Here is a 143,848-nt window from a genome sequence, read left to right on the forward strand (position 1 = left end):
TTTGAAGATTTGCCACGTAACCCTTTTCTGCATATATGAACTCGTTCTGAGCCAGTAGGAGTTACTTGCACATATTATAGATTTGATTTTGACAACAGCCCTGTGAGACTGTTTTATTATGCTCTCCATTTTCACCTGAGAAAGAAAGGGGCACTGAGTGGCAAGGACCTGGCCTGGGCCCACACAGCTAGAAGCTGGCAGATCCAGGCATATTCTGTAGGGATTCAATAAAGGAAGGGCTGGCTCTAAGAGGTCTTGACTTTCTGATCATCCTCACAGATCATTTCCACATTTCTCAAATTTTCTCCTCTAAAATTAAATTCCCTTCTGACTATGATCCCAGCCTCGAGGCCAGCCAGCCTCAATCAAGTAGAAAGAAATACGCAGCAATACTTCTGAAAATCAGCCTTTTAATCTATTTGAGCCCAAGGAGGCGGGGGGGAGAACTAAACCATTTTCCCCCCTTGAGATTGTTTATAAGAATAACGGGTCAGAGGTGTCTCTTCCATAGGAAACTGACATCCCCCATGTCCTCAAGAGTTTGTTTTTGTTTTTCGTTTTTTTTTTTTTGAAAAAGCATAAAAGTAGAATTTCAACTCATGTGCATGCCATACATTTCCCTGCCCCACCCTGCCCACCCCTCTACAGGTGCAGGCATCCACACACCGAAGAGACTCCTTTCAATAACTGGGGAACAGAATATGGAAAAGAAAAAAATAAAATAAAATCCATCCAAGTGGCCACAGATACCAGAGACAACCAAATGCAGTTTACACTCACATCAGTCAACTTGTATGCAGACTGGGACACTTTTCTAATTGCAATCCAGAGCCAAAAATCACAAATGGCAGAGACTTGAGCTATCCATATAGATAATTTAAAAACTTCTACCAGACACTCCCCTTAATTACAAAAGTATGCAAACAATCTTGATATAAATGGAAAAGAGGCAGGCGGCTCTCTCCCCGGGGACACAAGGGCATACCTAAAATTCCCTGGGTGGAATTCACGCCTGGACCATGGCCGCTCCCTTTCAGGACTAAAGAGGGGAAGGATGGGGGTGAGCAGCAGGGGAGGAACCCAGCTCAGGAGCAAGTGAGGGAGACCATGGAGCTGCCCTAGGGACCAGAAACATGTTGTGTTGGTGGGTGGCCCCTGATGGGGGAACTCAATGGCGAGCAGGCCACAAGGGAACTACAAAGAAGTCCAAACACTGTGCACCCCTCGGGAATCTGGAAGATAGCCATCCAAAGACAGGAGAAGGACTGATCTGCTTTGCTCCCCCCAACCAAAAGCCTTACCAGTTGATGGCAACCGTGTGGCAGATGGTGAGACATGATTATCTTAGGGCTACAGAGAAGGATGCTTTCTGTCTGGATATAAGTGCACGAACCATGTCTGGTGTTCAAAGGATACTCCCCAGTTAAAACCAGCCCCTCCACCAAGAGATGCTCTTCACACAGCACAGGGGCTGAGGCACATTGGTGGGGTGGTGGTGCAGAGAAACAAGGGGAAGAGAAAGGGGGACTCGCCACCCGCCCAGTTTCCAATGGGCAGATCCGAGTCTCTACCGCTGCTGCCCAACAACTGGGCATCTGCTTCTCAGAAGAAAAAGAAATGGGTGGGGGTAAGGGACTTGAGCCTGGGCTCTGGGATGGGCAAGAAGGGATAGAGCCAAAGAGAGGGTTCTATCTCTGGTGCCACATCTCAGGGGCTCATCTGGGAAGTACCATCCTTTTTTGAAGGTGCCGAGTGCAGGCACCTTTGGGCAGCGTGACCCAAAGCAGAGAGCCCTGATCTCTGGGCTGGTTGCCCAGGGGAGAAACGAAGGGATTGGTGCATCCAAATGGTGAGAGCTTCAAGATTGTCAAAGCCTGGCCGAGAGCTGGTCAACATGGATTCTGGGCTGTTCCCCTAAGAAGGAAGGGACTGCAGATTTCCTGGGAGTGGTCCCCAATATCCCCGAAGCCACCCTGCCTGACTCTGGTCTTGGGGCTTCCCAGGAAGGGTACCTCCCTGGGGCACCACAACTTCAGGCAGTATAATTCACCTGAAATTAAAGATGGGGAAAAGAGGTAGCTGCAAAACCGTGAGCCACCCCCTACCTCCTCCAACCCCCACTTTGGGATGCAGCCAGATCCTGGGCCAGATAAGAGGGCAGGAGGAGACAGGGCGCCCGAAGCAGGGCTGGCGGTCTCCCTGGGTCCTTGGCCATGGGGCCGGGTGGGTCGTCAATGCATCTTGCCCAGCTGGATCTTCTTCCAGGCCTCCGAGGCTGTGAAGATACAGGAGTCCAGAATGCCAGCCACAGTGAAGGTCCCACCGATGATGGCACAGATCTGAAAGGGGGGGGAGGAGTTCAGAGGTCAGAGCTGGATGGAGCGCCAGGCCAGCCCTCTCCCAGATCACGAGATGATGAGCTTGACAAGTACAGACACTCTGCCCCATAACTAATGGGGTCAAGAATATACTCAGGTCTCAAAAACAAACAAACAAACAAACAAACAAAAAACAAACAAAAAAACCAAAAACCCACTTACTGGTGGGTGAATTCACTAATAATAAAAATAATTATTATCAGCTCCTTTAAATCCCTTATTAACCCAAATGAGGAAGGGATTATTAGACCCATTTCATAGATGAGGAAACAGGGGTTTCATTAGGTAAGTTCACACAGGAAGCAGCAGAGCTATGACTTGAACTCATTATGTCTTCACCCTGGAGTCTGTAGTCTTAATGTTCACTCTAAACTTAGCAGATTTTTACAATCCCACTTGCAGACGAAGGAGTGGAGGTTCAGAAAGGCAGTGGCACTGGCCCAAGGTCACACAGCCAGGAAGTGGCAATCCTGGGACTTGAACCCAGATCTGACAGGGCCAGGCCTGTGACAGAGATCTGGGAGGGGCTGAAGAGGCAGCACCGGCTTGGAGGGACTGGAGCGAGAAATAAACCTCTCACTCCCAAGCATGCACTGTAGCAGGGGGCTGGGTAGTAACCAAATGACCATACCGACAAATACAAACTTACAACCAAGGCAAGCGCTACAGAGCATGGGGGGCCTCATGCTACCAGAGAGCTCATGTTAGGGCAGACCTTCTTATGGCTCTATTTGCTTTGGGGACCAGAAAATTCATGACCACAGGAGGGCTGTCCTGTGCGCCAAAGTACTTAGATGAGCATACTTCATGCCTCCGCCCAGGAGATGCCAAGAAGAGCCTTTCCCTCTTGTCGTGACAACCCCAATGTCTCCAGACGCTGTCACATGTCCCCTGGAGGTGAAAACCACCCCCCAGTGAAGAACTGCTGGAGAAGGGGGGATGACGAGGAATGTCACCTGTGGCATGTCTGTAGCTTATGACTTCCTGCATGACAAAACAGCTCACACAGCACTTTCTCTGTGCCAGGCAGGGCTGGAGGGCTTCATCCCTCCTACCTCCCTCCTGAATCCCCAGGCCAACCCTCGCAAGCCCTACTCTTCTATGTATGTGACAGCCAAGGCTACTGAGGCCCAGGGACATAGAATTGTTTGGTCCAATACCACAGTAATTAGTGGTCAAACTGAAAGTTCAAAACTCCGGAGTCTGCACTCTTAGCATGACACACTGCCGCTTCTCAGGCATGAAGCTCCTTCACCAAACCAAATGACTAACTTTGCTGTGAAGCTGTCAGGGCTCCACTTGTGACACATCGAAGTAAGGCTACATTTCACTCAAAATATTCTGGCCTATCTATCAGTTGCTTTCTGGTTCCATAAAAGAATCGAAGTAGAGACGATGGCAGATCAAAGAAGCTGACAAGGCAACTTTAAATTTATTCCCCCTCTTGAGCGCATATGTGATGCAATCCACAAGAACCACATGACCCACGCCCCATGTGCCATGCCTCAAGCATGCATCTGGGGGGCCCAGACACGGAAATCACTTTTCCAAGGTCACACAGCAAGTGCATGGCAGAGTGACATCTGTCCGCCTCCAGGGCTCTCACCCTTTCCCCCCTACCCTATTTGAGGAGCACTTCAAGGACCACAGGCCTCAGAGGAAGCCCAGTGGATCAGTCCCAGAGGGCTCCTGAGACCGCCGTGGGGGCGCCATGGGGTGGCCGGCCAGCCAGGGACACTCGACCCCTGGATGACTCTGAGAGATGGCCATGCCTTCACAGACCCTCCGGTGCCAAGCAGAGGAGGCCAGGAGACACTGTGGAGTGAGAGGGAAGTGCCAATCGATCTCGTGCTTATTTTTAAAATGATATTTCTACGAGATGAGTTAAGCAGAGGCCTGTGAGGCCCATGACAGACGGAGTGGGTCTGCATGGACGGGCTACAGTGGAGCAGCTGGCACTCCAGTAATAACAGCCCAGGAAACCGGAGCAGCCCCCCAGGGAGCAGAGAGGATGGGGGGCGCTGGGGGGATTATTATGAAGTGTTTTCAGCAGGCACAGCCTCTCCCTGCCAGCCTCAGAGCATGACGCAGGGGCACTTTTCATGGAAGATGACGGCAGGGCAGCTGGTTTATTTCTGTAGAGTGGGTCAGGTGATAGGAGATTTTACACCGCAGAATGCTTTTAGAGCTTGGATCAGAGAAGAGGAAATGGTGACTTAAGTGCAATGAAGCAAATAATAAAAACAACAACAAAAAACCCCACACACGTAGACATGCACACTCCACCCCCTATAACCACACACACACACTTGGGAACCCGAGGGTGCCAATGATTCACAGACACCTGGCGCCCGGTCTGAAGCCTCCTTCCCCTTGGGCCAGCCAGGGGCCAGAGGAGAAGACACACGCATTGAGGTACCCAAGAAACGCACCACTGCAGGGAGGCTGGGGCTCTGGTGCACACAAGCCACCAACCAACTGACCCCACCGGAGTGAGTGTTAGCCTGAGCCTGGCGAGGCCCCGCAGAAGCTTCATACGTATCTCCCAGTATAGCCCAGCTCAGCAGCACAACTCCCATTATCTGACGTCTGTTGAAGGTGCTGCTCCCCAGTCAGATGAGGAGGGGGATTTCTGGTACATTCCCGGGTGGAGCGAGGCACCTCAAAGGCTGAAAGAAACCTAGCTACCTGCTTGATGCTGCTATGGCCCCTTGCTTTCCTTGTTCTGCCGTTAGCCAGCTCAGGCCTTCCTGACATGCTCCTATTCGCAGGCAGTGACGGGTGTGAGGTGAGGCCATGGTCATGAGGAGAGGGGTCCCGGGGTACTCTCAAGTTGTAGTGTTGACATGGAATCCTGGATTCTGACATGGCGGGGGAGGACCACACAAACCCCGACCCCAAGAGGTGACTACATCCAGACTGTCCAAGGCACTGCCCGTCATGGCCGCCTTGGGTCCCAAGAAGGCCACAGTTCCTACGTCTAGAACACAGAGAAATACCTGAAGCCACGAGGTTGCACCAGCTAGGGTGTCTGTCTTTGGACATAGGCTATACGGTGGTGAGGGCAAGATAACAGGCTTCACCACATCTGTAGAGCAGATCTCAACAACATCTAAGGAAAGGGCTGCTGAGAGGCATGATGGCGGCCCTGCGCCTTGCTGACCCGCAGGGATGTGCCAACATGAATAGAAATGAGTAAAAGTGAGGACAAAGCCAATTGTATACCTTCTCACTGGAGCAGGGGGCCCTGAGCATGGGGAGGATGAGGTGAGTGCTGGAGGGTCTGCCGTGGTGGCAGAAAATTCTCAGCCTTGGGAAGCCGAGTCGAGGCTATCCCTCACCTACTCTAGCTCGGGAGAGCCTTCCCAGGCCTCAGCTTTTCCCATCTACGACACAGGGAAAACACCCCTAGCCCTGCCATCTGTCCTACTGCAGGAAATACCTCTGGAGCTCCCAGCATTTAGTAGGTGCTCAGTAAAGAATACCTAGTCTAATCTTGCCATTGACCAGAAAGCTCTGACCTTGTCGCTAAGATCTGAGATGTTCTGAAGATCTGAGACCCATTCTAAGAAGAACAATGGATCAAATACCACCTAGTTCCCAGAGCCAGCCTCTGGGTCTCAATTTTCCTTTTTCTACTTGGCTCTTTTGAGTTGAGAACAAGCCGATTTCTAGAAAGACAGGACAGCAAAGGTGTCCCAGGCACCACACACAGATTCTTTGCAGTGGCCCAGGTCTCAAGCACCTGCAAAGGCCCATTCTACAGATGGGGTAGCTGAGACTTCAACAGGATATTTCCTCAGCTAAGTGCCAAGAAGTGTTTGTGATGAAGCATATCTCTCGGGGGCAGAGTACCTAGGCCAGAGGTTGTTTCCATGCTTTCGCCAGTCAGGGAGCTCTCCAATCTCCCCAAGACTCTACCTCATCCCCAAACGCCAAGAAGATATCAGAAGTTCCAACGGCAGATATAAAGGATCTTCTGACTGGGATCCCTCCTTTCATGGGCCCTTATGTTAGCCTTACTTCCCCATACCTCCGTTTCCTTACTTTTAAAAATGGGAAGGCTAATTCTCAGCCCTCAGGACTGCTGTCAGATTGAACAACAAGTCACACACACAATGGTGAATGCCTCTTCCCTCGCTCCCTCACCCCTGCCATGGTTTTGTATGCCGACCAGGCCCTGAAGCAGGGGGACAACCTCAGGGGAGGGCAGTGAAGGAGCAGGGCCACCGAGTCAGGAAGGGCTGCCACAGCCAGCACGCGTAACCCTACTCTAGCCAGCAGCCCTAGCTCCGGAAATGGAAGCAAGGACAATTCGATATCCAGGCCCCGGTGAGTCTGGGAGGAGCGCGTTACTTTGCTTTCATCAGAAGTCATCAATAATGCCCCTTTGTTCTTTGGCAGAGACTTCCTGTGGTTCTACCAGCTTCCCAACCTCCTACTCTGGCTAGAATGAAGTCAGCTTGTCTACCTTGCAAAGAAGGTGCGTGTGTGTGTGTGTGTGTGTGTGTCTATGTGTGTGTTTCCCTTACATTTTAATTATGGTTCTTAATTCCTTATAATACGGAAAGGACGTGTTCCACCCGCAGTGGCTGGAGAGCTGAATCCCTCTGTTGTTCCACCAACATGAATGCTTTCCCAGTCCATCACCCCTCCCCCCATTTACTTTTCCACATCGGGCAGTGGAGAAGCATGACACACAACCCCACGCCCCCAACATGGGGGTGGGGGTGGAAACTGTGGGCTCCAGAGGAAACATTCCTGTGGTCAGATCCCAGCCCTGCCACCATGACCTGTAAAATGGGCCCCCCCCCCCCCGTGAGGGCCAAGATGACCTCTTCTATGGCTACCTGCTGTACCACAAGTGCCTGGGAACTATTCATTTACCGTCCTTAATCCAGGCAGCAATGCTTGAAAAGCTTATGGAAAAGGCACAAGCTGAGGAAATAAATAATGAATCCGGAGTCCCATCAGATGCCGGTGGCGGCAGACAGACTGGAGCCGCGGATGAGAACACCGAGGCTGTGGCTTCAGAGGGGTGGGGGCTGTTGTGGAAGGGAAGCTGATGATGACTGGGCCCTGGAAAGGTGGGGGAGGAGAGGGCGTGGTGCCAGTCCCCCCCACTCCCACCGTCTGGGACAGGAGCCTGGTGGGAGAACTGAGTCCTCTTCCCACCACTCCTTCAAGGGCTGCAGCTTCAAGACATCCACTCCCCTCCCCCAAACCCACCCCAGTTGAGCCCCTTCTACGTGTCAGGCCTGAACTGGCACTTTCTTTTGCCTTCTCATTCCATCTGTGCAAGTACTAAGGAAATGGAGCAACCCCCATTTCTCAGATGGGGAAGCAGAGGCTCAGAGGGGGGCAGGCTTGTTCAAGGTCACACAGCTACCAAATAGGAGAGGGTGAGGAGAATCCAGGTCTGGAAAGCTGCAAAGGGCCTGCTTTTTTCTGTTAGCCCCCCCCACCAGCTTCTCCCCCAACCCGAAGGCTCCCTTTAGTTCCTATCTCCATGTACAGATGGCTTCTTTGTATTTACTTTCTCAATTCTGTTGGGTTTTACATAGCAAACGTCCTGAAGTAAGAGGACCCCATGAACAAAGTTTAAGAAGTAAGAAGCCGTGTGGCTGTAAAAGTACGTATAGTTTGTAAAAAGGACCTCGCTCCATTCCCATACTCCTTCCATGTCTCAGAATCTGTCTTTGAAAAGCAAGCACCGGGAACTTCAATTACAACAGAGAGATCTGTGTGCTGACCCAGCAGGAGCGATCTGTCCCTGGCACATGACCTTCTAGAAGATCTAGCTCTGTTCAAACGTCTGGAAAGACTGGAACCGAAGTTTTTTACACATTCCAACCCTGAGCAACTGAGCTGCTAATGTGGGCTTCATGTTGCCACTCACGTAACAGAAACTATTGTGGAATGGGGGTGGGCCAAGGTACACACCCCTCTATCCTTCTGCTCAGTATCTGATGCCCACTTATCATCTACCTGCTCTGCCCCTGGTCTGGAGACCAGAGATGACCAAGGCCCTCCCCATCTTCCTGGAGCTCATGGTCCAGGTAAGAGAGACACACCAAGGGAAGTCTGAGTGGGAGAGATTAGGGTCCGGCTACAAAGCTGGTCTCTTCTCTACTCACACAGTCTTACTGGGCAAAACCTCCCCCATTTTTACGTTTGTCTCTTCTCAATTGTTTTTACTGTCCCCCCCATACCCCTCTTCCCACCCGAGTACCTGATGCCTTTTGTCTATGGCCAATCCTTGCAGGTACCTAAATAGATGAGTGAACGGTAATCAGATCTGGGCAGGAAAATTTGCAATGACCTGCCAACCTGGTCTTAGATGGACAGATGATGTGGGCTAGTTTGTTGTGGTGGTGTTTTGTTTTCTTACGGTATGTGTGTGATGGTGACTTGATAAAATGCTCACAATGCTCACAGTTTATGCTCACAATGTTGCCTTGTTTCCTGCTGTTACATGTCCTCCTGATTCCCAGCAGGGGGTCACTGTATCAAATCATCCTGGTGTCCTACCAAGGACTCCATGGTTTCTTGGGACTCTGTTGCTGGGACACCTTCAACGGCCTTTGTTTTGGAGGATGGAGGCTCCCAAGCTATGTGGTGGTGGTGGGTTGGGGGATGTGACAGAAGCAGGTTCTGGGGTTAAGTCCCAGCCTCACCATTTACCAGCTGTGTGACCTTGGATGAGTTTCTTTACCTCTCTGGGCCTCAGTGAATTCATACATAAAACAGGACTGATACCATCTACCTTGGAGGATTCCTGGGAAAGTTAAAGGAGATAATTTTAAGATTACTCAGTACATAGTAGATGCTTAGTAAGTGTAGCTATACGATCACTTCTTCAAGTAGCTGTCTCTTCTATATTTCTACCTCCAGGCTAGGCCCCATGCTGGATGCTGAGGACACACAGGGGCATCAGACCTGGAGCTCTTCATAATCAGGCCTAGCAGTTATAAAGTGCAATCTAAAGTTCGGGGCATTATTTCACTGTCAAGGAACACCTGGTGGGCAGGGAATATTTCAAATTCAGCTATCCCTGCTGCTCAATGGGAGCATGCCATTCCCAGCTGATACTTTTGGGGGTGGGGGGGGCGGAAAAAACATGGCCAAACTGGCCCAGTGTGGTACTTTTTGACTTCTGGTTGTTCCTCCCTCATAGAATAAAACACACGAGGAGAGTGATGTGACACTTCTGAAGTCATCCAATCTGTCACCACAAGCCACTTGAAGGCAATCCCAAAAGGGGGGCTTGGGCAAGTGGCAGGGGCAGGGGACAAATGTGTGTGTGTGTGTGGGAGGGCACTTTGAAGGGGATCACTTGCATGTTGTTAAACACCATCTGTTTATTCCTTTAGTGATGGAATTTTCTGGAATAGCACAGAACGGAAGTCTGAGCAACACGCCCCGGGTGCCCAGAGAGAGAAGCCCTGTACAGCCTGGTGGGAGACTTCCAGGAGAAGGGAACCTCCTCTGTTCAGACCTAGAATGTCCTGGTCCTGTGCAGATCAGGAGACCCTAGGGGGGCAACCTCGAATGATCCAGGGACTTGATAGGTACAGATGCGTCAGGGAGGCCCCACCCGCCTCTCCCCTCCACACGCACACCCTGTTGAAAGGCACCCCACCTCATTCCAGCCCACCCACAGCTGCCCCCGCCCCCCCGCCGCCCTGCAGCCGCCACATGACGACATCCTGGCCTCTGGCCTAAGCCCTCTCTTAAGCAGCCCCCGTGAGGAGCTATTTGCAGAGGCCCCCATTTGGGGCTTGGGGGCTTTGCACACAAGTGTTTGATTTTAAAAAGAGAGAAAGAGAAGTCACAGCAGGTGCCTCCACTTCCACCCCGGCCCTGCCCCGCCCTGCCAGGGCTCCCGGGGCTCTTTGTGTGTGTGTGTGTGTGTGTGTGTGTGTGTCTGCACGTGAGCATCACCCCCACATCTGCCGCCTCGTGACAAGAGTCTTTGAAGCTCCACAATGACGCCATCTGCCAGGGACAGCCGGCTGGCTCACTTGAGGCTGACCCCCATGGTTGCCACGGCAACCGTGATGGTGGTGCAGGGCCTCCGGAAAAACCACCAGGCTCATGACATCGGGAGGTGCCCTCAGCATGGCCCCTGCTTGAATGAAGGTGGATGGGGCAGAGATGGAGGCACGGCCGATGGCCAGTGGCAAGAGGAGAAGGAAATGGAGTCATGGAGCCATCTGGCCTCTGGGTTACAAAGGACAGGCTCTTCCCCTATGACTTCTCGGGACCTCTGGCTCTCAGAAGTCCACCGCCATCAAAAGAGGCCCTGTGGCCTTCACAAAATATGTTACTGGGCACCTCTGCACATAGTATTCCCTGTGCTAAGACCCCCTCTGCTTCACTCATTGGTCTAGAAAACATCTCTACATCCTTCAAGACCCATCTCTGGGTTTCCTTTCTCCAATTCTGCCAAACCAAAGGGAGTCATCGCTACCACAGTGCCCAGTGTGCAGCCCCAAGGGAGCCCCTGCTGGATGGGACTTCAGTTCTCTGTGTGTTCAAACCTCTTCCCCAGCAGCCGGGAGTGGTTGAAGGACGGAAAGAAAGTCAAGTTCGGCTATCTCTGGTGCCCAGCACAGGGCCTGGCCTGTGGTAAATTCTCGCAGAAGTTCAGCAAATAAATGAAGTTGCTTCATTTCTCAGCCACTTGCCAGGGGTTTTCGCACTCAGAGCCTCAACTATGTGGCAAATAGGTGCAAATAAGAAAGGGACATGAAGATCCTTCTCAACCCCACGGTGAGACACCAGGCAAAGGGGTTCCTCTGCTGGTGCCAATGCCACAGACCACAAGGCCTCTGAGAAGCAGACCACACATGCACAAACACACCTACTTGTGTCTTAGCTTCTTACTCTGGGTGTGCAGTAGGAGCATGGGGTAAACAAACAAACAAGCAGAAAACCCCAAAACATTTCAGGTAGTACCCTGTAGGGCCTTGGGTAAAATTACTTGCTCATAAGTTCCCCAGCTTTTGGGTCAAGGGGTTTGTACATCTCCTGCCCCAGAGGCTGACCCAGTCTACCTGCATCCCAGACAGTGGGTGCAGTCCCCTTGCTGTGTCCTCCCGATCTCCATTGTGGTGGCCCTGTCATTTCTGCCAGTCTGGTAGGGCCAAATTGGGTCTTGCATTTTGAAGATTTTATTTATTTATTTGAGAGAGAGAGAGTGAGAAAGAGCATGAGAAGGGAGAAGGTCAGAGGGAGAAGCAGACTCTCCATGAAGCTGGGAGTCCGACGCAGGACTCAATCCCAGGACTCTGGGATTATCACTCGAGCTGAAGGCAGTTGCTTAACCAACTGAGCCACCCAGGTGCCCCGGGTCTTGCATTTTGAATCAAATTCCTCTAAGATCTAGGGAACTCTGGCATCTTTTCATGGCCAGGATGGTCTGTTCTGTGAATGAATGATCAAGTTCTCACCCATCTTTCTTTTTGGTCGCTTAACTTTTCCTTACGGGCTTGTCGGAATTGTCCCCATATAAATTCTAAAGATTATTCCTTTCTTGTATGTGGGACAAGTACATTTTCCCAATCTGTGTCACGTGTCTTAGCTTTATGGTAGGTGTCCTCTGTTGACTGGAAGTTTCCAATTTGGAGTCAGAGAGCAGCCTAAGTCTGTTGTGAGGCTCAAATCAGTACTAGGGTTCTGACACCCTTTGCACCCACATGGCGTTCTTTTGGCAAAGAGTTTCCCTTTGATAATGTCCTTTGAGTCCCATGAGGCCTAGGAGACAGGGAGTTGAGGGCCAGTTACTGGTACATAGTGGATCATAAGATGGAGACATTGCAGACATCTGAACTTTTTGCCTCTTAATATCCAGCCCTCTCTTTCTTAAAAACTGACCCCTGATTTTTCCCTTAGGGAGGCCCATCCCCTCACAATCTTTGTCCTCATGATCGAACTGGGGCTGGCCTGCTGGGGGTACTCCTTTCATTCTCTGGGCCACAAGGTTGTAAGGGGAGCTGCATGAAGCCAATGACAGTACTATCTCATCCTCATCCAGGACTCAGGTCAAATTACTGAGGAAGAGACACTTTCTGTTAGTAAATTCTATTTGAAAATGAAGCCAGTTTAGTGGAAAACAAGACTACAAAAAAAAAAAAAAGGTCTATTCTGGACAACATTTATGCCTGGATCTAGCCATGCCTGAAGCTTAAATACATCAAGCCAACTGGATGTGGGGTTCTGTCTTTACTGTAACAGAGCTGTGACTAATACAAATCTAGTGAGAGCCAGGAATGAGAGATCCAGGAGTAGACCCCTGATCTTGAATCATTATTAAGACTATGAAGAGGTAAAAAGCATAAGGGCCTTTAGGCCTCAGTTTCCAAATCTGTGAGGTAGAGATAATCTCCCCATCTCTTCCACCTCGGCTGACTCTGGCTTACAAAACATCTCTGGGCCTCTTGGCTGAAGCAGGGTGCCATGAGCCCGCTGTTCTGCCCCCAAGGACATTTTTAATGGAACGCCAGGAAATAACATCCTTGATAGAAACACTCAGCATCAAAGAAAAATGACATCAGCTTGAAGCTGTCCCATAGAAAATCAGACTTGATGGAGACAATGCCAAAAAGAAAAAAAAAAAAAAAAAGGAAAAAGAAAAATAAAAAAATCAAAGAAAAAAAGAAAAGAGAACAAGCAGGCAGGAGAGAAAGGAGAAACCTGACAGTACTAGCAGCTACAGTCGGAAAATAGACATAGGGGAAAAAAATGAGTTAAATCTTCACTGTAAAATTTCCACAAAAAAGGATAAACCCTGCTAAACCTAATGAGCTATATAAACATCTACCTAACAAATCAAATTCATCTAGTGACATTCCCCTTTGGAAAATATTTTCTTGATGACACGCCATTGTTATTGACATGATTCTGATAACATTTCTCCACATCCTAGGGATCATAACCTTCTGTGTACAGCCTGTGCTCCTAACCCTGTGGACTGCCTCCCCTTCCTCCAAGAACCAGGAGGGGTGCAAGGAGAAGGGGTGCAGGGCAGGGGCCCCACCGACTTACCGTGGTGATGAACCTGTACAGAGGTTGCCTTCTCTCCGTGTACTTGACCGTGATGGGGCTAAGGTCATAGCGGAACCAGATGGCAGGGATGATCCGTCCTGTGTGGCTGTAGGCTACGTACTCCTGGGGTGGAGGAGGGGAAAAGGGGGACATGAGAACCAGACATACAAACCACGGTTCCTGGTGGGTGGGAGATGGACTGCAGAGGGTCCTTTGGAGACCCCAGGAGGGAGCCTTCTCTCTCTTTCCTGGAGCTGGACCCGCCCCCCAACACCATGCCTTTCACCCCTTCCCCTGGAGGCTCTGCTATAGGCATCTGGATGGGCAGCTTTTCCAGGGACATTACCAATCCTTTGGGTGGTTGAACACTGACCATATGACCTGGAGGCAGCACCAGAATCTGAGAGCAGAGAGGTGAAAAGGACAGGTGTGATCTGAGATCCTCTGGAGTAAAAGCGCATTTCCCCCTCTAACTCCTGGCCATGCAAAATCCATTCACTTACTCATTTACTGTGGGCTAAGCACCTCTCGTGGGTGCTGGCTACTGGGGACCCCAAGGGGAGGAAGCTCTGTCCTATCCCCAGAGTGGGGGGGCGGGTCACAGTCCGGGGAAGGAAGCAGATGTAGAAGACCATCCACAATACTGCCACACTGTCCATGCCCCAGAAGCCTGGGGTGCTGGGGGGGATGGCAACGAATGACCAACTCTCCCCAGGCCAGCTGGAAGGCTTATGAGGAGGGGGCATTCTACACCACACACCTGAAGGGTGGACATCACCCTGAAGTGTGTGTGTGTGGGGGGGGGGGTGTGTGTAAGAGAGATGAGTATGAGGCCATGTGGGGAGAGGGCCTCTTCAAAGAAGGAACACCCAGAACTGGAAAGACAGAAGGACCCTACCCCCAGGCTTCCTGAGATGGCCCTTGGCTGGGTGAGATGAAAGGGTGCTTAACGAGCTGCATTAATGTGTGTCCTCTTTGGTCTGGGCATTTGCTGGAAACCTCTGGGCTATTCTCATTCAGCCACAATAACTGTAGATCAGACTAAACCATAGGCGTGCCCCCGCCATCCCAAATGTTAGGGCCCGTGCTCTGAGGCTTCCCCAGGGATGACCCAAGACCTTCCCACCCTGATGGACCACCGCTGGCTCTGACAGGCCTGGCCCACTCTTCTCCAGGGCAGGCTGGGGCCAAGGCCATAGAGAGAGCTGAGCAAGCCGTTCTGGCTGCTGGGTCTTTGCCAAAGCCTCAGGGGAAGGAGCCTTGGGCAAAACAGGATCAGCTTTCTCCGGGGGGAGCTGATGAGGCAGGGTGACTGTCTGGGTCAAAGCCCAGAGCGGAGGGATAGAAGATAATGAGAAATAGCAGTAGTAAGTCCCATTTACCCAAAGCCTCCTTTGTGGACAAAGCAGTTTTCCAAAACATTGCCCCCCTGGATAGCGATCTTACGGGGTGGGTACCATCCCTTTTACAAATGAGTAAACAGAGGCACAGAGTGGTTATGAGACTTGTCCCGAGCTACACAGCTAGCAAGTGACTGAGCCGGGTCTGCACCAGCAGTCTGCTCCGGCCCCACCCTTTCTGCTCAGACCGCATCCATATCCCAGCCCTTAGATGCCGTCAGCACCTGACAGTTACAATGAGATGCCCTTCAGGAGATAGTGAGTGAAAGAAACAGAACTCCCTTTGGAAAGTTACACCAGAGCATCAGTCAGCAGAGGCCGAGCCAGGCAGAAGGACTTCAAGCTACCCGAGAGAGAGGAGCTCTCAGCCCAACAGATTTGACTGACTCTGTTCAGGCTGAGTGGGTGATGGGAGCAAGAGGCCAGGCTCTGGAGGCAGAGGAGAACCCAGTTCTAACCCTCACTAGGTCACTTTGCAGCTCTATGACCACCTCTCAGGGTCAAGACAGTGTCATTGTCCCCAAATCTGTAAAATGGGGACTAGGACGGTCCCAGTCAGAGCTGTCATGACTGAAAAAGACGGTAGAGTTAGAGAGCTTAGCGGAGTAGCCAGCCCATAGTAACTGCTCAGTAAATGGTAGCTATCACTCCATTATTATTTTTAATTGTGCTAAACAACATACTGGCTATAAGGGGTTTGGGCAGCCCTAGAAGAGGAGGAAAAGGACAGTCCTGATGATCAAGGGATCCACTGGGGGTGCCTCAACTAACATGTTGCAAGCATGCCTGTCCATTGGCAGGGTCATGTCCCAGGAAGCTAGAGGTTGTCTCAGCTTGAAACAACTCTTAGTCATCCCGTTCAGCGGGCACTCATCGTCCTCTGCTTCCCATCAACGCCTACCCGCTTCTCCATTACTTTGAGTTTTGGGGTCCTAGGACATTCCTGTTAGGCAATGGCCATCTGGTGATTCTGGATAACGGGCTTGCGCCCCGGGAGCCAGAAGGTCTGTTGTGTGTTGACCAATCAGGGTCCTGAGTCTGAAGGACTGTGGCCAGTTGCAAGGCTCTTTCTCAACAGATCACACCCCATCTCCTGGTTAGATTTCCTCCCCTTAACTCTGACACTGGCCTCTCATCTCTAGCCAGGACAGAGCCTGGCCCAAGCAGCACCCTGGGAAAGGCTCCTGGAAAGGGAACTGGTGGGAATTTTGCTCAGATACAGGTCACTTCTGCTTAGGACCAGCAGAGGGCGCAATTGCACACAGCTGGACCCAAGGACGACCTACCTTGTTGGCCACTGTGTACTGGTAAGAGTACCGTTGCTTGCCACTCTTGTCCTCGTAAACTGTGGGCACGATCTTCAAGATGTAGTCATGGGATGCGAGAGCTGTAGGAAGGACACAGCGGGATGAAGCAGGGGGACAGGCACTGCCCGGCTGGCAATTCTATTGTCATTTCAACCCTAAATCTGTTCAGCATTGTTGGGGGTGCCGTTTCCAAATTTTCATCCCCAAACAACCCCTCTTCATTTTCTCTCTTTGGATACCAGGAATTGAGAGACTCCGTCTATCAGGATCTTTATTCATCCACTGTACAGGATATTAAAATTCTGGAAATGACCCCAATGTCCAGCAATAGAGCAAACGTTAAAGAATGGGTACCGCGACAAGCCGCTGTCCAAGAGGTATTGTTAAGGGAAAAGAACCAAGTTACAAACGGAATGAATAACATGTTTACATGTCCTGGGAGCAGGGAAGACTCACTCTCTCTAGACGCATGAATATACAGAATTTCCTGGAAAGATACCCAAGAAACTATTAGCAGTTGTATCCTCTGGCGAAGAAGGCAGGATTTTGGTAAATATCACATTTCATGGTGCACCCTTGGTCCTGTATGAACATTGTTGCTTTTGAAACAAGCTGGGTTTGAGTTTTAAAAAGAGAGATGGGGTGCGTGATTGGCTCAGTCAGAACGTGCAACTCCTGATCTCAAGGTTGTAAAGTTCAAGCCCCATGTTGAGTGCCTAGCTTACTTACAAAAAATATATATATATATATATATATTTATATATATATATTTTTTAATATATATAATATATATTTTTTTTAAGAAAAAAGAGCCCATGAAGCAGAGGAACTACATTTATGAAGAACTGTTCATAATTTCTTTTCAAATTTCTGTTAAAAAAAACGATTCAAATTTCTTTCCTCATTTTCAATTAAATGGGAGATCAGTTTTCCCTCCACCTGGCCCTGTCATATTGCACTGTAATTCTTGCCCACACTGCTCTACGGCGGATGGGGTGGGAGGGGTGACACTGCAGCGGGCAGGGACCGAGCCCTACTCATCTCTTTTCCCAGAAGCCTGCAGAGGGCCTGGCGTAGAGGAGAAAGTAGCAAGTGCTTATGGAATGAACGAACGGAAGGAAGGACGGCTGGTCCGGGGCATGAATGGAAGAACAGATGAATCAGCTTCTGATAAGCACGAGGTAACCAGAGCCCAACAGGAGGCTGACAGAACGCTGGCCCGAAGCTGCCCAACAGCATCCAGGCCAGGTACAAATTCCCTTGGCTCATGCTTCTGGGATGCGAAGAGAAGCTCAAGGACCCCCTCAGTTACTGCATTCTAGAATGTCAGCTCAGGGATCATGGAGCTAAAACCACACGGAAATTTAGTCTTTTGTGTTCTAGTCCTGATCTATGGGCTAAATCAGCTCTGAGTCCTTGGACTTGCTCGCTGTAAGAGGTTAGGGGAAGTGGATGACACTCACAGCCTCTTCCTGCTAATACTGCCTCTAGGTAAGGAAAAGGCTGCTTCCTGAACTGTCTTGAGACCGGACTCCTCTGAAAAACCTCAGTAAAGCCCTGTGGCCTCAGGGAGAAGTCCACAAAGAACCTGCAGTGGGCCCCAGGGGTCAGGAGCAGGGGAGTCACCCAGGATTTAAAAGGCAGACACCTGGGTCTCACCCCTGCTGAATGGTTCCAGAGTGGGACTCAGAATCTGCATTTTAAACCCAGAGTCCAAAGATCATACTTGAGATACCGTGCTCAAATGCCCATTGCTCTAGGTTAAATAATTGAGAGAACGAAAGGAGTGAAAGCCTTATGAAAATCACACCTGCAATAGTTCTGTTAAAATTTGTACAAATACAGATGATCCTAAAGAGAAAAAAAATAGAAACCACCCACAAATCCACCATCCACAGAAAACCATGGATTCACATTTTTGTGTATAAACTGCTAAGCTTATATTTATACATATATTTATATTTTCCTAAAATGGCATCATACTGTACCCTTTTCTAAGAACTAAACACCACAGATATCATTAAGACACAGAAAGCAGTAAGCTCCACTCCGTTTCTTTTAGTCGCTCCAATATCCCCTAGTATGGTGCCTGGCACACAGTAGGTGCTCAATAAACGTCAGTTGCCTGAATGCCTACGAAGTTCTGACCCATCTGCACATATCCCACAGCGCCGCCACGTAAATGGACTCAACTCACCCCCCGTGGCTAGACACTGACGCTGTTCTTCATTTTCACTGCTATAAACAATGACCTAATGAACATGATTTTCCTAAATCTTTGCACACTCTCTTAATTATTTCCTTAGCTTACTCTCCTATGAGTAGAAAGGATGACTCAAAGGCAATGAGCATTTTTAAGGCCTTTGACACAATTTGCCAAATGCCCACTAGGGATACCGCACCTAATTCCACCCACGTGGATTGCTTGTCTGTGGGCCCCTCCAGGGGGCTGCTGACTCCGACCTGATCCAGGGAGGCCCAAGTACATTTTGCGCTGGCAGCCTCCTTCCCTCCCTCCTAACATCTTATTACGGAAAAATTCAAACACATACAAACTGGGGAATCCTATAACAAACCCCATTCCCCAGTTTCAACAATTAACAATACAGGGGCACCTGGGTGGCTCAGTGGGTTAAAGCCTCTGCCTTCAGGTCATGATCCCAGGGATCGAGCCCCACATGGGGCTCTCTGCTCCGCAGGGAGCCTGCCTCCCCCTGTGATTTCTGTCTGTCAAATAAATAAGTAAAATCTTTTAAGAAAATGTTTACAAAAACAAAAAACAAAAACCAATTAACAATACAGGGTTGATTTTGCTTCATCCCTACCCCATCTTTCACCCTACCCTGTTTTATCTGGAAGCAAATCCCAGACATCACATCAATGTATCCACAAATATTTTACTTATGTCTCTATAAAAGATAAAGGCTCTTAAAAAACAAAAACACAACAACCTCAATGTCCTCATCGCCAAGGCTAAAACATCCACAATCCCTCCTCAGTATCGCCAGAGAGAGTGGTCTGTTGGAAGAAAAATCGGTTACTAGAAGTGGGAGTTCCTTTACATAAGGTGGCCAAGAAGGGCCTCTCAGAGGTGGTAGCGTTTGAGCTGAGACCTACATGACAAGAAGCAGCCCTCAAGGGGAAGGTCTGGGAGCAGAGGAGGCGGCAAAGGCAAAAAGGCCCAGCAGGGAGGCCAAGCTGGAGGGCTGAGGGAATGAAAGCCAGCCCTACCCCCGGCTGCCTATTGTTTGATCTAATGCATTTTCTTTCCATGGAAGCCAGCCTGTGATGGCTCTCGTCACTAGCCCTGGAGCAGGCAGGGTTTTCTGCCCAAACCCTCTACTGGCTGACAGAGCCTGGGTCCTTCCGAGCTCAGTTCTATGTCAATATCCGCACCAACTGCGAGCAGATGTGGACACTGCTATGGGACAACATTCTGCCCTTCCATAGACTATACCGACAGGTACACCAGCATCAACATGGGAAGGATCATCTCCCTCGGTCAGAATCAGATATTTGCATGAAGACAAGGAGGCCTTGTTGTGTGCTCCTATGCTGCCTGCTGGAGCTGACACGAAGGGGCCTGCACCCAGTGGGGAAGCAACGGGACAATATAAAGCAGATACCGTAAGTATCACAGGCATTGCCGTGATGGTAAAAAACAAGGAACAGACATCTTCCCCGAGGAAACAATGCCTTAATAAAGCACGGCAGAACTGCTGGGTGGGCAGCCGTGCCTCCGTCACCACAGGAGACACTCTGAAAAAACACGGTCATGCACAAATGCCAAGGACAAAAATCAGAAGGGAAACGGCCGTCTACTGGCTTTGAGACGGATGACTTTTGCTGATGGGCGAGGGTTCACAGGGACATAGAGAAATGAAGTGTGATTTGTTAAGGGTGAGGGATTGGTCATGGGAGATGTTTTCTTTTGCTTGAATTTCTGACCATCAGAGAGCAGAATGCATTTTAAGAAACTATGAGAAACGCCTTCTGGATAAAAAAGGTAAGTTCAGTTGAGGAAGTAAGGACAGTCAAGGTCACCTGTCCTGCAGGATCCAGGGGGTGAATCCATTTAAGCAGATAGGTCTCTTGGGCCCATTCGGTGCATGCTTCCAAGGCCCCGTGTGTATGCACACATGTGTGCATAGGTGTGCGAAAGTTCATTGGATCAGGCGACAGGTGTGGGCATAGGAGTGGCAGTGTGTAAAGACACCAAGCCCTCTTTCGTAGGGTCCGGGGTGCCAGAGAACTGAGTGGGTGGAGGGCTCAGGGAGGGGGCATTTATGAGGGGGAGAGGCTCGAGCAGGAGGAAAGTGTGGGGTTGGGTGGGTAGCCAGGTGGTCAGACCCGACTGGGTCACTCTCAGTCAGCCCTGTTCTCCTGGTGCCACTGGAGCCAGGATGAATCCCAGCAATGCCACGGCTCCCTGTGGGATCTTAGGTGATCATCTCAACTAATCAATTACGCAGCAGTAATAATAACAATAACAGTGATGGGGTGCCTGGGTGGCTCAGTGGGTTAAAGCCTCTGCCTTTGGCTCAGGTCATGATCCCGGGGTCCTGGGATCGAGCCCCAGCATCAGGGGCTCTCTGCTTAGCAGGGAGCCTGCTTTCCTTCCTCTCTCTGCCTACTTGTGATCTCTGTCTATCAAATAAAAATAAATAAATAAATAAAACCACATTTCTCTAAAAAAATAAAAAATAAAAAAATAATGATGATAATAGCTGGTACTCACTGAGCTCTTACGAGGTGCCTAGGATTGTCACATTCCTTTCCCAAGGGAGGGTGGGAACAAGTCACTTTTCTGCCCTTGTCTGTCAGACAGGGCTCACTCTACCTCCCTCACAGACTGGCTGTGGGAATGGAGCATTCACAGCTCGGCTTACACTGAGTACTTGCTGCACGTTCCCTTCTCCCCTTTTCCCTGTTCCCACTTGGGATACGGGATACATACGGTTGGAGGTGAGTCTGTCTGCTCCCCCGAGGGCATTGAAAGCTCCATGCACATTCTGGACCTGTGGAGAAGCACAGTGAAGGGAATGATTCCAGGAAATCACCTCTTCTAGGCCTGATTCTGGCCGCTCGGGACGGCCAGGTGCAACCTGGTGTAGGGACCTTACTCAGCGTGGTCTGTCTCACAGAGAAGTTGTAGAAGGCAAGATACAACAGACATAGCATGGGCCTGGCACATAGCAGGCACTAGCTTGCTTCCCATCGTGAGCCCCTGTAATATACCACTTTAGCCTGCACATTTCTAGTCATCTCACTTAGTGCCCCTAATGAGGTACTGCTGAGCCCATTTTACAGAAGAGCAGACCAAGGCTTGGAGAAATGCTGAAGCATGTCCAGTGTCACACAGCTGATAAATGGCAGAGCCAAAATCCAAATTCAGGTATCCAACCTCAAACCTGAATTCTTTCCATTAAGTCACTTTGGAAAGCCTAGGTCCTAGCACACACCTCCTGAGATCCCCTACAGCCTTCTGAGGACCCAGGGCTACTAGCCTCCTACTGAATTTACTGCAGAGAACATTCAGCAGCTTTCCTCACGGCAGCTGGCCCTACTGTGTCCTCCTGGCAGGGTCTGATGTAAAGTGGGGCTGAAGGCCATATTCTGCCTCTTCTCTGAGGATGAGCGGAAACCATGTCAGCTGCAGGGACATCTAAAGCAGGGCAAGGCATGCCAGGTACATGAGGCATGCCACCGTGGGCATGGTTAATAGGAGCTGCCAAGCTAGTCATCCTGGAGGGCTTCCTGGAAGAAGTGACACGCCAAGATCTGCAGGAAAGTGGGAAGTTAATCAGGCAAGCAGCATCTGTGAAGCATGAGCCGGAGACTGAGGAATAAACAGAGGCCTGCGTGGCCCCAGGGGAAGGGGGTGAGGTAGGTGGGGAACACGCCTCTTTAGGAAGGGTGAGAAGCAGTTGGGTGACCTGATCCTTGATCCCGATCCGAGGTGGCTGATGTTTACTGAGCACTTAACAAGCCCAAAGAAAGGTGAAGTTTGTCCACTGCTGCCTTAGGGAAGGAAAATCGGAACCAAGAGGAAGGTGGCTATGGGAGATGAGAGCTAGAATGTTCCCTCCCATAGTCCGGTGTCATGGTTTTATCTCACATTCATTTGTTTGATCATTTGATTAACTTCTGTTTTCCCCTCTAGACTGAGGTTGGACACCGACACTCAGCAATGCGCAAGGCACATAACCTGCAGGACAGGTGTTCAAGAAATATTTCCTGAATGGATGAGTAGCTGGAACATTAACTAGGTTTTTTGCATTTAAAGAATCCTATTTTGCCCATAATCATGACCAAGCAGAAGGCTGTCAGTGTCTTGTTCTGCCAGTGGCACATAGCAACATAAGACTGTCCCCTCTCCTACGCACATCTGTCCCCATCCCTTCTCCTTGCTGCCCTGCCTCTGTCTGGGCCCCATCTCCCCCAGCCTTGGCTGCAGCCCTTCCCTCAGCCCCAGTCTGGCCTCACAGCTCATCTTCACCACGGCAGGTGGGCGCTTTAAAACACCAACCTGCCCCCATCAGCCCCACCTGCCTGAATCTAACACGGGTCTCTTGCCCCCCATAAAACACTGCTCCCTGCTCCCCTTCTGGGACATTTCTGCATCCTCTCCAACTCTGAGGAGCACTCACTTGCCAGGCCTTGTTACAGAACATCATTCTGATGCTGTAGACATCTGCTGACCCATTTTTTTCTTAAAGTAACCTTGAGCGTCTTTATGAAAATGACCAGCTGGGTGTGTCAGAGAATGGAAGGTGTGTGAGGTGCCCTGTGCCCGTGATACTTCCCTGTGAGCCTAGCCAAATCCTTCTCACCCTTCAGGGGTTGGCTTACATGTCACCTGCAAGGTCACCCTCCTTTGGGAAGCCCTCCCTGACTTCCTAGGCTAGGAGGAAACTTGTCCCTGCTCCCATATTACTGCCCAGACTCCTGCGCCTCTCTTGTCCTTAACCCTCCTCGTCCTATATTATCCTGCTATTTATTTGATCTCTTCTCTTGAAAGCCAGAACCATGTATTGTTACATGATGGGTATCATGTAACTCCAGGGCCTGGAGCAGAGCAGATATTTCAAGAGCATCTGATGAATCCATGACTGCAGGAGGCACAGTAATAGAAGACCTGGGGTCAGACGTACCCAGTTTCTTATAAGCTGTGTGACCTTGGACAAGTTGCCGAATCCCTCTGAAACCCATTTTCCTCATCAGGAACAAATGCCATCCAGTACCCTTAAGGATTAAACACGGGGCATCTGTAATGTTGCCCTCTAGGTAAGAAAGAGCAGGCTTCTGGCGTCCAGAGTCCTCAGAGCAAGGAAGGAGTATGGTGTGGTACAAAGACTTGGTTTGAATTCTGGCTGTGCAGAGCTGAGGGACGCTGGACAATCTTCCCCTGTGCACACCGGAATTCATGGTGACTTTTTCCCAGGGCTGCGTAAGGATTTGCTGAGCCTGTGGGCCTAAAGGCAGCTAGGGGACTGCCCAGTGCTCAGTCTATGGAGGGTCCGCTGTCTACCACCTGCCCGTGATTTGTCAGCTCCTGTCCCACTGGGGGTGGTGACCACCCACTTTCTGTGTTCTCCAAGGCTGCACGAGCCCCTCAAAGGCTGGCGGCATGCTCTGTCTCACAGGGCCTGGTGCAGAGTTAGGGTACAGAGAGCAACAACAGTGGGTTATAGCTCATTTCCTTGACTGCTTTCTCTGTGCCTGGTCCTGATCTAAGGGCTGTATGCGCAGGAATTCATTTTATCTTCACTACAATCCTTGGTGGCAGGTATTTGTTATTGTCCCCATTTTACAGATACGGTAACTGAGGCTCAGCAGGACTAAATCAAGGTCACACAACTAGTATGCAGTGGAGCCAGGACTTGGATCAGGAAAGGCGGGCTGGGGAGCCAACACACGCCGACCCCCCCCAGGTGGAGCCCTGGGGCCACGTGAGTGCTGAACCCTGTGTGTAGGGAGTGCACAGTCGGGGGGCAGGCCGTGGTTCACCGAGTGTGCGAGCAGGGAGACTGGCTCATGGCACCCAGGGTGGGCAGGTTCTCTGTCCCTAAGCCCTGTCTCCAAGAGGAAGAGCTCTGTGGCCTCCAAAGGGACTGGAGAGGTGATGACTGGCCCCTCAGGCCGGGCACAAGGTGCCTGCAGGGAAAGCAGCAGAGGCAATGAGCAGTGGAGAGAGAAGGTATGAGAGGCAGTGTGCCCTCCGGAGGGCACCCCGGGGGAGGAGGCACCAGCAGTGCGGCCTGAAGCCAGACTCGTAATTCAAACTCAGACACTGCAACAGACTGTACCCTCCCCATGCCTCAACTTCCTCACCTGTAAAATGCAGACAATAAAGGACCCACCTCTAGGGCCGCTGAGAGAGTGAAGGGGGGTCTTGTGTACGAAGAACAGTGCTTGGCAGGTCCACTGAGTGGGGCAGTGCGGGCACGAGTGTGTATGTGAGATGTTCCAACATGGGTGAGCCTGTGCACGTCTCTGGGTGCTATATGGGTGCTGAACCTGTGCAAGAGTCTGAGTGTGTGTATATTTGATGTATGTGTTTGGGATGGATCTTAGGGTATACATGTGAGCACGTGTGTGTCAGGGAGTACCTTTGAGCGTGAAAAGTGTGTGCATGAATCTCAGCAGATGTGCGTGCACAGAAATGGCATAATGCTGTGTGTGCTGGGCTTGTGGGCCAGTGTGAGCCCCAGGTGCACACCACCATCCCTGGGGGACCCTACCCTCCAACATCCTTAACCAGGAACCAGTATTCTCATCGAGCAAGGCTTGGTGGCAGGCCCTGGGGTCCTGATCCCAGCACTGTGGCTGGAGCAGTTCCCTCTCTGCTCTGAGCCTCCATTCCAGAATCTATCTTCAGGACCATGGGAGTAGTGGAGAGGAGAGAACAGTTGAGCTCCCCTGCCTGCAGCTGGAGGAGAGCAGGTGGCTTGTGCTGGGCTCCCGTACACGGCTGCCACAGGTAGGAAGCTGCTGGGCTGGGCCTGCTGGAGGTGGCCCTCTCCATCCCCACCGAGGACTGTCAGAGGCTTCCTTCACCATGGTGCCTCTACTTGGTAGGCTTGGGCACTGGGCTGGAGGGTGGACGGGGCTGTAGACGGACACAGGCTGGACTCTGGCACTAGACAGATCTACTGGGGGACCCCACACAAGTGGCTTCTTTGGGCCCAGCTCCACAGCTGTAAGACGTGGTGCCCCCTCATACCTTGTATGGCCATGCTGGCACAGAGAAAGTACTAGCACATGAGTACCAGCTCATGAAAAGTGTGTCCCTTTCCCCAGGCTCCAGGTCTCAACCCAAGGGTCCAAGCACATGGTACTGTCAAAATGGTAGGCCCATGCTCTGAAGGAACAATATACAAGAGCTGTTTGACAGAGACTCCGAGGGGGTGACCCATCTAGATGTTACCTTTGCACCCAGAGAGAAGAGAAGGCTCCACATGACAGTCCCTGAACACCCGCCCCCAGCCACCCCACCAGTGTGTGCCCTGCTCACCTGTAGTGTATCCCCAAACGAGAGCTTGTGGATGACATGGGTCATGTCCGGGTTCTGTGGCTGAGCCGTGGCACTGTGTGTAGACACGTGGAAGTTGCCCGGGACCTGGGGGAGAGATGTGAGTTTCAGGAGTCTCGATGGCTGCCCCAGCGGTAGAGGGAAAGTCTCCCCCGCTGGAGTCAGACAGATCTGGTTTGGGATGGGATCCCAGCATGGTCCGAACCATGGCACTTTAGAAGAGTTACTGCTCTTCTCTGAGCCTCAGGTGGCTCGTCTGTAGAATGGGGGCAGGAACAGAAACTACCCAAGGGGGCTGCCGGGATTAGGGGGTAAGAGAACACAGCTGGGCACCTGGTGCAGGCCAGGGCTCAAAATGGCAGCTGCCCACTGGCCATTCCATGGCTGTTGGCTGCATGGTGGGTTGAACCCGCAGCCCCATGGACCAACTAAAGCTTCTCAAAATGCAAGTCAACACTCCTACTCCCCCCTATTTGCCCCACCGCCCCAGACTGGGGGATCCTTGAAGGCAGGACCGTGGTGGCCTCCTTTCTTCCCTGGGCCTTGATGTCCTGGCACAGCCCAGGAGAGGGACTGATGTCCTGTGACAATCCTGTGGATTCTCTTTCAAAGGATTTCTTTCAAAGGGCCCCTCCTCTACCAAGCTGCTCAGGCCAAACCCTTGGTGTCATTTTGGCCCCCTTTCTCTCACACCTGACCTGCCCACCAAGAAAGGCTGTCCGCTCCACACTCACGATGTCTAGTTCCTGCCCTTCTCAGGTCCCCACTGCTTCCCTAGACCAGACAGTGGGTGCAGCCTCCCCAGTGGGCTCCCAGCTTGAGCCCCTGGCACCCCCAGACCTTTCACTAACAGCAGCCAGGGGTTCCTTTTGAACCCTACATCTGATTGTGTCACTCCTCTGCTCACATCTTTCTCTGCGTACTCCCCCTGGCTGTGTTAGCCTCCCTATGGCACTAGGAACCGTGCCAGTGTGGTCCCACGTTGGTTCCTTGTGCCTGCGACCCCTTCCTGGAACCCTCTTCGACACGGCTCTCCCTGGCCTCCCTCAGGCCTCTGCTCAGGGAGCCTCCCCAACACCCGTCCCCAAAACCCTTGGTCTGCAAAAGCACTCAGCAGCTCCTGCCACCCGATCTCTATCTTGTTCTCTTCTGTTTCCTCACAGGAGAACGCTGGCTCCACGCCGGTGGGGAGCTGTATCTGATTTGATGTGCACTCCCTGACCCTGGCAGATGCTCACAGAATAGGTACTGGATGAATGAACAAACTATGAATGGCACGAATTCTTAAACTAGCATTTTTTATTTTGACATTTGACTTCTGGTAATTCCCATTTTACGGAAAAAAAACTGAGGCTCAGAGCAGTGAAGAGGGCGTGTCAAGAGCTGTGGTTTGAACTCACAGCTGTTGGACTCCAGACTCGGCACACTGAAGCAGGACAGGACTCTCCCTCCCACCATGTACCTTGGCAGCCCTGGGGTGATGGTCACATGCAGCCATTCCTTGGACATGCTGGGTTTGGGAAAATGGCCCAGACAAAAGCCTGGAACAGAAAATGACTGCACAACCCACCCTGGACCAGAGGGATGTACAGACTGTGGGGACCATGGGGAGGGCTCCCAATTCAGTTGGGAGTGTTCAGAGCGCGCATCTCAGCAGAAAGGACACTCCTGTGCTAATGAGTCCGCATTACTGGGGAACAGCTGGAAAAGTATGTAGGCAGATGGAACAGCATGAACAAGTATAGAGGTCAGAAACTGCCCAACCCAGTCGGTGCGCAACTGTAAAGAACTAGAAGAGTTTGGTACTACTGAACCCGGCATAAGAGAACAGCCCGCAGTGGGTGGTAGCTTCAGGAAACGAAGAGGGAGAAGGTGGTAGCATCAGGAAACATTAGAGGGAGAAAGGGCTGCTCAGCAAAGGCCCCAGCGCCATGCTGAATAACAGTTTATTTTATCCCAGTTCAACAAAGGTTTGGTAAGCTATATTAGAGGAAGGAATATGCATTCTAGCTTCTGGCTTAGCAGCAGTCCATCAAAGCCTGCTTATTTTGTAAGCATGCCTGTTTCAAACACAAAGCTGTACGCTTCTAGAGATCCTCCTGTCTTCACGAGGGCCTGAGCTTTGTGACTGACCTGGAAGGTACCAGGCTGGCAGGGCATGGCCTGGCCTCAGCTCACAGGTGAGGCTGCAATAGGGTTTGGGATGTGGGCTTCAGGAGCAGTGACCCATGGTAGAGTAGCAGCTGGGTTCTATATTCCAGTCCAGCCCACCCCCGAGCTGGGGTGCCTTGGGCAAGGACAGTAACCTCCCCATGCCTCAGTTTCCCCACTGGCCAAATGGAGATGATGACCACAAAGGGTTACAGAGATAACTAAAGGAGGGGCGGAGCGCAAAGCCAATGGTAACTGCTATTGGTTTGGATTCTTAGAATGAACATGTTCATCATCAGAACAAGGACCCAAGAACAGAAGGAGAGCGTGGGGAGACCGGGGAGAGCATGGGGAAAAGCCCACTGTATCTCAGAACTATTTCTTAACTTCATTTTTACTTATATAAATAGTTAACTATACACATTTGTATTATAAAAAATTCACAGGGACGTCTGGGTGGCTCAGCCAGTTAAGCATCTGCCTTCAGGTCATGATCTCAGGGTCCTGGGATGGAGTCCCACGTTGGGCTCCCTGCTCAGTGGGGAGTCTGCTCTCCCTGTGCCTGCACCTCCCCCTGCTTGTGCTCGATCTCTCTCTCTCCCTCTGACAAATAAACAAAATCTTAAAAATTCGCATGATCAAGTGAGGATTATAGTCTCCCTTGCCTATCACCTCCTGAAGTAAGAAACCAACAGCGTCAGGCATGGGTCCTTTGGCGTTTTCCCATGCAGTGACATGGGGCTGCCAGCAGGCAGAGTTCAGAATGGGGTTTGGAGCTTGGGCCTGAGGCTCCCAGTTAAGTGAGGCCGTGAGGCTGGCTCTGGCGCATCTGCCACCCGCTGCCTCGCCACGAGGCTGTGACTCAGTGACCTGCTCCCCCTCTGCAAGGAACCCATCACAGGTGGCTGACTCATGCCCACACACGCTGGGCTGAAGAAAGAAAAGACGACGCTTTTAGAGCCTGTGACTTAGGAACCTACGTCAGTGTCTCTGATAGATTTTAGAAACCTATAGATGGAGCCAGGCCCCAAACCCGGGCCCCTCCTGCCCTCCTCCTGGGGGCTGGTTGATTCAGCAAGGAGTCTGGGCTGCTGGGGGCTGCCAGTGCAGCTTGGAACATGTGACCTTGGACGTCTGACTGCTGGCTGACTTCCTGATGGACAGATAAGAAGGCCATGGGGCAAGTGCAAGCTGGATGCTGGGAGATAAAGGGGTGAGCGCCAGCTGTGAACCTCGCCCGTCATCAGGGCACACTGGCGGCTGGCTTTCTTGTTGAGCACCCTCTGTCTGAGTGCTCCTAGGAGGCATGCACCCGGAACAAGGGAGAGTGGGGGGTTTCTACTCCTTGCAAGGGGACAAGGACAGAGGGTGACCTCAGCTGTGACCTGGAGTGAATGGACATAGTTGTCATAGCTCAAAATGCTGGCACAGCTCAAGATGCTGGCATGACCAAGATGCTGGCAAGGAGAAGCAACAAGGGGACAGGGGGAGAGCAGGGGCCTGGTACCAGGCTGCCTGGGTTCAAATTCTACTTAATTCTTTGTGCCTTGCTGTCCTCAGAGCTGTTACAAGGACTAAATAGGCTAATCTGGGAAAGTGCCAGGTAGGAACCCAATAGGGAACAGCCATAAGGCAAGGGCTGGCATGGCACTTTCCTAGAATCCCCGGCCCACCCTGACCAGAGAAGAGCCATTTCTTGAAGAACATCCATGCACATTTTTATGAGCACACTTGTACCCAGGTGACAGTGGGCACTAGCTGGTGAAATCACTATGTTCCTGCTGACGGAAGAGAAGTCAGACCAGGGAAGGGGCACCGACGGGTGTCTCTGTTTCTAAGCTGTTAAGTGCTTTGTATTTTAATTTGCTCGTGTCTTACAACCTGTGAGGCCAGTACTAGTATCCCCATTTTACAGAGGAGGACACTGAGGCTCAAAGAGGCTCAATTGCCCAGCGTCATTCAATCTGTGAGCCCTGTAGCCAGGGCTCTCGACCCCGGGTCTGTCTGACCACAAAAAGCAAGCCCCACTTCACCCAGAGCCAGCCGGGGGTCCCACCACAGCCTGTCTGAGGTTGACAGCAGCCATGGGCACGACTGCCAAGCGGAGGAGGGTATGGTGCTGGGCTAGCTCCTGGGTGGTGGTCCTGCTTCTCTTGTGTCCACCCCAGGCTGGGGGCCGAAAGGGTCCCTTCTTTGCTCATTGCTGGGGGCACAAATATTTGTTTTAGTCAGGTGATCATACCCCCGAGGGGAGGCCCCCACAATTGGGAGCTGTGTGTACATCTGCCCATCTTCAACCGTCACCTTTCAGACAGGCCTTCCCTTTGCCCCTATCTCAGGGGGGTTCCTCTCTCTCTCCCCACCAGAGCATCCCTTCATCTCCCTGCTCCTCAACACTGGAGTGTACCAGACATCAGTCCTCAAACCACACTGGCCTCAAGACGCTGGGTTTCTGGGGCGCCTGGGTGGCTTGGTTGTTAAACGGCGGCCTTCAGCTCAGGTCATGATCCCAGGGTCCTGGGATCGAGCTCCGCATGAGGGTGCTCTGCTCAGGGGGGAGCCTTCTCCCTCTCCCTCTCTTACTCCCCTTGTGTGGGCTTTCTTGCTCTGCCTCTCTTTCTCAAAATAAATAAAATCTTAAAAAAAAAAGACCTCGGGTGCTTATTCTTCAGGGCCATGGACCCTTTGCCAACATCTTCTCTTCACTGATGACTCCCACATTCACATTCCAGCTCAGAGCAATCTCCTGAACCACACCTCCGATCCCAAATAAAATATATCCAAAACTGAACAACCGCTTCCCAGCCCTACCACCCATAGAATCCATGCGTGCCCAAGCCTCTGTATCTAGAAAATGGGACCTCCTGGTTGTCCAGACAAAAACTAAGAAGTGGTTCTGATTCCACTCTTGCCCTCACCACCCACATCCAACTGATCAGTAACTCTTGTTAACTCCACGTCCCTAATCACACCACTTCTCTCCAACTCCACTGCACAACCATGGACCGTGACCTCTGCTCTTGGCCCCCTTCACTGTGCTCCCCCCACAGCTGTCAGGGTGAGCTTTCCGAAGTTTCGCTGTGCAACAGAGCTTTCTCTGATGATAAAGATAGTATATAGTACTAATACAGTAACCACTAGTCTCTCTTAATAAAGTCCTTGAAATGGGACTAGTGAGACCGATAGACAGAATTTTTCACTTTATTTAATTTTAATGAATTTAAATTTAAATAGCCCACCCAGCTAACGGCTACCATATTGGATAGCATAGTTCTAAGCCATAAATCTGAACACATTGCTTTCCTGCTTACAACTCTCCCATGGCTTCCCCTCACCATCACCATAAAATCCAAAGTCAGGGAGCACAGCGTGGACCCTGTGACTTCATTTAACCCCTAAAATGTGGCATAAGTAACCTTCTCTGCTTTCACACTACAGGGAGCCCTGAGTTCTCGTGGAAAAAGGCCACTCTGCCAGAAAGAACACACACGGAGGCCACGCGGAGAGGAGAGGCCCTGAGACTGTGGGGAGAGACAGTGCCAGTAACACCAGTGTTCCAGCCCAGCCCAGCTTTGTAGCCACCGGGCAGGAACTGTGGGAAGGGAGGGCACCTGCCCTGTCTAAAGGGGCAGCTGCCCCTTGGATCCAGATGGAAGTTGCCAATGGGATGTAGGCCCAGTGTGGCTAGAGCCTCCAACTTTGAAAAGGCAGAAGTCTGGACTCCCAATCTTTAGATACTGGCTCTGACGTGTCTGAACGCTGAAGAGGACAAACATAGCTTGTCTTTGGGCTGGGTGTGGCCAGGGAGTTCGCAACGTCTGATTCAGATGTCAGGGACCAGAGACAAGCTATTCCGACAGAGGCTACAAGAGAGCAAGCAGAAGCCAGGAGCGGCCAGTGGCTCAGTCTGGATGGGACTGGGAAGGGGAACTATGGAACATGGGACAGAGCTGTGTGATCTTGGGCAAGACACTCAGCCTCTCTGGGTCCTGTCTCAGTTTCCTCATCTGTAACATGAAGCTACCTCACAGGGTTATTGAGAGGCCCCCCTGTGATAATACGTAAGAGGAGCTGGAAAGGGAGCAGCATGTGTGGGACAACCTCTGCCAGTTCCCGCTGGGCTTCCCCGGAAAGCCCACAGGCACTTGCTCACATCCTTGACTCAGGATCTCAAGTTCCTGGTTCTAGCAATAAAACAACAGTAATGCCTGAGTGGTCCTTTGGGGCCTACCAGGTACTTTCAAACCACGCCACTTTCCCCGCTCCCCTGCTTCCTTCCTCATCACAGCACCTACCACCCACCCAGTGAAATGCTTCTACGTTTGTATATTGTCTGTCTCGCTCCACCAGCGCAGGAATTCCAGTCCATTCTACCTATTCTGGGCAGCCCCAGAGCTGAAAGCCTACCCTAGAACACAGAAGATGTCCCATAAATGTTTTTTGAATCAATGTGTAATAGCTCATTTCATCCTCATACAAACTTTGTGAACCAGGTGGTAGGATTCTATTATTACCATCATCACATCCTCTCTCTAAAGATGGCTAAGATGGGCGCAGTGAGGGGCGCCTGGGTGGTTCAGCTGGTTAAGCATCAGGCTTCGGCTCAGGTTGTGATCCCATGGTCCTAGGATGGAGTCCCACATCAGGCTCCTTGCTCAGCGGAGAGCCTGCTTCTCCCCTGCCTGCTGTTTCCCCCTGCTTGTGCTTGCTCTCTGTTTCTCTCTTGCCTGCTCTCTCTGTGTCAAATAAATAAATAAAATCTTTAAAAGAAAAAGGTGGGTGCGGTGACTTGGAGGGTACTGGTTGGCCAAGAGGGGAAGTGCTGGGACACACACTCACCATGTCCTTCCTTCCCTGTTAGGAAGAAGAGTAGCCTCTTCCTGAACCAGCGGCCAGGGGCTCCATGCCTCGGGAAAGCTGGAACCCCCACCCAGATTCTCAGCAGGAAATGCCTGGGACCCTGACACTTGTTTGGCTCTGCCTGGGGAACGGGACGGTGGGGAGGGCAAGGAAGTGCACATCTCTACCATCTGGTTTCTGGGAGGAAGGGGACCGAAGGGACAGAGAGCCGGTCAAAGGGGCCCATGCAGGATCTCCATACCTTGTTGATGCTGAACTGCCCCTCAAAGCGGCAGCCGGCCCCATTGTTCAGCGGGATCTTCATGGAGTTGTCAATGTGCCCCACCTCATGCCTGCCCATCTCATCTTGTATGTCCAGCCCGACCACTGCAGGGGGAAGGGGAGGAGAGAGTCACAAACACCCATAGCAGTGGGGGTGGGGCCAGCCCTCTCCTCCCTGGATGCCCATCCACCATCTACTCCTTGGACATGGGGGGCCCCAAGCCATCTAGGCGTTCACAGTCTGGGGCCCAGAGCTACAGAGAGGAAGGCTGCTGACAGAAGAGGAGGAGAAGGGTGATAGCTGGACTAAAAGGGAACAAGCACCCAAGGATCCATCCCTGAAACTGCCTGAGGCTGCAGAGGAAGTGGGGAAGAGCTGGGGGAGGGAGCAGCTAATGGGGCAGGGGATGGAGGACCACAGGCTGCAGGGGTGACTACTCTGCTAAATGCAAGGCTACAGAGAGAAGCAGAGGGTAGAGGTTCAAAGGCTGTCTGAATCCCCGCCTGCCTTTTACCCGCTATGCAACCCTGGCCAAGGCACATAACCCTGATGCCTGTTTCTCTGGAAAATGGGGGTGATAATGACCCTCCTTGGAGAATTATGCAAATCGAATGACGAATGGTGGCACCTAAAGGGTTTCAGTCTCTGGATTCGTTGGGCAAACAGGTCCCGGCAGTCATTCATTGGCTTCACTCATCATCCATTTACTCACACCTCCTTTTACCCAGTGTCTATTCTCGAAGGCCCTGCCCTCCTGGAGCTCGGGCGCTTTTCCGGGTTCTTCAGTACACCGAATGGGAAACCTGAGGCCCAGCAGTTCTGGTCCTTGCCTCCAGTGTGACTCAGCTTCCCAATCTGTAAAACGGGCAGGCCCACACCAACTGCATTCCCTGAGATGGTCTACGTGGCATGGGTTTGTAAACCACGAAAACGCAGAAAATTCCCTGGAAGAAGCACTTGAAAGGAGGCTGCAATCCAGAGGAAGAGCAGCTGGAAGCAATTTTATGTGAGCCAAGCCTAAAAGGGAAAAATGGGAACGACTGTATTCCTCAGTGGAGATGTGGAAGAGAGTGAGGGCCCATCCATAGAAGGAAATGTGATGTAGTCACTAAAAATGACGCTCATGGGCCTGTAGTACGTGGGAAATGCTGACTCCGTAATGTTTGATTTAAAAGAAATGGAAACAGGTCCCTGTTTGACTCAGCAGCTCCACCTTTAGGAGCCCGTACTCCAGATGCACACATGTCCAGGACGTGTGTGCAAAGGCTGCTCTGGGCAACTTTATTTGAAATTTTGACCACTGGAGGCAGCTCAGCTGCTGTCAACAAGTGGTCGACGGAAGAACCCCTTCTGGAATGCTGGGCAGCAGGTACACGGACCGGGTATCTACACGTGGGGCGAGGCAGCTCAGAGCAGGCCAGTGACTAAGAACTTTGGCTCTGGGGCTGCCATTTTCTGTGGTTCCTGGCTCTGCCCCTTCCCAGCTCTGGGACCTTAAGCAAGTCGCCTAACCTTCCTGTGTCTCAGCTTCCTCCTCTACCCTAGGATTAAAAAAATTAAAAAGGCACTTACTATGTGCTAGACACCCTTGTAAATGCTTTTTTTATAAGAATGTACCATCTAAGCATACCTGTCGGGGAGATATTATCAGACCCATTCTCTACAAGGGACACTAAAGCACAGCCAGGCTAAGTAATTTGCCTGAGATCCCACAGCTAAGAAACAGAGTTTCAATCCAGAGGCCACACCCTTTGGCCACTCGGCTAAAGCACCTCTCATACTGATGCACTAGCACAGCCAAAGACTTCAGGACAGAGCCTGGACTGGAGTAGGAGCAAAATAAATGGCAGCTGTGGTTATCATCTTACTAATATTATGAGTAATATAAGAACAGCTCCAAGATATTAGCAGAAAAAAAACAAGAAACCCCAGAAAGGTCCCGTGTAGTTGAGTCCCAGTTAAGTAAAAAGAAAAAAGAACCAAAAAAAACCCCCAAACCAAAAAACATCCCCACCTAAACATGATACAGGTTTGCAGACACACACACACACACACACACACACACACACAGAGGGGTGGGAAAGGAGTCCCAACTATTAGCAGAAGCTTCCTCTGGGGTAGATGGCACCCCAGGGAATACGTATTTCTTTTACTTTTTTCTTTATACATTTTTGTATTTTGAACATGATTTTTTTAAAGTCGAAAATATACTCCTGTAGTAGTTCATAATAAAATATTACTTCTTAAAGCAGGATATGAAATTGCACAGGCAGCGTGATCTCAGCCGTGTTTAGAAACGCAGAGAAAGGAAGGCCAGGATGGAATGGCGTCTAATGTCAAGTGACGTGCCGTCGGGGGAGGAATTACGGATTTCTTCTCTCTGCTGCTCCAGATTTTCCAAAGGTACCATGATGAGCGTGCATTTTTTTTCTCTAATGAAAATGTTAGGTTCTACTTTTAAAGAGAAGCCAGGGTACAGGGCTCGAGCAGGAGCCTCCTGGGTTCAGCTTATGGCCCTGAAGAGCGGTGGGCGTGGTGGGCGAACGCAGCCTGAAGCTTGAGGTTGCCTGACCCCTTGTGGGCCACGGCCCGTCACTGGGCTGGAGCCTGGAACCACATCCCTTCCCTCCCCTGCCCTGCTCATCCCAGTCCTCTGGCCTGACTAAGAATTTCCTTGTTCCAGAGACCGGACCAACTCCTGAATGAGAAGCTGCCAGAGGAATTATTTTTCTAAGAGAAAGAGAAAAAAATAAAAATAAAACTGACCAATTTCAACAGGTTCCCTGGCTCAGGGCCCACCGTGGCTTCAAAACTATGACGTAATTCTCACCAGAAGCAATAACAGAACTGAATCTCTCCCTATCTCTGCCCGCAGACACACCCGATGTTCTGTCCTTCAGGAGGAAGGGAGTGGGCGGGAAGAGAAGGGCCCGCATCGGGTTACGGGCCAGGCTGGGGCAAAGGGGCAGTAGAACCCCAGTCCACTTGGTAAGTTTAGAAACCAGCTCATCAGACCCTCCCAGAAACCCCAGGCAAGAGACAGCACTACACCCATTTTTACAGAAGAGGAAACAGGCTCAGAGAAGTCACACCGTCACCAGGGTCACACAGTCTTAGTGGGCAAAAGAGCCAGATTCTGACTCCAAACCAATCTCCAATGAGTTTTGTTCTGTACCTAGTAATTCATGGTCTCGGTTAAAACAAATCAAACAGAGCATGAAGTGAAAAACCAAGCTTCCCAACAGCTGCTAACAACTCAGACCTGCATCCTTCTCCAGGTGACTGATCTTGGTTGGTGGTAGGTCTCCTTGCCCCAAGATGCTCAAGAGGTTATGTGACACCCCCCACACCTCCCCCACACATCACCCTGCAGACTCTAGCCAGGGATACGGGTAATAACAGCCCACCTCCCCCCCACCAACCGCTACTGGGTAGGACAAACTGTGGCATATGCCATGGCTCCCCATGAAATCAGGTTGTGATTAGCCCTCCCGTGAACACACATCTCTGCTTGTCCTCTCACATCCCCCACACCCTTCCCATTCCTCCGTTCCTCCGAGAAAATCTCAGGTTCTGACTCTTGAGACAGCCCCCATCAGCACATCAACAGGGCTACTCTCCAGGAGTAATCCCCATTAGCAATTTCATGGACTTCGTATTTCAGAAAAACCTCCAAATGCACGCAGAGTTGATTATTCTCCTCTCTAGAAAAGAGTGAGGAGAATCTTATGCTACCTGCTATTTGTAGCTCGCCCTGTTTGCTGACCCATCCTGGTCATCTTGTCATTTCTGCATACCCGGCTCTGCCTGACGGAGGGGTCTTGCACGAGCAGAGGGCTGTCGGGAATACTCACATTCGCAGTGCAAATTGGGTAGGCTGATGTTCAGGCTGACATCAATTTTGCCCCCACTGTCCTTGTCCGGGTCATCAACGTAGAGCTCATTCACGCTAAATAAAGGAGACAAGTACAGAAGCCTTTGTTGAGGTGGGGCACCATCCCAGTTGCAGAGGCAAGCCAGGGGCCACTTCCCTTAGTGACCACTGCGCAATTAACTAGAACCCCCATCTCGGGGAAGCGTGTGCCTGATCAGGCACAGGGGATCGGGGCTCCCATCTGGAGGGCCCTCTCCAGATGCTGGCCTTACCACATAAAGGGGGGGGGATGGGGGAATGGTAAAGGCAAAGCTTTCAGAGTCAGACACATTCAAGCTCTAATCCTGGCTCTGCCACTTTCTATAGGAACTTGGCAGGTAACGTGACCTCCGTGAACCCATCTGTTCAATGGGACACCACCACTCACAATTAATGGGGTGTCTGAACGCTTGAGAAATGGAAGTTTTACTAGGCATCAGGGCCCAGCACCTCCGGGCACATGGTACCTTATTCCCTACTCTCTTGAGCCCCCACCCACTCAGCTGGGGAAGGGGAATTCCCTGGGTGGTCACGCTCAGCGTCCAGTGCTCATAAAGCTCTAGGGTGAGCATGGGGTCTGAGACATGACTAACTAATGTTCTGTGGCTGCTGTACCAAATTTTCACATTGGTGGCTTTAAAACAACACACACTTATTCTCTTGCCCTCCTATAGGTCAGAAGTGTAACATGGGTATGGTGCTGCACTCTTTCTGGAGGTTCCAGAATCCCTCACCTTGCCTTTCTCAGCTTCTAGAGGCTGCCAAGGCTCCCAGCCCTTCTCCACAGCAGAGCGGTGTAGCAGAACCACACGGCATCTTCACTCCTGTCTGACCTCCTAACTCTCTCCTACAGCAACTCTGTCATTTCACCTGGCCCACCAGAAAACCTAGGGTTGCCTCCCTAGCCCAAGATGCTCAACAGAATGCCATGTATAAAATTCCTTTGGCCACGTAAGGTGACACATTCACAAGTCTCAGGGATAGGGACATGGTGTCTTTGTGATGAGAGGCCCAGTTTAGGGGCACGGGACTGCAGGGACAGCCATGTCACGTGGCTACCCAGGACAAGGGAACCACACTGGGATCCGTCAGCAACACAAATTTATTCAACAAGTACTTTTGGGGTGCCTACCAGGTGTCAGGCATTAGAGACAGTGGGTAACCAGTCCCATGCGACCTCTGCCCTCCTCAGCTTACAGACCCCACTGGGACCCTAAATAAATACCTTCCACCAACTTCCTAAGGATTATTGCCCTTCTGAAAGCTGTGGGGAGCCATGGGAGGGACGAACAGGGCCACTGACCTCTGGGGAGTGTGGCCCGTCTCTCTGGCTGCTGCAAGGAAGACTGACCAGAAAGACTGACCAGAGGGGCCACTGGGCAGACCACACGGGAGGCTGATGCCACGGTGCAGGAGAGAAGGGGAGAGATGGCAGCCTGGACTGGGTCGGGGGTGGGGGGTTAGGCAGGAGGGAGGGATGGAAAATGCAGCATGCTGGAGCAGACAGGACTCGCTGCCGCGTGGGGCTTGGGAGTGGCTTGAGGGTGGCTCAACAGAGGCACAAGCAGACGGGCAGACTGCCGCGTTCTTTCTGGAACCATCTGTCGCACTGGGAGCCCCTGGAAGAGCAGCGGGCTTGAAAGGTACCGAGTTCCACGTGGCTGTGCTAAACTTGAAGTGTCTTGGAGACATCCCTGAGGAGCTGCTGAGTGGAGCTGGATGGCTCTGTCCGAAGCCCACTTCTGATTCCCAGACCACTCCCCGTGGGGAGAGGGAACTGAAACTGAAGGCTTGGCCTCGTGAACAGCTGCACAGGCAGCTGGAAGTGGGACTGTGGCTATTGTGAACATGAACCAGGTGCCCGTCCACAGGTAGTAGAATATAAACACTTGCAGCTCTAAGCAATTCGACTCCCAGAAAGCCTTGTAAATAGCTGCATCTCTGGGAAAGAATGAGTTGACCATGGCAAGGGTGTTTTGTTTTTACTCAGACCCTGTCTTTATGCTGCTAGCACCTAATTGATGTAGCTGATGCTCAATTAAGAAAGAGTAGGCTCAGGGCGCCTGCAGGGCTCAGTCATTAAGCATCGGCTTTTGGCACAGGTCTTGATCCCAGAGCCCTGGGATTGAGGCCCCGCATTGGGCTGCCTGCTCAGCAGAAAGCCTACTTCTCCCTCTCCCACTCCCCCTGCTTATAGTCCCTCTCTCACTGCCTCTCTTCAAATAAATAAATAAAAATCTTGGGGCGCCTGGGTGGCTCAGTGGGTTAAAGCCTCTGCCTTCAGCTCAGGTCATGATCCTGGGATCGAGCCCCGCATTGGGTTCTCTGCTCAGCGGGGAGCCTGCTTCCTCCTCTCTCTCTGCCTGCCTCTCTGCCTCCTGTGATCTGTCAAATAAATAAATAAAACCTTTAAAAAAATTTTTTTAAAATAATAAATAAATAAATACCTTAAAAAAAAAAAAAAAGAAAAAAGAAAAACAGTAGGCTCAAAGAGTCATCCTGGGCTTGTTTCCTTGTGGGAGTCACAAGGATGTTCCTCAAGACAAAAGAGTGACAGATCACTGGGGCTCCAGCCCATTAAACCAGGAAAGTCCCAGCTGGGCCTATGTGTATTCATGTTACCCCACCTGTTCCTGTGAAATGTCCTGATCCACATTTTAGAACCAGGAAACAAGCTCAGAGAGGGTGAGTCCCATCTCCAAGGCCACACAGCAGGAAATGGCAGAGCTAAAATCCCAACCCGGGTCTGCTTTCTGCCTGAGCCCCAGGCTTTCCAGGGGCCTATGCTATCTCCCCTGCTCTGGCTCTCAACTGCTAAGGTCAAGGGCGAAAAAGGCTGGGGGTGGGGGTGGGGCTGGCCCTCTTGCTTGGCAGGCTGATAGAGTTGGCCCCTATCAGGGAACAAAAAGTACAAATGAGCTAGTGGGAGAGAAGCAAGCAGGAGCACCCGAGGTATGGCAGGAGGAGGAATGGCTATCTCCACAGCCCAATTCTCCTCAGCCTTCAGGGCCCTATTTCTACCACAACCTTGATTTGCAACTCCAAAGGGCTACTGAGTGATGAGACTGCTGAGTGATTAACAGACCCTCACCACCAACAGAAGACCCTGGCTTCCCTTCCCAAACAAGCAAAAGTTTTCCTTGAAGCCACTCACCTTTCCCACCTGTGAGGCGGGGCCTCAGCACATCACTAAGGGATTGTGGAATGATGTCACCCCTGGCAATCCTCTGGAGGTGACCTCAGTGCCTAGAGGTGAATCCCAGGTGTGGCACCAAGGTGAGCTCACCCTCGAGGCCCCAGGGGGCCTTTCCCAGCTCACAGAGCCCAGGCTTCCTAGTGCCATCTAGAATAAAGGGGCTGAGGTGCCTGGGGAGAGACGGAGAGCCTGCCTGCTGGCTCCCAGATGCCTTCCTCAAAGGCCCTCAGGGGCTGCAACATAAATGCACTTCCATCATCTGTGCTGCCTACCCAATGACACCCAGACTGCCACCTTCTGAATGAGAGGCAGATGTTCTAGGGTTGTTGGTTTCCTGCTACACCCAGGCAGCGCTACAAGCTTGCCCAGAGCCTGTCACCTGCTGATGCCTGCCAAGGCTAGCTAACTTTAATGGCTGGGGCTGGGACTGAATGGATTAATATTAATTTTTAACCTATCTATCTATCTATTTAAGTGGGGGGAGGGACAGGGGCAGAGAGAGACAGAATCTCAAGCAGACTCCACTGAGCGTGGAGCCTGACACAGGGCTTGATCCCACGACCCAGAGATCATGACCTGAACCAAAATCAACAGCCGGGTGCTTAACCAATGGAACCACCCAGACACCCCACAGGCTGAACTGATTTTAAAAAAAGGTGAATGGACAGCCAGAAGTCAGGTTACCTGGAGGGGTATCAACTTTTGTAGATTTACTGCTGTCTTGGGAACCCATGGGCCTGATTTCTCCTGTCGCTAGCAAGGGTGATGAGAAGACAGAGCCAGGAGGCAAACAGATCTGGGCTCACCTCCTGGCTCCGCCTCTAAGAAGCTGGGGAACCTGGGACAAGATGCTTCACCCCTCTGAGCCTCGTTTCCTTAACTGTAAAACTGGGAAAGCTTTCTATGAAGTCTGAAGACAGGCAAAATTAATCTCCGGTAATAAAAGTCACCGTAGTGTAGTGGTGCTGGTAGGAGATGCTGACTGGGAGGGGGCACTGTGGAGGCCAAGAAGAACAAGGCTGTGGGTACAGCTAGACCTCGAGTCTAGCCCTGACATAAGTATAGCCATCTTGGCAAAGCAGAGGCTGGCACCTTGCACCCCCTCTCCACCCGCTCGCCTCCCCTCAGTAGTATGTGTGACATTCCTCAGCCACCCCAGGCTGCCCTGGGGGGAAAGCAAATAGTTAACTTGCAGAGATCACAATCCTGCAAGACAGGAGTCTCCCTCAGTTTACCAATGTCCTAGAGGTTTACAACAAAGCAGCTATCTTAACAATAGCACAATTTCCAGAGGCAAATAGCTCAGTTCGTCAAGCCCTAAATAAAGTTAAATTTCTCTAACCTAAAATCTCACTAACAAGGACACTTGATAGGAGAAATGTGAAACTTTATCTCTAAACCTCCAAGATAGTGTCAGCGATCATTCCCAAGCATATGACCCACTGATATACATCTAAAGGGTCTCACAAGATTTTTATTATTGGTAATGAATAACCTTTTCCCCAGACAACAGCTAGCCCCTCAAGGTCCTGGAGACCTCGCTTCCAAAATTCCTTAGAGACTTACATCATCCATAACCCCTTTGGTCCTCACCCACCACCGAGTCCACCCCTACTCTGCCTTTAAAAACTCTGACTGTAATCTGGCTCGGGGTCCAAGTCCCTACTCCGCTGTGTCAGGTATACTTGGGCCCAAGCTTAAGCTTGCTGAATAAACCCTCGTGTGATTGCATCGGTGCTTGGCTCCTTGGTGGTCTCTCGGATGCGAAAACTCGGGCACAACAGGCACAAGGGAAGCTTCCAGCTGGTGGATAGGTGTTGTCTTGATGGGATGTTGGTGACACTAGTGTGAGCCCAGGCACACAGTCATCAAGATCTCACCTTTAAGATCTGTACGCTTTGCTGTTCCTAAGTTACCTACACCTCTCAAAAGAAGGAAAGAAAACCAGGAGGGAAGGGAGGGAAAAGAGGAAGAAAGAAGAGCAAAAGAACAAACAAGGGGTCAGGTTTCGGGCTACTTCCCAGGGCTGTGAGCATTAAAGCTACAGGCCGCCCCAGGACAGGGGTGTGTATGGTACTCACTTCTCTGAGGGCCTTGCACAGGACTTTCTTGGTAAAGAGCATAAAGCATCATGGTGAGTCCAGACTCCCAGGGTTCAAATCCTGGCTCTGCCGCCTACTAGCCGACTGACCTTAGGCAAGGGCCTTTGCCTCTACCAGCCTCAGTTTCCCCAGTTGTAAAACGGGGACAATCACGGACAGGCAAAATCTTACTCAACTGTGAGTGCTCGATAAGAAAGCGTCCCCTACTGTTATTGTTCTCACAAATATCAATGTTTACCAAGTTGGTAATAACAGGCATCCACCTCACAGCACTGTGGTAAGGACTGTGCGGAGGGGCCCACGGCTAGCGTATTACATCGAGAACACGCCGGTTATGACCTGCTGAACCAGGGGCCACAAGCCACCCACATGGTGCTGCTAGGTAGCTCCCTCGGCACCAGAGCTCCCACTTTGGGGAAGTGAAACCCACAGGGTCATTTTGATTGAAGAAACAGTTTCAGTCCACCCACACAAAGGAAGAAAGAGTCCCAAGATTTCTGATCCACAGCAACCAGGAGTGGGGGTGTGTATGCCGTGGGCCACGGGGCGGACAGGGGTAAGCAGGAGACAGAGAGTGGGGGTAGCGAGCACTTACTACTTCTAAGATGATTAGGGCAAAGTCTGAGGTCACCAACTCTCCTCCCGCCTTAACACTAAGCAGTTATTGGAAAAGGTGCCCGGGAAAATAAAAGCGGGAACTCATGGCGGGCATCCTCAACTCAAAAGCCCTTATCTCAGTGTCCAGACTCTGAGTGTGAGTAAGGTTATCGTACTGTAAAAGGCCTAAGCAGCAACCCAGGAAAACAAAGTTTGTGCTCTTCCAAAGTTGCTTTGCTCATCACAAGGATTAGTGTGTTAATAATGGACGGAAGGTGCTTCACAGCCCCAGTATATTCTACGGCCCGTATAAGAAGTGGCTTTGCTTATAACTAATCAAAGGTACTTCAGTTTTGAGCAGCCCACTGGGGCCAAGCACTATGCCGGGGCTTTCACATGTGGTATCTCAGTTAATAGCCACAGCAAGACAATGTTGAGTGGGGTTACCATTCTCTCCTCACAAAGATGAAACTGGGCTTAGAGGAAGATAGACAAAACCCACGGGAGACCACAGCTAGGGTCTTTCCATTTTATTAAACTGGATGGGGCATGGAATCAATGAAAAACCGAGACAAGTGTCCCCAGCAGACCTGTGATGCAGGTGTCATCATCTTTCTGATAACCCTCAGAAGCCCACCCCATCTCCACCCATGGCCCAAGTACCCACAGGGCATGGAGGTGTGATGGGACCATTCCCTCCCACAAGACTCCCTCGGTCACCTCCGTCTGCCACACCCTGGTGGGCTCTGCCGCATCGGACTTCCCAGCCAACCTGGACAAGGAGCAGAGAGCACGAGATTGCTACGTCTGCAGAATGAATGGGAGAGGTAAGTAACGTGTGCGGACGGAGGAAAGGGGCACGCATCCCCATTGGGGGACACCGCACAGCATCAGGGAGCTGGCTGGCTTGCGTGGGGGTCAGTGAGCGGCGGCCATGTAGGGAGAGAAAGAGAGGGACTCGGGAGGTGTACGGGTGGGGGAGCACAGTGGAATGTAACCAAGGGCCCTGAAATTCTAGGCTGAGGCGAGAGTCTGATGACATCTATGGAAAACAATTTTATTTGCTTTTAGAAGAGCACTTGAATAGTTCAGATTCCTGCCCAAAGTCGCTGACCTCTGTGCTTCATAATTTGATTTAATGGAAACTTACACAGCAGTGAGGCCCACAGAAGGGCCTGGGCTGGAGGGGGAGGGAGGTACGTTATGTAAGCAAGCTCTCCAGGACCTTCTTTTAAATCCTGACCATTCCAGGTATAAATAAGTATGCCTACCTATGCCCTACCAGGTGGGGAGCCAAAATATTCCCTTCTCGGTCACCAAGTCCGGCCCCCGCCCCCTTCTCCACTGCCACTGCCCAGTTCTCTCCCCGGGGTCTTGGCCATCAGGGTCACCCTGTCCCCTGTTCACCTTCACAAGAGGTGACTGTGCTACAGCATGAACCTGGCCCAGTCACTCCATGCTCGGAAGCCTTCAGGCCCGCCAGTGCTCCCTTACACGCCAGCCCTGGGTCTCTCTACCTGGCTCTAGAGCCCAGTGCAGGCCTCAGAGTGGGTAACCCAGGCTCTGTGGAAGATGGCCAGGTTCTCCTCCTGGTTAAGTTCCTGGCCTCCCCACTCGGGGCCTGCAACGGAGCACATAAGGAAACAGTTCAGGGTCACTCCAAGTTCCCACTAGGTGGACAATGGCTTCCTGGAGTCCTAGCTGCCTGCTCGGCCATCTCACCCTGGAAGGGTGTATTCAAGTCTTCCAGTCAAACACTCTGACCAAAAGGCAGCAGCTCCCATGCACCTGGTGGGGATGGGGGGACGCAAAATGCTCTGGGGAGGGAAGGGTGGTATGACAGCACAGGGGTGCCAAGGCTGGGTTTGACTCTGGCTGCACCAACCCCACTGTGGCCTGAGCCGCCTGGGCACTCAGTTTCCCCAGCTGTACAGTGGGGCTAAGGCTAACAGGAGAACATCCCTCAAGTGATTCTGTGTTGATGAGATGAGATGATCGCTGTGAAGTGCTAACCCAGGTGGTTGGTGGGCATGTCGTAATTAGAAAGTACAACACACTGTATTATACTATAAATTGTCAGCGGAGCATTCCAGCTGCCACATCTTATTATAATTCCTCATGGGGTTAATAATTAAGAGCAGCCAATCCTGGGCAGTCAAAGCCAAGCCTGGGCAGTCAAAGCCTAGAATATTTTGCAGCCATGTTGTCTGGGCAGGGTGGGGGACGTTGCTCCCCCTGGAAACCTGAAGCTGCAGAGCACCCTATGGGGCCACTTTCCCCATAATTAATGGTAATTAATGGCCTGTCTAAACCCAAGTTAGGGCCCAACCACACAAACAAACAGGCCTCCTTCCCTACTGGGCTAGGCTAGAATAGTGTCTTATGTCACTGATAACCACAGGTCGGGGTTGGAGCACTGTTGATCCTACCAGCAGTGACCTCATTTCCTCGGAATACGATCTCATGGTGGCAGGGGGAGCTGACACACTGTGGTCACAAAACTGCCAGAGAGGGCCAGCCATCCATTAAAGAACTGTGACCTTCATTTCTTCCCAAACTGGCAGGCCTTCCCAGGGGTCAGAGAATCTTCTGACACCAGGAAGACCAGAACAATCCTCCCTCTGGACTTTTCGTGGAGTCCTCAGTCCTCACTCCTACAGACTCCTTTTGAGCACTTCTGCACCGTGGTCACGCGGCAACGGGGGGAGAAGGGGCACTGGGGTCCCTGCAGCATCAGAGTTGGGCCTTTGCCTGGGATCAGGACTCTCATTCCGGCCTGCCTCCCTCTCTCCCTCCAGCCACTCACAATGCAGATGAAGAGCCTAGCAGACAACAAGGGGTAAACACACAATGAGCAGCCCTCCAGGCTGATTACTCCACCACTCACCCCTCATCTTTCTTCCTCTCCAGGGAGGTGCTGGGACCAGAGTGTCCAGGATGCCCCCGGGGGGTCAGGAAGGGGAAATCCTGGAGCAGGGCAGCAGGCAGAGCAGTGGGAACACAGAGTGCTTTTGGGAAAGGAGTGAGCCCTGTCCTGGTTCAACAGAACAAGCTGTCCAGGCTTGCCCCAAAGGCCCTTAACACAGCTGGTGGCGCCCCACCGGCTCTAGTCACAAGCTCCAATGTCACAACTTACCTGTCCGGGGCCCGCTGGCTCAGCAGCCTACCTCATCCTGAGCTGACCTGAGGGCCAGCTGAATAAGCTGCAGCTCACAATGGTCAGCAGGAGGTGAGGGAAACTGCTCTCAGTTCAGGGCAGGGGACGAGAAAATTAATATTCATGGAATGTTCATTACATGGCAGGTGCTGAGTGGCCTTACCACCTTTTTTGCATTAGATGGGAAATAAATAGAAAATGAATGAATGCATGAAGAGCTAGGATTCATGGGTATTAAAGTATATCAGGTGCTCCACTAAGTACCTTTCCGGTAAATAATCTTATTTAAACCTCACCAAATATCACATACCTTCTCTGTGCCTTGCCCTGCTTTATCTTCAAAGCCTTTTTTCACTAATTAATATATTCTAGTCCTGTTCGCTTATTCCTGGTTTGTGCCCACTGTTGGCAATTTCCGCTCCTCTGAGCATGGAATCACCCAGCAATGAAGGAGGCAGACCTGGTTTCTGATTTCTGGGTGCTTAGGACCAAGAATGAGTCCTATTAATACACAACAGTGGGCAACACCTTGTCCACTCTAGTCCTACCTCCTCCATATTCTACCTTCTCCACTTGTTCACTTTGCTCCAAAGCTACACCAGCTCTTAATCCACACTGCATGTACACCAGGTAATGCCTGCCCCAGGGCCTTTGCACTTCCCTAGTGGCCCTGTCTGGGATATACAGTTGGGGCTCCCTCCTTGCTATCACACATGCACCCTATATGTACCCCACTCACCTTGCTCAGAACATTAGGGGGTTGTGCAGCAGCCACCACCACCCCCACGCCCATTCCCGCCCAGGGAATGGGTTGCAGCCTGCAAAGACCAGCAGGTGTATGGCAGAGAGTAGGTCTTAATATCCTGCTGCTGTCCCAATTTCCAACTCCGACTCATGATGGGGTGACCCCTGAAAATTCAGGGGGTACCCCACCCCATTAGGAGTGGGACAAAGAACCTTCTCTGACCCTTGCATGGTTGGGTGGTCATGTCTTGGGAAGCAGACAAGCCTCCCCAGACCTGGAGGCTTTGGCTCTGGTGTATCCTCCCTTGTTTGGCCAGCAATACTGAGAGCCAGAGAGGTTTGGCAACCTGCCCAGGGCCACACAGGAAAGTGGTAATCAAGCAGACTCCTGGCCCTGGGCCTAATGACGCCTCTTTCCACCACTCCATGAGACTCCCTGGGCTTTGGTGCCATTAGGGTTAGGAACAGGATCAAAGGGACAGAGAAGGCAAACTGTCCCACACAAGTGGAGGGCAGGAATGACAAGATTTGGCTAGGTGATAGTGGGGAATGGATAGGACCCACATGCCTGTGGGCCCAGGAGACTGGTGGACCTGAAGAGCCCCCTCCTCAGTGTAAGACCATGGGCAAGGCCCTCCACATCTCTGAGCCTCAGTTCTCCTCATCTGTAAGCAGACGATAAGTATATCCCAGGCCTGTTTGAGGATTAAAGGTGGGAACACTCCCTCAGCTACAAGGCCTGTCTTGGGCTAGGCAACGATGTTTTTAGTTTCTTATTGTCCTGTGGCTGAGAGGGAGGCAAAGGAAACCAAGAAATTCCATGAGCGAGAAAGAAAATTCCAGCATTGGACAGGGGAGTGGGTGGCCAGGGCCCTGCCCCGTGATGACTTTCTGGGTTGTAAACACAGGAATGAAGAGGCTTGGAAGCCTTGAGCCAGTGGCTAAGGCAGGAAGCTCTGGGGTCTAATTCCACCTCAGGGCAGCCGATGAGGCCGTGAGTGAATAATCCCAATGGCATTCTGTGTTACACATACCCCAGAGCATTTACTAGGTTATCTGGGCAACGGATGATTCTAGAAATCAGGGATCGATTTACAATGCGTCAGGCGCTGCCAGGAAGCCCACAATGATTCTTCACTGAGGGTGGGCCTCGGAGCAGGGAAGGGGGCTTAGATGAGGGGGCCGGGCTCTGATGTCAGCAGCTCCGCCCCCCTTGGCTAGGAAGCGGCACCCCTTTTCTCTGAACTCCTCCAGCTTTCACATCAAATGACCCCGTGATGAATCAGAGGGAAAAAAGCCCACTGGCTAAACAAAGGAACGGCAGAGATGGGTCCATGATTTCTGTTCATCTGAGGACGCAGGAGGCCCCCCACAGAACGGAACCCAAATGTTCTCTTCAGCTTCAACAAAACAGTGTGTGCTTTTGCTCTAACTTCAAAACCCTTTTAAGAAATAGAGGAGTGATGGATGTGGGTTTGGAAATGAGAGAGTTGGAAGGTTCAGAGGCCTCTTTCCTTTTTAAAGTACCTCCCTCCTCTGATCTGGGGTCCCAGGAAGCTCTAGAATGGCCCCTCAGGGGGAATGGAACTTACACTTCCGTTGTTATGAATCCGGTGAGCTCCGAGAGGAAGAGGAAGAGGATGAAGAGGCAGCAGCAGATAGAGACTGGAAGGAACAACACAGAGACACACTGTTAAGGGTGGAGAGCACTGGCTGAGGGGGGCTTGCCTTTCCCTCCTCCACCTCTCCCTCTCCCCGCCCCCCGCCCCAACCCCGGCCCTCTGAGGAAAGTTGCTTAGAGGGAGCAAGAGAGAGGCCCCACTGACCCTCCAAAGCCCCTTCTTAGTCGAAGCAGCCCTTGTTCCCAGGAAGGCAGACTGCTTTTGGTACCGAGATGACCCTCCTGTGGGGACTGACCCCCCCCACCAGGTAGGCAGGTCCTCAGGGGGGCCAGCTTGGCTTCCTTCCACAAGCGCGTATTAACAGAGCTCAGTCAACAAGAGCTTGCAAACTGCTTGCCCACGAATGTGTTCTGTTCAGCAAAAGTGGTATGGCTTTTCAAATCTGGAGTTGACACTGAACAATTTGATTTCACGTAGAAGTCCAGATTTCTGGCTGCTCCACCACACTCAAGCCCTTGCTCCCACAGCGGGGTCTGAGCTGGCCACTTCAGCAGTCCCTCTCGCCTCCCTGATGCGCAGGCTGAGGCCAACTGTTTGTCCCCATTCATGGCTGCTCCCAGCCGTACCACGAACACTGCGCCCATGTCCTCATCAGAGGTCAGAAAAATGAGGATAACTGAGCACGTGTGCGTCAAGAGAAGGGACAGTTCCTTATGGAAGGAATTCTTTATATGGGTCTGAAATGCAGAGAGTGGAACACAGCTCGAGCTGACCCACATCACTCATATTTATCTCGTTCACTGGGTCCCTGATGAGGTTGAAATCTGTGACCCCTGGAGCCACTCCTGGAGGCAAGACATAACCAGTGCCCCAGGATCTCCCCTCAACTCCAGCCCCATCTCCTTATACTCTCCTAACATCTAACCGCCTAGCCACACTGAGCAGGTGACATTCTATAAATATGGGTCTTATTGCTGCTCCTTTGTTCCTGTGGTTTCTGCCCCTCCCCATTGTCCCTCCTCTTCCCCTTCCCCCTCCTCCTCAACCTCCTCTTTGAGAGGTGAACTCCTCCCTGACCTCCTGGGCCAAGACCAAGCTCAAATGTCTCTTCTGATGGGAAGTTCCCCTCACTGCTAGAGGTGGAGCTGGTCGCTCTTTCCTCTGTGTTCCCAGTATCTATTCTCACACTTTCCACATTTTATTGGCTATTTGTGGCTGGTTCTCTCACTAAAATGATATCCCTGAAGGCAGTAACTCCACGGCTCCAATGCCTGACCCAGAGCTGGGCACACAGCGGAGGGTCATCCCCAAGAGTACAAAGTGAGGGTTGAGCATGTCTCCTCTGGGCTTATCACAGGTGTGCAGTGGGCAAGAGCCTACAGAGTATGGCCCACAGCTCATCTGCTGTGGGTTTCTAAGTTACTTACCTCTCCCTGCCTCCCTTCCCTCATCTGTTAAATGGCAACATGCCTTATGGAGCTGCTCTGAGAATTTCCACCACATAGAGACTGGGCTTGAAATAGTGCCTGGCAGGTAATAAAAGCTTGAGCATTCCCTCATTACTAGGACTTTTATCAGGGAGACCTTGGAGGGTGAGCAGAAGGTGATCGACAAATGGGGTGGCCCCTAGTTTCCTGCAAAGAAAAAAAAGTTTCTGGTCCCACTTGCTGATTCTGCTACCTTCTTGATAGCCTGCTCCTGGACTGGCTGAGCACTGATAAATGCGAAACAGTCATCGTCCAACCATCCGTCCGTCCATCCATCATCCACCCATCCATCCATCCACCTACCTACCTTAAAATGAACAAAGATGAATTCTGAGGGAAGAAAGAAGAGAACAAATGTTCGCTGGGCTCCTACTTCATGCCCTGCCATGAGAGCCTGAACAGCCACCCTGTCATCTCCCCCTCCCGCCTGACGGGGGTTGGGGGAACAAGCCCTTGTGAAGTGTGTAGAAATGGTGGCTCTGAGAGGAAAAGACCAGATCCTGGAATACACCAGAAGGCAGGTGGGGGGAAAGGCCTAGAACCTGGGAATTCTGCCCTAAGAAATGCCAAAATCTAGGATTCCAAGCAAAGAGCAAGACAGGAATATCCCGAGTCCCACCACACCTCTAAAACCAGACCAACCTATAGGATCCTAGAATAACTCCTCAATTCTTCAAACACTGAGAAAGCTGTATGGGGCAGTATTTAAAGGTTTTTTTTTTTTTAAAGATTTTATTTATTTATATATTATATAATATATATGTTATATATTATATATATTATTTACAGACAGAGACACAGCAAGAGAGGGAACACAAGCAGGCAGAGGGAGAGGGAGAAGCAGACTCCCCACCGAGCAGGGAGCCGGATGCGGGGCTCGATCCCAGGACCCTGGGATCATGACCAGAACTGAAGGCAGAGGCTTAATGACTGAGCCACACAGGCACCCAGTATTAAAGGGTTTTCTTTTTTCTTTTTCTTTTCTTTTCATTTCAGAAGAGGTAATACAGGCACATGAGAAGAAAAGTAATCAAGCTGCATAGAAAGGAAGAGTGTGTTGAGTCTCTTTCCCCCTCCTGATCTGCAGCCCCTTGCCCAGAGGTATCGGCACCATCGTCTTGCCTCCTTCCACGGGCATTAAGCACAGATGTACAAATCCTTTTTTTCTCTAAGAAAATAAGAACATAACGTATACATCCTTTTCAACCATGCTTTGTTCACTCAGCAACTTTGGTCTAAAGACGTGCCTCACCGGTTTATACAGAGGGGTCATGTTTGCTTGCTTGCTTTTGTGGCAAAGAAACGAATTTCAGATGTCTTCTCCAGCTGCTGGACCCAGGCACCGCACTCCTGCAGCCGCCCGTCCTAACTTCCCGGCTCACGTCCTTCTCTTTCTCACCTGCAAACTACAGCTATGATGTCTGGGAACGAATCCCACCACCATGCAAAACACCTTTCACCTGGAAACCTCCAGTTTCATATAGGACCCGTGTTCCAGAATCATTTTCACCCCTCCCAAACCGCTCTCAAGCCCCAGCAACCCACTGGCTGGTGTAATGAACAGACACAAAATAGGGAGGTATTTCTGAAGGTCAGTGCTGACCTAGATCAAGCCAGGTCTTCTAACTGCCTTCCTTGCCCCAAGCCTGCAAAACGGCTCCAAAGCTCGAACTCAAGGTAGATCAGAGGGTGGCGGGACAGGAACGGAAGGCTGCTTTCTGAAATCTGCGTGCTCTGTTCAAGGCCTGGATCAAGCCTGGTCAGCCCAGCAGGTGAACATGGTAAGTGCTAAGTCTGCTCAGCTGAAACCCAAGTGTCCGATGACATGCTCTGTGACTGCTCACCGTACCAGTGCTCCATTCTAGGAGGACAGGGACAAGGTCTCGGTGCCACCAGTGGCCTCAGGATCTAGCACAGTGCCTGGCTCAGAGAAGGTATGAAATAAATATTTGTTGAATGAATGATCAATGAATGAATGAACGAATGAAAGAAAAACAAGTAGGCAGGTAGGAGGTATTTCAACCAGAAAGGCCTTTCTGGTCCTGAAGGCTGGATGAGGATTTTTTACCCATGTTTGGGCAAGAAGCTAAGGCTCTCTGATACCAGACTTCTTCTGAAATGGACTCAGGCGGTGGTAGGACTGTGACCCCTTGAGAACATGTACAAGTGGGAAACCCAGATGCAGTCCACGAAGGGGGACACTGGACCCAGGACCCAATATCCAAGACTCTGGGAAGTCAAGGAATTTGTCCAAGGCCACACAGCCGCTTACGTGAAGAAGGCAGAATTCAAACCCTGATCTGCAAGTGTCCCAACGCCCTCACTGTTTCCTTCAGTTATTAATAGCACAATCACAACATAATGAGATGGGACCACTTTGGGTCTGCTGCCCTGCTGGGCTGTGTGCTCCTTAAGGACAAAGACCAAAGCCCATTCATCAACACGATCCTGGGACTTGGCACAGGACCTGGACCCTAGACCTGGTTAATAAATATTTGTTCACTAAATGGTAGCTAAGGGCTGGCTTCCCATGCCTCACACCCTTTTCCTCTTCGGTAAAGGAATTTGCTGTCTTGCATGCTGTGACTGGGACTGCAAATCAGACCACATCCCTGGAGGGCCATCTGGCAGTACCTTCTCAATTTTACAATGCACATGCCCTTTGACCCAGTAATTCCTCTTCTAGGAAAGCTACCTTACAGAAATAACCATACAAGGATATAAAAATATACAGACAAGGATGTCAGCAATAGCAATAAATCGGAATCAAGAATGTCCACCCCAGGAGACTGGTTACATAAACCGTGGGTCACCTAGATGACGGAACTGTGGGCTGCCAGACACGGCAGGAGGGAGGAATGTAGCGGGCCGTTTGTGTGCGGGTATGAAAGGTATCCAGGATATATCAGTTGGGAAACAGAGTAGGACGATTGGTGTGCACGGTATGCTCCCTTCTCTGCTTGCGACAACGATATTGGTATAATCAAGCCTGTATCTATTTTTTTTTTAAATTCCAGGAGGATACAGACCTGACAGTCACACATACATGACAAGGGTGAGACCGCAGAGGCTGTGATGGAGAGGTCTGAACTGCTGGCTGGTGGGAGGGAAGGGACAGGACACCTCACTCAAATTTTTGTGACTAGGCTTATAAACTAGTAGAACAGCTAGATGAACGAGCCCCTTGCCTCTGACGTGCCTTGACTTTCCTCTCTGTGGGGACACAGGCACCAAGCATCACAGCATCTGCTGTCACAGACCTTCACAGGCTGGGGGCTCCTGGAGATCCACAACAAGAAAAGGGGAGTCCAAGTATTGAGGACTTGGCGCATATCCTGCACTTGGCAGGTGGGAACTCATTTATTCCCCCAATCAGAAAACTGAGGATCAGAGAGAGGTGAAGGGACTTGCTCAAGGTCACCTAGCTACCAGAAAGGAGAATGAACCCAGCTCAGCAAGACCTGAAGCCCGTAGGACAGGCATCCCGTTACCTGGCTGCTCTGTTCCCTTCCCTAGAGATGTGGAGACTCAGGGCTGGAGAAGGCATCCATAATATCAACGAGGGAGGGCTGGGACCTCATTGGAACCCCCTGGAACTCCAGGACCAGTTGAGGTCATCTCCAAGGGCATGCCCCTACCTGACAATGGCCCATCCTGGGAGGCAGCCATGGATTCCAACCTGATTGCCCAACCCCAGGGCCCCGCTCAGGGGATAGCCCACAGGGAGGGTCCCTCTCCCACACCAAACACTGGAAAGGCCGGCAAGGGGCCAGGTAGGGGCTGCAGGGAGGTGTGCCTTTCGAGAGCTATGAAACCTCAGACAAATCTCTGCACCTCTCTGGCTGCATCTTCTCATCCAGAATATGGGACTATAAAGTGTTCCTGCTTACATGGCACTTTTAGTGTGTTTTTAGTAAACTGCTCATTGTTGAGTAGTAATAGACACACAGAGAGTTCCTGTATGCCCTTTATCCAGCTTCTCCTTACGTCAACATCTTCCATAACCACAGTACACGGCTGTCGAAGTGAAGAAATTAACACTCACGTAACCACTAACGAAGCTACAGACTGCACTCCGCTTTCACAGTTTCCCCCACTAACTCCCTTTCACTGTTCCCGGACCTGACCTGGGATCTCGCTGTGCATTTAGTCACTCTGTGTCCTTAGTCTTGAATCCACTGACAGTTCATTCTTTCCTTGGTTTTTAAGACACTGTCACTTTTGAAGAGTACTGGCAGGTGTCTCATAGAATGTCCCCTGGGACTGGCCGACATCTTCCCATGATGAGACAGGCTTGTCCCTTTTGGGGACGATCCCTCCGAGGGGAGGAGTCCTTCCCATCATATCCCATCGGGGTGCGTGACGTGCCCAAGACTTCTCACTGGTTGACGTCAACCTTCATTGCTTGGTTAAGGTGTTGTCTCTGGGTAGTTCTCTCCTCCCTGTTCCTGCTCTTGGCAAGTGTGTTGCTGAGTCCAGCCCATACTCGGGAGAGGAGAATATAACTTGACCTCCTGGAGGGGGTCTTATTCATCTACATTATTTGGAATTCTTCTGTAAGGAAGAGTCATCCCTTCTCTCCCATTTATTACATCCGTACAGACTCCTGTTCCTTTCTCGTAATTCTTCAGCATATGAGGCAATCACACTGTGATCTGTGACTCAGATGGCCCCAGTGTTGGTCTTTGCCTCTTTCGTGTTTCTCCCTTGTCCTGCTGAGGTACCTCTAGCCTCTTCTCTCCTCTGGTGCTCCTTTGCTTTCTGGCCTAAGGTTGATCCGTGCTTATTCTGTGCTCTTCCTGCCCCAGTCTTGGAAACAGCTATTTCTTCAAGGAGCCTTAGGTCCTTTTACTGAAGACTGGCATTTGGAAACCAAAATCTGGTGCAATTATTATTATGTTTTTAATGATTAAAAACAGGCTTATGTCAAAAACTCCAGTAGTCTAAAAGGTTAGAAGGGAAAAGCAAGTCTCCACCAAGCCCTGAGCCCTCATCTCCCCTCCCAGGGACAGTGACTGCCGATGATTCCAGGTGTATCCTTCCAGAAACAGACAATGCCTATACCTTGCATATGGTGTGGACAGATGAGATGAGGAGCTATATGCAGGACCGGCAAGATGCCCATCCCTTCTCATCTCCTTCTTTCCTCCCTGGTTCAGCAGCTCTGTGCAGGGAGAACAGGCCCAGGTATGGGATGGGGGGAGCGGTGGGGGGCAACAGCAGAAGGACGCTACTCACTAATGGCTCCGGTGTATGTCGGCTGCGTGAGGTCCTTGGGCACCTTCCTGTAGATGTCAAACCTGCAGAGAGCAAAGGGGACAGAGGTGAGGTGGGCACAAGGGGGCGGGTCTCATGAAGCAGGGGTGATCGCGTCACCTGGTTGGAGAGCCACAGTTCTTCCCAGAACTAGCTACTCCCACTCTTTCAGGCCATCTCCCCCAGGAGGCCTGCTGAACACCCCCTCTAAGGGGGCCCTGCCCCACTCCCTGGGAGTACTTAGAACTACCCCAAGAGGACCCTTGTTTGGTTACCTTTCTGGGTTGGTCTTCCCCCCCAACCCCCATCATAATGGCACCTCCACAAGGGCAGGGACCTTGTCAAGTTCTGTCCTCTACCAAATCCCCAAACTCTAGCATGGGCCTGGTGGGTAGCAGACACTCAGTAAGTACTTGTGGGACAAACGGAACCCACGTCTTGGGCTTCTCTAATGATGAAGGAAATAGGGAAATGCAGTCTTTCCTGAGTTCCATGACGGCACTGCATTCTTGCCAGGAGTCACCTCCCCTCCCCCTCTTCCCCTTCCTGCCCCCCCTTCCCCCTCCCCTTTCCACTGGCCCCTGCCCCAGCTCCTGAAGCCTGCCTGCGGAGAGTCTCCTTAACTCCAAGGCGTGAAGTTAACCTAAAATCCTACCTGAGGCCCCCTGTCTCGGGGGCACCTTGCCATGGCTCTGGCTCCTGTCTACTGCGGGTTTCCTCCCAACACATGGAGCAGGTTCCTTTCCTTCCTATGGGTCCCACCACAGCAAATGAGGGTCATGGGGACAGCAGAAGGTGTGGGGGCTTGGGAGTCAGAGAGACACGGTGTCTTTCTGGCCAGCTCTTTAATTAAGACTTCAGGCCTTGGAATCAGACCACTCTGGGTTTGACTTTCAGGCCGGCCTTCCTTGCTAGGTGACTTCAGGCAAACGGCTTCACCACCCTGAGCCTCAGTTTCCTTGCTCGTGGCTACTATTATCAGGCCCTGCCAGGCCACTGAGAGGTGTAATGGAAAGAAATGTCTGGGGCGGATTTTCACCATGTTCACAGCGAAGGCTCCTCACACACTTGGCTTCCTTCCTGTCACTGGAACCTGAGCAGACAGTTCTCACCAAGAGGAGCTCCATCAACAGAGCTCTGAGACCACACAGTGCTCCCCGGCTCTCTGGCAGGACTTGGCAGGGTGAAGCCGCTGGCCGTTCCAGATCTCAGGGGTGACCAGTGGACATGTGGTTCCCCTTCAGTGATTGGGAAAAGCTGTCAGCACCCCGCTAATCTCACAGCAATGACTTGGAATCTTGCGTAAGATCTGCTGTTTGACTCCCCTGTGTTCACTCTAATTGCACGTGAACTGTGCTGGGTTTCCTAACACCTCAGGGGAGAAGATATTCCTGGGGCTGCCAAGTTAAAAGGCAACACTTTCCCTCCCGCCTGCTCAGCTACCAGTCATCGGTTCATGGGGCCCTGAGGGGCACCAGAAACGGGCTGGGCGTGTGGTCAAGAGGGAGGGGTCCACATGACTCAATTATCCAGGCCTACTCATCTCCCCTATTCTGAAAATGCAGGCCCCTTTAGCTGTCAGAGGCTATGAGAGGTAAGAAGATGTACGAACTGTGGAATGAGGCCACCCAGGCTCAAACGTGACCCGTGGGACCTCGGGCACATCACTGACATAACTTCTCTGTGCCTCAGTTCCTCTAGCTGTGAAATGGGAGCAAAATACTATCTCATAGCACAGCGGTCAGAACCAAGTGGTTTCGTGCATATAAAGCATGTGGGACCATGCCTGGCTCCCAGGAGGTACTATAAGAATATTGGCAGTTACTATTAGTAATAGTCATCTAACATTTATGAGTACCCACTATGTGCTAAGTCCTCTTTTAGGCACTAGGACAACAGCTATAAAAATTGGCCCTTGGCCCCCCAAGGGCCAAGGTGCCTATAGTTTAGCAACAGAGACAAACAAGGAGATGGAAGGAGTGGTGCTCTCTCACGGGGTTTGCTGAAGGTGCTGGAAGAACCCAGGAAGGGCACCTGGAGTAATCCACAAAGCTTCTAGCACCAGGCAGAGCAAGAGGATGGGAGGAAGGGTGGGTGGAGGCATAAAGTAGTCCAGGTAGGGAGAACAGCAAGACTCGAGGCCAAGAAAGAGGACGGAGCTTGGCGTGCGGGAGCACGGAGTTGACAGGCACACAGCGGCACTGGAATGGGCAGGAGGACCGGGCACCGGAGAGGTGGGAGGGGCTTACAATCAAAGCTTCCCCAGCCAGTAGCTATCAGGTCACCAGCCAGGGCCCACAGGCAGAAACTGGGCTTCACAGTTTAAATGCTATATAAACCATCATTCCCAAACTGGGAGTTTCACAGGAAGTCAGAGGTCCCTCAGGGTGGGAAGATGGGATTAGCTGGGGGCAGAGTGTCAGAACCTGGTTAAGGGTGAAGAGGGGAGAGAAGGGAGAGTGATACACAGGTGGGAGGGGGGCACAGTAAATGAATATGGAAATACAGTGAGGATAATGGGGGCCAGGTGCCTCTGCTGGGGAAGGGAGGCATCCATGGAGAGAAACAGAGTAAACTCGGTGGTGCTAGAGTGGCCATGGGGGTTTCAACGGTGAATTCATGATTTTCGACAGACAAGAACACACAAATACACATCATATTAACATATATCCACTAGCTCATTCCATAGGGAGGGTCCAGGAACAGTGACAGGCAGATAGCAAAGAGGATATCTGATACTCAATTGTTGGCTTCTAAATATCCCTCTTTACTTGGAGAAATGGCCAATTCCAGGGGTAGGCAGGGAAAAAACAAGAACTTGGAGCACTTCTTATGTCAGAAAGTAAGAAAGTGTCCTAAGAATGATGGGGACACTGGCCCAAGAAAGGACAATGTGAGCCTTAAAATCAATAATCATAGGAATAGATTATAACCCATTGGATAAAATAGGAAGCCACAAATCTATATAAAGAAATGAATAAATCAAAAATGTGACAAGGGACAGGATATTTCTTCAAAGTATGTCCCCACAGAATCCTTCTTAATTACAAAGGGAAAAAGTAACTGTACAGTCGAGAAACTTGACATCATCCTAACCGAGTGACCAAAGTGAGTGTCACCAGGAAGAGGAACTATCATGTGCCTCTTGATCTAACATACTGGGCAGGGCACACCATAAACTCCTGCGGGGACCTTGCTCAGAATGTACAGCCTCAAATGAATCATGAGAAAGCAAGCCATAAATCCAAACTGAGGGTTCCCAAGTGGCCAGTACTTGTCAAAGTATCAAGGTCATGGGCGTAAGGAAAGGCTGAAAAACTTTCAGAGATCGAAGGAGACTACAAAGACATGACAACTAAATCATGGAGGATGTCCTGGACGAGAAAAAGGACATCAGTGGGACCATGGCTGGGATTCGAATAGGATCCATTAACCAGTTAATACCTCCGTATAGGGTTGCTTTCCTGGTTGTGATAGTGGTTTTTTGGTTATGTAAGATGGTGACATTTGGGGAAGCATGGGTAAAGGGCATATGGGAAGTCTCTGTATTAGCTTTGCAAATTCTGTAAGCCAGAAATTATGGCAAAATAAAAAGTTAAAAAAATTGTTTAATTTAATAGAATTTCAGAAAAACAATTTTGCTGGGGGGAGATTTCACATAAAAATCCCACTCTTTTCACACATACCCAATCCCTATAGGCATCTGATTTTGAGGCGCTGGCTTAGAAAATGTTTGTTGAGTGTGCTGGGTGTCAAGAGTATGTCTTTGTTGGGGATGGGGAAAGTGGTGGTGGGGGGGAAGGCTGAGTGAACAAAGGTCTCAGAGAGGAGGAGGAGAGACAGACCAAACTAAGGAGGCAATGGTGATCCAAGGAAAGAGGTGCTTTGGAGACAGTCATCAATGTGAAACCAAGATCACTGTCAGCCTGTGTTGGGCACTTTTACACATACATATTCACACTTAATTCTTATAATAACCCTGGCAAGCACTGATACCCCATTTTTCCAAGGAGAAAACTAAGGCTAAGCTATAAGCAACTTGCTCAAGGTCACCAAGCCCGTGACCAGTAGGGCTGGGAATCAAACCCAAATCTGAGTCATAGGCCATGTCCTTCCATTGCCCTATATACTTGTGGGAATCGTATAGAGCTCACTCCTCGGTAGGTTAAAATCTCAAGGTTTTGCTTACTTTTCCACAGATGCTGCCATAGAGCAGGTGGGAATCTCCTGGAAGATAGGGACCAGCTCAAAATACACTAATTTATTCAACAGATATTTACTAAGTACTTGCTGGTCATATTCTAGCGATGTGGGAAGATGGAAGCAGTCAAGGTAGACATGGGTCCTGCCTTCATGAAGTTGCCAGTCTAATAATGCTTTTGACTCCTTGAGAAGGGCCACCTAAACAGAATGTTCTCTAATAATTACCCCATTCCCACGCCATAAATCAAACTGGGGATTGGTGGGGCAGGGGGGATAGTAAACAGCTGAAAAAGACCGTGGGTTCAGAGCTGACCACAAGCCAAGTGAGTCAGCAGTGAATGTCACTAAGAAAATGGGCTGGTGAGAACCCCGGCATGTGACAGACTGGGAAGTGAGCCGTCCTCTCTGACTTACATTAGTCAGTCCCTCATCGCAGTGATGTGGTGATGCGATTTACTGTGGCCACCCACTGTCAAGAGAATATGGAGGAAAGGGTAGAGAGTGGAGGAGGGGGAAGGGATGCTTGCTGTATATCTAGTGTGTACTCAGCTCACACTACGCTTTTGACTGGCATGTTCTCACTCAATTCTCTTGGCCAACCTTCCAGTTAGGGATTTTTAGTCCATTTTATCAATGAGGCTCAGAGAGACTGGTGGTTTGGCTGAGCTCACCCAGCTGTGAAGTTCCACAGCCAGGAATCTGAATCCAGGCCTAACTGATGTTCTTGCTGCTTTTCCCAACAATGTGGGGACAAACCACGACCATTTTGGTGGAAAATACATCGTAGGAAAAAAAGTTAAAGAACTGGAATTGTGTAGCCTCCACCAGAAAAAGCGAAAAGATGGATTCTTTATTGTTGTCAAACAAAACCCGCTCTTCCCCTGCCCTCCCACTAGACTGTGATTTTCTCAAAAGCAGGACCTGAGCCTTCTTCCTGCCCAGTCCTGCCCACCACAGGCCCTTGGGGAACTGACCTTAATGAATGAATCTGCACAAAGATAAGACCCACTGGCAGGTTAAGATGAAATGGATAGTGGGGAAGCTGAGGCTTCCAGGGTTCCTTGTAATGAATATTGAGAAATCTTCACTTTGAAAAGGGAGGGGGGTGCAAAGTGGGCTTAAATCAAAGTAAGAGAACTGTCAGCTGGACTTAAGGAAGACTGACTGATCTGGATACCAAGTGCCAGGAGAATGGAGCCAGTGACTGGAGCTAGGTGGGCAAGAGGTTTATCACCTGCTAGGGCAGGATGCAAACACAGAGACCCCACAGGGGCCTCCTGCCTTCAACACTGTCCACTGTCAGGTCTAGAAGGTACTCTGAAATCACTATATCCAACTGATTCAATTTACAGATGAGAAAATGAAAGCCCCAAGAAGAGGAATGATTTGTCCACTTCAAAGTATCATTAAATTCAAAAATATTTAAAACAAAAACAAGCCAATAAAAATCTTGTGAAATCCTTGCTATCCCTTATGCTCTTAAAAAGCCATATACTACTTTTTCTCAACCAGGGATAATTTTGCACCCCACCCCACTCACCAAGACATTTGGTTGTCACACTGGGGAGTAGGGGTGTTCCTGGTACCTAGTGGGTTGTGGCCAGGGCTGCTAATACATCCGACAATCCTACAATGCACGGGACAGTCCCCCCACAACAAAGGGTCACTGGCCCCAAATGTCCAGAGAACTTAAGCTGAGAAATCGTGTTGTGTGCAGAGCAAAACTTCACATGTGGGAAGCTCATTTTCCCTCTGAGTCTGTGTTCTGTCTGAAAGGTGGCCAGTTGCCTCTGCTCCCGCTAGGTAAAGTCATGGCCACGGCCTCAACTGCCCCCATGGAGACCTGGAATCTGGATTGAGCAGTCTCTCCCTCTCCCTTTTGCTCTGTGCCTGAGATGGAAGAGCTCACTTGGACAGTCCTGGGCCAAGGAATCCACAGACAAGAGAAGTCTACCTAGACTTGTGGCTCACTATGATGGGCAAGTACCAGTGTCAACATTGTAATTGAACGTGCTGAATCCGTGCCTCTAATGCATTCTACCTTAAGATCAAACATACGTTGACATTAGTACAGAAGTCGATGAGAGCAGAGGATTTACTTAACAGAAATTCACTTTCCATGCCACATCCAGCCTACTGAGTGAGAAAGGCTACATAATAACCTCACCCAAAATAAACACGCATAAGTCTTCTGCTCCCAAGCAAGGAAACTGCTGCTGGAAATGTCTGACTAATGGATTTCTTCTGTAATTTCTTTTCATAGCAGAATGCCTCAGCTTTGCTATTTTAACTTTTGCTGCTCGGGACCTCACTTCTCCCCAGCTTCTGAAGACGAATCTCAGATCACTCTGTGGTTCGCCCCATGTGGGCAGCGACCAGCAGGCGCTCGTGATGTCACTGTTTCCAAGGCTTAATGAAATTAGACGCCATTGAGGAGGAGCAAGTCATTGGAAGCGGTGGGTCATGCATCCCAAAAATAGCCAGCAAGGCTTTTTGTTGGTGCTTTGGCCTGGTCACCCCTGCCCACCAGCCTGTCAGAGCCTTCAGCGCCAAGTTCCAGGGAGTTAGGTGAAAAATGTGCCTGTTTGTTCACTTACTCATTTCTTCCATCTTACTGAGAACTACTGGTGTGTGTGTGTGTGTATGCTTGCGCATGCACACGCATGTGCATGCCAGAGGGCACATAGAGGTAAATGAACACATCTGAGCCAAGCGCAGGCAGAGGAAGAATAAATTCTTTTCTGGTTCTGGAAAGAACCAAGCCCCGGTTCTCTTGAGCCCTGGAATCACTCTCACAGCCCCCCGAATCCCGTCCTTGATGTTCAAATGTTAATATGAGCCCACACCAATATTCCCTCTGTCAAAAGAAAGGGAAAAAAGTCTGCCTCCCTCTCCAGCCCAGACAGAGGAGCTCGGGAGGTGAATAACGACGATCACAGCTACACGGCGGCTGCCCCACATGGTGAGGGACGACCATGCACCCAGCTGTGGACTCAAACTTGATATTCATTAGCACACATCCTTTTTACAAGCTGTGCAGTAGATATCATCCTTCCTCCTATCTCACTCGCCCAGGATGCAGAGGCAGGACTCAAACCCCCGCAGTCTAGCTTCAGGACACGTGCTCTACCCACGGTCCCACAGGCCTCCATGAAACAGGGACAAGCAGGGAGCTGGCGGAGTGGAGGTCTGGGTGGTGACCCTCTGTGCACACAACACTATCACAGGCATAGGTCTCTCTCTCCAGCCCACCCCTGTGGTTCTCTCCCTAAATCTCAGTGTCTGTGTGGAGGTCTCGATCTAGAAGATGGCTGTGGAGGGTCCTCCCCTGGACTGAGACACTCAGGCCTGTCCCTCGTCTCCTGTGGGTCATGCAGAGCTTGGCCATTAATGGCATCCAGCAAATTCCAGATGAAAATAAAAAATGATGCACATGCAGGCTATTCATCACAGCACCGATCGTAACAGTGAACAACTGGGTACCATCTAAACGTCCGTCGTAGGAGACCAGGAATACACTACAGACCATCCATAAAGTAGAGGATGTTAACAGCTAGAAAGGGGAATAAGGAAGGTCTCTATACAGTAACAGAAGACAGCAAACTGCGGAACGTTGACTTTTGTTAAATTCTATGCATATGGGGGTGCCTGGGTGGCATATTGGGTTAAAGCCTCTTCCTTTGGCTCAGGTCATGGTCTCGGGGTCCTGGCATCGAGCCCTGTGTCGGGCTCTCTGCTCAGTGGGGAGCTTGCTTCACCCCCCCCTCTGCCTGCCTTTCTGCCTACTTGTGATCTCTGTCAAGTAAATAAATGGAATCTTTGAAAAAAAAATTTATGCATATGTCTTGTGGGGAGGGTAGTGATAAAAATTAAAAAATAAAAATAAATAAAATAAATAAAAATAAAATAAAAAATAAAAAAAAAAGAACTCCCTCACTTACATCTTCGAATTTATGAGGTAACAGCCACAGATTTAATTTGTAATAGGCACAGGTGCCCATCAATGGGCAAATGGGTAAACAAATTTGGCATATCCATACCAATGGACTATTACTCAGCAATAAAAAGCAATGAAGTATTGACATGAGCAACATGAATGATTCTGTCTATATAAAATTCTCAGAAGTGTTCTATGGTTTTCAGCATATGGGTGTTCTCTTGTCAAATTTATCCCTAAATATTTAATATTTTGTATACACCTCCTAAGAATAAAAGTAACAATTTGTGTTAGCTTTTGGCTACAGTTTCTACTGCTTCTGTTTGAAGATATAAAATTTTAGACAAATACAACCTAGTCTAGACCACAGGTTGTCAGTTGCCCGGGGAGAAAGGAAGAGAGGGATGTGCAGAAACTTTAAGGGGTGATGGAATAAATTTGAAGTTAGAATTCACAATCACTATGTTGGTTGTGACGATGGTTTCATGGATGTATGCATGTTAAATTCTTCAAACCATACACTTTAGCTATGTGAAATTTACTGTATGTCAGTTATACCTAAGTAAAGCTGTTAAAAAAATTTTAATGATGGCCATAGCTAAAATACATCAAACACATTAAGCAATCTACAAATTCATAACGACACTTCAGAAAACAAAAAAACCCTCTTTGGACACCTTTGGAGATACTCGGCCACCAATTCATTATTCTAAAAACTAGCAAATAAAAGGAAAGTACTGATTCTGACTTTTTTTGTATACAAATGCATTTCTACCTAACCAAATAGATGGAAGGCAAAGTTCTGTTTTATAGAATAATTCCACAGAATAATGTGGAAGGACCAACAGAATTAGAAAAACTATCCCTGTGTATCCTTTGATAAAACACTGGATCTTAGCAATGATCAGAAATTTAATAATAGATGGACCAGACTATAGTCACCTGAACCCAATAATCAATGTTAGTATCTTAAAGAGAAGACAACTAGTTTGTCAGTACCTTTTAATGCAATGCAATTGGAAGAACACAGCATACTTCTTAACTGCTGGCCTAGAACAACTTCACATTTCACCTTCCATTTAATCCTTATCCCACAGAAATCTGGCCTCTGACATTCACCTCCCATCCAGTCTAAAATCACCCAAGAGTCACTAAGGGCCAGATGCCATTGGCTCTCCTCAGTATGCCTCCACACTGAACCTGCTAACTGTCCCTTCCTTCCTGGATTTCTCTTGGCTGCCTAATATTCCATGGCATTCTCACTCTCTGGTACCCTCTCTGTCTGCTCCTTTCCTCCTGCTATCCCTGACATCTGGGTGTGCCCCCAGGAGTCTGTGCTGAGGTGGCTTCTCTTTTAGCTCCCACAGCCAACTCATCATGCCTTAATTTACTGTGCCAAGTTCCAGGGAGACAGGGAGAAAGTCAACAAGACAGATGTGGTCTCTGTCCTCACAGAGCTCACACGGTAATGCCCTAGGAGTTTCCTCATGCCCAGGGGTATCCCGCCTGCCCCTCACACTTGATATGTCCAAAACAACACTCAACAGCTTCTCACACAAAACCTGTTCTTAGGACCCCAGAAGGAAACTCAGCAACATGGAATCCAAACTCATGCAGCTTCAGACAGTTACATTAAAAGAGAAAGGGCAGCAGCGTTTTGTGCTAAGAGGCAAGGCCCCCTGACTCCTTTCAAGTCACTGTCTCTGTTCTCTTGGGGGTCTGCAAATGTCTGAGAAGTGGTGAGATGTGCTGTGCTGGCCAGGGAGCCTACACTGCTGAGCAACACAGTAAAACCGGCTAATCAGGAAGATGACTAAAGTAGTCTCAAAGAGTGTTTTAGATGGTCTATCAGAAAAACGGGAGCAGGGCCAGACAATGCCCTTTACCTGTTACCTGGACCTGGGCTAGTCAGGAGAGAACAAAGCTCATGACCAGCAGGGAGCGGGAACTGGCCAGATAGCACCAAATCCTAAAGAGATCTGTTCCCTGAGAAGTCAAGCAAGAGGCCCTTTGCCTCTATGTCTGGAATGTTCTTCCCTCAGATATCTGCATACTTGCTGCCTCCCTTCATTTACGTCTATATTCAGATGTCACCTCCTTGGAGAGGCCTGTCATGGCCACTAACACACCTCTCTCCATCTCCTTACTCTACTCTCTTTTTCTTCATAGCACTTGAGATCACTGCTTATGTTGTGTTATGTGCATTTGTTCATTGCCTGATTCTGCCATTAGCATGTAAGTTACAGAAGAGCAGGAACTGTGTCTGCCTTTGAGTTCCATTACATCCCTAGAGCGTAGAAAAGTACCAGGCACACAGTAGGCCCACAGAAATGGCTGTGAAATAGATGAAGGAGGCAGCTTTTCTCCAAGTGTGGTCCTTGCACCACAGCCTCAGAATCCGCCAGGTAGCTGATTAAATCCGCCAAGAGCTGCCAGGGCCCCACTGTGGAATGTATTAAACCAGCACAGGGGTGGGGAGGGCAGGCATTTGTGAAAAATGTGCACTTCACAGATTCTGGTGCATGCTAGAATTTCTAAGGTATCAGCGTTGTGTTGGTTTCCAACTTCAAATTTATTCCCTAAGACTTTCGGCATGTACCCGCCTGTGTTACCACAGGTCAACAGAGGGATGGGAAAGGGGACTGGCTTTTCCTGGGCTCCTACTCTATGGGCCGAGCCCTACTTACTACACTTGACCTACTCTATCCCACTGAATCCTCCGTACCACCCGTGAGATGCCATCAACATGTGTGTAAACTGAAGCTCAGAGAGGCCAAGCCACTTGCATAAATTCATACAACCAGTGAGAGGCAGAGTTAGGCTGAAACTCCGGCTGGCCTGACCCAGAGGCTGACCCTCACCCTGACCCTCTTTGTCCTCTCCAAAGCTCTGCACTAGGCCCTGGTGCCCTTGGCTGTCCACAATCAGCATTGCCCTCCAGTGCCAGCACAGAGCCTGGCACCCGCAGCAGGCTGTAGGCACTCAGTGAGCGAGTAAAGGGGGAGGGGTTCTGTGGAGCTTTGGAACTATGGTGTGGTGCCATTCTGAGGCCATGGCAGAGCACAGCCGGATGAGGACCCCTTTACCCCCATGTACCTCCCCCCACGCCGCAAGAGCTCAATGAGCTCACAGAAAGAGGAAAGGCCTGGTGTCAGAGCCTCGAGTCGTCAGGCAGCCGGGGCGTGGCTGGGAGTCAGACTTCCCACTGTCAAGGCCACAGGGAGCGCAGGCCAGGGGACGGCAAGGGCCCCCAAAGTGTTTCCAAATCACTGGAAACAGGACACAGCCGCCAGCCCCACACCAGAACACAACATCATCCTGAGAGTGGAAGCTATAAATGGAAATGTATTCTTAGAGGGGCAGAACATGAGTGGGGGTTTTTCAGAAATGACCCATCGTCGGATAAAAATACAGACGGCATTTAAATGCTCAGCAGCAGGAGCTATTCCGGGACTGGGTTCTCTTCCCTGCAGCTCCCGGCCAGAGCACGGCCTTCAACAGAAATTTAAAAGGAAGAAACCACCGGGGCCAGTGTTTTTAAGTTTGGGAGCAAAGTATTTGAGAGAAAGACACCCGTGGAAGGTGCCCCCTTTGGGGCGAGCCCAAATGTCACATGACCTCCATCTGCACCTGCCCATAATTCAGTTTTACTCTGTCCTATCAGACCACCTTTTGGACAACATTCTCAGCTACCTTAAGAAGTGTGGGCTGAGCTCTGGCGAGCGCTGGGGATAAAAGCCCTTGGACAGGATCAAGATTTTAAGAGGTTTGCAGGTCAAAGAAAGTGGAATAATGACAAACCTGGAGGTCGAGCTGATGTCATGGAAAGGGGAAAGAGAGTATTTATTAAGCCAGGCTCTGGACTCATGACAGCTCACTGAATCCCCAAAACCATCCAAGATACAAAAGCGAGATTCAGCCCTTTTTCTCAGAAAAGGAAACTAAGGCTCAGAAAAGACAGTGTAGAGTTGGTGACTCTTGGGCTGAGACCCTAAGCCTAGAAAGACAAGCAGAAATGAGGCTGAGAAAAAGGGCAGAAGGGTGTCTCAGGAAGAGCAATAGCTCCTGCTAAGGTTCGTGGCTCCAGAAACCCAAGGTCACTCGACTGGCATGTGGTAAAGCTGGGCCTTGCACCCACACAAAGTTACCGTGCCAGGCTGGGAAGCAGCGGCATGCTTTAGAAAGGGAGGCCTGGCTCTCAAATTAAAAGGGGGAATTTTTCAGACAATCCCATGGCAAAATGAATAAGGAAAGGGATCAAAGTGCCCTCCTTGGTGACCATTTTCTTTTGGGCACATCTCAGTACTTTTCAGTTGTTTCACAATAAACAAGTTATAAATGAAAAAAATAAAGACAGGTAGGACTGCCCTCTCTCCCTCGCACCTACCTCGTGGCCCCACCAACACTCTTTGTTCCAGAAAGGCCCATTCTGTCCCAGGTCCATTCATTTACATGCACTGTGCCCTCTGTTTGCATCACCGCTTCTCTCTCTTCCTCCACCCGCTCATTCTTTCTGTCATGATTGAATACCTGCTGGGTACCAAACACTTCTACGTGCTGGGAACACAACAGTGTTCAGACACAAAACTCCCTGCCTTTGCCTAGCTTACATTCTTGTAGGAGAGAGAAACAATGAGTGAACTAATATGTGAAGGCCGATAAATATTATGAAGAAAAATAAACTGAGCTAGAAGACAGAGTATAACATAGGCGCTATTTTTGATAAGGAGAGAATAGTAACAGCTATCAGAGAAGCCCCATCTAACAAAGTGACATGCAAGTGGAGATCTGAATGAAAGTGAGAGAACAGCCACCTGGATATCCAGGGAAGAACAATCCAGGCAGAAGGGATAGCGAGTGCAAAGGCCCTGAGGCAGGAAGCATATTTGGCAGGCTCCTAGAACAGTAAAGAGGCTGACACAGCTGGGAGTGGGAGGAGAAGTCAGAGGATGCAGTAATTCTTTAAAACTCAGCTCACACTTCCCTTTCTTTAAGAATCTACCTCTAATTAGCCCCAGGCTGGCTGGGACACCACCTTCTGGGCTGCCCATGGCCCTTGAGCTTCGTTTAGTCATCATATTGCACATGGTGTGTTGTTACTAAATAGGTGTGAACTGTAATCATGAATGAACAGTACAATCCACTCTGTCTCATTAATACTATTTGTGTTTTCCCCTAGAAGTTGTGAACTCCCCCAGGGCAGGCTGGCCTGACGCATCTTAGGCTCCCTGGTGCCTGGAACTGCCCTCTTAAGCAGGGAACATGCATCCTCTTTAAGTAACAAGAGGCTCATGGAGCCACAGATGACTGGGTCTTTCGCAGGTGAAGAGCTCACCTGAGATGTGCGGGTGAGATCCCTTAGAAAGCACAGGCTTCCTAACCACCCACCATCAATGAGACTTCACAGAGGAGGCTGACAGGAGGCAGGGAGGGAGTGACAGAAGGAAGGAGGGCAAGAAGACCTCCTCCACACACCCCCTAATGGTGAACATCTGCCTCACCCCTGCTTCCCTCAACAGTCCCCAGCTTAGCTAAGACTTTGCTTTAAGGGAAGCCCACGTGAGAAAATAAAAATACAAAACCACTAGGGAGTGACTATTCACAGACAGAAAATACTCTTTCCCTCTGAAAAAGAATCCAGGAAATATCAACCTCCCAAATGACTTAGTGGCCCCGGGCACAGATCACCTGCTGCTCAGATCACCAAATGACAGACAACCAGGCATTACGCGTCTCTGTAGGAAGTAGGGTCCAAAGTAGAAAAATGCCTACAGAGGCTAGGTAGGTACTAAACACGAGAGAAGCCGGCTGGCTGGGGCCTGTGGCAAATGGAAGGGTCCAGAGCCCACCAAGAGGGAGCAGACACCAAAAACTAATATTACACTGTATGTTAACTAACCACAATTTTTTAAAAACTTGAAATTATAAAAATAAAATCAAATTTAAAAAAATAAAGGGAGCAGAAAGCCCCCCAGCTCAGCCCTCAGCTGAAACAAGAAGCCCCAGCGTGGCCGAAAACCAGGAAAAAAAAAACCAGAAATCACAATTTAAAAATAACGGCAATGAGTTTTGTTGTTGTTGTTGTTGTTTAAGTAAAACAATATAAGAATCAAAGGGAATACTTCTGTGACTCAGATTTGGCCTGGGGACGATCAAATTTGTGAGCTTGGCCTTAAAGGTTGACTTTTTGTGTCAACAAGACAGTACAACTATAAAGACAGGAGAGGGCAGAGATCTAAACATTCTAGTGCTAGAAGAGAACTCTGAGAGCACGGAGTCCCCGCGTGGCCAAGAAGGTTTGTCTCTGGGAGCAAGTCCAGGCTGCCCAGTTGTGAGGGGTGAGATGGATGAGCAGTGTCTGCCTACGCAATGGGGACACTAGCAACATGCTTCCCGGGTATCTGGTAGGGCTAATCTATCTAGTCCAGATCCATTTTAAAGGCAGAAAAACTGAGGTCCAGGAAGCTACACTGAATCGCAGAATGTCACATGTGGGAACTACGCATAAGTCCCAGCAGAGTTCTTCCCACGACACCCAGATGCCCCCAAAATCTTTAGACTTTTGGAACTGTTATCTGCCAGAGACTCATCTTAAGAGAGAAGTCATCTTTAAACTGACAATGCATGTCAGTAAGAAAATCAGATTTTTACAGTGGTTCCTTTTATTCATGGTTTCCTAGGGATGGAACCTCTTCTAGATCACCAAGGGGGTCTGAGCTGACAGAGCCATCGGAGACGCTGCCCACGGCACGCATGGTGTCGTGGTCCAGGGCCTTGAGCCGACCGAGGCGCCTGGCGCTGAGGGAGCCTGGGCCACTGGAGGGCTGCAGGCTGCCTTCAGCTCTCCGCCCTCCCACTCAGTGTGAGTCAGGGCTCTCGACTGCAGCGTGCTGGCGGCGGAGTCTTAAGTTTAACTTGGCTCCTGAGCAAAATGTACTTTTCCAAAGGCCATTGATTCAACTAAGCCTGAATTTTGCAATGTCCTGGCGGCCGCCGGGCCAGCCACCTCTGAGCACACGCTGTCCCAGGGAATGGAACCAAAGAATGTGGTGATCACCTCCTACCTTCTCCTTCCTTCTCCCCAAATGGGAGCATCCGTCCATCACCCTGGCAGAGCCCACTGGCAAGCCTGACATCCTTCTGGCCCCCCCGATCACCCAGCTGCGCCATTCCCTCCCTCTGGCTCCCCACGCTGTGCAGGTTCCAGGATTCCATGTCAAACCACACCTGACGGCAGGCCTGAACAAACATCTGGAAAAAACTAGACTGCAGGTAATCTAGTCAGGGAGGCCCCCACCTGCAGAGGCACATGCCCCCTCCCCCTCCCCCCACAGATCACCACTGGGGGATATGAGAACATAGGTCAGGGGCAGGCTGGTGGCAGCCCAGGCAGGAACAGGTGCCTTTTGTACCTGTCTGCTTTTTAAAAACAGACTGTTATTGAGAGGAGTTTTCAACTTCACAGCAAAGCTGAGCGGAAGGCAGAGACTTCCCAAACAACCCCTGTTCCCTATGCACGCAGGCTCCCCCAGAACCAGCATCCCCCCACCAGAGCGGGACACTTATTAACGCTGGATGAACCTGCAGTGACACATGGTTATTGCCCAGAATTCACAGACTACATCGGGGGTCACCCTTGGTGTTGTGCAGAACACATGTTTGGACACACATAGGACATTTCTATAGTTCACATGGATACTGACATCATTATAGTTTCACATCCAGCTGTTTCACTGCCCTGAAAAATCCCGTTTCTTGCCTATTCATTCCTCCCCCCTTGACAGTGATCTTTTCACTCTCTCCAGAATGTTTTTACCTTTCCCAGAATGTCACATGGTTGGAGCTATACAGTAGACAGCCTTTCTAGACTGGCATCTTTCACCTAGTAATATGCATTTAAGGTTCCTCTGTGCCTTTTCATGGCCTGGTAGCTCATCTCTTTGCAGGACGGAGCAAATCTCAGCATCTGGATGTCACAGCATACCTGGTTTTTCAAATCCCCAAGGTGTGGATCGGCAGAGCCGGGGGCACGACTGTCCCATGCTACTGGAGTCATACCTTTGGGCAAACTCTGCTCTGAACTCCCAGGGTTTTTCATTTGTAAACTGGGGATAAAAATGTTGACAACCTCACAGGAGTGAAGATTTCATGTGGAAGGTGCATGCGGGGCATTGATTATAGTTCACAACACGGTGCATGCGGGGCATTGATTATAGTTCACAACACGGAGCAAGCACGTGACAGACAACAGCTGCAACTGTCGTCATCATGGGCACTGTGGCTGTCGCTAGCATTCATGGGCTTACTGCTGCCTTCTCTACAGAGCTGAGTGGGAGGAAGCGGAGACAACCCGGGCTCTGGGCTCACACAGGTTGGCATTCAAATCTTGAGTGTGCTTAGGCAACTGGCTAGACCTCTCTGCGCCTCAGTTTACTCATCTGTAAAGTGAGGCGGGATGGGGATTACACCCTCCTCCTAGTACGAGGAGATCAGTAAGTGGAATGCAGAAAGGGCCCTTGGCACCAAAGAGGCACCCATGAAAGCTTAGTTCTCAACTGTGACAGACAGGTCCTCAGCATTTCCTAGGAACGGCCCTGCTGAGTGCATCATGTAGGGAAGGTCAACAGTGGGCATATTTGAGGATGGGGATGAAGACTCGCTGGTTAGTCCCAGGGCCAGGAAGGGGGTTTCCAAAGCCAAGTGAGTGTGAGGAGAAACGAGTGCTGTCCTGCCTAGCCGGCACCCAGGGGATGTCAGCCAGGAGTGGGCCAGGGACGTCCCCACAGCTGGCTGCCAAGGCCTGGCTAGCCAACTCCTGAGTGTCAGATGACAACAAAGGGCTGAAACACAGGGGCAGGGGCCAAGGCCAGCTGGTGGTTGTTTCTGCACCTCTAAGGGGTGGAACTAGGGACACGGGGAAAGGTAATGAGACACCACCAATCACGCAGCTCCAATGTGCCCACAGTAAGTTCCGTGGAACTGCTGGACCCGAACAGGAACTCTGGTGTTCTCCCATAAAACGATGTTGGCCTTTCACCCAAACAGGTCCTGCCCACCTGCGAGGCCCCCGGCCCCACCTGAACCCAGAAAAGATGGTGATGTGTTACACCCTCCCACCCACGCACCCACCCAGGAGGGAGGCCCTGTCAGGATCCCCACTTTCCAGAAGAGGAAGGTGAAGGCCACCCAATATGGCACTGCGATGGGGGCCTTGGAGCTGGTACTCAAACCTTTGACTTTCCAATTCCCCACAGCTGGGAGTCAAGCCCGGAGTTGGCCAACACATCACTCAAAGGCCTCCCCATGGACGGTTTTCCACCACTCTGCAACTGCTCTGCGACCCATTCATTCATTCAGCATCTGTCCCACAGGTATCACTAGCATCGATTCTGTTCTGGATGCTGGGCTAGGTCCCTGAGATACAACAGGCCACAAACAAATGTAGTTCCTGCCTGCCTGGAGCAAACAGCAAGGAAACCTCCATAACCGATGTGTCGTCAGAGGAGGTGAGTGGCCAGAAGGAACAGCTCACACACTTTCTGCCCTCTACCGGAACTGAGGCTGGAGAGTACATAGGTCGTGGTGGGTCTGGAGCTGGCCTTTCTGGCTGGGAGCCCCAGCTCTGCAACTTGCTAGCTGTAGCCTGGGGGAAAATTACTTCGGGGCCAGGTATGTCAGCTTCCCAGTCTGTCAAACAGTGCCCATCTCACAGGTTGCTCTGAGAGAGGCCATGTGTTAGAACGTGGGAAGTGCCTGCTTGGCATGGTGCCTGGCTCCATGAACGAGGGCTCACCACCTTACCCGTCTACCTTACCAGTCACTGGCTGGAGGGTGTGAGGTATAGAGGACCACAAGCATTTTCTTCTCAAAGGAGAACCTTGTTCTCCCCAACAAGTTCCTCTGAGAACTGCCTTGGCTGGGGTGGCCCCGGCGGACCCAGAAAATCAGGTTAGAGAGAGGGGCATGCAAGCTCCCCATAGGTCCAAGATGAGACAGACACAGTGGCCTCAGGGACCCCCAGGGTGACAGCCGCTTCACACAGGTGGGAGTACCCACCTCCCAACCCCCAGACCTCCAACCCCTCTGTTCACTTCCTGCTTCCCCACAACTGGCCTCTCCAGGACTCTGCCCCAGCTCTCTGGATCTCAATAGCATAGAGCTGAGGCTCTCAATTCCAGAAAGACCTGGAACACTAAAAAATAAGTTTAGTCTAGGCTCAGCAATGAAAAAGAAAGTGCACACAGACACACACAAATTAAGGACCCGTTAAGAATTCATACACAGGCAGTAAAAAAATCTCCTGATACACACAGGAAAGATCGATAGCATACTCAGGAAAGCAGGTTAGAACAGGATGGCTGTTGGGACATCAAAGTTGGAAATGTGAAGAGGAAAGGAACATGGGAGCCTAAGTTTGTTACAGTGTTGGGGGTTGGATTAATCTCTGTGCTAGATGTCTAAAATAGTCTATGAAAATTTTTAAAAAGCTTAAAAGTACCAAAAAGTAACCAGACACTACAAAACAGAAAAGAATGAACTGTGGACACATGCAATGTGGGTAAGTCCTAGAGACGTCACGCTGAATGAAAGTAGATCCCCACACAGCGTGCTATGAGGAGAAAGCAAAACTAACCAGTGATGAGGAAAATCAGAAGGGCCCCTCTTGGTGTGGGTACTGACTGGGAAGGAACACAAGGGAGCTTTCTGAGGTTCTGGGTCCTGATCTGGGGATTGCTCTGTAGCTGTATGTACGCAAAGAGCCATCAAGCCGTGTGCTCCAGATGAGAGCACTTTATAAAGAGTTATTTTAACTCAACTTAAAAATTAATTAAATTTTTTTTTTAAATCTCATTATTGGCCAGGTTTGGAAACCCTTTGCACTGGCTCGGGATAATAGTCAAGAGACTGTTTTTGAATTTCTTTCTCTATCAGCTTGACATTTGGTTCCCTCATTCGTCTATCTATTGACTTCTCCTCTGGGAACCATCTCGAGCAAGGTGTCATGGCAGATACACAGGGGAAGGGTTCCAGCCCCAGGGACACGCACAAATGTCGGGCTGACTGAGACGCGCATCCTGGCTCTGCCCTTACTTGTGCTGTGACCCGGGCTAATGTGATGCCCTCTCCGAGATCTGGTGACCTAAGGTGCAAAACATGGTCAAGACGACAAATGTGGTCAAAGACAACAGTGTTCAACACTGTGCCTTGCACATATGAGGTGACCCCTCCCCCAAAATGGGACCTGTTAGTATGGTTCATGCTTTAACCCCTCTAGAGCAAAGTTTTACCGACTGCATGTTATGACTGATTAGTGGATTGAAAAATCAATTTAGTGGATTGCAGACAGTGTGAAAAAAAATTAGATTACAACAGAACAGAAAATACCTGTTTGCATTGCCTATAATAAAAGGTAGCATTGTTCTACTGAGTTCTTATACATTATACGCTGGACTGCAATACACAATGTCTTTCTTACAGAGGGTAAATGTCAAAGCATTTAAATGCCTTGTTCTGCTGAACCCTACGCAGCCCTCTGACATAGCAGGTACCAGCTCAAGGCGACAAGGCCCAGTTCTTAGAATTGTGCAGGAACAATAGTGCACTAGGAGAATAATTCCAATACCTCCAGGAAATCATGCTTCTTTTTTTTTTTAAGGTTCCAAGTGCCCCGAAGTTGAGGGGTAGTCAGGGAGAGCTGCCTGGAGGAAGCAGCTTCAGGCCTACAACTTACACAGTCAGGCCTGAGCACCCGGGCTTGAAGAAAGAGGTGGGCCAGGCCCCAGAAGGCCAGACGATGTGGCCAGCTGTGCCCCTCAGGAAGGAGCTAGGTGGCTCTGGGGCAGCTTCAGAGTGGTCCTGAATAAGACAGTTCTAGGTGGAACCCAGGCTGGACAAACAGCAGGAATCTCCTGAAGGAGTTACTCCTGTTCCACTTCTCTTTTGTGTCTCTTAAATGAGTTTATTTTTATTTTTTAAAAGATTTTATTTACTTATTTGAGAGAAAAGGGGCAGAGGGAGAAGCAGGCTCTCTGCTGAGCAGAGAGCCGGATGCGGGACTGGATCCCAGGACCCCGGGACCATCATCTGAGCCAAAGGCAGATGCCCAACCCATTGAGCCACATAGGCACCTCGCCTGGACAAGTTTAGGTAGGTCTTTTAACACCCAATAATCTCATTTTTTGATAAAGAGAAGACTTTGGAACCTTCTACCAGCAATGGCCATAATGTAGAACTTTCTTGACACTGCTTTGAATTTTATGGATACCTTGGATTCATGGTGGGTGACACTGGTTTTCCATTTCAGAGGGATGAGGTAAAGTGTTTTTTTTAAAAAACAAAACAAAACAAAACAAAACTCTCTATTCAAGCTTTTTACAGTGGGTCCATTTAAAAAATATATAAAGTTTATCTTTGTAAAAGCAAAAAGCATAAAAGTGGCCCAGGAGTCATTGCGATTTGGCAAAGGCTGCTTAGGACTCCGAGAACCCAAGGCCAGGCAGTCCACCTCGGCTCTGCACATCCTGACAGCAGTGAGTGTCCTCAAAGGACATGCTCCCTGCCAAGAGGTGACAGAGCTCAGGAGGGGAGAAACAGACCCATTTTAGAGAGAGCATTGTCAAGGCCACCGGCCAAACAGCCATGGAGAATTCTTTACGGAAACAAGGAACCGGGATTTTACAACTGCAACGTATGCTTTCCAACTGCCGTCAGCACCAACAGGTCTTCCCACAGCGAAGCCTCCCTTTACATTTTCCTTTACTGTGCTTCACCTTTCCCAGTCAGGTCACGCCAGCCCTCTAATAAGCTTCTCAGGTCGAGATCATTTGACTCTCACAGAGGAGTGGCGCAAAAAGTACAGAAAGTTCACTCAGCTTCCCCCCAATGGGAACACCTTCCAGAACCCTAGAACCCCACAGAAAAATTCTGAAAGCAGGAAATGAACTTTGGAACAAGACTCTCAAGTACCCTGACTTTCTGGTCTCAGATCCAACCCAGGGGCCCATGCTGCACTTAGCTGCTGTGTCCCCTCGGCCTGCTCCAATGTGTGACAGCGGCAGGTCCTCCCTCATCTGTCACAACCATGACACTTCTGAAGAGTGTGTTAGGCATTCTGTAGAAGCTCTCTCAAGCTAGGTTTGTCTGATGTTCTCTGGTGCTTTCAGCCAGGCTGCGCATTTCTGGGGAGAATCCCACCAGGACGTGGCCCTTGCCCGTGTCCCGCATCAGGGTCCGTGATGTCCACATCTTATTACCAGCAATGCTGGGCTTGAGCAGTTGGCTAAGATGGGAACTGCCAGGACTCATTGCTGTAAGGAACTGTGTTCCCCTTCATGATTACTAAATATTTGGGGGAAACATGCTGAGCCCATTTAAATATCTGGTTTCTGTTTAAACTTTCACCCACTAATTTTAGCACTCAGATCTTAACTGTACCAGTTACTACCATGGTGTTCTTGTTCTTTTCTTTTTTTTTTTTTTAAAGACTTTATGTATTTCAAGAGAGAGAGCACACGAGCAGGGGGAAGGGCTGAGGGAGAGGATCTTCAGCAGACTCTACAGTCAGTGCGGAGCCTGATGAGGGGCTTGGTCCCACCACTGTAAGATCATGACCAGAGCTGAAATCAAGAGTCAGATGCTCAACCAACTGAGCCACCCAGGGGCCCCAATTTACATGATGTTCTTTATTTTTTTTTAAAAGATTTTATTTATTTATTTGACAGAGATCACAAGTAGGCAGAGAGAGAAGAAGCAGGCTCCCTGCTGAGCAGAGAGTCTGATGTAGGGCTCCATCCCAGGACCCTGGGATCATGACCTGGACCAAAGGCAAAGGCTCTAACCTATTGAGCCACCCAGGCACCCCCTACCATGGTGTTCTAATGGTGATTTTTAACTTCTGTAATCCTTTCTACATTCATTAAATGGAATATCTGTGCCTTTTTTCTTTCTTTCTTTTTTTTTTTTTTTTGGTTTTAAAAAATAAAAGTTCTTGGCAGAAATTTATAAACTTTCTAGTGGCCAAGCTGGCCTTGAGATAAACCATCTCTTCCTACAGATCTGCTGATAATCAGTCCGCTGCACCCTAAGGCCTTTCCTGTTCTTTTCTCTTTTCTTCTTTCCTTCCCTTGCCTCATCCTGCCTTACTTCCCGCCCTAATTTTAAGAGCTGGTGAGCACCAGGCTAGCCGAGCAGCACAAGACAGTTCTGCCATGTACACGAAGTTTAAACTAGGCTGATAAATCACACCTGGGCATCACACTTGCCCTATTCAGGAATCCTAAGGAACTACTATGTCCCAGGTGTTATACTGGGCACAGTGACCTAAATGAGCTCTTGCCTTTATGCCAACTTGACTACGTCAGCAGGATGCTTCCCATTTTACTTCCCATTAGCTGAGGCTAATTCATATAGCCAACAGCCACTGGTGTTGGGGAAATGGGGGTGAACATGACAGGCAAGGCCTGTGAGTTGAGCAACTTACATTCCCATGGAGGGGACCGATATATTTTTTTGATCGGCAAAGAGGGGATGGGAGAGACTGTGATAGGGGCCACTTCCAGCCAGATGGCTAGGGCAGGCCCCACCAAACAGAGACCTGAAGGGGAGAGAAGGAGCACGCCATGCCAACAGCCTGGGAAGGGCACCCCAAGCAAAGGCTCAGAGGCGGAAGGTGAAGTCAGCCTGCTGAAGGAGCCGCAGTGGCTACCAGGGCTGAGAGCGCGGGGATAGGGAGGCGGCCTAGGATGAGGTCATCAGTGGGGATGGGGGTGCAGGGAGGATGGATCACACAGGGCCCTGCAGGCGGGGAAAGGACTCTGGACTGTTCTCCATGGTGGGTCTGAAGCACAGTGCTGAGTGCCCCGGAGGGCGGACCAGGTTTCACCCAGAGTGACCCCAGTGGTCAATAACAGAGCCAGGCTCCAACCGAGGCTGGCCTAGACGACGTCCACCCCAGCCAGGCCCTTCCTCCTCCACACAGCACCGGGCCGAGGCCCTCGGGCAGAGCTCCAAACAGCGTGGAACTCAGGGGTTGGCTGTGGAATATGTTTTTGTGCTCACAAAGAAACACGGGTGTGGCGAATGCCCTGGACTCCTTCCTCACACGAGATCGCACTGCATCTCCTGGTCCAGAAAGCCTGGAGCCTGGAACCCATGCCTGGCACCAGCCCAGGGCCTGCTCCCATGAAGGCGCTCAATTCTGCCACACACACCTCATGGCAACCCTTCACAGCATGGAGATCTGCACGTGCTCTTTCCATTTCTTTATCTAGCAAGCTCTCATGTTCACACAGTGCAGTGCTGTGGGGAAGGGCACAGGCTTAGGAGCCAGAAAAAGTCCAGGTTCAAATCCTGCCTCTACCACTAGCCGGGTGACCCTGGGCAAGTGAGCTCCTGATGACGTCATAGGGGTAGCTGTAAGGATGAAATTAGTTCGGAGGTAGAAGAAGGAGGGTGGCGTGGGTCCCCCGAGACTGCTACTTCAGTGTTGCCTAGCGCCCTGATCGTGGCTCCCCCCCAACCCCGCCCTCCTCTGCTTCCCACCACCGTGGGAGGACTGAGCCTTATATGCCCGGGAACTGGCGGGCTCATCTGTCCCTCCCCTCCTGGGCCTGGGGCCTGGCACTGAATAAATGCTGTTTGTTGAAAGAATGAATAAACAATGAACAAACATGTATGAGTATGGGATGGGTAAATAGACGTCAAAGGTAAGATCTAAAGCTCACAATTACTCAGGACAAATACTTTCAACAAAGTGCCACTGGCAGAGTTGTGTGATTAAGACAAGGCCAGTAGACACAGAGTAGGGGGAGAAAAGCAACAGAGAGAACACGGCCAACGTATAATCAGGAGCCCCAAAGAACAGATTTGAGAATCTGGAGGTAGAGAAACCTCACTTCCAAACCCTGGAGCCATTACCTACTGGCTGTGCTGTGGCCTTGGCAAGGCCACCGTGGACAGATGAGCAGGCTGTCCCCTGCACAGGGTCACCTGACTGGGGCAGACAGCAAGGGCTGGACACTAGCCCCCACTCAGCTGAAGGAGGTGCGGGGGCTGCATAGGGCTCCTGGAAGGGAAGAAGGGAAGTTTTTAAAGCGGTTCCCACAGAGGTGGCAGAGAAATGACCCGCAGCTCTGAGCAGCCTGTGTCAGCTCTGAGCCTCAGATCCAGCCTATAAAGTAGGGCCAATGACAGCAGCGACACCTCTCCTATCGTGCAGGTGGATGGTGCTATTATCTCCACCATTTACGCCCAGTGCTTAAAGCAATGCCCGGCACATAGCAGGCACTCCGAGCATCTGCCCAGTGAATTAATTAATGAGCTAACGTTGTTCACAGGCACCACTCCTGGCCTTCCCCTCCAGGCAGCCTGTAAGTCACGTCCCGGACACACAGTGGGCTCAGAGGCAGGCAGGACTGTGAACTGTAGTAAACTCTCACACCCTTCGGGCTCGGAGAAAACAGAAAACAGAAAGGGCATGGGGTGGGGGGTGGTAATTCGGGGCCAGAATGCAGCCTTTTTCAGTCAGCTGGAAAAAGCGATAAGGAGGTGTCTTTGGGAACCATGGGAATGGAGGGGGGGGGGGAGGAACGGGCCCCATTCACACAGGGCACAAAGGTTATGGCCCTGGCGGAATGCAGGCTGGGTGTGGGGCTGGGCCTGGGAGCAAAGTTCCTGAATGACTGGCTGGCGGGCCGAAGCCTCAGTCCCCTCTTGGGAACCTGAACGGCCAAGAGCAGTGTTTCATCAAAACAGGAAAAATCATAGAGGAAAAATGCACATGTAAGGGGACTGGTATTTACAGGGAACAGCCTTGCCTCCACCCAAGGTCTGAAAGGATGGACTGGGGGAGAGGACACTGGGGGGCAGGCAGGAGGGCCAGGCCCTCCCTAGGAAGGCTGCCTGCTGCGCACCTGGGCCAGGAGCGATCCTGGGAGTCTGAAGGGGAGCCTGGACCATGGTGTATGAAGAAGGCAATGTGAACCTGAGAAGTCATGCCATCACAGTGGGTTCCCGCAGCCACAGGCCTCTCAAGCTACCTACAGATCTTCTGACACGGCGAGACCCATCCACACAGCTTCCGATCACAGCGGGCTCTCCCTGCTGGTACCTACAGCGCATGGGGGCTCGGACTTGGGCTCAAAACACCTGGCAGGTAGGAGCCTCGGGATAAGGGGGCAGGTCCCTCACAAATGCCCAACCCTGTTTTCTTTCTCTGGACAACAGTGCACTCCCACCCCTGTCTGCAGAGCGCTGGGAAGGCTCGCTGAGATGATGAACTTGGCCTGCTGGGCACACAGAAGGCTCTAAGTAAACAGCCCTTCCCCAGGTTCATCGGGAGCAGACTACACAAAAATCCTCTTGGACACGTGGTAGCCGGCAAGGGCTCCTCAATCCTACCCCAAGCCTCTGGGACCCACAACCTCAGTGTCTGTGACTTTCCTGCACATCAACACAAAGCTTCTGGCCTTGAGGACCCCAGCTGAGTGGCTCCTCCAGGGCGTGATTCTAGAAGGACCTGGGGTGCGTAATGGTACAGAGCAACAAGCCCGTCACCTGAACACTGCGGAAGGACCTCACCTGCTCTGCTCCTCCCCCTCTGTCCAGGGTGAGATTTTCATGATCTCAAAACCCCTCCCAGGTAGAAGGCTTCTGAGGATAGAGGACAGATTCCTAACCATGCCCTATGAGGCCCTCCTGGCCTGCCTCCTTGGACACCTCCAGCCCAGCACTCTTCAGCCCTACTTCCGCTTGCCACAGGGTCCTGCCTGCCTCCAGCCTATGCCCATGCAGGGCCCTTCACCCAGGCCTCCCTCCCTTTCAGCCCTAAGCATCTTTCAGAGAGCTGCTCCATCACTGCAGTGAGGTTTCCTTGATTCCCAAGAAGACTCAGGTCCTAGAGCCCTCTATGTTCTCCTCTGCAGCCCTTGTATCCGCTGAGAACTACAAATTTAATTGGGTTTTTGATATAATTGTTGAAACCAAAGACTCCATGAAGGCAGGGGTTATATCCCTCTTGCTCACCACTGGACTCCTACTGCCAAATGAATGACCAGCAGAAATATGTGTAAATAAACAAGTGAATGAATGAATAAATGAATGGCCAATGAAACAGCCTTGGGGGATAAAAAATGAAAAGGGAAGTAAAGCCAGAAGCAGAAGGGAAGACATAGATTTGATTATTCCCACTCTAGGAACTCTAATGGAAGGTGGAAGACAAGGACATAGGGAGGAAGCCAAGTCATGGGGAAGAGGGTTGGGTTGCCTTGAGTCCTGGGGGTACACAGGACCCCAGGAGGAGGGGCCAGCGACATGGTGGCTGAGGAGGAGCACTTGCTGACAATTCACGTATGTGATCTCATTCTGTCTCACAAAATGCGGAGGTGGGGCACTATTATTAGCCCATTGTTACAAAGGAGGAAACTGAGTCCCAGGGGGATTAAGGACCTGCCTGAAGTCCCACAGCTGGGAGGGGGTGGGGCCAGGGAAATGAATGTTCACACTAGGCAGTGAGTTCTAGACAAAGGGGAAAAAGTCTCTTACGCAGGGCATCCATGCAAGAAAGTGAAACAAATTTATTAGCATCTCCCTGAAACTGCTGGAACAGAAATGTTCATGCTCAGAGTAAGTCAGCATGATAAGTAAGAATGAATCGGATTGTCCCAGGCATATCAATGGAGAACCTACTCTAGCCAAGTCCAATGCCAAGTGTCTCACCTGCATCAGCCCCTGTGATCCTCAGAATGGCCCCATGAAGCTGGCACTATGGTTGGACCCATTTGCAGATGAGGACGTGAAGCTGAAATAAGTTCCTGTTACTCTTCATTTAAGATGCCTAAAACATCAAGTATATTCCTTCCTGTATTACTTTTTTTTTTTAATTTTTAAAATTTATTTATTTATCTGACAGACAGAGATCACAAGGAGGCAGAGAGGCAGGCAGAGAGAGAGGAGGAAGCAGGCTCCCTGCCGAGCAAAGAGCCCGATGTGGGGCTCGATCCCAGGACCCTGGGATCATGACCCGAGCTGAAGGCAGAGGCTTCAACCCACTGAGCCACCCAGGCACCGCTCTTCCTGTATTATTTTAATGAACTTCAAATACGTCAACACATGCCTAATGTCTACGAGTGGCCTTGGGGCTCCAGTGCTATTTTCCAAACAGCTTTTCAATTCCCCAACTGCGAATTTCCTGCAGTGGGGTTTTTGGGGGTCCCAGCCCTTGGCCACAATTCCAATGCCGCCTGTACGCCTGGAGCATGCTTTCGGCATTTCATATGCTTGAATTCAGTCTCAGGCTGGCTTCCATGAGAGTGTGAATAACAAGCAGTCATCCCAACAGAGAGAACACTCACTGGACATCCCTGGGAAATACAGGAACCCATGCCAATAGGCTTTCGGTTCCCCTTCATCCATGCCCTAGGGAGTTCTCACATTCACTTGATCCCTTTCTTTGTACTAGACACTGCTTTTCCTCAAGAACCTGCTATGGCTCCCCATTGCCTGATGCAAAAACGGACAGACCCTGGGCCAGGTCCCCAAGCTATCGTGACCCCCACTCTTTCTGACATCACTATCCCTGCCTCCCAGTCTGCCATCAGGCTGCAGAGCCCCTCGGCCAGAATGCCATTCCTTCCCCTTCGCTGATTGACCCTGCCTCATCTCTCCAGTGTCTCTCCCCCAGGAAGCCCCTTAATTCATTGTCGGCTTCTGCACATTCCACCATCTGCTTCTTTTCTGGCCAAGCATTATCACCCACGTGGCCTCCACTCTTCTCCAGCCTGTGTGAACAGACCCCACCTTCCCAACAAGACCCTGCTTCTTGCAAGCAGTGCTCAGTTCTGCCCGCCTGGGCTGGCACTCCAGTCTTATCTGAGCCTCTCCAGCCTGGCCACTCACCCAGCCTCACTGTCAGTCCAGCCAGCCTCACACAGAAACGACACAGGGCCCACCACCAAGGACGTGGTGAGGGGAGGGGGGGGGTCACTGATAAGGCACCTGTTTTTTCTCTGGCCTCCAGTACTGTCAAGTTGCCTCCTGCCAACAGGCCATAAACTAAGTCACAGGCCCATTGTCCTTTTTTTTTTTTTTAAATTGAATAGGATGTGACTTAAAATTTAACAAGTGACATTTAATTAGTTGAAGGTCAACATTTTCCAAACATCAAGTCCATGTGGAAAATATGAATCAAAGCAGCCTCTTGGCAGAGAAACTAAATACCGCAAGAGCCAGCAGCTGCTCGCCTGGCCCTGCCAGGCTGCACCCTGGCCCGCTTCCCTAGCACAGACTTGCCAGCTGCCACACCACAGATCGAACTTGGCTCCCCTGCTCAAACCTGTGCTCCCTGTACTGAGGGTCAAGGGCACACTCTCATCGTGCTGCGAATGCATTCTCCAGTCTGCTGTGTGCTGACACTTCACTCCTGCCCCTGCCTCTGGCCAGCACTGGACCCCTCACCCTGGCATCTACCCAGCTCTGCTCAACACTAAGGTCTCCGGAGTGACACCGTGGGGAGGCCCTCCTCCAGCCCCGCGAGAAGTTCGATCTAAATCCCCAGGTTCCCTGGATGTTCTTACTCAGAAAGCTCTTACTCATGTAACTGTCCATCTTCCCTGTTGGAATGGAAGTTCCATGAGAGCAGGCACGGCATCCGTGGCCTTGAGCTTCATATCCCGGCTCCCATACCATATGCGGCATACAGCAGGTGCTAATGGTAATAGTTCATGCATGAGTACACAAAGGAGCAAATAAGGCGTGAGCGGGCTCGGAGACCATCTCCCGGGAAGTGCTAGGCGGAACTGTTGGCCCAGGCAAACGGCCAGCAGAGGGGCGTGGGGGCCTATCAGGGGACATGTTCCCTGGATCCAGACCAGGTCCAGGAGGCAGCTGAGTGTGCTTCCTCCCCTGTACCCACTGCCCTCCTGGAAACCAGCATCCCCTTCCCTGCCCAGCAGTGCTTCCTGGTGTTTGGAGAACACTACTCAGCGGACGGGGTAGGGGAGGAGTGTGACCTGTAACACTTCGTGTCTTATACACACAGATAGCATTTTTGTTTCCTTTTTTAAAAAATAAATTTATTTATTTATTTGGGAGAGAGAGAACATCCTAGCAGACTCCTGAGTATGGAACCTAACACAAGGCTCAATCTCAGGACCGCACGAGATCAGGACCGGAGCTGAAACCATGAGTCGATGCTCAACGGGCTGAGCCATCCAGGCGTCCCTTTTGTTTCTTTAATTGCTTTTGTAACAAATCACATATGGAATAATAACAACAAATGTGTATTCACTGGGCCCTAAAGAGTGCTACACACCTGCTTCTAGAATTCTCACATCACCAGAAGTTCACTACTGCTCTCCCCACCTCACACCTGAGCAAACAACCAATCCCAGAAAGATGCCATGATTGGCAAGACTGAGCAAACAGGGCCAGAGCACAAACCTGGAATTCCTGCTTGGGGTTCCACTCTGGGGGTACTGTAATGATCAGGAGTGTGGAAATACAGAGGCCAAGGCCCTGATGCCCCACATCACAAACTCCGGGTAGAGCCACGGGAATCTGCATTTGAAGCAGCAAATTGCCCTTAGCCAGTCAGGCAGACCATGACCCCCTGGGCCTCGATTTTCCCATTTGTGAAATGGGCAACTCCTTCCCCCACGGGGTTGTGATGGGGGACCAAGGGAGGAAAATGTTCGGAATGTGCTCTAAAACCAGTGGAGAGATACCTGGCAGGAGGTACCCCTGAAGGAGCAGCTGACCCAAGAGCCACTCACAAGTCACTGACCTTGCGGGGTCCAGCTGTCTTGCTAGACATTCCTCCATATCACAGGTCCTGTGCAATATCTTCCCAGACAACAAGTGAGCATGGCAAAGCAGTTAAGCCTGGTGAGACGGCGGACACCAAGTCCACATCCCACGTCCCCACACTGGGGAGCCCCACACTGTGACACCAGCTGGGGCACTAATAGCCACCCCTGGGCCTTTAGCAAAGATGTGAACAGATTTTCACACATGTGTACACACACACACACACACAGTACACACAGGAGCTTTTCTGATAAACAGGGGTGGCTCTCCCCAGAGCTCCTCTTCCTCGGCCAAACCCACATACCCTCTCTCTTCCAGGCTGCCCATATGCTCAGGTAAAGTTTCCAAAATGACAGTTTCAACACTGCCACCCACAGAGCCAGAGGCCCATGTGGTAGCCTGTGTCAAGGTTCAAATACCTATGCAAACTGAAAAATAATCCCAGCCTTAGGTACTGGGCCCTTCCAATGGCAGGGTGCCATGCTGGGCTACTTAACAGCATTATGTCATTGAAGGAGTCTTGTCTCCCAGGAGGAAGTTCCCACCACTATCCCCACTGAGGATGCAAGTAAGGCACTAGGAAATCAGAGAGCCTGGAAGTGGTAGAGCTGGCATTCAAACACAGCCAGGATTTGAGCTCTGCTCATTTACTATTTGACACATTTCTGTTAGTGTGCCCAGTACTGTCCTAGGCCTAGGGGACCCAGCAATGACCAAGGCAGAGCAAGGCACTGGCAGCCTGGTGGGAGATTCAGAGACCAAACTCTTAATTAACCCTGGTTTCTGGTGTATCCCAATGGCCACTGGCTCCTTTCAAGAGAGACCTCCCTGCCTGGGTCCTCAGTGTCCATTGTGACCACAAGAGGCCCACAGGAAGATCCTGTGAGGTGGTAAATGACATCGGCCAGCAGAAACCAGGTCCTGCAAGCTAATCTGACAAAACAGGGTACCTGGGCAGAATGCACCAGCGTTTTGAAAAGTTAAAATCTACATCTGGGGACGCCTGGGTGGCTCAGTGGGTTAAGCCACTGTCTTCGGCTCAGGTCATGATCCCAGGGTCCTGGGATCGAGCCCCAAATCAGGCTCTCTGCTCAGTAGGGAGCCTGCTTCCTCCTCTCTCTCTGCCTGCCTCTCTGCCTGCTTGTCATCTCTCTCTGTCAAATAAATAAATAAAATCTTAAAAAAAAAAAAATCTACATCTGGGGGGCACCTGGGTGGCTCCGTGGGTTAAAGCCTCTGCCTTCAGCTCAGGTCTGATCCCGGGGTCCTGGGATCGAGCCCCGAATTGGGCTCTCTGCTCAGCAGGGAGCCTGTTTCCTCCTCTCTCTCTGCATGCCTCTCTGCCTCCTTGTGATCTCTGTCTGTCAAATAAATAAATAAATATTAAAAAAAAAAAATCTACATCTGAGCCTTGTTCTCCTTCACTCTACTCCCTCCCCACGGAGTGTCCTTAATAGAATCTCTAAGCACCAGGTTCAAAGTGGAGGCATGAGAAATGCAAAACTGCTCCCTCCAGCAATGACGACAATACACCTGATGCTTTGGCAATTTTCTCTTAGCAAGAATTATACTCAATTATACTAGTCTCTGTCTGGGGTTTCTAGACATAGGCCGATCTCTCTAGGAACCTTTCCTGACCATCTCTTAAGGAAGATCTTAGACAAATCTATTTGGGGTTGGAAATGTTAGCCACTGACAAGTAGAATGCTTACCATGTCCAGGCACACGTATGAGCCACATATCATTCTCATTTTGCAAATGAGGAAAGTGAGGCACAGAAAGGTTTAGTAACTTGCCCAAAGTCACAGAGCTGGCAAGTGGCACACTGGAGCCCAGGCAGTCTTTCACAGGCATCTGGACTTCTAACCTCCATTAGGTCAAATCAATTTGGCTGCTTGCAAAGGTGTCTTCACATGTCAGAGAGGTTCGCAGGATGCCTGAAGCCCCCAACACAGCCCACCTCCCTGCCCAGCCCATATACCTCCCCACAAGCTTCTGGCCTCAGGGCTCTGCCCAGCCCGGCCCAGCTTCTGCCTGCAGCCTATTTCCTCTCAGACATCCCTGTGCCCAAAAGCTGGTCTATTGAGAACTAGGATGCAGATCTCATAAATGAAAGGGAGACAGCTGGGGACCAGGCAACAGGGAGTGGGGGAGCATTGCAGCCACACCTTAGGGATATAGCTATGTCTGTCACCTGGCCGGAGAGCCCCATTTTTTAGAGGCAATGGTAATCAATTTTTGTGACATCTAACTTCAAAGTGCTGGCATTTGTTCAATTTGTTTAAAAGACCATGAGGATGAAATAAAATCTGTGATGGGGCAGAATTCAAAGCCCTGCCCCAGCGCTATCAGTTTAGTCTCTGCATTAGCAGATCAAGCCTGTCAGGAAGTTTCATAAATAGGGGAAGGAAAGCAGAGGGGCCATGACATGGACTGGGACCTCCTCTGGGCAAGGAGCTACCGGAGGTTCTCTCCTTAACTCTACCCAGCAACCCTGGAGTTGGTAGTTGTGGGGAGAGGGGGCTGTCAGGATTCATGTCCCCATTTTTATACCAGAAAGCAGGCTCAGAGAGGTGAAGTGAGCTGCCCAAGGACACACAGCATGGGTGGATGCTCCAGGATCCAGAGCCCAGGTGTCCCAGGGGCAGCATTCAAGACTAGCTCTAGAACACACAGCGTCCTGGCTGGCTGACTTGTCATGCTCCAGTGAGTGCAGGGCAGGCGGCGGTCCAAGTGGGGTGACGTGCCAATATGGCCCCCACTGCCAGGGGCCTGACCCAGGGCGGGGTGGATATGGGTGGGTGAAGCTTCCCATTGCTCCTTTGACTCAGGGTTAACTCAGCTGTGATAAACCACCTGGCTTTAAGCATGACCCAGTTTTATAGCTAGAACAACCAAAGCTGAGTTGGGGAAAGTCAAGCAGGTCTGACAGCAAAACCTGGTTTGTGGGGTGAACTTGGGTGGAGCCCCTCAGTTCTCAGAACCTCAGGTTTCTCCAAAAACCGAAGGGCTGGCTCTATCCATCTCGAGCCCCACCCCACCCTCCCAGCTCCCGTATTTAAGGATTCCCATCAGCCCAGAACCTGAACACGCACCAACACTGGGGCAAATCGCTCTACCTCAGTTGCCTCCACTTGCAAAATGCGGAAGTAAAAGCCCCCACTGCCTGGGTTCGTTGTGAGAAGTGAGTAAGATGACATATTTGCAGTGCGTAGCCCTGGGCCCAATGCCCAGGAGACGCTCAATAAACATTTACTTCCACTATCATCCCCACCACCAACTGTCTAGCACCTGCAACTTCTCACTTCCCTCCTTCCAGAAATATCTGTCGGCAGAGAACAGGTCAGGTCTAGTTCTCTGTACCAGGGACACAGAGGGGTCAAAGCCCATAGTTCTGTCACTGGCAAGGATCTGAGCACCTAACTAGCGCTCACCTAGCAAGATGTAAATGCTCCCTCCAGCAAACTAAACAAGGATGGGATGTGAGTTCAGGAAAGCCATGTTCCCGCAGTCCCTTTCCAGCTGCATGAACCCTTTGAACCTCAGAGTCCTCATCTACAGAGAAAACAATCATCCCCAGACCACATTTCATCTCTAAGGGCTTTCTAAACTCTGAAGTCCCAGAAGACACATTCACGATCACCATCAGTCAAGTTAACTCAGATTCGTTCTCAGCTCGAGGATTACATTTGAAGCCTAATAGTGAAGACTTTTTGCAGGCTTTTCGCAGTCTGCCTGACCCTAAGAATCACTGAGGACATTCTGAAAATGTAGAATCCTAGGCCCATCCTGGACCAGAGAGAGAGCCGTGGGGCGGGTGGTGTGGGGGTGTGAGCGTGGTGGCACAGACACGGGGCCCAGGTGATTAGAGAAACCCGTCCATTCTAGATTGAACAGAACTGCTCAACTGAAACTGAAAAATGATCAAGCTGAGCTTCCAAGGTCAGGTATTTAACAGAAGGCATTACCGCCTGGAGCTCAGAGTCTTGAGTTTAGAGCCTGACTCTGTTACTTGGCTAGCGATGTGAGTTTGGGCCCAGGCCTCAACTGCGCTGACCCTATTTGTTCAAAATGGGAACAATGTGGTCTAACTGCCAGGCTGGGGTGAATGTGGAACATCAGGTGTCCTCTCCTTCCCAACTTCCCGACCTCGGATTCTGGGGGCGAACGTGCCATTTTAAGCAAGCGAAGCCTGAGGGGATGGGGATTACACGGTGGCAACTCGTTAGAGGACAGGCAGCCAGTCGCCCATTCCCACTACAGGCAACGCCTGAGTAATATCTGATTTCCCAATTCCTCAGGACAAAGTCAGTAGGAAACATTTTCCATTCTCACCGCTGGAGAAATAAATCCTTTCAGATGCACATACACCCTTAGGAGAAAACTAAAACATTTCCAAACACAGAGATATGGCAACAAAGCATCCAGTCTCAGTGGAGTTGGAGCCTTCTGCCAGGTGCTGGGGGTCAGGGAGTCTCACCTTGTTTGGGGTTCTGAGCTCCTTCGTGGAAGGTGTGAGGTGAGGAGAGCATACGTCCCAGGCTTGGGATCTTACTCTAGCTAGACTGGCCCCTTCCTCCCTGCCTCTCTCCTTTCTTGATTTGATAAATATATTGCTGAGCACCTGCCGTGTGCCGACCCTGGCCTCAGCACCAGGACCTGGTGACAGGCACAGATTGGGTCCCTGCTCTCAAGAGCTTACACTCCACTGACACAGAATGTTAAATGACAAAGGGCAGACACAGATCACCACAATTGTGCTGAGTGATCTGAAGGCCGTGCCCAGGTATGATAAAAAGGTTCAGCCAGGGAGAGGGTGAATGGAGACCTAAATCAGACTGAAGAGGCAGTCTGGGAGGATCTCTTTGGAGGAGGAGTACCAGATGGCCATGCTAATCCAGTTAGCTCCTCCCTTACAAATTCTTTACTGCCCCATCTACTTTTCCTGCCTTCTCAGTACTCACCACAATGAAAAATAACCTTCTATGCCATTGTTTGTTCACCCCTGTTAGCCCATATTTATCCCCCACTAGCCTGGAAACACCATGAAGGTAAAGACAAAGTCAGTCTTGCTTTCCCCCCTGGAATTCTCCCCAGTAAATTTTTAAATGAATGGTGAATGAATGAATGAACAAATGAACGAATGAGCAAACCCCACTTCCCTGGGCCTTGTGGTCCTCACCTCCACTGTGGGAATAGCACCACCCAAGTGCCTGGGAGCCCCAGGGCACACTGCCTGTTTTCAGTGGGCGGGGCTATAAATGAGGGGGTGGAGCATTGCAGGAGGGGAATTAGAGGAAATTTCCTGAACTCACCTGGACTCTGAAGGGATCACTGGAGGATTCTGCCCCAGTCCAGAGGACAAAACAATGTCAAAAAAGGCATGACAGGGCACAGGAGGAGCCTTCAACAACGTGCAGCTAAGCAGTCCCCCAGGTGCCAGTACCAACTGATGCTGTCACCAGACACATTTATGTCACCCACTGGGCCAGGGAGTGGCTGAAAAGTTCCCAAACAGGCCCAGGGCCGCCTTCTGATTTCCTGGCTCCTCGAAGCAGGCCTGGGAGGCTGGCATTCCTCTGTCAACAGCCACATGCACCAGGCAGGTGATGGGTGCCAGGGACCCTGGCCCCTGGTAGTCACACCTACAGGAGGAGTCACACCTACTTCCCCAACCAAAGACAGCAGCCAGGGACAGTGGAAGGAAGGGGCACTCAAATCTGCTATATGGCCCTCTGAGGAGGCGTGGTGGTGGACAGAGTCATGTCCTGCCTTGGGCCTCAGTTTCCCCGTTGGCCAAGTGACACTCTTAATTCCTCCCTCACAGATCAAGGTGCAAACTGTAAAGTGCTAAGTGCTATGAGGCGAAGCAGTGGATCTCATCCACGCCTCTGGGCACCATGTTTTGGATTTGTACATATCATGTGCTCATCGTCCCCGAAGCCAGCATTTCCAGAAGTGTGGCACCTGGGCCACTGGTATGACCCCGGCTGATTTCAGGTGATATTCGGACCTGGTGGTTCAATGGCATTCGGCTGCGCAGTGTGCTGAATCCCCGCTGAGTTCTCACTTGTTTAACATTCTGAAAAGATCAAAGAAGTCTCAGGCAGTGCTACTCTGTGGCTGAGCTCTCATCTTTCTGCCACTGGCCGATACCCACCACCCCCACTTTTTTTTAACAGACTCAACAACTTTGGAAGGCACCGGCTAGCTAACTGAACAACCCTGCAATTATTGGTATCTATTTCTGGCAGGCTATACTGCTTCACCATTTTCAAAGATGTTATACAGCTACCTTTCATAGATAAAAATAGAATTAAAAAACTGACTAATAATACATGTTGGTTACGAATATGCCCCCAGCTTATGGAGCTGGTGCCAGAATGGTGGAAGGCTGGAAAGTACTGAGCGCAGTTCCCACCTCTGCCATCGACAGGCACATCTAACCCCCTCCTGTTCGCATCCTCCTGGTACATGGCCTGCCTGGGTCTCCTTGTGGCTCCCGCCAACTGGGTGTGAGCGCGTCCCCAGGTCAGGACAGAAATGATGGCATTGTATCCACACCTTCCACCTAGCCCTCCACATCCTCCCCTTCTCTCCACACTGCCAGGTCTGGGAGAGGGTCCAACACTTCCTTGGGAAGGACAGAGCCACAAGATGGAAGGAACCTCGGTCTCCGGGTACTTGTGAGGGGCAGAGCTCCCCCAGCCACCCTGGGACTTTACATAAGCACGAAATGAGCTTCTGTTGTATTACATCACGGTGATTTTCAGGTTGCTTATGGAAATTCGCTGACGTGGGCTATTATCAAGGAGGCATCTCTAGTCCAATTTCCTGCCAGCCCGGAAAGCTTCTGTGACAGCCTGGATTTCCTTTTTTTCTGTAACAAATAATTACTGAGTACCAAACAGATGCCAGGCAGTCTGAAGGGCTTTATGGAGACAAGCTCAATTAGCCCTCACCACAATCCTGGGAGCCAGGCACTGCTGATGATTTGGCTTGGCTTGCAATGAGGCAAAGGATGCTCAGAGGTGTGAAGCATCTCAGCCAAGGTCAAACATTTGGGAAGCAGTCCAGCTGAAACTAAAGCCAGGACTACTGGAGATGGACAAAGCCCTTCCTCCACCTAATGCCATGTGCCTCTGCTGAGCACATCACTCAGGGACAGCCATGCCCTATGTGCCAGTCCCCGTGCTGGGTCCTGCAGGAGGGAGCCACAGCCCGGAGTCCTTGTGGCCAAACAGGAAGAGAGCAAGGGAGGCACAGAGACAGATGGAGAGAGGAGGGGCTGGCACAGCCAGGAGGGCATTGCCACTCAGGAAGAACGGGAAAGGCTTCACAGAGGAGGGGGTGCTTAAGGCTGGCTGAGGACGGTGGGTGAGATTTCAGCAGGTGGAGACAAACAGGGAGTTGCTGTCTCATCCTGGATCCACAGGAATGGGCTCTGGACAGACCCAGCACCCTGTCTACTGTAGGGGGCCTAAAAGACTCAGACAAATCTTCAAAATGCCTCTCTGTAGCAATAAAGAATGAGTATCTGGGGAAATATTTAGGCTCAATAGTAAGTAAATAAATAAATCAAACACCTCTCTGCACTAGATGAAATGCTCCCAGTCCTTTCAAGAGGGGCCATACAGGGGCAGCTGGGCCATGTTGCTCGCACCAGATGAAGGTGAAGCGCCACCAGTGACATCACATGGTACCCTGACAGGATGCACTGAGAAAGGCACTCCGCTCACAACCCAATCTAATCTTGAGAAAACAACAGGCAAATCCCGACTGAAGGCGATTCTTGAGGACACCCGGGCAGTGCTCCTCAAGGCTGCCAAGGTCATGAAAAACGAGAAGGACTAAGGAATTGTCCCCAAACATAGGGGACTGGGGGGACATGACCACTGGATGCAATGTAGGATCCTGGATTGAATCCTGGAGCAGTAGAAGGACACGAGTGGAAAACCGGTGAAATCCATATAAAGTCTGGATTTTAGTTAATAATAATGTACCAATATCAATTTGTTAGTTTTAACAGATGTGGTCATGCTTGGTGTGAATCATGGGGAAAGCCAGATGGGGGTAACTGTACTATCTTCACAAGTTTTCTGTAAACCTAAATTATTCCAAAATAAAAAGTGCATTTAATTAAAAAGAGCAAGAGAGAAAGAGAAGCAAATGCCAGAACAAAAACAAGTCTCATGAGTTCGCGGTTTGAGGGAGATTCCTGTCTGGTCCAGTACATATACCCACAACTAGAACTGAGCCTGGCACACAGTAGGGCCCCAGTAAATATGTTCAATGAACTGGCTTCACCACTGCAGCCCACTCTGGCCTGCATGGGGGCTTCAGAGACCAGTCCCACCTGCTCCCCACTGGAAGGGTTGCACCCCTCTGTGTGGCTCCCCAGCAGGGGCTCACTGGTGGTAATCTGCCCATAGACGTGTACTGTGACAGGAAGTGATCACCCAGGCCTGGCCTCCTCTACAGTGACCCAGAATTCCTCCTAGGCTTCCAGAGAAACAAACTGTAAACAACTAACTAGGTGGCGGGTAACATTGCCCGCAGCAACTTTTTGCTAGAAATGTCTCCAAAGGCAAGGGAAACAAAGGCAAAAATGAACTCTTAGGACTTCATCAAGATAAAGTTTTTGAACAGCAAAGGAAACAGCTGGTTGACAAAACCAAAAGACAACCAACAGAATGGGAGAAGATATTTGCAAATGACTTATCAGATCCAAAATCTGTAAAGAACTTATCAAACTCAACACCCAAAAAACAATACAGTCAAGAAATGGGCAGAAAGGGGCACCTGGGTGGCTCAGTGGGTTAAAGCCTCTGCCTTCGGCTCAGGTCAAGATCCCAGGGTCCTGGGATCAAGCCCCGCATGGGGCTCTCTGCTCAGCAGGGAGCCCGCTTCCTCCTCTCTCTCTGCCTGCCTCTCCCCCTACTTGTGATCTCTGCCTGTCAAAATAAATAAATAAAAATAAATAAATAAAATAAAAAATAATAAATCAAAAAATAATAAAATAAATAAATAAATAAAAAGAAATGGGCAGAAAACATGAGCAGACATTTCTCCAAAAAAGACATCCAGATCGCCAAAAAATGCTCCACATCATTCGGCATCAGGGAAATACAAATCAAAACTACTTGCCTCACCTGTCAGAATGGCTAATACAATGTAAGAAACGACAGATGCCGGCGAGGATGTGGATGAAGGGGAACCCACCTACACTGCTGGTGGGAATGCAAGCTGGTGTAGCTACTCTGGAAAACAGCATGAAAGTTCCTCAAAAAGTTAAAAATAGAGCTACCCTATGACACAGCAATCGTACTACTGGGTATTTATCCTGAAGATACAAATGTAGCGATCCAAAGGGGCACCTGCACCCTGATATTTATAGCAGCAATGTCCATAATAGCCAAACTATTGGAAAGAACCTAGATGTCCCTCAACAGATGAATGCATAAAGAAGTGGTATATATACACAATGGAATACTACGCAGCCATCAAAAGAAATGAAATCTTGCCATTTGCAACGATGTGGGTGGAACTAGAGGGTACTATGCTGAGTGAAATAAGTCAATCAGGGAAAGACAATTATCAAGTGATTTTACAAATATGTGGAATTTAAGAAACAAAACAGAGGAGCATGAGGGACGGGAGGGAAAAATAAAACAATACGGAATCAGAGAGGGAGACAAACCGTAAGAGATTCTTAATCATAGGATACAAATGGAGGTCGCTGAGGGGATGGGGTAACTGGGTGATGGCCATTAAGGAGGGCACGTGATATGATGAGCACTGGTTGTCAGACAAGACTGATGACTCACTGAACTCGACCTCTGAAACTATTAATACTCTCTGTTAATTAATTGAATTAAGAAAAAAGGATGGCAAGTAACATTAGGCATGTCCATGGAGTAGCCCCCCAAAATTGAAGGTGATAACACTTGCCTCCAGGGCACAAGAGTGTGGTTAAGAAAGTCAGCTCTGGCATCACAAATGAACCCTCAAGTCTCAGCTGTGTTACCTGCAGTTTGTGCGACCTTGGCCAAGTCCTGTCCCTCCTTTCTGCCCAGCATCCTCAACAGACAAATGGGAATAATATATAGCTCTTACCCAATAAGAGGATCAACTGATGGAATCCAAGCAAAGCTTTTAGCCAGGCACTTGCTAAATGGGGACTATTGTGGGCACCGTTGTTATCACAACAGTCCTGAGAAGTCGCCTGCAAGATACACCCTAGAGGCTGAAGGTATTAAAAGGTCTGGAGCAAGGAGTGTCACTCAAGTTGAGCTTTGGCTGGAGAGGAAGGCTGGGTCCAGTGGCAGAGCTGGCTGTGCTGTCCCAGTACTGCCCCAAAGAGGAAAGTCCTATGGCCCAGGGTTGCCTCTGCCCAAGCCCACACTTCTCTGCCTTGGGCTCCAAGCCTGGCAGATCACCTCCAGCAGTCCTGGGGCTCTGCCCCAAGTCCTGTCCACCCAGCCAGCACATGGTCTCACACTGGGACGTGTGACACACAGGCTGCCCGCTGCCAGACATGGACCACTGTCAGCCCCCGGAAGGCGTTGCTTTGGCCCAGGATCCTGTTCCACAAAAATAAAACCAGAAATGATTCCTAACCATTTTCACATAATTTAAAAGATTTTCGTCATTTTCTGAAAATGAGAGAAATCTGAGGAGGACAGAACCACAGAGCCGCATTGGTGCTGCCCCTTCCGGATAGAGTGTCGACTCCCATGAGCCAGAGCCCACACCAAATCACCTTATCTGCCTGGGGCTCAGTGGCTTCAGGGTATGTGACCAACCATTTACTCTCCAGAGCTATATAGAAACATTTCTCCCAAGAAGACATACGAATGGCCAGCATCCCTGGTCATCAGCGAAATGCAAATCCAAACCACAATGAGCTAGCACCTCACACCTGTAGGGTCGCCACAGTCCAAAGTGTTGGCAAGGATGTGGAGAAAGGGGAACGCTTGTGCACTGTTGGTGGGAATGCACACCAGTGCAGCCACTCTGGGAAACAGTACGGAGGTTCCTCAAAAAGTCAAAAAATAGGAACACCCTATGATCCAGCAATCCTGTGACTGGGTATTTATCCAAAAGAACTGAACTCAGGATCTTGAGATGTCTGGACCCTCACGCTCAGAGCAGCATTAATCACAACAGCCAAGATGTGGAGACAACCTAGAGGTCCAAGGACAGGTGAATGGGTCAAGAGAATGTGGCGCAGATGTACCATGGGGTATTATTCAGCCTGAAAAAAGAAAATCCTGCCATATGCAACAAGATGGATACTATCACATGCTTAAAAATTTGTTAGGAGGGTAGTGGTATAAAGATCAGTCTGAGTAAGCGTTCTGATGGACAACTAATAGTTAGCACAATGCTTTTTTTTTAAAAAACAATTTTTTAAAAAACTGCATTAGTAGCAGGACCCATACAGTGACAGCATGAGGGTTTCTTATGGTGATAGAACTATTGTGTATATCGTGCTCCCGAATGTTTATAACAGCAATGTCCACAACAGCCAAAGTATGGAAAGAGCCTAGATATCCATCAACAGATGAATGGATAAAGAAGATGTGGTATATATATACAATGGAATACTATGCAGTCATCAAAACCCCAAAATCTTGCCATTTGCAATGAGGTGGATGGAACTAGAGGGTATTATGCTATTTCTCTGTCAATCAGAGAAAGACAATTATATCTCTGATATGAGGAATTTGAGTGGCAGGGCAGGGGGCTGTGGGGGAGGGTAGGGAGGGAAAAAATGAAACAAGACGGGATCGGAAGGGAGACAAACCATGACAGACTCTTAATTTCAGGAAACAAACTGAGGGTTGCTGGGGGGAGGGGGGGTGTGGAGAGGGTGGCTGGGTTATGGACATTGGGGAAGGGTATGTGTTATGGTGAGTGCTGTGAAGTGTGTAAACCTGGCGATACCCCTGGGGCAAATAATATTTATATGTCAATAAAAAAAAAAAACTGTTTTGTATCTACACAGGCTTGGGGTGGTTCTACAAGCGAAGGTCTTGAATTTTGTAGAGGAGTACACCAAAAGTCAATTTTTTTGTAGGATTAATTTTAAAAAGAAACTAAAGAAAATAAATTACTAATAACTGTGTCTGTCTTGTGGGGTCAGGGTGACTTTCAAATCCAAGGACACACCTTGCCCAGCACAGCACTCAATCTTTCGCGCGAGCTGAGGAACCGTCAGGCATTCCTAGTAAGATAACTAATGCCTCCTTTCCTCCTCCGAAGAGATGCCAGCCCCGGAATGGAATGCAAGAACGAAAAACAAACGCCATGGAAAGGTTCCTGCCACAACAAGGTTCAATGTTTCAGGCACCTGTGACTATACTTTGTTTTCGTAAGAGCCAGGCTTCTCATCTCCAGTGGGTTTCCAAAACTGAACCTTTAATCCATTTCAAAGGGATCTTGCTTCCTGCCCAGCTGTGCTGCCCCATGGGTTACAGGAGAAAAGGGCTCCACGGAGAGGATTACAGTGGCCAGTGTACACCAGTCCCCAGGGCCCTTGAGGCATCAGGTGTGTGATCCATCTTGTCTGAGGCCGATTTCCCTGGATGTAAAATAGGGACAATAATGCCCACTCGGGGTGAGTAGATTTGTAAAGCACCTCGTATCCCCTAGCTCTCAGCAGGACGGGGAGCCCTGAGTTCTCCTGCCTCTCCCAAGGGCCAACAATTATAACAACAAATACAGCTAGTGTTAGAGGGTTTTTTTTTTTTTCCTGTTCTACACTTTCCCTGCTTATATAACCAATGTAATTAAGTTAACAGACCTGAATGTTAAAGTTGACAACAGACAATTAGGCTAATTACTACTTCCTTAAAGGATCAATTAGGGCTGCTTCCTACTCTGTATTCTGAGAAATGGTACTGGGCGCCTTGTGAACAACGGGGTGGCTTCAACAATCAGTTTGACAAAAGCTGTCTGTACCAAGTGATCTGGCTTCCTCTCATGCAGGACTTCTCAGTGCCTTTAGAAAGGGACACGCGTGTTGTGAGTCTCCAAGTCAGAGTTGCCGTATGCAGCACAGAATGAAAGACAGTGTATCAGATGAGTCATATAGATCAGGGTTTCAGCAACCTTCCCACACATCCAAATCACCTGGGGAGCTTGTTAAAGCACAGATTCGGATTCCGGGTGGGCATGAGATTCTGCATTTCCCAGGGGCTCCCGGGTGATGCTGAAGCTGCTGGTCTGGGACCACACTCTGAAGAGCAAGGACATCAATGGAAAGGTAAGACCACTTATCAACCCCCTGACCACCGAGGATCAGTCCCAGAGTAGGGAAATGGCTTGCTGAAGGTCACACAGGAATGACAGGTAGGACCAGACTCCACTCCCAGCCTTCCCTACCCTAGAGCTCTCTGCTCTGCTTCCTATGGGTTCTCCCGATTTTCAGCAATCTTCTCAGTCTCTGTCCTGCACTAGAGTCATGTGAGGGCCTTTCAAAAAATACTGCTACCTGACCAGTAAAAAAATACTGGCCCCGACCCTCAGAGCCTGATTATTAGGTCTACAGTGTAGCCTGAGTTGGGGGACTTTTTTAAAGCTCCTCCAGTGATTCTAATGCATAGCCAGTGTTGAGGGCCACCGATATAGAGGCGGTGGGCAAACCTCCCCCTGGACACCCTCTTCACATCCGTCTGCCCCTCTAATGCCTGAAGAAAACTGCCCAGCAGCAAGTCCAAAATAAACTAGGAAAAGATGACTAGATAGGAAATGGCACTTGACAAGGCCTCAGCTGGCCAAAGCCCTATCTCAAGATAATAGGTATCACAGTCCGGAATCCCAACTGCCTTGAGAGGAGAGATTTCCAGCTCATTCCATGTCCAGATGAGCAGGTAAACATGTGTTCTAGGCTTTAAAGCCCAAGTGGCCAATGTGGAAAAACCTGGACCCTCAAGAGTGAGATGCTCTAAGTTAGTGTGAGATGGTTAGTGGGCTTCTTTAAAGACAATTTCTGAATCGAGTGTCAGGCCAAATGAGGCTGGTTAAAAAAAAGAAAAAAGAAAGAAAGAAAAAAAAAAGCTGAGGCATTAAGCTTCTTAATGAGCACAGTAGGGGAAGAATTAGAGATGAGAAAGTCAGTGAATCCAATTAGAGGAGATTCCCATTCTCTCTGAACTTGCTGAATGGAAGGGGAAAAGGTTTAGAGATGAGCCTACAGCCGGAAAGCAGGGCTCTGGAACCAGAGGGCAACAGTTCAACCCTAGCACGTTCTGCCGATTCACACTGGTCCTGTACCTCAACTGGCTTATCTGTAAAGTGGGACAATAATTCGTGTGGTAGGGGTGCTGTGGGATTAAAGGAATTGATATACGTAAGATCCTTATAACACTGTCAGGTCACTAGTCAGTAGTAAGTGCTCAATAACAAAATGCTAGCTCCAGTGTTCACATCACTTTTCCTCTAATCTTCATCTCCCTTTTGCCATCATTTTAAAGCCCATTTATGTTTTTTAAAAATTGTTGTAAAGTAGGGTGGCTCAGTCAGTTAAATGTCCAATTCTTGGTTTTAGCTCAGATTGTGATCTCAGGGTCATGGGATCGAGCCCCACATCCGGCTCCACACTCAGCATTGAGTCTCACTAAGAATCTCTCTCCTTCTCTCTCTGTCCTTCCCCCCATACACTCTTGCTCTAAAATAAATAAATCCTTAAAAAAAAATTGTTCAATAGTATGAGTTTCTGTCAGCTTCCCCAAGCTCTTCCTGGAATAAGGCAGGGTAGAAATACAGACACTCATGTTAGCTAACAGCTGAGTGTTTAACTATGTGCTCAGAGCCCTTGTGGTGGCTGGGGCTTGCCTGGTGCAGACTGAGGAGGGGTCTGGGTCTGCAGGGCCCCCCTCAGACAAAGCCACATGACGAACTGAGGAATTCATACTTGATCCTCAGAGCAATGGACCCTGTTTGAAGGTTGAAACCAGGACATGAGAAAATCAGGTTAACTGTGGAAAGCTTTACTATGGGAAAAAAACAAACAAAAAAACAGGTCAGCTTTGGAAAGCTCATTCAGGGTTCTCTCAAGAAGGTCTGGGGTCTCCTGGAGGAAGGCCAGTATGAGAAGCAATGTGACACAGTCTGGTGGCAGGATGGCGGGGGGGGGGGGGGGGGGGGCGTCCCCTGCTTATTTTAATGCTCTGCTGTCACTGTCCTGAAATTCACAATATTTTTCCAAAAAGGGATTTTGCATTTTCATTTGGCCCTGGGCCCTACAGATTACAGAGTGACCCTACCCTGCAGGGACACCTCTCTTGCCCCTACATCCACCCAACTAGGTGAGGCAGTGAAGGTTACCACTTGTCTTTAAAATGAAGAACCCGAGGCTCTGAGAAGATAAACTAACAGTCCCATGGCTTGGCTGGTCGGTGACAGGGCAGAAGCCCTGGTGACCCAGGGCTTAGGGGTTCAGCTCATGGGCCTGTGGGAAGGCCTGCCATCTCTGCCCTCTGAAAGCTGTACTCAGGCTCTTCTGGGCCTCCAGGCTGCAGGCACTGTCCCCCCCCCCCACCCCAGGCTGAGCAGAAGGTAGGTGCTGCTGACCCCTGCCAGCCGGAACTGGGCACAGTCAGAGCCAACACCCACGGATCTGGGTCACAAGGCCAATTCCACAACAGCAACTGGCCAGCGATTAATGAAACAATTCAACAGGAGCAAAGCAAACACAAGTAATCTTTGCAGGCCCAGGATCCCGCGTCCCCCAACCCCCAAAAACAACTTAGAGCAAATTCAAGGAAGGAAAGGGGAAAATTCTCCACCAAGAGCTGTAAATCTGCCCAGTAAAGAAGAGCTGGCAGATCAAATCACACCATGCCTTTGACTTCCTTAACAGACCCTAAAAGGCATTTCCAAGAGCGAGTTTGGCTCAGGTACTGTTCTAGGCACTGAAGTTACAGCAGAGAATAAAACAGATAAAAATCTTTGCCCTAAGGGAGCTCATGTTTTAATGGAAGGGAGAAAGAGAATAAGCATCATAATTAAGTGAATTACATAGTGTTAGGAAATATAGGTGCTTACATGTAATAACACAAATAATGAAAATAGTGGCCAAAATTTATTGGGTGCTTACTGTGTCTCAATGCTTTACACACATTGACTTTTTTAATCCTCTCAACAATGGGTACTGTTCTCATGCCCATTTCACAGACAGGAGAACACATAGAAGGTAAGATGCACAAGGTCCCGTAGGCACTAAGGAAAAAAAGGAGTATTGATAAGAAAGGGCAAGAGGGCAAGAGATTGCTATTCATCCCGTCCCCCGCCACCCCCCCCCCACACACTTCCTGATTCTGGTTAGTTGTTAAGGCCAGAAAAACAGGCAGGAAGCCTGGTTTTCTTCCAGGCCTCCAGGTGGGAGAGTGGGTCCAACCACAGTATGCCCCCCTCCCTTCCCCCACAGTTCTTAAGAGATCTGACAGGGTTGTGGGACCCTTCAAGTCTTCCCTTTGCTCCCAGAGCTATGGCTTTGGAGCTAACCGCCCTGAGTTCAAGTCCCAGCTCCACCAGCTCACTAGTATATGGCCCTGGGCAAACAGTTTCTACTCGGCACAGCCTCCCATTCCTTTGATTTAAAATGGAGATCCAACTCCCTCTCGCAGGTGATAAGAGAACAGACTTCAAGTCTAAGCCTCGCAACGCCTTGTCTGGGGGTAGATGCCCTCCTCTCTTCTCCCCAGGGCTGAGAGGGCAGGGCTGCACAGCTGGAGCTCTGTGCTGTGGGCCACGTGGCAGAGAGCTGAGCATGGTAAACATTTGATGAATGAACACTGAAGAGGAAGAAGGTGTGTGGGATGGTAGAACCTTCCTTAGAAACTAAGCCCTGGAATTAACAGATCTTAAAGTGTGGGTTACTAGGCACAGATGACTCGTCCTCCAAAGCTCCAATGCAAAGTGGTGAAATCTATCCTCACTGTTCTATGGTAAGCCCAAGCCCTCAAGAAAATTTATAAAACAAGACCTCACTGAGCTGGGGTCCCCATGGCACCAGGCATGCCAAACCTTCAACTCAAGGGGCAGCAGGTGAGAAGCTGGGCATGACCTAGACCCTGGCCCACCCCTCGGTCTAGCTCCCTTGAAGTGCACAGCAAGACCCTCAGCCTGGAGCTTCAACTTCCCCCTTGTAAGGGGTGAGATGCAGAGCGAAAGGATTCAATGACCCAAAGTGGCGGTGTCCCCAACAAAGTCAAAATCACTGCAACCTAAGAAATTGCAAGGGGTTGGGGGTGGGAGGTCAGGGATCTTTACTCTCAGCCTGGGTAAGGGGAGGCTTTGTGGAGCCAGAATCCATGTGCCAACCACAGCTCTCACGGGCCAGTGCTAAGGGTCAGTGTAAGGACTGTCCCCTGATTCCATCAGAGGAGCTTTCCTTCTTTGGAACTGCCCTGGATCTACAAGCATTTGCCTGAGACCCTGGTGCCGGCCTCTGGGCTTCATGGAAGGGGCAGGAAGCTGGCAGATGTTTACAGATTGCATGGGTGCCCAGGAAAGGCGGAAGTACCACATCAGCCAGTGCCTGGGGGTCACTGCCAGGCTTTTCTTCCTGGGGAGGCTGTCACTTTACCCCAACTTCACTCTCACCTATGTGGAGGGAAGGGGCAGGCGAGGAGGAAGAGTTCCCTCCTGTGAGACAGGCATCAGTATCCCCATTTGTAGATGGAGAAAAGGCCTCACGGAGAAGCCCCCCATCTACTAATGTCCTGCTTCTGAGCTCTAAACCCTACAAACCTCTGATTTCAATGCTTCTCATGCTCCTCACAGTTGAGGACCTAAATCCAGCTCCAACCTGCACGTAGTGAATTTTAGAGCTTCTGAGAGGGTTCAGATACTTGCCCAAGTCATCCCTTCACAGAGCTGAGGAGAGGTCTTAACCTAGGGCCTTCGCCCCTAACTTCTAGAATCTACGGAGCTGCTCAGTTGAGGAGGCAGAGCCAGGATGCTAATCCAGCTCTTCCCATACTGAAGCCTTGCTATTTTCCTGGCCAGACCCCCACAGTGTGGCTGTCTCAGGCCAGGGCATTCCCTGGGGCTCCATACCTCAAAGGAAAGTCTGGCGGAGACCCCTTCCCAGGCAGGCTTTCGGAAGGCCTAGCCCAGCACAACGTGGACCATGAGGCAGCTGGACCCCACAAAGGACCCATTGTAGTGACTGCAGAAAGCCAAGGCCAGACCAGGCTGGGCCCTCTGGGGAGCCCTGCCCATGGTGCCCCCATACCGAGTACAGGACCAGGACTGACAGAGGACTCCTGTGCTGCCTAGGCTGGGGCAGCCTCAGCCTATGGAAACCTAAAACCCTCCAGCTGCTGCTCCGCGGTAACCCGGCTGCAGACCCCTGGGGCTCCCTGGGGGCTCACCGGAGGTGCCCCCAGGACGCACCTGTCAGCAGGGGCGGGGTCCACCAAACGAGGCTCCATAGATGGGAGGAGGGGGAATGGCTGGTGGCGTGAGTTAATCTGTTTCCCAGACTGGGGGGCGGGGGGCAGGAGATGCGGGTTTGCGTGGGGTTTGCCTGGTGTCGGGGCAGGCTGGGGATGGGGCTCGGGGCAGGCTGGGGATGGGGCTCGGGGCAGGGAAGGGATGGGGCGGCAGGGAGGTGGGTGGCTTGGCTGCACAAGGGGGCCCTCAGAGGTTCCGGCTGGCTTTGTGTGCAGCAAGGGGGCCGCCCCGGGTCCCCGCGGGCCTGCAGGAGGCATGCACAGGGCTGGGGGCTGGGGGCTTGCTCTTGCGTGCGGGGCAACAGGAGTCCCCGGCGTGCCCGACCCCGTGTCCGCAGTCGCCACACTCACCGCCTGAAGTCAAAGGGCATCGTGCCGCCGCCGCCGGGGGTGGGAGCGCTGCAGGCCAGGTGGGCTGCGGCGCCGCGTGGGTCCCAGCCCGCTGCCAACGCCTCCTCCGGCCGCCCCGTCCCCGCCGGCCGCCCGCCGCCCACCGCCCCCGACACCCGCCGCTCGCCTCCCGCCGCCGGGAAGTGACGCTCCGCGCAGCCCATTGGGCGCTGTCCGCCCGCCCCCGGCCTCCCCTTCCGCCGCCCGGTTAAAGGGGCCCGCGGGCCCGGAGGGGGAAGGGCGGGCCTTTGGAGTCTCGGCTGGAGGGGGGAAGGCCAGGGAGCCCCCAAAGACGCATTCGTTCCTTCGAAGCGTTCCTTCACTTTCTCTCTGTGGTCTTGGGCAAACCTCAGCCTCGAAGAGCTCCTTTGCATTTGTAAATCAGTTTCCTTGTGTTGTGAGGATTAAATGAATGAATGATCCAGATTTGAGTCGCACATAAGGTCCAGCTCTGAGAAGGGAGGAGGTCAGGCAGTCCCACACTCGTAGCGGACCCATCATTTCCTTGCTGTGCCTCTCTGGGAAAGACACTTGGCATCTCTGAGCCCCCACTGCTTTCCACGTCTGCACAAAGATGGCGATGACATTTGAAGGGCTTTTCCCTGAGGGTCTGAGGAGAAAGTTGGGAGACTGGCTTAGTGCAGCGCCTGGCACCCGGTAAAGGGCTGGATCACTGGAAGTGATTGCGGTGGACCAGATAGCTGTCTCTGCTTCCATCTTCCACTTAAGGTTCATTGGAACCGTTTTTCACTGAGAGCTGGCTGCTAGCCAGGTCCCCCCAGGGCAGGTTGGCGGCCTCAGACACAATGCAACCTGCTCTGTGACTTGACCTTTCACAGACCTCTCTGAGCCTGTGCTTCATCCTGCAAAACTCACAGGGAATCAGCATCTCCCTCCAGGATGGGTGGATTAGAGGAGATGGTAGCTGAGGTAAGGCAAGACTGGTATAAAGGAAACTAATTCTGAACTTGCCCTGGGGTTCTGTCACTGGCCCCACCTCCAATCTTTCCATCACAGGGCTTGAAAAATCCCTGGGGAGACAGGTGGAGGCTCACGTTCTAAAAGCAAGGCCAGAAGGCAGTTTCCCCATCTATAAACAGTAGTAAACCATGGTACCTGTTCCTCTGGGAGGATTCAGAATGCACAGTGCCAGCACTGGATCTGACAGGGTGGGGCCCGTGAACCAAAATCTTCCCCTGGGGATACAACTTCGCCTGATCAGTTGTCTCTCCCTCTCTCTGATCTCCAGCATTACCTTTTCAGTCATTCATTTATTCATTCATTCATTCATTCATTCAACAAGTGGCCTGGTACTTTGGAGAGACAGAGGAAATCAGCCTGAACTGGAAATCTGGGATAGCAAGAAGGGTGTAAGTGCTCTCTGTGGCCTGCCACCAGGCCCAAAGCACTGTTTGTTGGCCCTGTGCCAGAAGGGAGTCATGCAGTGATGGGCTTCTGACCACATGTCCTCACTCCTCAAAATGTGGTCCAGTCTATCTGGTGGTAGTACACAGGCCAGCTGCATCATGGGGCAAATTCTAGGCCCTGTCCTGTTTAATCAGGTGTGCACTTAGCATGATCTCCAAGAGATTTGTTGGGGCATTAAAGTTTGAGAGACACTGTCATAAAGGACCTTACTCTTGGAAGCAGACAAGGGTGGGGATTGCCTTGACTATTCCTTTTGCCTGGAGTACTTTCTTCTTTGTCTTCCACCCTGCTATATGGGCAGAGAATGTGCCTGTCCCCCAATATCTCTTCTCCCTCTCTTCGTAACTCTGAACCATGTGAACAACATCCAGACCCTGGAACCACAGTGCATGGGTTCATCCTCCAGGTTGTCCACTTATTGACTTGTTTTACATCTGTATCTCAGTTTCCCCCTTTGTAAAATGGGGGGCAAGAGTAGTACCTTCCTCGCAGATCTATTGTGAGGATGAAATGAGTTGATACGTGTCAAGGACTTAGAACAGTGCTTGGCACAGAGTCGTGCAAGATAAGGTTGACTATCATGGCTATTTTTGCATGGTGATGGAGCTCTAATGTTTGGCTCCTCGTATGGGAGCTCAGAAGGAAAGCTGTATTTTTCAGTTTCCCTTGCAGCTAGGTGTGGCCATGTGACTAAGTTCGGGCCACGGAGATGAAAGGGGAAGCATCTTGTGGCAGCTTCTGGGATAGATGGTATATATTACCCTCTGTCTCTCTGTCTCTTTCTCCATATGGCTGCCCAGAATATGGATGCCACCATCCTGGACCCCTGGTGGAAGGTCATGCAGAGCAGAGCAACAGGGTAGAAGGAACCAGGATCCCTGTCACTGAGTGGCACAGTCCCTGTCCTCAAACACAGACATCCCAGACAGCTAAGCAAGAGAGATTCCCAGACAGCTAACTCCCAGACATCTAAGCAAGAGAGAAATAAACATCTCTTGTTTAAGCCACCTTTAGTATGGATTTTCTGGCCCTTGCACCTGAACCTAACCTTAAACACCTGTTCAGACTAGTTAATGACTCAACAGCTCAAATCTGGCATGTGGAATTGGCCAGGACCCCTATTATAGGTTTGCATGGCACCTGTCATTTTCCTTGGGAGACCATGTCGCAATTTGCAATTAGATTATTGTTAATTGGCTAATGTCTACCTCCCCATCTTGACCAGAAGCTCTCCAGGGAGGATGGATGTCTGTTTGCTCACTCTAGTATTCCAGCATCCAACCAGAGCCCGCACATGGCGGAAGGCCAATGGCTCTGTGTAGGAGGCTGGATTGGGTTTCCCAGGGAAGTAGGGCTTCCCCCCGAACAGAGAGGCTGGGGAGGAGAACACATCTACAAGGATCCCTGTGGGGACCGTTGGGGTCATGAAGCAGACCAAGCTGCCAGTCCCAAATGAACCATCTGCCCAAAAGAGAGTGGGAGATGGGACTGAGGAAATCAGATTCCGTGCTGCAGGATGTGGGAAAGTTCTGGATCTCTTTGACCAATGGAGTGACTTAATTTAAGTTGGGTTTTGGGATTACTAATCTTGTAGGATCCTATGGTAGCCAACCTCCAGTGATCATCATCTGATGTTCCCATGCTCTTGTGTAATCCTCCCACAACAAACAGGACTTACTTGGGTAACCAACAGGACATTGCAGAAATGACAGCGTATGACTCCTGAGCTAAAGTCACAAAGGGCATTGAGGTTTCCGCTTAGGCTCTCTTGAATCACTTATTCTGGAGGAAACCAGATTCTATGTCACAAAGATACCCAAGCCCCATTAGAGAGGGGTCCTTGGGACCAGGAAATAAGGCCTTCTACCAATAGCCATGGGGAGTGAGCCATTCTGGAAGGGGCTCCTGAGCCCCAGTCAAATCTTCAAAGCTGCGGTTCTGGCCCACAGCTTAAGGACAACCTCACAAAAGACCCTGAGCCAGAACCACCCAGCTAAGATGCCACTGAATTCCTGCCCCTTAGAAACTATATGAGATAATCAATGTTTATTTTAATCCCCAAAGTTGTAGGGTAATCATTTGCTCAGTGGAGCAATGAATATGTTTTAAACAGCACCTTCTCCCTGCCTTCCTCCACCTCACGCACAACTGACCAGTAAGACAGTACCCAAGACGAGTGACCTGAACACACTGCTTCCCTAGCTGGGTGTCTGAGTATGAAATGAAGGATAATAATACCTTCTCTGTGACAGGACGCCTCTAAAACCGCCACCCTAATCAAGCCACCTCCTGGGATTCATACCCTTGTGTAGTCCTCTTCCTTAGAGTATAAGTTGGACTTAGGATTCACTGCTGAAGAACAGAATGTGGCAGAAGATGTGGCATGTTCCTCCTCAGACTAGGTTGTGAAGAGATTATGGCTTCTGCCTTGGGCCCTCTTTGGGTCACTCACAGGGGTTGCCCTGGGCGAGCCAGTTGCCATGTTGTGAGGCAGGCCTGTGGAGAGGCCCATGGAAGTTGGCTGGTGTGTGAGAGGCCCATAAGACTCTCCTGAGGCCTGACTACAGCCTTGTGAATGAGCTTGGAATCAAACGGACCCTGCAGCCTCGGCTGAGGCTCAAGGCGACCGCGGCCCCGGTGGGCAGCTTGATTGTGATGTGCTGAGAAACTGTGACCCAGCAGCATGGCCGAGCTGTGTGTGGATCCTGGGAGGTAACAAGTGTTTGCTGCTTTAAGCCACTAAGTCTGGGGTGATCTGTAATACAGCCTGACAAGTGTGTGGTCCTGAAAGCGTGCTGTGCAGACAGAGTAACACGGGCCTAGCTCATAGCAGGTGCTAAGTAAATGCTTGCTAAATGAATCAGTCAGTACACAAATGAATGTTCGGTAACACAGGACGTTCCCTGGAGCCAAGTGCTCACTCATCTCCACCCCCTCCTGCCAAACAGGTCACCAAAAGGTGTTTTAAGCAAGGGGATGGCCAGGTCTGATTTCCTTCTCTGACATGGGAGACTGGTTTGTGTTCCACAGGTGTTGCTGGTTCACCTGTGGTTGGTCTGGATGGTGAGAGATTAAGAAATAATCATCTTTTGTCGGCTCAGAGAGGTTTTTTTTTTTTTTTTTTAAGATTTATTTATTTATTTATTTATTTGACAGACAGAGATCACAAGTAGGCAGAGGTGCAAGCAGAGAGAGAGAGAGTAGGAAGCAGGCTCCCCACAGAACAGAGAGTCCGATGTGGAGCTCGATCCCAGGACCCCGGGACCATGACCCAAGCTGAAGGCAGAGGCTTTAACCCACTGAGCCACCCAGGCGCCCCTCAGAGAGGTCTTGAGGGTAACTTAGGCCTTTGAACAACAACTCTTTTTTCTTGCTCTATTCAAATCTACGCACCAACTAGCAGAGATCCATTCATGATGACTTAATCACCGAACATCTCTTGACGACAAGACCTCTGGATGAACAAGAGACAGCCCTCCTCTCAAGAAGTCAGGAAGGAGGTGAATAACAGCACGGTACCACTACAAAAAACCAGGGTCAGGGCACTAATTCTCTGTGCCAATGCAGGGTTGTGTGGCAAGTGCCAAGATATGGGCAGCACCAGAGGTTGCTGGGAAGTCAAGGAGGGGTTCCTGATTGCTCCCATAGGGGTGAATTCATCTGAACTCTTTCAGTTGAAGGTGAAAGAAATCATCTCAAATCAATGCACAGTGCCTCAAGGGGGGGGGGGGGGGAAGGTCCAGAGGTAGATTTGGGTTTCAGACACGGTTGGATCTAGGCACATCATATCAGGAATCCCTCTCTCTCCATCCTAGCCTCATATTTTAAGTTCTGACTTCATTTCAAGGCAAGCTTGCCCTTTGGGGTGGCAAAACGTCTGACTGCTGTCTCAGGCTGCTGTTTTCCCACTCAGCAACGTCAGCAGATGTGATGACCCACTTTGCTGAGACCTCCAGCCAAGTCTCCAAGGCTGATCCACGAGGGCCTTGCTTACGTCTCAGCCCTGACCAGTGGCTCCAGGAGAATGGGATGTGCTGAACACGAGCCCCTAGTGCCTGGAGTGGAATCAGACTCATCCTATACATGCACAGATTCAGATGGGAGATGGCTGGCTTCCTAATGGAACGTCAGGGCAGCATTGCCATAGAAGGGAAGGATGCTGCGAGGCCTATATCTTCTATAGGCTCAGGGAGTGTTAGTTGACAAGTGCATTCATGTAGGGGGAGGCAGGATACATCTTTTGCCCCAGCACCAGCCTCTATATCCTACACAGGGCGCATTTTGTGGGAGGACACATGGGTGCGTCCACTCAGTGCTTCCATGTTAAGCCCAGGTGTTTCCCAGCTATGTAGGAAACTACTCGGTCATGAGCCCCTGGCAGATAGTGTTCTAGCATTTTCAGTGCATATGAGGAAATCTCAACTCTTTGGATTCTCTTTTTCTGAGCCCCACCTTCTTCCTTTTTCATGAGTCTTCACTCTGTCTTGGAATCCAGATAAATCTAGGTGGGTCTAATTTCTCATGCGAGGTGCAGTTCAGTCTTACCTCTTTCTTGAGATCCACCTGCCTGACCTTTTTCTCCTTGGCACATTAACTATTCACTGAAGTCCTGCTCTGTGAGGCACATGACCCACATGACCCACTGTGCTTTTTATTGTTCAAGCCTGTGTTTCAGTCCTGGTTCCTCCATTCTCTGGGCTGTGTGACCCTAGGCAAGTTACTGAACCACTGTGTGCTTCAGTTTGCTCATTGGTAAACTGGGTTAGTAATGTTCATATCATATTAAAATGCCTTGATAGGGGCCCCTGGGTGGCTCAGTGGGTTAAAACCTCTGCCTTCGGCTCAGGTCATGGAATCAAGGGTCCTGGAATTAAGCCCCAAATCAGGCTTTCTGCTCAGCAGGGAGCCTGCTTCCCCCCCCCCCCTCTGCCTGCCTCTCTGCCTACTTGAGATCTCTGCCTGTCAAATAAATAAATAAAGTCATAAAAAAAATGCCTTGATATAAGGCCAGCACTTAACACAGGATCAAACACATTATACACATTAATAAAACTGCAGTGCCCGTACCCTTCCACTCTGAGAATTCTAGGAAGGGTGAATGAAAAGGTAGTGTTGTTTGGTCCATGCAGGAAGGGGGCCTTTGTCTCACACAGATAGGGGACCTCTGGTCAGCCTAGAGCATGGCATTTCATCCACACTTATCTTTTCTTTTTCTTTTTTCTTTTTTTTTTTTAAAGATTTCCTCTATTTATTTGAGAGAGAGAGAGAGAGAGAGAGAGAATGAGCAAGGAGGAGGGCCAGAGGTAGAAGGAGAAGCAGACTCCCCATGGAGCAGGGAGCCCTATGTGGGACTCGATCCCAGGATCCTGGGACCATGACGTGAGCTGAAGGCAGATGCTTAACCGACTGATCCACCCAGGTGCCCTCATCCACACTGTTCAAGAGTTGTGAAGGTCGCCTGTTTGAGGTCTCTCCCAGATGGTGCTAACTTCTGCCTCCAGCTGTCATCTTTACGAGCTGCGTGACTCAGGGCCACCGGGTCACTTTCTTCAGCTCTGGCCCGGAGCTCACCTGGACCCTTTCCTGCATTGTCTGTGGTGTGGCTTGGGGCCGGGTGGGGCGTGTACAGCTGGAGACTCAGCCGTGCCCCCTTCCCCGTGGGCTTCTCCCTCCATTCCACTCCTTGGCTGGACCTGAGGACTAGGGAGAACTTTGTGTGGCCCAAGCACAAGTGTGTGTCACAGTGTGTGGGTGTCACCATGCGTTGGCAGTGCTGACGTCCAACCTGGGCAGGTAGGTCTGTTCTCCCAGCTGATGACTATGCCATGCCTCCTCAGGGTGAGCTGGTGACTGGCAGACTGTCAAAGCAGCCTTAGCTCTGAAGAGGAAATAGAATTGGGAGGCCCGGGTGTGCCTCCACGTAACTGAATTAAGTCCCTTCAGCTCCGTGAACCTGAACCTCAACCTCTTTCTGTGTAAATTGGGGATCTTCAAGGAGTAGAGGGCATTCCCTGATTCATTCATGAGTTGATGATACAACAGCAAACGGGAAAGAAAGTCCCTTCACACTCAAGCGTTTAGAACGCTGTAAGTAGTGATAAATAGACAAAAGCCCAATAATAATATGTCCTAGGGGTCCCCACCCAGATCCACACATTTTCCAAGGTGCCTGCAAACAGAGAAAGTCCAAAAGAGTTGCCTGACAAGAGATGAGGTCAAAGGTGGAAGGGAAAGCCCTGGGGTCAGGGAGCAGGATCCTAGGCCCAGCTCTGTTGGTTCCTGTCTGCTTCATCATCCGTTGTCTCATTCCCTACTATAGCCTTGATTTCCTCCTCTGCAAAATGGATGTGGCACCAGGTCATGGGATAGTTGGGAGGGTCAGGTGTTTATCCTTATGGTCGTATTGGAGCCCCCATTACTTTTAATATAGTTCTAGCTGGATCTCATGTCCCATTCCCTCTCTGGTCTCATGGCCATGTCAGTAAAGTAAGATCTGTGGGAATAACCAAGACCCCTCCTTGCTGTATGAGTTTATTCTTTTTTTTTCTTTTTCATTTTTTTTCTCCTTTCCAAAACAGGTGCATTCTTAGCAGACCCTAGATATGGCTTCCTACTGAGTTAAATTCAAGAAATCCTGACTGAGCCCCAGGAAGTGTTTGGATATTAGGAGTGTACATGTCAGCCCGACCCTCCTCTCTAGAAGAGTCATCCCATCAAATGACCTCTTTATGCCCTGCCCAACCCCCCCTTCCCCATGCCAAGTCATATATTCATCAAGAACTCTAATCTGGCCTAAATCAGAGTTATTAAAATAGAATTAGATTTTGTGATTTTTTTGTTTTCAGGAACTAATTAATTAAAGGAATAGTAATTACTTAATTTTAAAAATAACATATGAAAAAAGGTATTCAAACAGGAAAAAGAGTCCACAGGGGAGAGTGTCTCTCTTGTCCCCCCAAACCCTAGCAGAAGTGACCACCGCTGAAAGTTTTCTTTACTGGACTGGGTTTTTTGGTAGTCATTGGTGACCGCAGCCTTTCTTTGGGAAGAAAATGGACATAGACCTCTCTCTCTGTCTCAGACAAAAGCTTTGAGTCCAGGAAGACAAGAATGGGAACTTCCCAAGGAGCTGAGGGCCCACCAGAAGGCCAGAGTGTTGGCAGTGTCCTCAGGGGCCCTGTGGACGACCAAGTTCAGTCTTTCAGGCCACCTCTAGAGGAGGTCTTGGGGTCAGAAGTTGGCCAAAGACACCTTTAACCCACTTCCAAGAAACCTACTAACCCTTTCAGGAAAGGTCTTCTACAAATATTTGTTGAGTGACTATGGCAGGCCTCCAACTCAGGGTTGAAATTAGGGTGAATTAGGAAATCAAACTGGAAAGACCCCAAATCTCACTATGAAAGCAAACAAAAGGGAGAGAACATTGACTGAAAAGCTACTCTCTGTTAGGGCCATTTGTCAGGCATTTTATCTTATTTTATTATTTTATTTATTGTAAAGATTTTATTTATTTGACAGAAAGAGAGAAAGAGCACAAGCAGTGGGCACAGCAGGCAGAGGGATAGGGAGAAGCAGGCTCACTGAGCAGGGAGCCCGATGCAGGGGCTCAATCCCAGGACCCTGAGCTCATGCCGGGAGTCAAAGGCAGATACTTAACTGACTGAGCCACCCAGGTGCCCCTGTCAGGCTATTTTAAAATTAATTTTTTTTAAGATTTCATTTATTTATTTGACAGAGAGATGACAGGTAGGCAGAGAGGCAGTCAGAGAGAGGGGGAAGCAGTCTCCCCACTGAGCAGAGAGCCCAATGCGGGGCTCGATCCTAGGACCCCGGGATCATGACCTGAGCCAAAGGTCAACAGATGCTTAACAGACTGAGCCACCCAGGGGCCCCTTTAAAATTAATTTTTAAATATACAAATAGTATAAGAATACATTTTCCATGTAAAAACAAAAGTTTGCCAGATAAAGTCAAGTCCCCCTTCAATCTGCAGCTCCTGTCTTGCTTTCCTTCTGCCTCTCCAGAGGTAAACTCTCTTTGAATTTTGTTTGAATCCTTCCTTTTTTCTCTGCATTTTCCATACATATATGTGTTCTTTCTCTTTTTCCTTTAAGATGAATGGTATCAAGGGCACCTGGATGGCTCAGTGGGTTAAGCCTCTGCCTTCAGCTCAGGTCATGGTCTCAGGGTCCTGGGATCGAGTCCCGCATTGGGCTCTCTGCTCAGCAGGGAGCCTGCTTCTCTCTCTCTCTCTGCCTGCCTCTCTGCCTACTTGTGATCTCTGTCTGTCAAATAAATAAATAAATAAAATCTTAATAAAAAAAGATGAATGGTATCAAACGTATTATTCTGCCATTTAATCTTCGGATCAATGATATATCTGAGAGGTTTATTTTGTTTTGTTTTTTCAGGTGAACACAGATCTGCACGAGAGCTCATGGTATTCCATTGGGTGCTCCCGTTAACCCCACTCCAGATGATCACATAGTGGCTCAGAGGACGTAAGTGACTCACCAGAGCTGGTGAGTAGTGCAGCAGGATTCAGATGCGGACTCGTTTTTCCAAATTTGGACTCTACCTGCCCTTTACCTAATCTGCCTGTGGTTTATACCTCACGTTTCCTTTGGTTTATGACATCATGAAATGGGTGGTTTAAAGGAAATTGATCCTAATGCCTGGGACAAATTGGATGCCTCTCTTTCCTGTTAAAATACCTCCATTGTTGCCCAGTACCCAGTGGCTAGGTTAAGGACTCAGCCCTACAAGACTGGCCTACTGCAGGGGTCATTCTCAACTCTGGGTGGTCCTCTGTGCTTCTGAGTGACTGGTTATAAGTGAGAGGTTCCTGAGACCTCCTCCTCGGGTTGAATTAATTTGCTAGATGGGTTCTTAGAACTCAGACGTTTACTGACATTTAGCAGTTTATTATAAAGAATATAAATAGGGGCACCTGGGTGGCTCAGTGGGTTAAGCCTCTGCGTTTGGCTCAGGGTTTGGGATCGAGTCCCGCATCAAGCTTTCTGCTCAGCAGGGAACCTGCTTCCCCTCACTGCCCCCCCACCGCCTACTTGTGATCTCTCTCTATCAAATAAATAAATAAAATCTTAAAAAAAAAGAATATTATAAATGTACCAACGAGGTTCAGCTCCTCACAGGGTGACTGCTGCTGCTCTCCCAGCACCTCCACGTGTCTCCCAACATGGATGTTCTCCAAACCCTGTGCTTTGGGGTTTTATGGAGGCTTCATTACATAGGTATGACTGATGAAATCATTGCTATTGGTGACTGAACTCAATCTTCAGCTCCTCTCCCCTTCCTGAAGGTGGTGGAGGGGGTAAGTCACAACTCTCCAATCAGTCCTGTGTTTAGTTCCCCTGGGCACCAGCCCTGCCCATCCATAGGGGCTTTCCAAAAGTCACCGCTTGACAGAAACTCAGGTATAGTAGAAAGGAGCTTACTGTGAATAACAAAAGACAACTTTATCATGCTTATCATTTAGGAAATCTTAAGGGTTTTTTTTTTTTTAAGATTTATTTATTTGTTTTATGAGGCAGAGTGAGGGGGAGAAAGAGCATGCATGTGAGTGGGGAAAGGGACAAAGGCAGAGAGAGAGAATCTTAAGCAGTCTCCATGCTGAGCATGGAGCTGATCTTGTGACTCTGAGATCATGACCCAAGCTGAAATCAAGAGTCAGACGCTTAACAGGCTGAGTCACCCAGGTGCCCCAGAATCCTAAGGGGCTCTATGTCAGAAACAGGATGAAGACCAAATATCTAGTCCTTATATCACAATATCACATTCCAGAAAAAAGCCAACAACTGACGGTTCCCCTCAGGCCACAGGGTTATTTCTCCCCAACATCTTTGCCCATGTAGTCCTACGTGGCAGACCAGCTCCTCATCCTAACCCTTCTTTGCCTAGTTTTCTCATCCTTAATGCATCCCTGTGCATCCTTTGTGACTTCATAGGGGCCATCGCCTCTTGGTCGCCCTCCCAGTCACCCCCAGGCTAGGTTAGATGTCCCACCTCTGTGTCGTGGCCCACAATGTCTTCTACTTATGGATGTCAAAGCATTTTCCATCCCCTTCTAACTGCCATTATATCTGGTGGGAAGCGAGGGTCTCTGTTTCATTCATCCATGTCTCCAGGCTCCAGACAAGTCTGTACTTGTGGTGGGGGATGCCTACATGTTTATGAAGTACACACGTGCCTCAAAACAGTGAACAATGGAGTCTGTGGTCTTGTGTTGAGCTTTTGGTGATGATAAGAGAGGAGGAACATAAGATGACAGTATAGAAAGAAAAACCCCCAATCTCTTCAATTAAATTTGCGCAGGTGGCCATTATGTTCTCCAGATGTGTGGTGACTGTGTTGAATCATATTTTCTCAAACCATCTTCTAGCTCAACTAGTTCTCTTAGCTCGGTGATGTTCCTCTTTTTCTTCTTTTTCATCTGTCTTTAAGGCTACTCAAAGGGGATGCGAGCCAAAGTTTTCATCTGAAATCAAAAGTGACAAGGGCTGGTTGAGCCTCGTGGCTTCATCTCCTTGGTTATGTCCCTTGTTTCAAAAGGGCATTAAACCCGTCCGCCCACTCTTAAGACCAGCAGGGATTTCCTGAGAAGAGGGACTGGGGAGTTCGCTTTGGGAGGACCATTCCCTTCCTCAAGATTGCAGTGAAAATTCATTACCTTTTAATGAGCATTTTGCCTCTTGCCTCAACATTTTAATGTCATCTTCTGTTCCTACTAGAATGAAGGGAAAACCAAACCTTTCACCCATTTCCCCTTACGTCCTTTTTCTCTGAACAAATCTGAGGGAAAAATATCTCTTCACTTTTTTTTTCTAAATATAGTTTAATGCTTCTTTCACTACAGAAGTATGAAAGAATATTTTTAAAAATACAGGAAAACAAAGTAAAAGGGCCCCACTACTAGATACCATCACATGTGGAGCTCTTCTATCCTTTTTTCTATGTGTATTTTTTTTAATGATGTAATACTGAATGTACACACCAAAAGACTATGTAACACAAATGTGTTACTTAAAGAATTATGGAGTAAATATCCATGTGTCCATCACCCAGCTTAGGAAATCATCAAATACATTAGAAATCCCCATATACCCTTCCCTCACAACTCACCCAGAGGGAGACACCATCTTGGTTTTTGTGGGAGTCATTTCTTTGCTTTTCTTTATAGTTTTGCTCTCTGTGTGTTGTGTCCCCAAACAAAGCCATTGGTTATACGATTAGAGTGTATTATTTTGCAACTGTCCCCTTTCATTTATTATGTTTGTGAGATTCACCCATGTTGACATAAGCAGGTATAGACCATTCATTTTCATTGCTCTGCTGAAGAACATTGTATGTATATACTGCCCTCTAATTTATTTATCCATTCTTCTGCTGATGGACATATGGATGATTTCCAGGACTTTTTTTCATCTTTAAAAGATTTTTTTATTAAACAAAATGATTAAGGATCTGCCTTTATTGTGATAAATAAATATAAACATGAAATTTACCATTTTAACCATTTTTAAGTGTCCAGTTCAGTGGTATTAAGTGCATTCACCTTGTGGTCCACCCATCACCGCCATTCATCTCCAGAACTTTTTTCATCTTTCCAGGCTGAAACACTGTGCCCATTAAACAGAACAACTTCCCATTCTCTCCCCACCCAACGCTTGACAACCACCGTTCTACTTTCTGCTGCTCTCACTTTGGTTACCTTGGGTACCTCATTGAAGTGGAAAGTCTTTGTCTTTTTATGACTGGCTTATTTTACTTAATGTTATATCCTCAAGTTTCATCCAAACTGAAGGATGTGTTGGAATTTCCTTCCTTTTTAAAGATCAATAATATTCCATTGTATGTATATACTACTTTTTGTTTATCCACTCATGTGTTGATGGGTTCTTGGGTTGTTTCAACCTTTTGGCTCAGGTGTGTATGGAAAAAATGGAATTGTTGGATCATACGGTCATCCTATTTTTCATTTTTGAGGAACTGCTATATTGTTTTCCACAACAGCTGCACCATTTTTCATTCTTACCGGCAGTGCACAAGGGTTCCAATTTCTCCACGGGCCCATCAACACTTATTATTTTTTTGTTTTTGGGGGGTTTCTTGGTGTTTTAATAATAGCCAGCCTAGGGCCCCTGGGTGGCTCAGTGGGTTAAGCCTCTGCCTTCAGCTCAGGTCATGATCTCAGGGTCCTGGGATCCCGTCCCTCATCGGGCTCTCTGATCAGCAGGGAGCCTGCTTCCCTCTCTCTCTCTGCCTGCCTCTCTGTCTACTTGTGATCTCTCTCTGTCAAATAAATAAATAAAATCTTTAAAAAAATTTAAAAAATTACTTTAATAATAGTCAGCCTAATGTGTATGTGAGGGGGTTTCAGGATTTTTTTTATGTTTTTAAATATTTTTAAGGTTTAAAAAATGTTTAAAGTTTGTAGTTCCTAGTAGGAAAACATTATCTGAATGAATACCCTAAGGCAAACTATTATAGAATGTTTCAGTTGCATGGGGAGCAGGGGGTAGGGATTCTCTTCACAGTACCCCAGCTTTCTTCATGAGAAGATCGGAGGTACACTGGTTTGTATTACTGCGACATCTATTAGGTGATCGAAGTTGCTTTTCCTTCAGCAAGGGCTTTATTTGTCAGAAGGGCATTATGCTTGACCTCCAAATTTGGCTGACAATTTACTGATGAGATTCATAACCTTTGGGTTCTCTGATATTTTGACATATTCACTGGGTTCTGGGCCACATCCTGGAAGGCCACCATAACTTCTGGATCCTGCATGGCTGCAAGAACTTCCTGATCACTAAGAATTTCATTGAGCCCAGGCATTTCTGCTATCCCAAGCATCCCCCCTGCCATTCCAGGCATTCCTCCAGGAAAATTACCAGGCATTCCCCCAGGAAAGCCACCTGGGAAAGAGCCATTCTGAGCTCCTGATTGTCATCTGGCTTCTTCCTCCCTCTGGGCTCTCTCATGTTCTCCCGAGGCTTCTTAACCCTTTCTATTCTTTCTTTGATCTCTCGCTCTTCACGTTTTCAATCATATTTTCTCCAATGTTCAGCAATTTTCTGGGCCCTCAGTTGAACTTCTTTCAGCATTGCACTAGCATCTTCATCATAATCCAGTTTACAAGCAAGGGCAAGATCATGTGCTGCTTCTTCCCAATGGCCCAGAAGTCTATGTGCTTTTCCCGTGCCACTTATAAGGCTGAGCTGAATCAGGATTTAATTCAATAGCTCTGTCACAGTCTCGAATGGCAGCATTTGGCTTCTGTAATTTGATGAAGACACTGGCTCTCTTGGCATACAGAATGGCCAAGTGAGGATTTAGTTTGATGGCATCTGTGAATAAGTCAATGGCTTTCTGTAGTTCACCATCATTTAGGGCATCAATGGCAGCCACTTTTTTATCATTTGCCTGATCCATCATTTCCTCGGTTATCTTTACATCTTCATCTCCCATTTCTTGAGGGGCATCAGTATCTGGTTCAATCACACCTTCATTGTCAATTTCTAGATCACTCTCTTCACTTGATGGTTCATCTGTCTTTATGTTTTCGTCCGCCTTCTTACTATCTGGTTTTTCTTCTGATTTAGTTTTATGAGTGGCAGGTGGTATTTTACCTCCCATGCTCCCACCCACTCCCGCAGGAAATGCATTTCCTCGGTGTGCAGAATGCTCGGATCCTGCTTACACGTTTTCACGAAAGTCCGAAGCTCGCTCACTTTGCGGGGGTCCATGGTCCAGAGGCAGTGGCAGGCAGCAGGCGCGGCTGAGGTTGCAACCCAATTCCAGGTACGGGTACTAGCTCAGCGTGATCGTGTGGAAGGGGTGGTTTCAGGATTTTTAATAAACAAAACTGTTATGACTATTTTAATATATACACCCTGATGCCCATGTGTAAGAGTTTTTCTATTAACATAATTAAGAATGGAATTTCTGGGTTATGAGATCTGTGTGTTATTTTTCAGTGTTTTTTTTTTTTCAGTCCCAACACACACCGCTGTTCTGTGAAGGGGGCGTATATGTAAAATGACTTTGAAAGGAGCTGTAAGACCCAAGGAAAAAACCGACAAGTCCGGCTTGATGAGAGATGGTTTATTAAGGGTACTTACAGACAGAAGCATGCCTTGGGCATGCCTTGAGCAGCCACAGGATGAATAGATCTCCTTGACCCCACCTTGTGTAAGACGTGCTTTTACACGTGCTGGCGGTAGGATCTCCAGAGCTGATCAAGGATGCTATGCCCCAAGGGTGTGATTAGACAAAAAGAAAGAATGTGGGGGAGGGGGGCTGTGCTCAAGAAGACTTTGGGTCACAGAGCGTCATCATGGCAGATTTGTCCAAGATGGCATCAGCATGATTTACACACCTGTCATCAAGAGTAAGTGATCCTTCTAGCTGCTCAGTATCCTAACACTATTGGCACAGCCATGATTCTTACTGATTTGGTGGGTGTGAAATGACAATGTGGTTTTATTTTGCATCTTTATGAGTAATAACGGGATTAAGCATCTTGTCATAGGTTTCTTGGTCATATTTATTTCCTCTTATGTAGACTATCTGTTTAAGTCTTTTGCTCATTTTCCTATTAGATTGTCTCAGTTTTATGAATGTGTACAACTTTATTTTGGATACTAATCATTTATTGATGATGCATTCCAAATGTCTTGTCCAAATTTATCATTTGTCATTTCATCTCTTTTGGTGTCTTCTGATGAGCAGAAATAATTATAACCTAATTAGATGTATTGATCTTTTCCTTTGTGATTTCACTTTCTGTATTTTGCTTAAGAAGTCTGTCTCTCCCTGAGATCGTAAAGATACTCATTATTTTAGTCTAAGAGCTTTTTTTCTCCCACCTTTACTGAGATATAATTGATAATGTTGGGTGAGTTTAAGGTGTATGATATAGTGATTTGACACACATACATACTGTGAAATGATTATCACAAAAAGGTTACTCAGTGTATCCATCAGCTCACAGTTACCGTGTGTGTGTGTGTGTGTGTGTGTGTGTGGCAAGGACATTCAAGATCTACTTGGTTAATCAATGTCAAGTACACAGTGCAATCCTGTAAACAGAGTCACCATGCTGCACATTAGATCTTCAGAACTAATTCATCTCATTAATGAAGTTCGTACCTTTTAAAAAGATTTATTTATTTATTTTGGAGAGAGAGAGCATGACAGCGTGTTGCATGGAGGAGGGGGCAGAGGGAGAAGGAAAAAGAGAGAGAATCTCTAGCAGACTTCCCACTGAGCCCAGTGTGGGGCTTAATTTCATGACCCTGAGATCACGACCTGAACTGAAATCAAGCCGGACACTTTATCAACTGAGCCACCTAGGAGCCCCTGAAGTTTGTAACTTTTGATCAATATCTCCCCATTTCCTCCACTCCCAGCCATTGATAACCATAATCTACACTTTGTTTCTATGAGTTCAACTTTTTTAGATTCTACATACAAATGAGATAACCCAGTATTCTTTCTCTGTCTGGCTTCCTTTACCTAGCACAATCCCTTCAAATCCATCCGTGTTGTCACAAATGGCAGGATTTTCTTCTTTTTTATGGCCTATAATTCTTATAAGAGCTTTAAGGTTTTTCTTTCACATTTAAGCCCTTGACCCACCTGGAATTGATATTTTGCATGCTAGGGGGTATTGTTTTCTCCACTTGGGGAGCCAGTTTTCCCAGTCTTGTTTATGGAATAACTGGTTCCTTACCGCATTGGTCTTTAAGGGATCCTCCATCAGAAATCAGGTTTTCTAATACACAAGGATCCTTCTATTAGGACTTTTTATTCTATTTCATTAATATATGTGTCAATCCCTGTCCCAGTTTCAGACTGTTGAAAATGTGTTTGCTTTATCGTATATTTTGATATATAGTAAGCTAATTCCCTGTCCAGAATTCTGCTTTGGGAGTGTCTTTACCTTCCTTGGCCCTTTGCTCTTCCATACAAACTGAAGATTCAGCTTGCCAGGTTATAAGAAAAACTGAGTTGGGCTTTTGATTAAAATAGTGTTAGGACACTTTAAGGAGACTCGCCTTCCTATCTGTGAACATGGTATACCTCTTCATGTATTTAGATTTTCTCCAGTGTTATTTAATAAAAGGTTGTAATTTCCCTGAAAGGGTCTTGACCACTTCTCTTAGGTACCTTAAATTTGGGGTTGCTTCTGTAAATTGCATCTTGAGTCCATGTACTTCTAAGGCCTACTTGTAGTCACACTATAGATCATGTGCTTTTTCTACTTATATCATATTATATTACCTTTTCAAAGGCGTACTGAATACCAGTAGGGAGGAGTGACTATCTCGCTATTCCTGGACACCTCAGACTTCTGGTTTTCATGTTGCTCGAGTCTCATAAGGTGTTTAGTTTTCTCTAAGAACTTGGAGTTCGGGGTCTGCCTACCTTGAATCACAGTCCGTGCCCTCCCTGACCCTCGCCCATATCCGTCACCTCACTGCACCTGTGTTCTTCATCTCTAAACTGGAAATGATGGTGATGCCTCCTTTATGGGCTGACTGTGATGATTTATTGTGATAATAGAGTACATCGCCTCACGTGGAGCCTGGCACATAGTAAGAGCTCCTTAGCTTTTATTACTTATTTTTATCTCCACACAAACTTTTTGCTTCACTTCTGACTTGCTGGGTATTGATTTTTTCTAGCTGAAATCAGGGTTTGAAAAATTGGACAACAAAAATCGAGATTTCTGTCTTTGTTTCACCTTCTTTTTCTCTCACGTTATTCCTCCTCCTGCCACTCTGCTGCCCCCCCCCACCCCATCCCCTGGTTAAATCCAGATGATCAGTTTGGACAGTTTGTCCCCTCGAGGGGGACAGACAACAGAGTGGCGAATGAGGACACCTGCTCCTTTCAGGATGCCCACTCCAGGCCAGCTCTTGAATCTGTCCTCACTTCCCCAGCCACTGCCGGAGGTCGGGTCTCACGGCCATTAACTGGTCTCCCTGCCTCTTGCCTCTTCCCATCTTGCCGTCTAAGCAAGATTTCCCACATCTCAACTCTACCATCTGGTAGTGCCACCCCTGTTTAGAACCTTCCATGGCTCCCCACCATCCTCAGCATGAAGCCCGCAGCACTCATTCTTCTGCTCCTCAAGGCCGTTCACGATCCGGCCTCCGCCTAATTGCTATCACTGACCAAAGTCCTCTTCAGTGTCGTACACATGTTAGCGATCTGTGATACAAAACCGCTGGGTAAGAATCATTCTTCCATTTAAAAAAAAAAAAAAAAGATTTTATTTATTAATTTGGGAGAGAGAGATCATAAGAGTGCACAAGCCAGAGAAAAGAGGAAACGGAGAGGGAGAAAAGCAGACTCCCCACTGAGCAGGGAGCCCCATGTGGGGCTTGATTCAGGACCTGGGAATCATGACCTGAGCCGAAGGCAGACGCTTAACCTTCTGAGCCACCCAGGCGCCCCTCCTTCTTCCATTTTATAAATGAAGACCCAAGTGCTCGTATTAGTGAAATGACTCCTCAGAGCCTCACAATTAGGAAGCACAGACCCAGGATTTCAATCCCAGTCTCTGGCTTTCCCAGCCAGCTTTATGTCCACCTACCTTGGCTGTCTGATCAAAAAATGAAATCTCAGCTTAATCCAGTTTAACATGTAAATGACCTTGGGAGCACACCAGTTTGAGCTCATTCATTCGCATTGCTTCTGCAGAAGTGACTAAGAGGGTCTGAAATGGGCCAGGGAAAGGCTAAATGTCAAAATAGTAGCTTGAGGTACATAAAAGAGAAAGTGTGCCCTCTCACCCTTTTCATGTGAGGCTGAGCTCCCGGTGGGAGGGGTAAGCTAAGCCTGGGGAAGGGAGTAGTGATGTGGCTAGTGGGAGGGACAGGGCAGGGAGGGTAATGAGGTAAAGGCTGAGGATGACGTAAGAGGTGATAAAGGAAGTGATTATGACCAGGAAATAAGTGTGCTGAAACCACCCTAGAAGAATCACCAAAATATTCCTGGCATCGATCGACATTTAAAAAATAGTAACAATTATATTTAAAATTTTTGTGCCACTCATTTGCCTGGCCACTCAATCATTCCAATAATACTGAAAAATGGTAATGACTATTCCCATTTGACAAAGAAAGAAATTGAAGCTGAGAAAGCTAAGTGGGTTTGCTCAAGGCCCTCAGCTAGGAAGTGACAAAACCCAAAATGCGCTGCAGATCTGCCCAGTGCCCCAGCCTTGTCCCCTCCCGGCGCCCCTCCACCCATGTGCCGTTCTGCAGTCATCTTGTTCCTCCAAATGGGGCTGAGTCATTTGGGGGCCACGTAAAGATCACAAATGTGCTGCTAGATGTCATATGTTCCAACAATAAGGAAGAATTGAAGAGAAAGACATTGGTAATCCTGCTGTCGGGTGGATGCAGTATCAACACATCCTCACATTTTGGGGAGCACCCAGGACCTTTGTATTTCCTGTTTAATAGTCCCTAGTCCATTTCCAGAGCCTGCGTAGGCCTCTTTCCAGGTCCTCCATAACAAAGGTAGACCAGAGATCTGCTTTTGGCTGTGAGGGAGGGGCTGGCCCCTCCCGGATGCCCAGAGGCTGGATCCAGGACAGGAAGAGAAGGGGGGGATGTAGGCAGTAGTCATAGGCCTCCTTTCGCTCTCTTTCTCTGGGTCCCTGCAATGTTAGAGATAGGTCTGGTGGGGATATCATTATTTATTTATTTATTTATTTTATTTTTGTAAAGATTTATGTATTTATTTGAGAGAGAGAGAGAGAGAGAGGGAGTGGGAGGCGGGGTAGGGGGAGTGAGAGTATCAAGCAGGCTCCCCCGCTGAGCACAGAGCCCAACGCGGGGCTTGATCCCCCAGCCCTGAGACAACAACCTGAGCTGAAACCAAGAGTTGGGTGCTCAACCGACCGAGCAACCCCGGCGTCCCTCATTATTTTTTTAATATAAAATTAATGTATATGCAAACAAGAAGCTAATTGTTCCAAAGAATGTATGTGGGCATGCCAAAGCCTTGAGGTCCCTCCAGAAGAAACCACTGGAAGGAGTTTCTCATGAGTACAGGCAAGACCCAGGACACCGAAGGATAGCAGTGCCCCAGCTGCTTGTTTGCTCCATGTTCAGTGCCCTTCACTTTAGTCTTGCCAAGTGGGAGATGGCGGGAAGAGCAAGGCTAAAGCAGAGGAAGCCTGGATGCTCGGGAGAGCCGGGAGGAGCGTACACAGGTGGAGCCGGCAGTGGAGATCTGGGAAGACGTGAAGACGGACTTTGGGAAGAGAACAGGGATATTTCAGTGGAGTTTTCAGAAGCCTCCAGAGCTTCTGGATGACTTCTGGCCATCTAGACCAGGTCCTCTTTCATCCCACTGCTGGGAGATATGACCTCTGGGCTCCCCAGCCCCCTGGGGCTATCTTCTCTCTGACCCCTGTCTGGCCCCTCTCACCACAGAGCCCTCTTCCTCTGTCTCCGTGGGGGCTCCTGACCCAAGCACCTGGCACTCAGCAGGGCTCACATGAGGGTACAGAGGGGCAGAAGGACAATTACCCGGGGTGGGGCGGGGTGGGGAGGCCTCGCACCTATAACACGATTTGGTCCAAGGTGGCTATTGTCCTGATGCAATCATGAAAGAAATTCTCTATTCATGAAGGAATGGAGAAACAGATGAGCAATTAAATGCCTGAGTCCAGAGTAATGATGATTAAGGAATGTTGGGAAAGGACGTTATTACAAGGCTCCGAAAGCATTTGAAAGCTCTCAGAGTTCAGGAGAGTGGCTGGGGCGGGCGGGCCCCGAATGTTATCAGAAGATGCCAGGCCCCTCATTCCTACCCCATTAGGTCACTGTGAGCCAAGACCAAGGCCAGGCATCATCATTTGCACCCCACTGTAGCTCACACCCCTTTGAGAGTCAACGACAGACAGATCTGGGGAAGGGGGGGTCCCCGCAGGTGGGTTCCTAAAGAATATGATTTATAAAATGGGATAACAATTATGAGACATAAAATTCATCTCATGAATCCAATAAGGAGAATAAATGAAACTCCGTTGGCATAGTGCATGGAATAAGGGCTCAGCATCTATTAAATCCTCAATAAATATAGTAGAACATTGTTAGTGTGTATTTTTTTTTTTTTCAGAATGTTTCTTCCAGAACTCCCTGAAGCAGGAAGGCTGGGTCTGTCCTCACGGTCCCCCCAGAGCTTGAAACAGTGCCTGGCATACAGTTGGCACTCAATACACACTTGTCGAGGGAACGAACAAACTGCTTACGTAACTGTCTTCTGGTAACAGACTCAAGAAGACAGCTCCGGGGCCCAAGCACTCGGTTCCCAATGAGCGGTGCCGCAATCTGCCCATTTCCCCACCAGCCCTGCGCGGCCCTGACAGGCAGTGACCACACAGGGCAGATGACTTGCAGTGTACTTCTCTAAATGCTCCCCCGGGGCGGGAGGAATCCCCAGGGCCTGGCTCATCGGCACAGGCAGATGACTTGGGGCCCAGTGTGGCCCACCTTCCCGTTAGCTCAGTGCTGGTCATTAGGCCAGCCAGTTCTTGAAGTTCTGCTTGAGCAAGGGAACAGAATGAGCATCCCCAAAGAGGAAGGACACTGTGCAGACCCCCTGAAGCAGGAATTGAACCTTGGCCTGTGCCACATGACAGCCTCTTCCTGAAGATCACTTCTCTTGTTCTTCTGTCCCGGAGACTGCCTTGGTCATGGGAGGTGATTGGGTTCTTTGCAGTGAGTCTTAGCAGTACCAACTCACCACTAGGGAACAAGTTCATGAACTATCTCACAATAAGCATGACCAACTTTTATTGAGCACTTACTCTGTGCCAGGTCCTGTACTCAATGAAAAGACTTTCTTTCACTTCCCCTAAAGAGACACCCAACTATTCCCCAAACACTCTGGGCTTTGTTTTGTTTTATTTTTTTTTTAAGATTTTGTTTATTTGACAGAGATCACAAGTAGGCAGAGAGAGGAAGGCAGGTGGGGGGGGGGGCAGGCTCCCGGCTGAGCAGAGAGCCGAATGTGGGGCTCAATCCCAGGACCCTGAGATCACGACCAGAGCCAAAAGCAGAGGCTTAACCCACTGAGCCACCCGGGCACCCTCAAACACTGTTTTTGTAATGTGTCTGGGCCTTCGCATATACTAGTCCTCAGTTTAAAATGCTCTTTCTGGTTTTATCCATCTGGTGACTACTCACCCTTAGCACCCAGCTCCTCAGTCACCTCGCCTTGGAAGTCTTCTTAAAATTTACCCAACACAATAACATCACAGATCCCCAGTAGGGCCCCACAGCCATCATTTGGGTCTTTAAGTTTGTCTCCCTTTGAGCTATGGCCCCTCCAAAGCCCCAGGCTGTACCATTTTCACCTTCTTATCCTGCTGTCCACCTCCATGCCTGGCACAAGGTCAAGGTGTCCCTTCTCAATTCCTTGATACTTTGTTTCCATCTCTTGTATGCTCCTCCTCCTCCCTTTGCTGCCGTGTAATATTTTTGTCTTTATTCCAAGAACAATGCTAGTTACATTATAGGTATTTATACATGTAAATTGAATGATACAAATGAATCAAAGATCTTACCTGCAGGCTACCATATAGGAGGCATTGAATTATTTGCCTGTAGAATCCATGGATACCTCCAGCAAGACATAATGAGAACAGGTAGGGCAAGATGAAGTCAGAAGAAGGAAGAGAATGAGAGAAGGTGCTGGAACTAACATTATCTGAGCACTTATGTGTGCCTGGTGTGTGTTTCTCTAACTCCCCATAACAATCCAGTGAAGTAAATACTATGATTCTCTTTTAATAGACAAAAAAATAAAGGCACAGAGAGGTAAATTGACTTGCCCAGGATCACACAGTAAGCAAGTGACAGAGCTGGGATTTGAGTCCCGCCTGCCCAGTCCCAACAGTCAGACAGAAGGCTGGAGTGTTCCTGAAATATGGGAGTTTGGGGAAAGTGAGGAAGGGAACAGGACCATGGGGGAGAAGGAATGGGGTGTTTGCCCCATGGATCAGATCCAGATGCCAGGGCATACACTGCCCCTTCCTTTCAGATGTCACATGACCTGTTTCCTCAGGACAAATGTTTGCTGACCTATCGACCACTCCTTCTGATCTCCTTCCAATACATTTAACCACTTTTAAGCTCCACTTTCAAGTACATCTTTCTTTTTCCTAATACCAGTCCCATCCTGAACACTTCTTTCTCAGTCTTGGACCAGGGTTTGGGTAACCATGACCCCATAAAATTGTGCAACACCCATCGAAGTTTCCAGAAACCCACAACTTCTCAATAATGCTGAACTGGGTGAAATTTCCCAGTAACTACCTCCTCTGCCTGACTAACGCTTTCTTAGCTTGGCAATGCAATGTCCTATTTTTAAGGAGCCCAGTCATTTGGTTTAGATTCTTTTATTTGTTTTATTTTAATGACCTTCTGAATCATTCATTTTTCTACTTCTGAGCAGATTCACTTTTGGCCACTTCCTTGTATAGAAATCCAAACTTTCCTTTAAAACTCAGCACCAACAACTCCCTCCTCCTGAAAATTCTCATCCATACCATCTCCTCTTCAGGCAGAAGTAGTCCACCGCCTCCCCTTTCTGTACCATTCACCTGGTATTTATACTATTGTCACCATCATTATCCTAATGATAAAAATGATAAGCCAGTCCCTTGAGTTGCTTCTCATAATTCTCATGATGACCCTAGGAAGGAAGTCATTATGATTTCCATTTTACATATAGTGAGACTTACGCCTCAAGTAGCTTAAGCTTCTTGTTCAAGGTCACATGAAAGAAGTGAAGAAGCTGAGATCCTAAATGAGCCCAGCCAGACCCCAGAGTGAGTGTATTGAAAGGTAGCTCTTTTTGATGGATTCCTGACTCTGGCTGTGACAATGGTTTTTTTTTTTTTTTTTTAAGATTTTATTTATTTTTTTTGACAGAGATCACAAGTAGGCAGAGAGGCAGGCAGAGAGAGAGGGAGGAGGAAGCAGGCTCCCTGCTGAGCAGAAAGCCCGATGCGATGCAGGGCTTGATCCCAGGACCCTGGGATCATGACCTGAGCCGAAGGCAGAGGCTTTAACCCACTTAGCCACCCAGGTGCCCCTGTGACAATGGTTTTGATGCCTGTTACTCCCCACCCCCAAAACTCTAAGCTCCCTGAAGTGCTTGTACCCTGTTGCACTGTATGCAATAAATAGCTGATGACTTCCTGTCCCTTCTCTAGTGTTAGCTGCTTGAAGCTGTACACAATTCTGCATTCTTACAACACCAACCACTTGGTAACAAAACAACCAATGCTCATTGAATGAAGGAAGTAAGAGATGGGCATGGGCTTGGAGGATTCCAGGGGACCTATTTTCTACTTGAAAATCTTTGATAGGAAGTTGAAAAAAAAAAATTCTCTCTGTAGCTCAGGACCAGTGCTGCCAGAGGAGACCACCCAGCCATCGACCCTTTTTGGGGGGGTTGAGTTAACATCTTATAGACGAAGGGTTCTTAAGTTCACTCAACTTGCCTGTAATGGGCACCTACTGTGGGCCCAGCCTATACTCACAGGCTAGTGCTAGAGCTTGCTGTGTGAGCAATTCACCAGGCAGAAGCCCTTTGGGTGCCGGCCCTCCCTCCACTCCTTCTGGGAGACAAACTGCTCTGGGACCAGGCAAGGGTGGGGTCTTGGGAATAGGGGGAGGGAGGGGCGATCATCCTGTCTGATCAAAGAGGACCAGGCAGGAAAGATCTCAACAGGCCGGCAGCCTCCAAGAAGTTAATGAGAGCATCAGAGTAGCAGACTCGAGTCCAGGAGGAGGCTGGCGCATCCCTCAAGGAATGAACACGAAAATTAGCCTTTGGACCATGAAGTGACAATTCAAGAACTGGATGAGTGGAAAAGGTCTGGGAAGGATAATAAAAATGAGGAGACAGTTGAGGGGGGCACACAGAGGCAAAGAGAGTTAAGAGTCCCCTTGTCATTTAGTGAAATGCTTTTTACCTCAAAGCCGGTTTTGTCCATTATCAGTATTGTTAGTCTTGCTTTCTTTTTGTTTTATCCTGATAATCCTGTACCTAGCCTTTCACTTTTGACTTCTCAGGGACACCGTCCCAGGTGGATCTTCTGTCACCAGCATCTTACTGGCTTTTGGTTGTAGGGATTTGGGACCCAAATTGCAAACTTTGTCATTTTTTTTTTTTTAAACTAGGTCCTATGCCCAGTGTGGAGCCCAATGTGGGACACGAACTCACAACCTTGAGATCTAACCCGAGCTGAGAGCAAGAGTCAGATACTTAACTGACTGAACTACCCATGTGCCCCTGCAAGCTTTGTCTTTAGGTGAGCACATCCTCCCTGGGAAACAGTAGTGCCCAGTGGCTAAAATGGGCCTCTGATGCCAGGCTGCCTGGGCTGGAGGGTCCTCTAATGGCCTGACAATGTTTAACACGCATTCAACCTGTTCATACCTAGCACTTCCTCTCCTGTTCCCAAACCAACAACAAGACAGAGCAGAGTGTCCTTCCTCCTGACAGATGGGGAAACTGAGGCCCGGAGACCTGAAGTGAGTTGCTCAAGGCCACATGGCAGGAACATTTAATTAGCATGTGAAGGGTCCCACACATCTGGGTGGGCCAACTGATTGCCTTTAATCCAAGAGCTTCTTGCCTCTTCCATTTGGCCGAAAGGAGCCTTGTCCTACTTCTAATGGTCAAAGATAAGACTCAGACATGTTGATGGCAAAACAACAATAGTAATAATAATACTACCAGCAAACGTTTATCCGGAATCCACTCTACGTGTAGTATCATGCCACATGCTTTATGTGCTTCCTTTTCTTTACTTTTCTCAACATAATGATTAAGTGCATGGACACTGAAGTCAGACAGCCTGGGTATGAATCTCTCTGCTCAGCTCCCTACTGGCTGTGTGACATTGACAAGTTACTTTACCTCTCTGGGCCTCAGTTTCCTCATCTCTAAAACAGAGTACCTTATAACAGATCCCTGGCCCTTAATAAATAGGATATAAATATTACTGTTTCATTTTTTAAACTGAAATATAGTTGATACACAATGTTACTTTAGTTTCAGGTATACAACATTACTGTTTCATTTTAAGAAATCTAGTATTAGCTTCCTCTTTTCTTGGCTTATGGATAATGTGTCTATAAAAAGGAAAACTGATAGGATGGAATAGCTCATTTTTCAGAGCTGCAAGCAAATGGGAAGAGACTTTTCAATGAAGAAGACATCAGAGTTGATAGCCACGGTCTCCATTTACAAACAGGGAAGCAGAGGCTCAGAGAGGGTAAGCCAGCTGCTTGAAATCACACAGCTAACAAGTAGCAGATGAGGATTTGAACTCAGACCTGTCTGACGTCACAACTCATGTCCTTAACCCCGACGCCATATGGCTAGTTCTGCTGATCACGGAAAGATCTGGTGCCTGGCTGTGCACTGAAAATGGAAATATGAGTCACCAGCCATCCCTAGGGATGGCTGGGGAGTGAGAGGAGCTCAGTTATGGGGCAGAATGTTCCGCCAGATGCTGAGGAACAGCTGCCAACAGTGCTCAGTCTCTTCCATGCTGAGGAAAGGGAGGAGGAGGGCATGGACGAACAGGGCTCACAAGCCAGCAGAGCGCAGCCTGGAACTTGGTGGGTGACGTCAGGCTCACACATCTGGCCTCTGGAATGCTGAGGCCCCAGAAGACCGCCAACCTTCTGCTTCTCCTTGCAGCAAGCTTTTCCTCTGAAATAACTCAGGCAGCTTTGCTGAGAAAAGTCTCAGGATTTCTAGACTCTCCTGAACCCATCCAGGTGGTGATGTGTGAAATGGGCATGTTCACCTGCTGATGAAGGTGAAGTTTCTGGAGACACAGAGTTAAAAGAAGCAAGTCTGCAGAGTGAGACAGCTCTGAGAAAGATTTCTGGCTGGGTGATCCTGCCCTTTGCCTCAGTTTCCTCTTCCTTGCATGAGGACCGTATCTCTTCTTTGCAGGGTCTGGAGAAGGAATAGCATGCCGAGTGCCCAGCACCTGGTAGACATCCAATCAATGCTCCTGACCATGCCGAAGTCAATGAACTAAGGAGTGAACTTGTTTAACTGTATCCCACACACAGCACCAATATGCAGCAGGTGGTCCCCACCTTGCTGACCCATGTGATCAGAGATGTTGTGTCTTGCCTTCCTTTTCTAGTTCTAGCTTCCACTTTGCTCCAAGAAGAATGAAGTCCCCTCTGACCTCTTCCAAGCACCAGGCTGAAAGTGAAAAGTTAGGAGGAGCCCAGCCTTTTTATCCTTGATGGTGCCCATTGATGCGGACCCCACCTGACTCATTTTCAATACTTGTGCTGGTTCAACCTGGGAAAGTTTGGGACTGGCCAGTGTGACTTGCTGAGATGGGTGATTCATTTTAGTCTCAAAGGGAACAAAAGATCAGGTCTTCCCAAAGCCCCCCTTGGCTTGGGCTGGCCTTATCCCTCAGTCAGGGAATGAGTCAGCCCAACCTTACGGGTGCTTGTGTTTTTACTCTGCCTGAGCCTTCAGAAATCAAATAGCAGCTTCCTCTTTCCTCAGCTCCTGGGGGGGGAAAGGTGAGTATATAAAGGGAGGATTGAAAAGAGGAACTAAGCCACTGTTCATTCCATGGTGGCCACTGAAAGGAAAGAGACTTCTTGGAGAAGGATCTTTTGAAGCCACAGCACACCCCTCATCACCACCTTTCTCTGCCTGGCTGGAGATCCGGCCTGCCGCCTGTACCTCCAAATTCCCTCTCCACAGGCGGAGAAAACAACCAATCCTCTGCAATTTGTTGGCATTTAAAAAGAAGTCCTTGATGATAGAATTCACCTGGAGCCCTGGTCGCTGATTCCCTGCTTAGATAAAGCATATGACCTCCATTTCCTGCAAAATGAGGACTGTCATAGGGAGGGGGCAAAGCTATCATGGCTGCCAAGATGACAACCGGTGTGTCGCACAAGCGAGTGCCTTTCGGGGAAAATCCCCCCTTGAGGGCCAGGCAATGGATGGGGTGTGAGCTTCTGTGATTCAGGGCTCTGCTTATCTGCAAGTCTGACCTCCTGCCAGAGGCCAGACCCTCAGCTATCTGAAGCTCAGCTGTAGGTCCTGAGTAACTGGACAGGAACTGAGTAGAGACTGAGCGTCACAGAGCCTAAGTGCAATTCTTTGATGTCTCTGAGATGATCAGGATTAAAGGTGGTTGAAGCAGGATATCCTCAGAGGCCATCATCTCAAACAGTGTGACGTGGGCTGAGTCACTTCCCCTTTCTGGACCACAGGTTTGTGTGTGTGTGTTTAAATCAGTAAAATGGAGATGATAATTCTTGCTGCACAGAGCTGTATGGACTTGGGCATGACCTAGTGATTGCAAGCCTGGCTCTTGAGTTCACATCCCAGCAGAATGAGGCTATCTCATCTCAGAGGACCTGGCTTGGGCATCCTTATGGTGGTGAGGATGCTGATGTTACCTTTGCGGAGGGTCGTCATGAGGATTGAATGAGATCATGGGTGAAGCGTTCATGGCTGGTGGATCATAGCTTTCAATAACTGTCAGCTGCTATTAAATCAATCCCCAAGTTTAATTTCTGACATATAGCAGGTGTTCAATCAATGCTAGCTATTGTGGGGATGATGATGCTATTAACAGAGAACACAGAAATAGAATCATAGAGCATTAGCCACCAAAGGGACAGTGGACCGAGGTGGCGATCTTATTTTAGATCACCCCTTTATTTTACTGCAGAGGACACGGAGGCGCAAAGGGGAGAGATGCCCAGTCGGAGGTCACCTCAAATTGATTGGGCTCTTCTTAGCCTACCCTTCTTCACCCAGAGGCCGGGGCCATTTAGGGTAAGGACACTCGTGGGCCTCAGTTTCTCCTTAGGAACTGATGACTTCCTGGGGCAGGAGTGAAGGGGCTTCAGGCTGGTTGGCATCATCCAGAAAGAACTGGAGGCTGTTGCTGGTAGAGGCAGAAAAATGCTAATCCATTTCAGAAAGCCCTGCCCCAGTGACGGCCCTGCTTTTGGAAGCAATCCAGCTACGGTGGAGGGGGCACCCAGCTCTTGGAGAAGGCAGGGGTGTGTGTGTGTGTGTGTGTGTGTGTCTTAGCTATTCTAGACAATCCCACAGGCCACCAGTAGGTGAGCACTGACTATGATCAGGTCCTGTGCCAAGTGTGTGTGTGTCCTAGATTTTCATGGGGTGAGCACTCTACTGCCCCAGCAAACTGAGGCACAAAGAGGCTAAGGAAGTGTATCAACCCCCCACCCCACCCCCTGGGCTAGTCCATGGTGGAGCTGGGGCTTGAACACAGGCTGGGTGGCCCAGAATTTGTGACCCTCCCACACCCTGTGGCCCCCCTGGGCCATGCCTCACACCTGTGCCACCCTTCTTATTGTCCCATGTGATTTCTACCTCTCTGATCTCACACTCAACTTGTGTGAAGCCCTGTGAGGCTCAAAGGGTCGTAGGCTGGGCCTAGCATGGAGTAGGGTCTCATTCACTCAGCAAGCATTTCTGAGCCCTACCACATGCTGGGGTCTGAACCAGGGACAGGAATGAGTGGGAGTAAGATGCTGGCCATTAGAGGGCTGGTGGCCTGGATGGGGTAGAAATCAACATGTTCATGGGTCTATGCCCTTCTGGGCAGTAGAGATGGGCATGGTCGCTTCCATGGGAATGTTCCGCCAGGCAAGGGACATGGGTGGCTGGGGTCAAGAGTTAGGGATTCTGGTTTCTGCTCTGTGCTTGATCATTAGCAGTCACCTTGGCCAGCCCTTACCTGTCACTGGGCCTCTGTGAAATACCCATTGAAATGATAAGGTAAGGGCCAATGGAGTGGTCTTTTTGGCGAGACAGTCGGGCTATGTCCTGCCTAAGACCTTCTATTTGGCTGGTGTCAGTTTTAGAGGCTGGTCTGAGGCTCCGTCTGGCACTGCCTGACTCTCAGGCTGCATCTCCCATCCTTCAGGTCCTCTGAGAGCACTGTGGGCCCTGTGCTTCGAGGTCAGAGGTCTTGAGTTCCGGCTTTGCCCCTTTCGTGGGGATGCTGGTCATATGCCCCAATAGCTCTGAGCCTCAGGTGTCTTGTCTGTAAATGGGGGAGGTCATAGTACCGTCACATGCTGGATCATGGGGTAATACTAAGTGTCCCCATAAATCCCTCTTTGGAGCTGGCCATCTTTTATGCCTCCAACCTGACCTGGGAGAGATCTCCTTTTATCTGTGTCCTCAGGCAGATCGGTAACATCAAAATACATAAGAAGGCAGTATGTTGTGATTTTCAAAGTCCCTTTGCAGACATTTTCTCATTTCAAATTAATAAAAGGCAAAATTTTAAATTAATAATTCAAAACAATGATAAAGGCACCATTTCCAGAGTTGTAGGCAAAGGGGCTTTCGTACACATCTCTCATCCTCCCAGAGACACTTTCATGGGCTTTCTATAATTAGGATCGCATTTTGCGTGAGGAGGCTGAGGCTGTGACAGGCAGAGCGAATTCTGTAAGGCCACACAGCTCCACAGTGAGAGGGCCGGTGATGTGGCTCATTCCAGAGCACAGGCTATCTCCTCTCCCATGTCTGCACCGGTTCTTCTCTCCAGCACCCACAAGGTGCTGGGGCACATAGCGAAGGGGTCAGGCTGGCTCCTGGCTAGGCCACAGTCCATGGAAGCCCGTGAGGAAATATCATTACTCAGCAGAGGCAAAATGGAAAGTGTCTCTCTGTCTTGGCTCGACTCCCGCCACTTACCACCTTGTGATCTTGGGCGACTAACATCGCTCTCTGAGCCTCTGTTCTATGGCTATCAAATTGGGAAAATAATGAATTTCTGCCTCATCAGGTTGCTGTGAAGACTTTGTGAGGAAACATGCATCCAGCTGCCATGATGGCACCTGGCCCGGAGAAGGTGTCTGTCAGTACTGACATCTGTCTGCAAGCATGCTCTGTGAAGCTGAAGAAATGGAGACACTGAGGGGCCAAGTCTCTAAGACCACAGAGTAATAGGGAAGCTGAAATGGTGCCCACGAGGGTCCCAGATGCACGCTCTCTCCCCTTCCAGCCCCACAGCCCCTGTATGCCCCCTGGATTCTGAGGCAGCTCCCCAGAGACCAAAGCCCTGAGTCAGGGTAGATAAGGAGGCCAGGAGGTTTTAAGCGGGTTTCTTCACTGAGGCAGATGCTTCAGGAAATGAGGGCTGACAGGACTTCTAAGAAGGAGGGAGGCTTGAGGGCCAGAGATCAGCCTGGCTCCTGGCCCAGAGACTGGGCTTCAAGAGGGCCCAGCCTCGACACCAACATGGCTCAGCCCACACAGGCAGTCTTCGAGGCCACCTGTGATCCTTCTCCATCCATATCCTTCTCCAGGCTTGCCTCTCACCCTTTCCAGATAGGAGCCTGAGGCCAAGACCTGGGGTGAGGTGACCAGGGCTAGGAAGAAAGCCCATTGCCCCATTCAGGTCCTCTGAGAGCACTGTGGGCCCTGTGCTTCGAGGTCAGAGGTCTTGAGATCTGGCTTTGCCCCTTTCGTGGGGATGCTGGTCATATGCCCCAATAGCTCTGAGCCTCACGTGTCTTGTCTGTAAATGGGGGAGGTCATAGTACTGTTCCCTTGGGGGCAGGTAAAGTGGATCTCTCTAAGATCCTGGCATGGACAAGGCGGCCCAGGAATGCCAGTTCCTGCTCTTTTTGGTGGGGAAACAGGTGCTGGGACCTTGGCATTCTAAGGGCTGGGTATGGGGACCTCTCAGTGTTCCTGTGCTTTAGGTTTCTTGGGGTCACAGACATTACCAGGGACCCTGCTGTGTGTCTAGTAGGGAGGCCACTAGGTAGAGTGCCTTGGACAGCATGGGTAGGGGGCTGGCCACAGTCCAGCCACAAGGTGCTATAGGGTCCTGAAATTCAGAGGCCTGGGCTGCTTGGGACCAGCACCCAGGCATCCCGATCCTGGCCTCAGTGCCCAGAGCAGCAGCAGGAGGATCCTGATAGGGCGCTCCCAGAACGCTGTGTGATAACATTCGATAACACGACACTTAGTGGCCTCTCCGCACCCTGCTGTATGGAGTTTTCTCTGAAACACCCAGGGGCAGGGCTGGGTAATTGTGTCAGAGTGAGGTCACCAGGATGACATGACCCCAGGACCATGGCCCAGTGGAGCTTCAAGGCTGGACTCCTGAGGGCAGCTGGCTTGAGAACCCAGAACCACAGCTACCCCTGGCCCCAAGGCCAGCTCCAGTTGCTACTCTAGTAACGCTCTGCTTCTCAGCTTTCCCAGCATACCTCGGGGTCCCAGCTGCTAGTCTGGAAGGGGCCTCGGGACTTTTGAAGGGATTTTGGAGGGCTGAGGCAGGCAGTTCAGTCCCTGCCAGCTTTGGTTCACTGACTCAGTCCCCCCCTTGACCTTTCTTTCCCACTGGCTATTTATGGGCATTTCCTGTCCCTTGAATAGGTAAAGAAAAGGGAAGCGAGAGAAGCTCAATGTGGGACTTCTTTAACCACCGTTAAATCATTTTCTTTACTATTAACTTAAAAAAACGATATGGGCTTGGAGTGAAAATGGCTATGCCAGAGAAGCACATACAGTGAAAAGAGTGAGTGCCTCCCCGACTCCATTTATCTTCCAGAAGGATCCCCGTGTGTGTGGCTGGGGGCCTTCCAGGTCTTCCTGTGTGATTGATTACAGCCCCTTTATTGTAACCCCCTATTACACATAGCCTTAAAAAAAATAAAAGAAAAAAAAGCAGGGAAGCTACTCTATATACTTCAATTATTCAGTGACCATATATTGAGCACCTACTACATGCCAAGCATTATGTAGTTTCCTCAACTTGCTTTTTCTGTCACCAACATCCTGAATAGTAAAGATAATCCTTGAGGTCTGTACTTTTGCTTTTGAAGCACAGGAATCCTTGGGATGATTTTAAACGTCCCCAGGCCCAGGCCCCGACCTGAGGCTGGTTACATCAGAGGTTTTGGGGATGGGACCCAGGTGTCAGAACTTTGAATTTTGAAGCTCCCTGGTGTTACCAGTGTGGACCAGGACTAAGAATCACTGTTCTGGGCTGGTTCTAGCCGCTGGAGTAGGAGTTGGGCCTGCCGTGTGGTAGCATCATGGGAGCTAATGTTGCCAAGGGTCTCTGCTTATAAATCTGACCATGCTGCTTTCTGTCCGGAAAAATGAAAAAGAAAGAGGTACTTTTTTTTTTTTTTTAAACACGTCAGAGAGGTATCCCTTTAATTTTATCATAATGTCTTACTGTCTTTCTTTCTCCCTGGGCAGCTGGCTTTGGCAGGCCAAGACTTGGGTGGGTTGGAGGTTTCCTGCCCGTCAGTCAAAGAAAGCTGTCCATGAAGGCCGGACGATGCAACTTCTGTGGACCTGGAGATCCTGTGAAGAGCCCCCCCAGCTTCTCCTTGAGCAAGTGAGTCTCGTGTCACTGGCTGTGTTCATTTCTAAAGAAACAGTTCTAGAAGCACTCACGTTGTGGAGTTCGCTGTTTTGACATTTTGGTAGCTTACCAATGTGTATGGGTTTGGGGTCCAGAAAAGCATCTCTTGTTCACTTTGTGTCCTTAATGTCCCAGCCTGTGTGGCTTGTGGCTTGTGTCAATAAATAGTTGCTGAATAAAGGAACCCCAGTAGGCCGTACTGTCTGTGAGATGCTGCCTCCAGGCCCTGGGCTGAGGGCTGCCTTATTCTGTCCCTTGAGTGAGCCCTGTAGGAGGTGTCACTGCTTCTCTCCCATCCCCAGGAGAGGAATGGAGGTTACGCGGCCAGGGCAATGGAGGCGGTGGGTGGCTCCGTCCCCCTGTACTCAGCCTGTCCTTCACTGCCAGCCCTGCACTCTAGGAGATGACCACCGCCCCGGCTTCCCCCATAGGGCAGGAGCTGGCTTCTCCTGGCTCCCTGCGGGCCGCCGTGATGGACACCTGTAATGGGGAGAGCACGTTTCACGTCTCTGAGTCTGCAGTGTTGGGGGACAAAATAGTGATTAGCTGTTGGGTTTGGTGCTTGCTGTGTGACTGTGCAGAGATTTTGCACTGTGAACTCATCCTCTCACTCCCAAGTGAAGTGAGTCCTATTATTACCCTGTTGACACATGTCCGCCCTGTCGTCACTTTGCCCGTGGCCTCGGTGCTGCTGCCCTTCTCAGAGGCGGAGCCCCAGGCCTCTTAGTGCTCAAGGGCCCCACAGGGGCCAGCCCACTCCTGCTCTACCCAACGGGCTTCTTCCCTCCCCCCCTTTCTTTCTTCCCTCCCCCCCTTCCATCCATATGCCAGATTTTTATTATCCAGCCACATCAGATTCCCAAACCAATGTTTCTATTTACCTACATTTCTCCTTTTATTTTCTATACTTTGCCAACCTTTTAAAAGCTAGTACATTGTTTGCTCGCTTCATTCACTAGGAAGTGGACTTTTCTTCCTGCTGTCTAGCATTTTCTTATGTCTAGGATAAAACAGTATTGTTTTAAATGCATTGTACTTTTGCCATGCTATCTCTTTTTTATTATTCTCACACTCATGTAGGCCTCAGAGATAGGCCTTACTCACAAGACCCAATTCTATTCATTAATTTAGCAAGACTTTGTTGAGTCCCATACGAGCTGGATTTTGTTCTAGGATTCTGAGAAGGAACACTAATTGTCCTCAAGAGCTTATACCAAAGTAGAGGGCCCAATATCGAAACCAATCCCAACACTACAGAGAGGCCATGTATGATTCTGTCACCTACAGCGCTCTGTGGCAAAAGGGTAGCACCTATCCCAGCCTGTCACAACCTAGGAAGGGCTCCTGGACCACTTGTAAATGGAATCTCAACTGAAACTGAAACTGAATTTTTTTTGGAATAGCTTTATTGAGGTATGTTTTAAATACTGTAAGTTTACCCTATTCAAGTATACAATTCAATGCTTTTTTGGGTAACATTACCAAGTGGTACAACCATCACCATAATCAATTTTAGAACCTTCTCATGGTCCCCCGTATGTCCCCTCCCTCATGCCCATTCACAGGTAATCCCTGTTCCCACTCCAGCCCTAGACAAACACTAATCTACTTACTGTCTCTATTGATTTGCCTTTTCTGGCCGTTTCATATAAGTGGAATCATATACCATGGAGTCTCCTGTGTCTGGCTTCTTTCACTTATTATAACATCTTTGGGGTTTTGAGGAGAAAGTGGGTGGCTCTGTCCCCTGTTCTCTGCCTGTCCTTCACTGCTGGGCAGCCCTGCACTCTAGGAGCTGAGCAGTGCTCAGGGTGAGTCCCCCACCCTGCTAGAGATGAATGGCATCTGTCATTCATTCACTTGTTCTTTTTATTGTTGAATAACATTCTGGTATATGGATTTACCACATTTTGCTTACCCACTAATCAATCAGTTGAGGGACATTTAGGTTGTTTCCAATTTGGGACCATTATGAATAATGTTGTTATGAACACTGACTCATAGATCTCTCTGTGCATATATGTTTTCGTTTCTCTTAGTAGACACCCAGAAGTGGACTTGCTGGGTCATGTGGTAAGTTTATGCTTAACTCTTTGAGGAACAGCCAACCTATTTTCCAAAGATGCTGCCATTTTACATTACTTCCTGCAACGTATGAAGGTTCTGTGTCTCTAAAATCCTAGCCGTATTTGTTATTACAAATATATATATAATATATTTTAAAATATATATAAAATATATAAATATATATAAGTATATATAAAATAGTCATTCTAGTGGGTGTGATACAGATCTCATTTCACATTTGCATTTCCCTACTAATGTTGTTGGACACCTGTTCATGTGTGTCCCAGCTATTGGGATATCTTCTTTGAAGAAATATCTGTTCATATCTTTTTTAATTTAAGACTTTATTTATTTTTCTGAGAGAAAGAGAGAGAGTGCACAAGCAGGCAGAGTGGCAGGCAGAGGCAGAGAGAGAAGCAGGCTCCCTGCCAAGCAAGGAGCCTGATGCAGGACTCGATCCCAGGACTCTGGGATCATGATCTGAGCTGAAGGCAGCGGTTTGACTGACTGAGCCACCCAGGCGTCCCTGTTCATATCTTTTGCTCGTTTTTTGGATTGGGCTGTTTTCTTCTTACTGAGAACTTAACTTACAAAAGTTCTTCGTAAATATTGGCTACAAATCCTTTGTGGGATTTGATTTTGCAAATATTTTGTCCTAGCTTATTATCTTTTCACTTCCTTAATGGTTACGCCTACGTACAAAAGTTTTTAATCATACCAATTTTCAATGCTTTCATATTTTATTTTATAAACCATGCTAAGAAACGTTTGCCTAACCCAAGGCTTTGGAGATGTTTTTCCTATGTATTCTTCTGAAAGGTTTATGATTTTGGCTCTTACATATAAGTCAATGAAACATCTGGGGTTAATTTTTGTGGATGATGTGAGATGAGGGTCTCAGTTGTCTCTTCACCAAGTAGATGAGGAGCCAATAGTTCCCGTGCTGGTTGTTAAACAGACTAGCCTTTCCTCCAATGAATTGCTTTGGCACTTTTGTCAAAAATGAATTGACTGTAAAGGTTTATTTCTGGATTCTCAATTCTGTTTCACTGATCAATTTTGTGGTCCTCATATGATTACCACACTGTCTTAGCAAAGTTGCTTAGCAAACCTGCACTTGTGGCTTTGAACTCAGAGAGGGCAGGCCCTACAACTCTGTTCTTTTCAAGAATGTTTTGGGTCAGGACGCCTGGGTGTCTCAGTCAGTTGGGTGTCTGCCTTCAGCTCCGGTCATGATCCCAGGATCCCGGGATCAAGCCCCCGTGGCTCCTTGCACAGCAGGGAGCCTGCTTCTTCCTCAGCCTACCATTTTCCCTGCTTGTGCTCTCTCTCTCTCTGCAAATAAATAAGTCATATACTTAAAAAAAAAAAAAAAAAAAGAATGTTCTGGCTGTTCTAGGTGATTTTCATTTCCACATACATTTTAGGATTAGCTTGTCAATTTCTGGGAAAATATCCTGCTGAAATTTGATCTGGATCATGTTGAATCTGTAGATCAGTTTGCCATCTTAAGATTAAGTCTTAAAATCCAAGAACATGGCAATGTCTCTATATCTATTCAGATCTTCTTTGACTTGCCTCTGTAAAGTTTTGTACTATTTGGTGTAGGTGTCTTGCACATTCTTTGTTAAACTTATTCTGCAGTATTTTATTCTTTTTGATGTTATTAGGAATGGATCCATCTTCTTAATTTCATTGTCGGTTTGTTCATTGTGACAAGAACTGATATCTGTACACAGATCTTATATCCCGGGACCTTGTTGTACTTACTCATTCTCATAGTATATTCTTTTAATTGTATATTTTTTATATTTTATATTTATTTATTTATATATTATCACTACTATTATTAAATATTAATAAATATTTAATATTTAATATTAAATAAATTATATAATTTATATATATTGTTTTCTATTTTATATTTATTATATTTATATTTTATATATATTTTATATATTTATATTTTATGTATATGAATATCATGCTCTTCTGAGAAAAAGACAGTTTTACTTCTCCCTTTTTTCAACGGGGATGCCTCTTTGTCGTTTCTTGCTCCCGTGAAGCTTATTCCTGTTTTGGGATATCTGCCTGGATTGTTCTTTCCCGATACCCCATGGCTCACCTCCCCATCTCTTTAGGCCCTTACTTCTTGTTGAGTCCTTCCTGGAACCTCCTACTTAAATCCACCCCCTGCCCCACACATAACCCTTTCCTTATGTTACATTTTTCCACAGCACTGGCCATTTCACACTTTATACCTCTTTCTGCTCAAGGTGGTCCCAAGAGTTCCAAGAATGAGTAATATATCTGGAAGGAGGGCCCAAGCTGATACTTGGCTGGATGAAGGAGGGTCCAGAAAGAAACTCCGGGGCACTGTGTGCCCTGCCCCACTTCTGGATGGGAGGGGAAAGTTCTCTCTAGGCAGAGGGGAAGATATTCAGGAGGTACTAGGTGGGGACACTCAGAGGCTGAGCAGTTGCTGACCATACTCAGTAGAAATGCATGTATACATGTGCCTGCCTTGGGCACCCCTGCTACACCAAGACGTGGAAGGAGTCCACCTGAAGGTTGTTTGCACCTAATTTCTCTTGGATAAGAAATGTAGGTGCTGGGAGGTGGGGAGGAGGGTTCCCAGGAGCTCCTCCAGTCCCCCACCCTGCTAGAGATGATTCTCCTTTTATTTTAAGACTTTTATTTATTTATTTGCCAGAAAGAGACATAGTGAGAGAGGGAACACAAGCAGGGGAGTGGGAGAGGGAGAGGCAAACTCCCTACCGAGCAGAGAGCCCGATGCGGGGCTCGATCCCAGGACCCTGGGCAGACACTTGACAAGTGAGCCTCCCAGGCACCCTGAGTGATTCTGCTTTCAGACTCCACTTTATGCCTTGCAACCAGGAAAGTACCTTCTCTATTTACATGGGATTGAGAAACCAGAACTCTTGGAACGTTCTTGCTTATCTGGAGTTTGCCATAGCACTAGGCTTGGGGTTGAGCTGGGTCCTCCCAGAGCAGGCATAGGGAAGTGGGGCTGTGGCGGAGGAAGCCCCCACCTGGGTGTCAGGCAATCCTGTGTTCTTGCAGCGGCATGAACCTGAGCACGGCAGGTCAAGGCCTCAAAAGCTAGGTTTCCACCTCTGTCAAATAGGTCTGAGGAAGCCGTTCTGGGGAGAGGGGGCGAAGCTCTCCCACTCTGGGTCTTCATTTCTTCCCTTATACACTCAGTGTAAGAATACTCTTCACAGGTTGGAGGTTCCAAGAAGACATTATCCACCAAAAAAATTATCTTTATTGGGGTAAAATACACATAATCTAAAATTTATCCTCTTGAACATTTTTAAGTGTTCAGTTCAGTGGCATTAAGTACCTCCAAGAAGATGTAATTGTTGTTGAACCCTAAGAAGATGTAATCCTTTAAAAAGTACCATTCCTTCCCACCCTCCCCTCTTGTGTTCCACACCTGTGCTGGCTGTCCCTCTCTGCCCTTGTTCTTGCCTCCCTGTGTGGTGAGATGATACAGGCGTCCCTCTCTCTCCGGGCTGGGACGATGCTAGGACAATGCCTGGCACAGAGGGTGCGCCCTATAAAGAGGAGTGAGCTGCAGAGTCACATGGCAGGGCCACCCACCATGGGCCAGGCTGCTGGTGTGGGCCCTCAGGGCAGCTCTGGACTGAGCCCTCAGGGGCCTGCATGCTCTGAACCACACGCTGTCCTTCCAGCTCGTTCATTCAAACCATGTACCTTTCCTGAGAGCTTTGGAGGAGGGCACGACTGTCATCTGCATTTTGGAGATGAGAAACTGGGGCAAAGGGAGGCTCTGGGACTTGCCCCCAACATGGCCTTTCTGCGTTACTGGCAGAGGCAGGATTTGAACCCAGGCACTCGGGCAGGGCTGTGCTACTTCTCTCTAAATCGTAAACCACTGGAGTTTTAACTGATTGATGCAAGCACTCTGAACCATTAAATTCACTATGGAACATGACTGGGTTTCACTTCAATTGTAAGTTCTCTTGCATTCGCACAGCTTGATTTAGAG

The 143,848-nt window shown here is 49.5% G+C and overlaps 1 protein-coding gene and 1 pseudogene across 1 annotated transcript; both read right to left on the bottom strand.

Moving 5' to 3' along the window:
- Positions 1-390: 390 nt before the first annotated feature.
- On the bottom strand, positions 391-103,993 carry ERGIC1 (endoplasmic reticulum-golgi intermediate compartment 1). Its single transcript, XM_045075601.1, has 10 exons — positions 103,776-103,993; positions 54,999-55,060; positions 48,244-48,316; positions 36,797-36,891; positions 32,922-33,046; positions 25,652-25,756; positions 21,092-21,152; positions 16,114-16,214; positions 13,428-13,550; positions 391-2,339 (listed from the first exon to the last, which is right to left on the bottom strand). The coding sequence occupies exons 1-10, from the start codon at positions 103,976-103,978 to the stop codon at positions 2,232-2,234; spliced, it is 1,056 nt and encodes a 351-aa protein (XP_044931536.1). The 5' UTR covers positions 103,979-103,993; the 3' UTR covers positions 391-2,231.
- A 13,881-nt stretch (positions 103,994-117,874) lies between these two features.
- On the bottom strand, positions 117,875-119,008 carry LOC101693324 (annotated as a pseudogene).
- Positions 119,009-143,848: the final 24,840 nt, after the last annotated feature.

The sequence above is a fragment of the Mustela putorius genome, unplaced genomic scaffold (genome assembly GCF_011764305.1).
Source record: "Mustela putorius furo isolate JIRA1106 unplaced genomic scaffold, ASM1176430v1.1 tig00000145_pilon_pilon_pilon, whole genome shotgun sequence".
In the NCBI taxonomy this organism is placed as follows: domain Eukaryota; kingdom Metazoa; phylum Chordata; class Mammalia; order Carnivora; family Mustelidae; genus Mustela; species Mustela putorius.

Excerpts from the sequence above, each read along its gene's own strand:
- ERGIC1 (XM_045075601.1), bottom strand. The coding sequence starts at position 103,978 with ATGGGCTGCGCGGAGCGTCACTTCCCGGCGGCGGGAGGCGAGCGGCGG. Across the intron at positions 55,061-103,775 it reads ATGCCCTTTGACTTCAGGCG|GTTTGACATCTACAGGAAGG; the intron begins GTGAGTGTGGCG and ends TGCTCTCTGCAG. Across the intron at positions 2,340-13,427 it reads TGTACAGGTTCATCACCACG|ATCTGTGCCATCATCGGTGG; the intron begins GTAAGTCGGTGG and ends CCCCCCTTTCAG.